The 142,551-nt window shown below is 40.4% G+C and overlaps 3 protein-coding genes across 3 annotated transcripts in view; 1 reads left to right on the top strand and 2 right to left on the bottom strand.

The window, feature by feature from the left end:
* The window catches only part of LOC133461962 (KATNB1-like protein 1), a 56,826-nt gene extending 37,574 nt beyond the window's left edge, over positions 1-19,252 (bottom strand). Inside the window, exon 1 of the mRNA XM_061743017.1 lies at positions 19,173-19,252. The gene's annotated coding sequence lies outside the window, so the exon portion shown is untranslated. The remainder of the gene's footprint in view (positions 1-19,172) is intronic.
* A 63,182-nt stretch (positions 19,253-82,434) lies between these two features.
* LOC133462795 (thrombospondin-1-like) lies at positions 82,435-92,991 on the top strand. Its single transcript, XM_061744235.1, has 22 exons — positions 82,435-82,583; positions 82,797-82,882; positions 83,706-84,265; positions 84,388-84,466; positions 85,284-85,373; positions 85,477-85,586; positions 85,939-86,064; positions 86,194-86,290; positions 86,400-86,573; positions 86,655-86,831; positions 86,931-87,104; positions 87,198-87,478; positions 87,559-87,777; positions 87,866-87,973; positions 88,400-88,559; positions 88,674-88,792; positions 89,185-89,419; positions 89,515-89,742; positions 90,465-90,736; positions 90,824-90,921; positions 91,009-91,148; positions 91,245-92,991. The coding sequence occupies exons 2-22, from the start codon at positions 82,819-82,821 to the stop codon at positions 91,250-91,252; spliced, it is 3,519 nt and encodes a 1,172-aa protein (XP_061600219.1). The 5' UTR covers positions 82,435-82,583; positions 82,797-82,818; the 3' UTR covers positions 91,253-92,991.
* Positions 92,992-95,550: 2,559 nt separating this feature from the next.
* Positions 95,551-142,092, bottom strand: fsip1 (fibrous sheath interacting protein 1). Its single transcript, XM_061743300.1, has 9 exons — positions 141,850-142,092; positions 140,791-140,970; positions 140,602-140,683; positions 139,236-139,319; positions 138,925-139,007; positions 138,602-138,712; positions 135,613-135,764; positions 115,910-116,072; positions 95,551-95,762 (listed from the first exon to the last, which is right to left on the bottom strand). Exons 1-9 carry the CDS (start codon positions 141,970-141,972, stop codon positions 95,628-95,630), a joined length of 1,113 nt encoding a protein of 370 aa, XP_061599284.1. The 5' UTR covers positions 141,973-142,092; the 3' UTR covers positions 95,551-95,627.
* Positions 142,093-142,551: the final 459 nt, after the last annotated feature.

The following is a 142,551-nucleotide window of genomic DNA, read 5'->3' as shown; positions in this document are numbered from 1 at the left end:
AGGGTGATGGTATCCAGTGTTGTTTTTGAAACAGTGTGATCTTACTTGAGTGTCTGTCTGACGGTACGGTGGTTTTTCAGTGTTTATGGAGAGCGCAGGGATCCAAATGAATGGGTAATGTAGATCTATGATGTACCTTAAAAAGAAAGAAAAACTCTTCACCAGCCTTTTAGATGAGTGACTGGCTCGCTACTGGAACAGATGTCTCAAATCACTGAACACAAAGTATTCAGAGAATATGTCCAGTAAAAGCAGGTGGTTTTGCTGTTAGAGGACATTGGTGTTTTTGATCTGACGACATGCTACAACTGGACTCAGACAGACAGGTATGTCCCGTGTCTAGACCACTGAGGATACTTTACATCTTTATATGCAGACCATATGGGTCAAGCTTTCTGAGCTTTGGGGAATAAAGTTGCTGACGCTTGTCGTGATTGACTTATAATCGATGAAAAGAACAAAACATTGCAATGGTTTTTGGCATAAATGGTTTGCTCAAAAACAGAAGAGAAACCTGTTTTATTTTTCCTAAAAAAAAACAAAAAAAAACATGCCTTTTTGCTGTGGTTGTACAATCTGACATTACAGAGCCTCTAAACCTTTGCAAGTCCCATAGATTTAATCTATAAACTTCAGGATAACATTTTAGTCTGGACAGGAAGAAAATAAAGACTAAAAGGAACATTGAGAAAGACGGCTTTGTTTGCATTACGACTGGATCGCATCAGTCACTTTGTGTCTGAGACATTTCTTCTCTTTTTTTGGCCTATTTGTGCTCTTTTATAATAATAATTCTAAGCAGAAATGTCTGGTCTTTATATTTTCCTCTTCCATAGTATTTTCTGCTTTTAAGGCAGCAATCCAGAATAAATAACAAATAAAGGGAAAATTATGTAAAATGTGTAAACCTTTGAGGGGATCAAAACAACATGATTTGAAGCAATTGAGAGTGACAACGAATTGGGAATTTACGTCAGCAGATAGGGGAAATCACCTACCTCCAAATAAATTGCTATTTTAAGCCTCAAAACTTCAGTGAAGTGACCATGCAGATTGGCTCTATACAGGCAAATCAAAGTAACTTTAACTTTGTAAGTGTCCAGAAAGTGTATCAAAAGAACTGTTGTACACAATCGTCTTATGAATCCTTACTTTTGGACTATCCAAAGTTGTGCTGTGAGGTGTTGTACATTATCCTTTACATAATTCCATGTTGACCCTTGAATATTCTGTTATCTATATGTCGGTACTGGTATGAGAAATGGGTAACTTTTTCTGTTGGTTAATTTTTAGGTCCACTTCTAGAGGACTAAGTTTAGTTCACTTAAAAAAGGACCATATCTGAAAACACCCCAACAGAAAATGATACGGTTAGTTATGGAAGTAAATCTGTGTCATCGGATTTTGTAAGAAAAAAGTGATTGAATTTCTAGCACTGAATATTTATGCATTGAAATTATGTATCTGAATGTTTTTCAATGTTTAAATTTTCAACTGCAAAAAATTCAACTGCAAATAATTCAAAAGTTAAAAAATTCAACTGCAAATAATTAAAAAGTTAAAATATTCAAACACAAATAATTCAACCTCAAAAAATTCAACCACAGCATCCGGGAACCCAAGGAAGAGCAATCGATTCTAGATTCACGCATGTGTCAAGCAAAAGGAGCAAACACTAGTCACCCCAGTACAACTTCGGCTTGTCGGCATGCACGGTGACCAGATTTTAGCCGTGTCCAATAATAACAGGGCTTCGGTAAGTGTTTTAACTCTTCTTAATGCCATCAGCGTGGTTTGTGTCTGTAAGATTCAGTAATGGACAGCTGATATTTGGACATTAACATAAGCAGAAGTTAAACAAGAGGAATAACTCCTAATAATAATCAATAACATAATTAACAAATATCATCTGTTAAAGGAGCATGAGGCTCCTTTTAAGAAATTAGACTCTCTAGCGCCACCCTTCACCACGACGACCGTCGGGGGTACTGCAGCCAACAGTGAAGCCGGCACAGGAGAACGGGGAGAACGTGCATGCAGCGTCATGTGACGTCACATCCCCATGACAGCGCGGGAAATTTGGGCCCAAATTGCAGCACATTTTGCAGCACACAGCCTGTTCAAGGCAAGGGAGAGATACGCTAGAGGGCTCATTCTTTTGGGTTTGGAACACTTCATCTGACATTATTAATAGAAAACTTAAAACGTATACGAATTTTTTTCATAAATCCTGCCTCAATCCGGCCTCAAGCTCCTTTAACTTTGAAAAAAAATCAGTACATAATTTGAATGCATAAATATTCAGTGCTAGAAATCAATCACTTTTTTCTTTCAAAATCCAATGACCCAGATTAACTTCCATAGTGCTGATTTGTTTGTTGTTCACACTGGCCATTCAGAACGAGCATAAAGTGCAGCAGAGGAAATGTGGGAGAGGCAGCCGCTTGTTTAGATGGATGCCTTTAGTGTTGACTGGTTTGTTTGAAAGCAGTGGTCTAGATCTGAGTTTTTGGCATGCACCAAAGTTTACTTTAATCAAACTAAACTGGCCAAGTGTGAATGCACGCTATCGTGAAGTGAAGGGTGTTGGTTTTATATTCGCAAATGCACAAAAAGTACACTTAAACCACACACTGACTGTAAACAGCATTCCTACTGAGTGATAACAGAAACAGTTTGACACAGTTTTTGTTACTTTTCACCGCAAACAGCCAAAGTAGCTAACGAAAGCATGGCGTGGAGTGTTTACTTCGCCGTAGCCTACAATGAGCATGTTTGACTACCCATTGAATGGACCAAGGCATGAATTCAGGCAGAGAGAAATCAAATCATTGCAGGGCTGGGAAATTATGTTGTGTGGGCACTGGCCGCTATAGGAGCTTGTTTAAACAGACCTAGACTGAAAGGCTTAATGATCACGATGACAGCAGTTATACGAGATGCGGCTGAGAGTTCTGCAGCTGCAGAGAGAAAGAAGGGACATTGTGGTTGCCCTCTCTTTAAGCTCAAGAGCCAAAGAGGCACACGAAGTTCGTTTTAACATCTGATGTCATTATTTGTTCTCCCACCAAACCTAAACCAGCAGAACATAAAATATGTAGTCCCGTGACAGGCTGCTGTATTTTTCCTGCCACCTTAAACGTGTTCCACCGTCCAATCTCATGTCGCCTCAATTAAATATCTGCACGTGGAGAGAGAGCAGCTCAGACTTCAAAAGTAGGTCTGTCTGTAAGAGTCATGTAGCAGCGAGTTTGGACTCCAGTCTGAATATAATTGCATATATTTTTAAGGAGATTTTGGTTTTTTGACTGATTCTCCAAAAGCCACGAGCTATTTACACGTGCTCGGCACGTGACCGGCACTGGATATCCACACATGGGCTCCTGGTGCTGCAGGTAGATGCATATAACTCTGTAGATTTATGACTGAATATTTAATGTGCAGCAGATTTATAAATCACAATTTCAATCAGGGAAAATCTATACTCCACCCGCATGTATTCTTCTTTGGGCAGTTGTCCTTCTTCAAACCCGGGTCTTCTACCAGGCCTGGGAGTATTTTTACATCTCTGGTGTTGTTCCTGAGATCTGCAGCTTGCAGAATACAGCTCCAACTACTCCAACTACTCCAACCATGATGTCATGATGTCACTTTCCACCAGAGGTGTCAAGTAACGAAGTACAAATACTTTGTTACCTTACTTAAGTAGAAATTTTGGTTATCTATACTTCACTGGAGTAATTATTTTGCAGACGACTTTTTACTTTTACTCCTTACATTTTCATGCAATTATCTGTATTTTTTACTCCTTACATTTTAAAAACAGCCTCGTTACTCTATTTCATTTCGGCCTTTAAAAAAAAAACTATCCAGTTAAATTGCGCCATCCGGATAGAGTGAATTGGGTTGTGGTTGTGGCACAGATGTTCTTGTCCAATTTTGTTCTTACATCTGTTCCCTCAGATTCCAGCAACTAAACTTGGATGTACATTCCAATAAAGGTTAGGATAAATGATAACATGCCTCTGAAGTATGTTTTTGCACAGTGTTTTTGCATTACAATACATATAGGCAACTAGTCATCATATCTTCTGCTCTCTGAAACACATGTTAATGCTCAATAGTACACATATATGGTTCTTTAATATATTTGCATTATACTAAGATGCATTCATTTTCAATGGCTTTTGTCCTTAATGGCTTTTTTCCCCCTTACATTACTTTTACTTTTATACTTTAAGTAGTTTTGAAACCAGTACTTTTATATTTTTACTTGAGTAAAAAACTTGAGTTGATACTTCAACTTCTACAGGAGTATTTTTAAACTCTAGTATCTATACTTCTACCTGAGTAATGAATGTGAATACTTTTGACACCTCTGCTTTCCACATCTTCTCCATCTCTTCCTGGTTGTCCCCAGTTTCTTGTGTTCCTTCTTCTTGATATTGCTATGTCAATCACCACTGATTTGTTAAAAAAAAACAACTCAGTCTTAAGTCATTTTTATTTTAAAGAGAAGCTTGTTGTTTTGTTACCTGTATTAAAAGACCCAGGGGCAAACGTTAGCAGCCTGAAACAGCTATCTTTGCTTCTGTTTGAAGGCCGCAGGCCAGAGCCTTTCGGACAACAACAGCTCCAATGTGTTTAGCTCATCAGCTTCTACCTCTTGCAGCAGCAGCTGGGTCATCCTATCAAGTGACTTTCACCCAGGATAATTCCAGGACCCTTCCAAGCTGACTACTAGCCAACACTATCTGAAATGAAAGGTAGTGGTAGTCACTTCACTTTGAGGATTATTGCTGTTAAACTTGACCAACTAGCAGGCAGCTGCAACCAGTTTAGCCTCTTGAACAGCAACAGTGGAGTTCCTTGGTTGGAGTTTTTCATATACCGTCAACGTGGAACGCCTCACCCACCACTTTATCTGTAACTGATGAGCCTGCGTATTTGACCACACGGCGTGTGGGGATAAAAGCAGGAACCCTCTGAATGCTAAGCACATGAGCCACTTCAGCTCTTGCCAGAAAATCAAAACTGTCTATAAATACCTGGTCTCCCACTAAAAATGTTGATAATAGTGCCAGAACAGCCATCCTTAATTAAATTAATCAATTAAAATATCAGCTGTATATAAAATCATTTCTATGCACAGTCTTGATATCTGCTATTGTTTATGCACTTGTTCCAAGGAACTTTTTGTTGTTGTGAATTTAAAAGAAAATTGTATATTTTCATATCTAGAAACAAAAAAAAAAGAACCCAGAAATCTGAATGAATATTATTGGAAGTGATGAATGATTTTCTTTCCTCTTTTGGTGATTATAATTTGCAGAGAATGCGTGGAACATTTCAATATCCTTGCAGTACTTCATAAACTTTGACCTGACCTCTGCGTAATCCCAATCTTCAATCTCAGAATTCCCCAGGATTTTATCCTGCACATCAAACCACATGGGTATAAAATGTCCTAGAGTTTTCGAGCTTCTTTATCTGATCAAGACATGGTTGCTATGTTTTGATCCATCTAGCTTAAACAAGGCCAAAGCAAATATGAGTATCCAGAAATAAAATCTTATTAAGGTTTCCATCATCTGTGATCTGTGCTCCATAGAAGTGCTGACTACGGTTTAAAATCACGTTTTCATTATTCTAAATGTTTTCTTCGGCTACTCAGAATGATGACCATAGACGAGGAACAGCCACCATCGAAAAGAACTCGAACTCCACAATTGTCATAGCAGTTTGACTTACAGGCCTTCCCCAGACAGTGATCACTATCCTTTATTTTTTATTGCAAAACATCCATCCTCCAACAATATTCACGCTCAATGTCACCTGTTCAGCGTTCCAAAATATTTGACAAAACTATCCATGTATTGTGGACCAAGTCCATGCAACAGTTATGTAATGGAAAAGTCCACAATCTAGCTTCGTGATTTTGTTTATATCATGGAAATTCACTTTTCTACGGCTCGCTGTCATAGTTTTCCCTGGAACATCCAAACTGAGAGCGCTGAGACGTTGCCACATGCAACCCCTCTTCAAAATAAAAGTAGGAAAAAACAATTCTGTGGAAGCAATACCAGCAGGCCCACACAAGTGTTGCGGTTAGGCTTGGCTGGGGCTTGTCTTGACGCTGTGGCTTTCTCCTTACCAATAAACAAATAATAAAAATTCTTTCTTCTAGGTACAGAGGAAAGCAGGGTGTTTGTGACACAACTTTGACAAAGTCCTTGTCTGCTAAAGGATAGTCCATGATAGTGGCAGTTATCCATGCTAAAGCAATGTTATAAATCAAGTTATTGAATATCCGTGGATGTATTTACACATTTAGATGTGATAAGGTAAGGTTGAAAAAACAAAACAATGATGTCCTTATATGTAAATCAACATTTTTTACCCACATAAACCTCTGAGTATGTTTTTGTACTTCTATTGGTGCTTCTTTGTAAATGAGAATATGTTCTCAAATTTTTCCCTGGCAAAATAAAGGTTTAAATAAATAAAATAAATCAAAGGATACAGCTGTAACCTGGATGAGCTACAGTGGCCCAGCTTTGTGGCTGTTTCCAGCTCCACCAGTTCTTGTGAAAGATAAATTATTTTTCAACAGCGTCACTGAATTAACAAAATCATTTGCTTACAAATCTGGTTTGTAAGATGTTTTGGTGCCAGACAGCAGCCAGGATGCCAACATGTGCACTGTGTCTCACAGCTGAGGCTGACACAGGAACTTCCATATGATTACAGTGGTAGTGCTCTAGTTACATAGTGTGCCTTTAATTGTGTCCTTGTCCATTTTGATTCATTTTATGCACGAGTGCAGATTACATCTATGCATGGTCAAAAAAAAACTTTTAAATACACACATTTTTAGACAGACTATTACATTTAGGGATCAATAGAGGTCTTCCCATAATCCCCTGAATGTGGAGAGTGGAGAGTTTAAAACAGTGGTGGGCAACAGTTTTTCTCACTGGGCCCTCTTGCATGCAGTGTTGTAAATATGTATATACGTGCTGATCATCCTTCTTTTGTGTCTTTTGACAGCATTTTGCTCAACACTGGGAGTCTACTTGTACAGATTTTTTGACAGGATATCAACAATCAGATGAAGACAATGACATTAAATGACATTTAGCTGCAAACACATATTCGACTCCCACTCAAAACTGCTTCAGTTCACACAGTTTTAGTCCCTATAGCAAGTTTGCTTTCTTTACCTAGGGTGTTAACTGGGATTTTCGGGCTTCCCCAACGTCAGTCAGATGATGAACCAATCTAGAAGGAATTTTGCTGCGAAGATGGATCGCAGCCTAAATGAGTCTGCTGTAAAGCTGAGCGACGTGAGAAAAAGAATCTCCATACTTAAGTCTATTAAGAATCGCCTCAGGAACAGAATTTCTTGGATAATTTGGAGGCTTTCTTGGCAAGGGAGAAGGAGATCTTAATGAACCTGGCTTATGATGATGTGACTGACAAAGTGGCGGAGAAAAAGGCAAACGTATTACTTTGCTGACAAAATGAAGGTAAGGTATCTATGTATTACTACAGTATGTAGCACGTCTGTGAAATGCCTCCTTCGTGTTTTTGCAGGACCTGTTTGTTCAGCAGATTAGTGTCAAGCACGTGTATTTGTGCTGAACGTGCCTCCAATGGAGTGTGCAGCTCTCTGAGTGTGAAATTGTTGACAGCCTACCACTGCAGGGACTTGTAGTAATTAAGGGCCATTGAAGTGTTTCCCTTGCAGTCTAGTTGGACTTAATAGTTTTATCCCAAGCCTTGTATTCTAACGTGTTTGTGGTTGGTGGGATGTTTGATAATAGGGTCACAGTGTTGCAAAAGTCAGGGCCACTTTTTGATCCCAGCCCGTCACCACTGGTGCCTCATCGGTCGTATCCTATCACTATGAAGTCATGGCATGATAGGACAAAGAGGACAGAAGCGTGAGTCTGCGAAAAAGAGGCATGCTTCTTCCCGTGATTTAAGACTTTCCTGTCTGCATAACCATGGCTATCCTCCACATTCCAGGCCGTAAGAGGACAAGATTAAATACTTTTGGAGAGGAGTGCTGGCTGTCCTTCCTGTTGTGGTTAGAGCAAACTCCTTCAAAAGAAAGTCACAAATGAAACTGTTTCCCCATGTTGTGGAAATCTGTTTCATTTTATCTCAAAGTTCAATGAGCTTTTGTCCCAGACTCAGCAGACTCAACAGTCTGCAACAGTGCAACTCCTGCTTCAGTGAGAGCGCCTTCACATGAGGCACTTTAATAATACGATGCCTGTCTCTACTTCTGGGCATCTGGTTAGTGCGGACAGAGAAACAGGTTGATTTTTTCAGCTGCTTTTAAGAAACGAAGATTTATATCATGTGGCATGCACATGATGAATCGAGCATGGAGAAAAGTAAGTTTGCTTAAAGTCAAAATCAGGCAGCATAACACAGCTTAACTCAGGTCTGCGATAAGGAGAAGCGATGGGAGAAATAAACAGCAGCGGCTCATTTTCATCCGACAGTCTTCGCATATCTACTCGGCGTCTAAATTTAACTTTCACTAACCCAGTCCGAAGCTGGCATGGGGTCAGTCATGGGTTTAACATTAAGGTGAGATATTCTTCTTGTGTTTGGTTTAGTTCATCCTGTCTTTGCTCTGTGGGTCCTCATAATCTGTCTCCTCCATGGTATGTAAACTATCATAGACAGAGCCTGTTCCTGCCATTTTCTGTCAAGGAAGGCGTGTCCTACACATGCATGCAGATGAACACACGGCTCTCAGGTAGCTAAAGCTGTAGTGTCCACGTTTAACTATTTGGCACTGAAAAAAAACACTGAATAAGAGTTCCAAAGCAGCAAAGATTTCACTTGCAGAACGCTCCTAGGCAACTTCCAAAGACACAACTAGAAACATGTGTGACTGTGAGTATATGTGACTCCTGACATAACAAGTGTGTGGGCTCATCAGCACACACTGCTGTCAAGTATACACATGTGAAGCGGCTTTCCGGTCGTGGCTTAGATTCCAGCCATTTCCACGGCTGTGACGGATCCAAACACAAGTCCGTCAGTCACCAGCCTCTGCAGAGTGATTCACTCCTTTGCATTGCGTGACTCAAAGGTTTCTTCACTGCCCCTTGTGTCCTCTGCTCGCTCCCACTATCCTCCGTGGATTTGGACTTGCCATTTGACCTGCAGCCAGCTTTGAGCCGCTTCCCCCTCAGAGGTCAGCTGTGGGACTGGTTACGGCATCTCCGCTTAGCAACCGTCTGTGGACAGACACTCTGACCCAAAGACGTGCAAAAATGACAAACAGGTGGCTGTGGAAGAGGAGTGATTTGTACTTTTCTAAATTAAATGATTGATTGCCCTTTACTTATCGATTTTACATAGTCTTAATCAATCGTGAAGCAGTTTTGAATCCCTCCAATGCAAGCACAGTAATTGAGCAGATTGTTTTTTCTGGAAAGCAAATAACTGACTCTTTCATAAGGTGGCCGTTTAAAAAAAAAATATTAAAACAAACTTCCAATTCCTTCAAATTGGGCCAACAATGAAAAAAGACCCAGTAACTGGTGAGTCCAGTTGAAGTGGAGCTCAGTAACTGAGCCCAAGAGGGCGGGATCTCTGCCAGTGTTAAAGAGGACCAGATGATGGAGCAGAGGTGTTTTCGGTCATGGGATTACTTATAGCCTCATTTTCTGGGAAGATGGGACAAGATGAGAGGCGATGCAGATGTGGAGCCTTCCTCTGCTGCCACAAAGTTGTATTTGTGTTTGTCTCAATTCCCATCAAGCATGAACCGATGAAGATTTTGCCAGCTCCCTAACAGCAGATCTATATAATCTGATCTCTCTGGATCTGCAATTTATCTACAATGGGACGTGACCCAATATGTTGAAAAAAAAGGGGTTCAGGGTGAGACATAGTGTGACTAAATACCCTCAAGAGTCCAGGAACTAAAGTTTCCAGTGAGGTTTATTCTGTCTCGAGGGGCTGCAGAAAAGCTTTCCTGTTTCTCACCTCAGAAGCTTTTATAGCCTTTCTCCTGGTCCTTGCTTTCTTTCTGTGCTAACTAGAATGTAAGAAAAATAATAAAAGCAGTCACTGAAGTCGAATGACAGGGGAAGTTGGTTTGGTCAGCTGCATATAAAAGCCAGACACCACAGAGGAGCTCTCACACAGGGAGGGGCATCGGGTCTGTCAATGTCCCACAAGAACCAGAAAAGTCTCCTTAAACATTTGTAACAGCTCACCACACGCTATGCTAGAGTCACACCCAGCAACAATATGCTGATCAACAGTAACTGTAGTAGGATCTCAATGACCTCTTCCTCCGAGAGTCAGTAATTAAGTGATTATCCTCTTTTAATCTTCAGTATGAGAAATTACATTTCAGGGCTGCATTTATCCAGAACGTCATCTGAAATCCACATAGACATCATTATCTAATCCAGTTAGAGTAATTCAGTACAGGTTCCAAGAGGATACAGTTAACATGTTTTTCTTTTGTTTAATCAAATAAGAAGATGTTGAGAATTGTAGCTTACTTTCTACTCTGAATAACCTCTATGAGTGCCTGTGCACCGACTCAGATGTGTACAACAACCAGTATGAGAATAAACAGCAAAATCCTAGCTTTTTTTGCAATTAAAGAAAAATGTAAAAGTTGCTGGTGTTTTGAGTTTTGTTGAATACGGCATAGCTAGGTTAATTACTTACCTCTTGGTCCAGACTAGATGATGTGCAAAAAAGATGAAAAATAAATTATAGCAATAGTGGGACTGAGATTGTAGATTTTGAAATGCATCTGTGAAACCAGACCTTAGTCTGCCTGGTTTCAAACTAAACCAAACTCCTTATAGTCCTAACTAATCCAGTTATACAATTGAAGTCAAGCTGAACCCTGAGTGTGAACCAAGCATCTAAAGTCCAGGTTCAGTCTCATGGAGAAGACGTTTAATGGCAGTTCCTTGACTGACCTCTAGGGGCTGTTTCCAAAACCGAGTCAATCTCCATTAAAGGAGCATTAGGCTCCTTTTAAGAAATGAGACTCTCTAGCGCCACCCTTCACCACGACGGCCGCCGGGGGTACTGCGGACAACAGCGAAGCCGGCATGGGAGAACGGGGAGAACGTGCATGCAGCGTCATGTGACGTCACATCTGCAGGACAGTGCGGGAAATTCCGGCCCGGAATTGCAGCACATTTTGCAGAACACAGCCTGTTCAAGGCAACGGAGAGATACGCTAGAGGGCTCATTCTTTTTGGTTTGGAACGCTTCATCTGACATTATTACTAGAAAACTTAAAACGTATTCGAATTTTTTTCTTAAATCCTGCCTCAATCCTGCCTCATGCTCCTTTAACTCTCATGTTATAATGTCAGATTTTTAGAGCAGAATATTTACAGCCTGGTTAAAAAAAAAAAACCTTTTGCTCTCACTCGTTTGATTTCACACCCATGACAGCTCTGAGGGGGTGAATTTTTCTGTACCATGCCTGGAGAATTGATCTAAGGCAATACATGTATTTCTAATATGATTGATTGACAGTCAGCTCAGCCAATGGCTAGCCACTATCAATTCCTCATCCATGATTATGATGGTACTACACTTAGGGAAAAATTCAACCTAGCATCGGCTAAATGCTACAGTCATTTTTTACAGTGCAAAGAAAATGGGCTTCAAAACCACACCTCATAAACCAATGGGTCACATGACCTTATGCCAGGGGTCACCAATCCTGGTCCTCGAGGGCCGGTGTCCTACATGTTTTAGATGTTTCCCTGCTTTAACACACCTGATTCTAATTAATCATCGTCATCAGCTTGTCATCCAGGGCTGCACAATTCTGTTAATGACACAGTCACTTGTATCATGGTGCAATGAAGCAGGGAAACATCTAAAACCTGCAGGGACACCGGCCCTCGAGGACCAGGATTGGTGACCCCTGCCTTATGCTTCGTGCATTATTTCTCCAGGCCATGGCCAAATTTTCAACTGGACTGAAAGTGGCCTACCTGCTCTACACATGCTCCACAGTTCCCTCACTGGACTTTTACCGCTTAATACTATAAGAAGCTGATGAATGTGAAAATGTACAGAGCTCCAACACGTTGACTAGTTTGGTGTTTGGTGTATATCCAACATTTCAAAATTTAAACACAGCAGATCGAGCTGGCAGGAATTCAGACGTGAGAATGGCAGGGAATTTGGTGAATTCTTAAAATAAAACACAATGGGCAGGCTCTGACAACTCTATCTATTTTACGTTAACTTGTGGAAGCTGTGGTTAAACACTTAGAGGGTTTTAGAAAGAGATTTGAACCACAAACGAGAAGAGGTCAGTTTTAAAACTCATAAAGCATATTTTATTTGACACTACACATCTTTTTTTGTGCGATTTCAGATAGTATAAGACATGGCAAAAAATATGTAGTTAATAAACAGATTATATTCGGGGTAAACTCTTTAAAACTCCACAGAAGCGTGCGTGTAAACACACTGAATGATATGTGGTAACTGGTTATAGCACCCCATTTTTATTCAATGTCAAACAATAAATTTGACATCATTCCTGGTGAAGGCTTTTTTTTATGTTATAATTCTGTGTTTGAAGAACAATGCTACCCTGTACTCTGACGCTTAAACGTCTCACCAAAATCAATAAAGCAAGACATTCCAAGATGCAATTAGGAGCAATACAAAGATTTGTATCTCCTTCTCTCCAGATGGCAAAACACATCTGGTTCTTTCCACTGGCCGTGCTTATTTTTCAAAACTCAGGACAGACGAGTTGTAGCCGTAAACTACATGCAAAGAACTATAGAAAAGGCCTCACAGTAGTTACTCCACCTGGAAAAGGAAACTGGTGAAAGGTTGGTGAGACATTGGTCTGTCTCCAGGAATTCTGGTTGTTTTTTTTCCACAAAGCCTTGTGGATAAACATCACGGAGAGTGGTCTGAGAGTGGGTATTTCATCTGAAATACCTTGTCTGCACGGTCAAAGGAGGAGGAACAGGAGATTCCATGGCAACTCCTCAAATAAGCAGGATACTGCTCGGCACCTCCCTTCCCAGCAAAACATAGTGAGACACAGACCTGCCTGTCCTTCCAGGAAGTGGGATGGGAAGACTTAACATCTTGTTTTAAACATGTGACCATGGATTTAACTCATCCATAATCAACAGCTGGGGCTAAAATGGAAAAATGTAGAAGCGCTCGCTCTGAGTTCCAACTCTTTTATCAAATTGAAGCAGACCTGTTGAACATTTGCAAGATCTTGATTTCTAAAACAGAGTACAGCTCCCCCTGAGCTCCGGGTTGTAGCAAGCCAATATCAACATCAACTTAATGTGATAACTACACTTGACAGTCTGTATACTGATTTTTCTGTTTTCATACTTCCTCTTAGGTGTGTTATAGCTTCAGCATCTGCAGCTTTTTTCTGGGGCGCGTGCGAGCCAGTGAGTGGTACTGGGCATGCACTGTATGCAATATAGTCCTCAAAGCAAACATTCTCACATCTAAGGCATCAGAAGTGCCCAGTTCTGTAATTTATATATTTGCCTCCTACGTTATTTCTACCATCTGGTCTGACTCCTGATAGTGCAGTTGGCCTCATGAGGAAAATAAGCACTCTCTCTATGATGTACACCTTTCTGTGGGAAAACAGACCTTGATGGAACCAATGAAATATGGGACAAATTCAATTGTATTTTTCTTTCACGCCTTTTCTTTGCATGCAGGAGTGAATTTATCCATAAAAGGACAAAGGGAAGTGATGTCGTCACAGTGCAAGGCTTCAGCAGCCAGTCTCCTGTGGAATCCTGGGCGATACTGGTGATGACGGAGACCAGCTGCTGACTCAGTGAGTCATTTTTGCCTCAGTAGGGAGAAGGAGAGAGCGAACCAGAAGAGCAGCGGCTCTCGTCCAGACAAAGACCAGACACAGCCAGCTCTGGCAGCAGGACACTTCACTGAGCAGTTTTATTTCTGCTGTATCAGTTTGAACTGACCTTTTCCTCTAAAACCAAATTGACATCATGTTGCAAGAACCTTGTTTTTTAAACAAAATATGATGAAATGCTTTCTAAAATCATTCATTTTTATATCCCAAAAAATAAGCAATTTGTCAGGGTTCGGTGGAAAATGAACATTTAAGTGCAGTGGCATTTAAAAAAAAAAAAAATTCTTATTGGCTAAATTCTTCTCTCTGTGACCCTGTTTCACATTGAAAAAATAGGATCCAGATGGGTTCAGCATCTGGGACATGAAGAAGTTCTGGGAATGAAACTGTCAATCTTCTAATGTTTGACGACAGATTTACCACCTAAGGCACTACCGTCCTTATGGAAAGTTGGATCCAAAAACAACAATCTCTCATGAAGCCCGTGAACAGGAATGGGTTTCCAACTGAGAGACAACAACACTAGAAAATATCCAATCAACGCCTGCATACAGTAGCTTGAACAGTGCATAAGTAAAAGGTTAAGTAAAAGGTGATGAATGAAAAGAGAATCCCAGTTAAGCGGATGTTAGAAATCTTAATTTGGCAAACTCAAAGGTTTTTTAAAAATTGAGTGACAACATGGCCACCATGTTGTCAATGTAGCATTAGTGGTTGGAGACCATCTTTGGTGCCAACAACTGCTTTAATCTCTGATTAAAATGGGAAATATTAGAATTATGACCAGGAAAACGGGATTGTTTTATTTGGAAGAAAGTGTGCTATAGTCATTTTACCAGCACATCACATTTAGGCATGGTTTCCTCCATGAGTGTTGCAGTCGGGTTTTGCTCGACCTCATGGCGACAGAGCTGCCTGGGAGATTTGCGAGGCCCTGTGCGAAATGGCTGGGGGGGCAAAATTTTGGGGTTTTTTCGGGTCGGATCGGGTGTCTATATGCGCAATTTTAACTCTCCAATTAGCAAAATACTGGATACCTTCCCCTGCCTCATCATCATCTGGGCTTGCCTCGACGCGGGCCCCCACGGCTGCTTGAGACCCGGTCGGAGCGGTGATTTTTGTAACAAATTTATCAAACAAGCCTTTCAGAGAGGCATTAAACTCTTCCATTTTCTTTAGTTTTTTTCTTTTTTCATCCCCTGATGGAAATTTCCTGAATCTGTCTCGTTCTCTCGACATTGTGTGACAGTTTGTTCCAACTCCACCCGTCTGGATCAGAGCACCTTGTGTTAATGCGCTTGGTCTGACGCAGTTGTATTGAACAACAGACACGCGCATCATTGCACATATATTTATTGATATGCACAGACTAGTACACATTTAGGTCTGTAATGGAACGTGACTGTTGATATTTATAAGGGAAAAAACAAAAAAAAAACGAAAAAAAAAAATTTTTAAATAAAAAAAAAAAATTTGAAACAAAAAAAAAAAAACGGCCCATAGCGCGAGGCCCCTTGGGGCGCGAGGCCCCGTGCGGTTGCACGGTTCGCACACCCCTTGCGGCGGCCCTGCATGGCGACGTCAGGTCAAACCAAACAAGTCATGGGGTCATCTGCTTGTATAAAATGTATTTGTTACCATGTCTTGTACTTTTAGTACTTTTAGTACAAGACATCATTTAGGAGTTATACTTAAAAAGTAAAAGTGGTGTCAAATAAAATGAGCTTCTCAGCTTCTAAATTGAAGTTCTCCAAGTACGGGGTTCAAACCTCTAAAACCCCCGACTCACGTTCAGACTACCAGATTGTTTTTGCCACTGTTGTGTCATTGCCACGGTCGAGCGCCAACATAGACTTGACTGGTATCTTAAGCAAAGCTGAGTTGATGGTTGGTTCTAGGCTGCTTCTAAAGTGTGCCACGGGACCATCACAACCACGATCATTGACTACAATGACTACAAATCAGAGCAGCTGGCAGACAGTAATACTCAATATTATTATCTCGGAAACAAGAAACTTGGCATGAATGCTACAATACACGACAAATTATATCATGCAGTACTTACTATGCATAGTATGCATACTAAGGACTGAGCATACTACTTTGGAAAAGACTAGACTCTTTGCAACACCTATTCTGTATCTCAAAACGCAATTCAGAAGACTTCATTGTCTTCTCATTCTTTGAACACTGCAACACTGGTTATTTAAAGGTGACACGGTATACTCATGCTGTTTGGTATAAAGACTGTAATGGGGCTTTTTCCACTAGTACCTACTCGACATTACTCTGCTCGACTCTATGCTCTTTTAAAGGTTTTTCACTAGGTATTAGTACTGGTTAGTACCTCCTATTGGCTGCAGGCCACTGATTGGCCAGAGAGTAACATCTCTGATTAGTCTTGAGAGCATCTCTTATATTTAAAACCTGGCAACCGCAATATTTATTTTCATCAGAAAAGGTTGAGAAAAACTCACTCACTGGTGTGGGAGGGTTTTTCTTTTTCTTTTAGTTGATTAATTGCTAGTATTGGGGTGTGTATGCGAGGGTGTGCGTGTGGATGTGAATGTGTGTTTGTGTGAGAGCGTGTATGTGGGTCAAGGAGGAGACAGACAAGCGTAAATATGTCCAGCATATGAAATGTTTTTGTTTTGTTCTAACTGCTGTAATACATTTTTTCCCCTGTTTTTTGCATTTGTTCTTTTCAAATGTATAGTGGACATGCTGCTACAACAAAATGTATAGAGCTGTGCCTGTGACTGTCTGCCCTTTGGCATAAAATTAATAAAAAATTGTTAACAAAAAAAGAAAAGGTTGAGAAAGAATGGACTTGTCCAGTCCAGTACGTGCACCTTTTTCCTCAACATCCTCCCAAAAAATTGTTTGGATATTTGATCGAGTTATTTCACAACAACTTCCGTCAGCTTTTCCCTGTAGGAGATGCCACAGTGGGTCGTTGTGCTCTGCCCAGTGATTTAACTGAGGTTTTGCAAAATATGACCTTCCGTGTGACCCCAGGTTACTGGGCTTCATGCTATGGGAAGACTTCACTGTCCTGCTCCAGGGCACTTCAGAGCTTGACAAGGTTGGGAATTGTTCCAGCCTTTCACTCAGAATGCATCCATGTCTATTCAACAGGAAAAAAAAAATCAGTAATTAAGCTGGAAAGTAGGGCATTTGTACAAGTATGATAGATCTAGGTCGAATACATAGTTGTGAGGTGAGGCAGATCATATTTGCATGCCAGAAGAAATTTATAGGAGGGAGTTTAAAGGGAGAGCAGTGATACCTGAAGATAAAAGCAAGAATTTATGCTCTCAAAGAACAGAGGTTTGCTTTATTCGTAGTTTTGGACAAAAAAAAAAAAACATAGCCCAGCAGTCGAACATTCTTTTAGAAGGTTTTTGCAGAAGCTGCAGGTGCTGCCCTGTGGCACATCATAAAGCTGTCGTGAACACTTTAATTTGACCTGCTGAACCTTAAGTGACACTAACGTTTCTGTCATGCTGTTGATATCGTCAGGTAAGGAAGGAGAGAGTGTAAAAGAAAGAGAAACATCTGGAATGAAGTGAGTCATTGCCATTTCCACGTGTTGTGGTTTGAAAAGCATGAGCAAGGAGCAAACACTGGAATTACAAAGGAGTTTCCTTCAGACCCTCAGAGGTCTTTTAAAGATCCTTCTTCTTTTAAAAAGGTCCCTGCAGACGAGACGCAGCTTATACTTGTTGCACTCACGTTTGCTTCCTTTCTCACCCACCACCAGTACTTCCACCAGCGTCCTCACTGCACATCCTAAGTCACTTTTGTGACTCATATCCGGCACTTTAAAAACCTCATATTGTACATTTCTGTTTATACATTTTATCTCTTATATATTTGCTTTTATATTTGTATTGTATTGCACCAATCAACAGAACAAATTCCTTGTGTGTGTTTAACAAACTTGGCAATAAACCCTTTTCTGATTCTGATTCTGATTCTGATTAGAAAGTCGGGAGTATTAAGCAGTAAACGCATTTAGGTGACAATACATCAGTGGTGTGAATGATTGCAGGATTTGGTGGGTCGTTTTTCACTTTCTAGAGATTTACGAAAGAGGGTTTTCAGTTCCAGGAAGAAGGAAGGAAGGAAGAAGATACAATTCCTTATAAATTCACTCTATAGTAAACGTTTTATATCAAGTCGGTGATGATGGATGTGTCTTATGAATGAAAATGGAAAGAATTAACATGGTCTTTGCAAGCCACATGTTTAGTTTTCATAGTTCAAAAAAAAAGCTTTGTAGTTGACTGATCATTACTTGCGTTTCCAGGAAGGAAGCTTGTACACTGCTAGGAACCTAGAAATGGCTCACTTTAAAGGAATGTTGCTATTGTCACTGTTATGGATTAGACGCTCTGATTTTCCTACTGCGATGCATCAAATGGAGCCTCTAACATGTCCCAGGAGAGCTGTGAAGTTATTAACCGAATCTTGATATATTTCTTCATTTGTCAAGTGCAGTTGGGCACAAAACCTCATGAAAAAAATATGTATACACCGATTTAAATACATGAAAAATCTACGAAAATGGAAGCTACAATTGTTCTTTTCAGGTTTTGGAACTGGCTCATGAAATCATCTTGCAGGTATGATCCGTCCACAACATCTGAATTAAATCAAATCCATGACCTGCAATCCAGCTGGCACGCCACGTACTTAATACAAGTTTCTACCTGTGTTTATCCCGGGAAAGTGACATCATCGCCTACAAATGTTTGCATTTTCAAAGCATGCAACATTGTTAAGATTTGTTTTTGTGTTTCATACTTCTGTTGTTTGTTCCAGATGTTGATGCCAGTTTAAAAGTTGAAAATTCCCCCTGTAGAAAATCAAAGGATAGACGGGTGTGTGTGTGTGTGTGCGTGTGTATGTGTGGGGAGGGGATGGGTGGTGGAGGTTATCGCAAGGCGATACAATGAAATGATGCTGTGTTTCAAGAGCACATCTGCTACACCAACAAATATGACCAGCTGCACAACAATCCAACATTTTGTAAGTTAAAAAACTCATGACAGCAGCCAGGACTGGATATGAAAGAAGCTCTTAAGATAAACAAGATAAACACGTTGCTGGCACTTTGCTTTTTCACAGATGAGAACTGCTGAACACACCCAGACAGAGAAAAAACAAAAGTAAAACAATAAATAAATACAGTTGATTAAAATAAAAAGTGCACTGACGAATTCCAGCACAGAATGAAGGTTGCAGCTCAGAAAAATGTACATACCATTTCGAGTATTTGCAGTCACCCGGTAGCTTTGCCCTTTTATGGCAGCTGTGGTCCTGGTTCTGTGTCCTGCTGTTAGGGGCAGCCTTTGTGAAAGTGTAGGGAACAGCAGCCTCCGGTTACATAACGGACTTTGGAACGACAGAGTATGTACACTAAAGTCTTTAGCGTTGAACCATGCAGGATTTATCAAAGGAGGTGGCTGGAATGTCTCGTGTGGCTGGTCGCATTAACACCTGAACAAGCTGCTGATTGTTCATTCAGAAAAGAACAAACAGACTGTTATTGTTCTTCAGAGTGAGTTATTACGGCTGTGTACCACAATCAAACAAAAAGAGAGGTGCTCAAACGAACATGACGGCATGGTGGCTTGGTTGTTTAAATCTTGACCGGGGCCTTTGCACGGAATGTGCATGTTCTCCCCGTACTTGTGTTTTTTCCAGATACTTTCTCCTTGGGGTTCCTTCTCCCAGTCCACCAGACGATAATTCGTGAAATAAATAAAATCGCCAGTAAGAGTGATAGATTGGTGGCTCTGTCTGTATACCCCTGCCTTTCAACCTAAGAGAGATGGTACTGTATAGTCTGCAGAAGAGCCTGAACAGGTGCTAAAGATGTTGGATGGATGGATGGATGGATGGATGGATGGATGGATGGATGGATGGATGGATGGATGGATGGATGGATGGATGGATGGATGGATGGATGGATGTTTTGTAAGAGCATGATGTCTGTACTCAAAATGAGTCAAATCAAGTTTTTCCACACCGCCTGTGATGTTGGAAGGGGCCTTTGGGATTTTAATTATCTGCTGATGCTTTTACAGAAATTTACATGAGTCAGAAGTTTTCGAGGGGGGAAAAAACAATCGCGTGAGACTATGTGGGTTTTTCTGTGCAATAAAAATACCAAATAAAAATAGCACCAATGTTGATTCAAAAGTGATGCACAAAATTCCTTTTTTTTTAAGCAAGTTTTATTATTTAATACAACTGGGATGAATGGGGGTCGGGTTTTTTTCCCATTACATAATGACATTTCTTATCACACAACTGCAACAACTTAACCATAAAAGTGAACATTTAAAATAAGAAAAGGGCCTGGAGGGGCCTCACAGAGTCTGTGTTGATAGGCGTGAGTAAACATGGTTGCTATGCAGTGAAGAAAACTGAGGAAAAGCCTCTGGATAGCTGGGTCTGGCTACTCTGGTTTCCAAGGACACCATTACTATGTTTTTGGACTATATATTATATCTTAATTAAAGTCTGTAATAATATGATTTGATTTTGATCATACTTGCTCGTGCCAAAAACAATGACACAAAAGGAACCCTGATGAACTCGGTCATTTGTCTCGGATAAATTTTAATGAGCCTTTGTGGAAAACTCCATTCAGGATTGGCCAGACATTATGAAACAAAGCATATTGATCCATATTCAGGGGGGGTATGGAAAGTAAACATAGACCCATTCCCAGTCAAGGAGATGTATTTTATAACAGCATGTTTTCAATAAAATCACATTTCAGTATTTTATTGGTTAAGTCACTCTATATGAATTTGCCAAAGGAAGTGGAAATGTTTGATGAAAGGGGAAATGTAGTCGATCTTCTATGATTAGTCCATTGATTACTGGCACTGGGTCTCCACGAGTGCAGTCATTTACGATAAAATCCAAGAAAGGGATCACCAGAAGTCCATGTTGTTCCACAGCTGAGGAATTAATAGAGTTGCTATGGTTGCATAGATGTTGAGTTTTCAAAGTCTGGTAGAAAAACCATGCACTCTTGAACCCAAGGAAAAACTACGTTCGTAGAACATTTTTTGTGGTTATTATGGGCATGCCAAGTAATGGCATGACCATATTGCAATCGTCCAGAATGGCCCAAAGGGCAATGTTGCTAGCATTTTGCTAACAAGCTAAAGTCGCAAAAGTCCCACGTCACACCAGCGGGTGTACAGCATGACCCCGCACTGATGTGGAAAAAAAAAATCCCCAAAAACTAAAACACGCCCGAAAAAATGAGGAAAAACATGAAAATGAAGGCGATATATTGGTATACAGAAAAGTTTCCCTTTTCTTATTATGGGCATGCCAAGTAATGGCATGACCATATTGCAATCGTCCAGAATGGCCCAAAGGGCAATGTTGCTAGCATTTTGCTAACAAGCTAAAGTCGCAAAAGTCCCACTGCGCACCAGCGGGTGTACAGCATGACCCCGCTCTGATGTGGAAAAAAAAAATCCCCAAAAACTAAAACACGGCCGGAAAAACGAGGAAAAACATGAAAATGAAGGCGATATATTAGTATCTAGAAAAGGTTTCCCTTTTCTTTTTATTATTATTCTTATTCCGCACTTTTTTTCGTCCGTTAATGCGGCCCGAACCGGAATGTGCACCCATGCATGGCATACATCGTTGGATGCGTCTCCATCATGCCTCGATGGGCATTACTTTTCTCCGTAATAGGGGTTACCGGGGCAACGCTAGTTGCCAAAAAGCAAAAAAAAAGGCGAAAATTCCCACGCTTATTGCTCGGCCGAACTTTGTCGTAGAGACATCGTTCAAACTTTCAAACACTCGGCCTGATTGTCCCTAAAGGTACGTACAAGCTCATTATGCCAAGTATTACAGTTTTTGTGATATTGACCTTTCTTTTTTTTTTTTTTTTCCATTTGACTTTGGACGCTTGTTGCTAGGCAACAGGTTATCGTAGAGACATGGTACAAATGTTTCCCGACTCGGCACGCTGTGGACTTCAACATACTCAAATTTCATGAAGCTGGGATTTAAGGAAATTTTATGTCAAAATCCAGGCCACATGGCCCCATTCATTCGGATGGAGTTTTTTACCATGGTGAAAAATAAACCTATCCGTTAACATAGCCTGAACCGGAACATGCACCCATACATGGCATACATCGTTGGATGCGTCTCCATGGTTCCTCGATGGGCATTACTTTTCTCAGTAAAAAGTGTTACCGTGGCAACGCTAGATGCCAAAAAGCAAAAAAAAAGGCGAAAATTCGGACGCTTATTGCTCGGCCGAACTTTATCGTAGAGACATGGTTGAAACTTTCAAACACTCGGCCCGATTGGCAGTAACGGCCCCTACAACCTCATTATGCTAATTACTACAGTTTTCGCGATATTGACCTTTCATTTTTTTTTTTTATTTCTGTTTGAATTTGGACGCTTGTTGCTAGGCAACAGGTTATCGTAGAGACATCGTACAAATGTCCCCTGACTCGGCACGCTGTGGAATTCAACATACTCAAATTTCATGAAGCTGGGAATTAAGGAAATTTTATGTCAAAATCCAGGCCAAATGGCCCCATTCATTCGGATGGGGTTTTGTACCATGGTGAAAAAAAAAACCTATCCGTTAACGTAGCCTGAACCGGAACGTGCACCCATGCACGGCATACATCGTTAGATGCGTCTCCATCTTGCCTCGATGGGCATTACTTTTCTCAGTCAAAAGCGTTACCGTGGCAACGCTAGATGCCAAAAAGCGCGCCCCATTAATAACTATTGGGAGCACAGGAATGAATGAAATACAAGCGTAAAAACACCTCAAACTGACATAGAACCACCCCGAACACAACCACTACAGCCCCAAACCAAAGCAGCAAGAGGGGACGAATGGGCAGTAGGGCATGCCCATATCAAAATTTCCAGAAATTTTCTAGTTATTCTTATTATTCCGCACTTTTTTTCGTCCGTTAATACGGCCCGAACCGCAACGTGCACCCATGCATGGCATACATCGTTGGATGCGTCTCCATCGTGATTCGATGGGTATTACTTTTCTCAGTAATAGGGGTTACCGTGGCAACGCTAGTTGCCAAAAAGCAAAAAAAAAGGCGAAAATTCCCGCGCTTATTGCTCGGCCGAACTTTATCGTAGAGACATCGTTCAAACTTTGAAACACTCGGCCCGATAGTCTTTAAAGGACCATACAACTACATCATTCTAGTTATTACGGTTTTTGCGATATTTAACTTTCAATTTAAAAAAAAAATCTCTTTTATTTTGGACGTTTGTTGCTAGGCAACGGTTTATCGTACAGACATCATTACAACATTGACAAACCCGGGACGCTTTGTACTGCAACATATTTTAGTCTCGTCAAGCTAGCTATTACGGTTTTTGAGATATTCCACGTTGCTCATTTTGACGCTAACGGAATTTTGGACGCTTGTTGCGCGGCAACGCGATATCGTAGAGACTTTGATTCAACGTTAAAATACTCAGCTTGATGTGGACTACAACATACTGAGGTCTCATTACGCTGTCGTTTACAGCTTTTGAGATATTGAAGCCAAATTGTCCCATTCTATCCTATGGGGCTTGTTACTATGGCAAAAAAAACCAATGCATTTGTATGGGGGACCATGTGAATAAACAATCTGTTAATGCTGTCCGAACCGGAACGTGCACCCATGCATGGCATACATCGTTGGATGCGTCTCCATCGTGCCTCGATGAGCATTACTTTTCTCAGTCAAAAGTGTTACCGTGGCAACGCTAGACGCCAAAAAGCAAAAAAAAAGGCGAAAATTCAGACGCTTATTGCTCGGTCGAACTTTATCGTAGAGACATCGTTCAAACTTTCAAACACTCGGCCCGATTGGCACTAACGGACCCTACAAGCTCATTATGCCAATTATTAAAATTTTTGCGATATTGACCTTTCATTTTTCTTTTTTATTTCCATTTGACTTTGGACGCTTGTTGCTAGGCAACAGATTATCGTAGAGACATCGTACAAATGTCCCCTGACTCGGCACGCTGTGGACTTCAACATACTCAAATCTCATGAAGCTGGTATTTAAGGAAATTTTATGTCAAAATCCAGGCCAAATGGCCCCATTCATTCGGATGGGGTTTTGTACCATGGTGAAAAAAAAAACCTATCCGTTAACGTAGCCTGAACCAGAACGTGCACTCATGCATGGCATACATCGTTACATGCGTCTCCATCTTGCCTCGATGGGCATTACTATTCTCAGTCAAAAGCGTTACCATGGCAATGCTAGATGCCAAAAAGCGCGCCCCATTAATAACTATTGGGAGCACAGGAATGAATGAAATACAAGCGTAAAAACACCTCAAGCTGACATAGAACCACCCCGAACACAACCACTACAGCCCCAAACCAAAGCAGCGAGAGGGGACGAATGGGCGGTAGGGCATGCCCATATCAAAATTTCCAGAAATTTTCTAGTTGTAGTTATTGTTAGGGGTCTAGTATTTTCGGCGCCTGACGCACAAATTCTCTGCTTGGGTTGTGTGTCCCAGCTCACGTCGATGGTTAAAAGGCTGGCACCGTGCAGAAAAACACAACAGCTCTAAAACACCAAATATACCTGGATTTAACCAAACAAATACTCCCAAACAGAGAGTCTGGAAGGGTAGGATTGAATCAAGATAAATGAGTCATAATAACCCAGATGAAGAAAATAGTAATATTTATAGACGACTCTACTGATATAAAGTTATGATGTCTCTCTGTACGAACACACTCCAGATATGCTAACAACCTATCAGCTATGAGCTACAGATAAGAGCCATTATGTTTATGAGGCACAGTGCCTGGAAATATTGAAAAATCTACCACAATTAGTCAAGTGCAAAACAACTGGCTCACGATGATGCTTCGCTCTGTCCTTACTCATCCAGAGCTGCCAGCACGCTAAGCTAAGCTACGGGAAAGACAAAGTCCAGTTGGCAGGTTAGTTTCCTGGAAATATTGCAGTACTTACCATGACCAATGAACAGGAATACTACTGTTTATTTACCAGAGTCTGGTACCAGAGTTGATGAGTCTGTTTTTAACCATGTGTGGCTGGTTCACAGCACATAGGACAACATCTGGAGTAGTTTTATGGGGGCTTGACTGTTCGTTGTTGTTTCCATTATCAGGAACATCACCGCGATGGGAATTTTCAGGAACTGTAACAGAGCCAAAAACAAGTCTCTGCCCCGGGTCAGTGCCACAGCATGACCCCAAAAACTGCTGGGTGATGGTTGGTTTTGATTCAAATATATACTAAAGAAAGGAGGTGATGTTGTTAGCTGAGCAACCATATCAGCTCCCTCAGATTTAGGGTTGCCACCCGTCCCGTAAAATACGGAATTGTCCTTTATTTGAGAAAAAAATGTTGCGTCCCGTATTGAACTAATAAGGGACACGATTTGTACCGTATTTTCCTTAACTTTTACACCATATTCTAGTTGAATTATTGAAATAAATGAACCTTTACACCATATTCTAGTTGAATTACTGAAATAAGTTAACTTTTACACCATATTCTAGTTGAATTATTGAAATAAATGAACCTTTACACCATATTCTAGTTGAATTATTGAAATAAATTAACTTTTACATCATATTCTAGTTGAATTATTGAAATAAGTTAACTTTTACACCATATTCTTCACCTGTAGGCTATATTACATCTGGGCTGATGTGGACATACAGAGCATAGGATGCTATTTCAGTTGCTAGTATGGTTGTCTGTCTGTACAGTCATGTAAGTTCAATGCTATTAAAGCACTTTAAACTTTAAATCAAAGCATTTTGTTTTTTCATATAAAATAAACACATTTTTATTCAGTTTAGAAGTTTTGGGGCTTTTTTTTTTGGCTCCTGCGCTGCTGAAATCAGGGCGTCCCTTATTTCTATTTCTGAAAGGTGGCAGCCCTACTCAGATTTGATCTGGTCATTTCAGTTGGTTTTTCTTTTTGTTTTTTCTTTTTGTCGCCTTCTTATTTCATTTATTAGAAATGATCTATGTCAGTGGATCCTACCAGGTCCAACCCTGTGATGGAGACACAAACCCCACAAGGACTGAGGTAGAGGTCAGCTGTGTTGCAGTTCTAGCCTTACGGGGGACCACAGCATTCATTGGTACTACTGTAGTTTTGCACTTGGCTTGGTCAACATATTACCATCTCTAAGTACCAAATGGTTCAACGAATATCCTGAGATTTCTTCTAAAAGATTTATGTAAAAAAAATCCCTACCATTTTTACAATATTGGCTCAGGAGTCTAATTATACATTTGCTTCCCTTATCTGTGATATTTTTAACAATACCCAGAAACTACCTAAGGTTAACCAGAAACCATTTAACTGTGACCTGCAATTACACAACAGTAACTGTCTGGTGCACACCAGGATGCACACAGCTTGGATAGCATCAAATAACAAATTTGATGCTATCCAAAAACTCCCACACGAGACACTAGCTTGACATAGTCCATTACATTTGTAGGACTATGATATCCATTATGTACTCAGAGGAAGTCAGAATGATATAGTACACGTCACAGCCCTTTATCCTCTATGTTTTTTTATTTTTTGGAACATTTTGACCTTAAAGTCATTTGGCATGTTTTCACACTTTGATAAAACATATTGGCGCCCATTCGGTAGTAGTAACGACTTGGAAGGGGCGATGTGTCATTTGGCATCAATTCGAAGAGGTAGCAGCTGAAACTCTGTGTCATTTTCAGAAAATAAACAGAAAAATGTTTCACGGGGCCACACAGCAGATTTCCTGTTAAAGAAAGAGGCTTCATTTTCCTCTCCAGCTGAGGCTGTTCATGTTGGCAGCGCAGCTCTTCTTGGGAGGAATCCTGGCTGCAATCTGCACAGTCTCTCCAGCTTAAATTTGAACCCCATGGCTGTGATAAATGAGCATGAAGTGCTGTAATTCACCGTTACTCTCTGGTGGCCAGTCAGGCCGGTAGGATGTATTTTCACCCAGACAGCATGCCTGGTAGCTCACAAACAATAAATAAAGTTCAGCTCAGGATAATTAAGCGTATTAAGGGAAAATTGAAATCTGAATAAATAGATTTAAATATCTATTTGATAAGTTGAAAACTGATTGTGTTGTTGATGACTGGGTGGAGCCAATGTTTTAGCGATCGCCGACTCAAAGCCCCGTAAGGAACCTGACATGAAGAAGTAAGTAAGTAAGTAAGTAAGTACATTTTATTTATATAGCACCTCTCACAGAGAGAAACTCACAAAGTGCTTTACATACAGAAAAAACAGTAAAAACATGAGGTAATTAAAAAGCTGCACAATGTGTCTCTAAGGAAAATAACAAACAGAAAAGAAAGAAAGAAAAAGACAAAAAGAAAAGAAACAAAAATCATAATAAATCAATAAATGCCTGCTCAAAAAATAGCGTTTTTAATTTGTTTTTAAAAATGTCCACAGATGTTGCATCTTTCAGTGCTTGTGGGAGCATGTTCCAAAGATGTGGAGCAACTGCTTGGAAAGCCCTGTCACCTTTGGTTTTTAGATTTGTTTTTGGCGTTGTTATAAGGCCCTGATCAGCCGACCTTAAGGCTCTTTGTGGCTCATAGCGTGGGACCAGATCTATAAGGTACTGAGGAGCCTGACCATGCAGTGCTCTGAAGGTTATAACTAAATTTTTTTTATTTTTTTTTTTTTAATGAAGTGTTAAAGCTGTCTTGTCTAAATGAGATAAAACTAGATCAAAACAGGATAAGTGTGTTTATGTGGAGCTTCTCTTAGTCATGACTGTGGTTAACCGTGGCATTCCTGCCACAGATAGCATATTAGTCATACGGGCTAATTTAACAAGCTGCAGGAGCAGACAGACACCCAAATAAATGATTTATAATTGTAATGGGCTGTTGCGCTCAGCTTCTCTAGAAATCGTACAGCGCTGAGGACTGTTTATGTCTGTGTAAAGGAATATTTTAGATAATATAAGATAATAGATAATATTTTAGAAGAGAGCAACAGGAAAGCTGTCGAACCATCGGTATAAACTCCAGGACTGATTCGTCACACTTGAAATCAGACTGCAAAGCTTTTGTTCCAGAAGGAAGTTTAGTTTGGTCTTTGTGATGGATTTATCGTAGTGAGAAAATTTATAATTACAGTTACATAAAGGGAGCGGTCAGGGAAAAATAAAGCCTGGTGGTGTGATACGCCTTGACTTTAAAGATATAGTGGTTTTTAATTCCTGGTGTGTGGCACACTAATAAATGTCAAACTGAATCCACCATCAGCCAGCCAGTGTGCTTTTTTTCACATTCAATTAAACCTGATTTACAAATGATTTTAAATAATTAAAAAATATCAATGATTCTTTGTCCCTTTTTTTAGAAATATATTTAGAAAAATTAATGCAAGTCATTTAGGACATAGGTTAAAAATGGGAGGCTGACTTTTGACAAACATTAGCTCTTTCCCTCATTTATTGCTTTATTAGAGGCGTAATGAATTAATGAATTAATGAATTAATGAATTAATGAATTAATGAATTAATGAATTAATGAATTAATGAATTCATTCATTCATTCATTCATTCATTCATTCATTCATTCTCCATCAGTTCCATTCAGGGTTAGAGGGGGCTGGAGCCTATCCCAACTGTCTGGTTATTGAGAGCAGTAAATTAAGATTTTGAGCACTCTATAAACCCGGGCATTGCATTGTTGGGTTAATTTAAATCACATGCCAAGCATGCTTCGCCAGTCCCTCCATTTTTGAGAGCCCTATATAGTGTAAGTTCTCTAAATTACCTTCATGCTGGGCAGGAATGTGGAGCACCACGAAAAGGGAAGGACTTTGAATGCAGGCTACAGCTATAGTCTGGTAGTGGTGACGTCGTACTGCGAATACAAATATCATCATGTTTACATACTCTCTGTATCAGGCTGGTGTTACAAGCACACTCTGTAACTATACTATTCCAGACCAAATGGGGACAGCTTATCAAGAGCAAATGCATGTTAACCCTGACATAAGACACAGCAAAGGTCACAGCAGCACCTCCCCTCTTTAACACACCACCTTCTCACAGTCTCTGGAATTACTATACTCATTGCTGCAAAAACTATCATCTCCTGAAACTTTGTTTTTGACCTCACTAGCTTATCTGGTAAAGATCAGCTCTGCATGAGTCATTTGTCCCTCTCAGAGTCAGTATTTACCTTCATAACATCACGTTCTTTTAAATACCATGGAAATGATCCGAAGAGCTGGTGAATTGTCATGGAATTAAAAAATCTGGGAAAGATATTCCTCCTTTGATCTCAGGGTACTAAAAACTTTATTGTGGCTTTTAAAGGTCAATATTTTACATGGATATATTGAGTAAAAAATGTGCCATAGACATTGGTATTTTTGCAATATGACACTGATATTTTGGTTTGGAAAAACACACACACACACGCGCGCACACACACACACACACACACACACACACACACACACACACACACACACACACACACACACACACACACACACACACACACACACACACACACACACACAATTTCCAGAAAAATCACAGGTGGGCAGGTTACAAATTATATGTAATTTATTATTTCCCCTGGTTCCGTGTCATATGAGGTCAAACTCCAGGGGCAGGCTCCATTATGGCAAAATATTCATCTGTGTCTGAGCTAAGCTATTAGGATTTATGATATGTGTTCAAATATCAGTCCATAAAACAGAGACTAGAACCACTTATATAAGATTTTACATGAAAAAAAAAATTCTTTAAAAACAGGAAATTGTGGAAATCATTTCATGGCCGATGGGTAATCCAAGTACAGACACAGCGAGTGCAATTCTTACATAACTTTTTACTTCATACGTTTTAACTGTACCAGTTTTAAAACCCACTCCTGATGTCTTCTCTATAGATGGATGGATGTTTGCCAAAAGCGCTTACATGATAAAACTGAGCAAGATTTCTTGGAGGAAAAACCGTGGAAAATGTCCTCATTAAGGAGGATAATTGAGCCTGTGTGGTTGTCTTATACTTGTTTCTCCTGTTGTGCCTGTTTACAATGAAGACTTAATAGACACAGAATAATTTGGATGCTGAGTGGAGCATTTTATTAAATTCTGACATGTTTATAGCTGTCCCCTCTTCCTCTTATTAATATAATGAATGCCGTCATCTTCAGGAGAGCAAGGCCAAACCTCAGACTTTCTCTCATGCATGTGCCGAAACCTCACTATAAAAGATCAGAGTCAGGGACCATGACAAATTATCTTTGAGTCAATAATCAATTGAAGAAAAAAAGCTTAAAACTTTGAGAACAGAAAGCAATATCATGGTATTGAAATATTTCACTTCATTAGTTAAAGCACGTCTTATCTGTATGTCAGAACTCAGCTCAAGGTTAGATTCATGTAACTATACAACTTGCAGTAAACACGTGCTTGGATTTTGCTGCGTTACACAAAAATATGCATCTACTGGTGATATAATCAGATTTTAAGATGATTAGTAATCATAAAGTGCTAAAAAGTGGTCTCAGAGTTGCTGCACATTGACAAGCTTAAATGAACTGAACCGTTCAAGGAACATAGCAACCAACGTATCCCTGAGCCATGTGTTAATGGACCCAGGTGAGTCCGTGGACCCAGGTGAGTCCGTGGACCCAGGTGAGTCCGTGGATTCAGGTGAATACGAGGATTCAGTGCCTGCCAAATGTGGATCATTTTGTGTTGCAAGAGGGATAGTTTGCTCAGTCTACCAGTCTTTCTGGCATGCAGGTATATTAAACAAGTAATACAATAAATATTAAGAGCAGAATTCTCGACATTCCACAAGAGAAACCGCGTCCCAAGTCTGATTGCTTTGGCCAAATATTTTACGTTACACACAATAAGTCGCCAACAAGCCTGTTTTTGTCTGGCTCTTTTTATAAAAAAAAATTTTTACATTGGAAAGCAAAACTTGGAAAAGCAATGTTATAAAATGAAAAGTGGGCAGATGGGACAAGCTGCCGTTGTGAGCTTCAGGAGACGAGACATTTTGTCTTCTTAGTCCCAACAAAGAATCTCAACCTTAGTTGCATTGGACTTTTTCTGTTAGAGACTCAAAATGTACAGGATGTTTGTTAAGATAAAGAACCTAAAGTTAGATGCGATCAAAGACTGCAAAACACCCAAGTTCCATATACATTGAAAGAAAATCATTCAGGCAAAATCCGTATCAGTAGAAACGGTAACCATGAAGATAGGACTGCAAACACAGATGATAATTCCTCCTGCTGTCCTATCATTTTGAAAGAGAGATGTGCAGGAAAATGCAGCAAAATACGCTATTTAATGAGAGGGAGTATCAGTAGTGCTTTTTGTTTTGATTATTTTAATCTTAATTTAGTTTACAGTGCATTTCCTAACTAGTACGCTGATAATTTAAATGTTTACTTCTTAGTTTACTTTTTCATTTGGCTAAACAATTGTGCTTAAATATTATAACATATATTATGGCATTTTTCTCATCCTAGTAAAGTAGCTGGGTAAAAAATTAATTGATTAATTAAGAAAAGAGTTACTGGTAGGTTTTGAAATCTCACTCCAACAATTGGGCCTTTTCTAAACCTAGTTCATGAGTAAGTTAAAAGATTCAGGTGTGACCATGGCAACCAAGACTGTGAACTTCTGAATGAGCTCTCCGACTCTGACCGTACGACCGTACGACAGTTGTAATGCAAGGATGCAAGGATGGATGATGTGAGTAGCAGACACGATAGCATTTGGTCCTTTAGCATTTGAAATTCAGAAATCCCAAGTCTGTGCAACAATCCTGGTGACTCTGCCAACAGTGTTTTCTTATCTAATTTCAGGTTCTGTCATGAGTAGCTAAGTTACCTCACAAGATGTTTTTACATCGGCAGATGGCACACTTAGCTAATGCCAGTACCACAGGCAAAGTTCACCTATAACTATAACATTTTTTCAGTAATTACTTTCTAAAATGTGCAGCTATTTTATGTTGAAGCAAATCTCAATTTCATTTGCATGAATTTTTAGACTTGCATTATTAGAGACTCAACTTTCTGTGGGTAAAGCGGTGGACTTCAACAAGTTTTTCCAGGACAATGGAACTACAAACGCCATGATTGCAGATAGACATGAAGTTTGAAAAAAAAGTATTTTCAAGTTGCCTTGTAGCCTTTCTGTATCGAGCATTAAATGAGCTGGCTGTGCACTACCAGCTCCAGTACTTCTATACCAAGATCCATTGATTATTACGCAAGATTTCTAAATGTCTACCAAAGTGACACCGAAAATGAAAGATCGGAGGTTGGTCTGAAGGCTAAAACTGTGAGACTATTGCTTAAGACAGTCCTCCTTACTTCTCCATGTCAATGTATTGCAATGCATGCTGTCATTTTCTGGGCTGAACACAGAAGGACACATGGACAGATGTGGGGAAATCAGCCAAACATGCAGCCAGTGAGGCCCAACAGGCTGCACACAGGCAGCAGCAGCCTCAGAGTTTGTGCCTTTACTTCAATGTGGATTTTTACAACTGCTTTCGTCACTGGATGCCGAAATGCAGACAAATAAACCAGAAATTCCTGTACTTCTGTTCATGACTCTGGAACATTTATTTTACAACTGTCTGCATATATATGGCGGTTTAGTGCCGAGGTGGGCAAGAGGAACCCTTTATATATATATATATATATATATATATATATATATATATATATATATATATATATATATATATATATATATATATATATATATATATATATATATATATATATATATATATATATATACAGTGTTGTCAGTAACACTGAAGATTTGCTGCACTCAGCTTTAGATGCAGATGCTCCTTTGAGAAAGAATGTCTCTAACCATAGGAGCTTAACTCTGGTATAATTCACATATCCACATGCTGAAACAAAAAGTGTGTAAAATGGAAAGGAAGTGGTACTCTTGTTAGTCTGTAGATGTTTATCGTGCATGGAAAGATAGTCTAATAGTATATGAAAAAGCCCTTTGCAAAGCTAGAACAGCTTATTATTTATCGTTGATAGAGGATAATAAACATAACCCCTGTTTTCTGTTCAGCACTGTAGCCAGGATGACAAAGAGTCATAACTCTGCAGAGCTGTGCATTCCTGCAGCTCTCAGTAGTGAAGACTTTATGAGCTTATTTAACACTAAATTCATCAGAATTAGGGATGAAATCAACCCGGTCCACCCGGTAACGGCTTGTGGGTATTTCTTCAGCTTCGGTGTTTCTTAGACCCCATCCCGACTCGACTGCTGAAAAATGTTTTTCCTCTTATTGGTATGAAAATACTGGACCAGATCAACTTATCCCTAAATGTAGGATATGTGCCACAGGTTTTTAAAGTTGCAGTAATTAAACCTTTACGTAAAAAACCCTCTCTTGACCCAGACATTTCAGACATGCTAATTATAGACCAATTTCCAACCTTCCATTTGTATCTAAAATTATGGAAATGGTAGTTGCAAACCAGTTATGTGACTATTTGTATAGAAATGATCTGTTTGAAGTTTTTCAGTCAGGGTTCAGAATGCATCATAGCACAGAAAAAGCACTGCTTTGAGTCATGGATGACCTCGGATAAGGGATTACTGTGCATATCCACTGGACCTCAGTGCTGCTTATTATACTTTAGAGCAGCATTTTACTGCACAGGTTAGAGCATGCTCTTCGGATTAAAGGGACTGCTCTAGGTTGGTTTAAATCAAAACTATCTGACAGATTCCAGTTTGTTCATAAGGTTTCTTAAGTACAGATGAAGGTCTGCTACGGTGTCCCGCAGGCTTCAGTGCTAGGGCCAGTCTTGTTAAGTTTATACATGCAGCCCTTGGGAAGTATAATCCATAATCAAGGCATACCTTTTCATTTCTATGCTGATGATACGCAGCTGTATGTGTCTATGAAGCCAGTTGAAACAGAACTATTAGCTAAACTTCAGGCATGTCTTAAGAACATCAAGGACTGGATGTCCACTCATTTTTTGCTTCTAAATTTTGATAAAACACAGGTTATAATTTTATGTCTCGAACACCTTAGGAAGAGATTATATGGTGTTGCGATGGCCTCCAGTACAATTGTGCGAAACCTTGGTGTTTTTTTCGATAAGGATTTATCATTTTAAATACATATTTATCAGTCTGGAAAAAAGTTTTTCCATTTCTGGAATATTGCAAAGATTAGGAACATCCTTTCCCAGAGTGATGCGGAAAAACTAATTCACATGTTTGTATCTTCTCAGCTAGATTACTGCAATGCATTATTAGCAGGATGTCCAAGTAATTCTCTCCAGTGTCAGTCTTCCTCCATTGCCTCCCTGTAAAACTCAGAATCCAATTCGAAATTGTGTAACTTGCGTATAAAACCCTAAACGGCCTAGCTCTGCGATATTTGCAAGACCTAATAGTTCTATAATAAATGTGGGTTTTACTTTGAGCTATAAAAGCTAAGAATTTCAGGACCTAAATAAACACACCAGACAGGGGCGATATGTCAACGAAGGACAATCTTTATTAATTAGCGGGGCACGGTTGCACAGCTGGTAGTGCAGCCGTCTCACAGCAAGAAGGTCCTGGATTCAATTCCCTCCGGGGACGCTATGGGCGCTGAAGTGCGTGTTAAGTTCCCCCATGATTTCAGTGCGGAGTTTGCATGTTCTCCCAGTGTTCCCTTGGGTAGCTAATGTGAGCTACCCTCACAAAAACATGCAGCAGTCCTGAGCTAGACATGCCCCCTCTGGCCAGCCGGGGCGCCAGATGGGGTGGGGAGGATCCGGCAGGAATAACGTGATCCTTCCACGAGCTACGTCCGGCCAGAGAAGCCCCACCCTGTCTGGTGAAAAGAAGACCTGAACTCAGTGCGGGTTGGTAGAGGATGGCAATGCCCAGGACTGACTTAGGTAGGAGCACGGGGTGGTAAAAATGGGAAAAAATTGGGGATAAAAATATATTAAAAAAAAAAAATAATCTTTATTAATTAGCAAACCTAAATGGAGAAGTAAACTTGGCTCGTCCGCTTGGCGAGACCCCCGCCGTCCAACTCCCCGGGTAACGGCTTAGCTGGATGGCGAGGACAGGGACTGCTGGCAGCTGGTAGTTCGCTGTGGGGGCCGCACAGGGGGTGATGACAACACAGCACTCTGTACGGTGAACCCTGGTCTGGCTACAGGTGTTAGGAGGCCTCCCCTGCTAACTCCCACTGGCTACCTGTTTTCATCGCCGGCAGCCGAAGATCACTGCGAACAACACCCTCCCCCAGCTAACAGAGTGCTGTGCAGTCTGACGTGTTGTCTGACGTGTTGTTCCTCTCTCGCAGCTCGGCCACACTTCCTTATCAAACCAGTCTCCTCGGCTTTTCACAGCTGCTCCACATCAGTCAATAAGGAGCCTCTGCTCCTGACATCACACCCTAGGTTCTATTCTTAAGTTACCTTAAGTTCCTAATAGAGCTCTCCGTTCTCAGAGTGCAGGTTCACTCGTGGTTCCTACAGTATCCAAATGCAGATTTGCAGGACGGGCGTTCTGCTATCAGGCACCATTAATATGGAACCAACTTCCAGTTTGGGTTAAGGAGGCTGACACCACCTCCACCTTTAAAACCAAACTAAAAACATTTGTGTTTAGTAAACCCTATAGTTAGTGTAAACTCTAGTGTGTTAGGGCCAGTAGTCATAGCTGCAGCTGCAGGACAAGACCAGAGTACCTTCATCGAAGATGCTGCTATAGGCCTGCGCTGCAGGGGGACACCAACATGATCCACTGAGCGGTGCCCACCACCCCTTCTTCTCTCCTCTTCTTCACTTTCCTTTCTTCAAATCAACCCTCAGTTAATAATTAGAAGTATCTCATCATCATAATTGTTCTTCATTGTTCTTGTAGTTGGTTGTGCTGGTCAACCTCCTCTTTTTCTCTTCTGTGCATGTCTGCAGGTCAGGGCTTCATGGGATCCATGCTGCCCTGCAGTCCCCCCTCTGACCTTCCCACTGCTTTCTTCCACCTGTCTGTATACATGTCTGTTGGATATCTGCCAACATCCTGACCATCAGTACACCCTCTGAACATCTCAGTATCTGCTGTCTGAATCTGTTTATATAGTCATCCCTGTAGTTTACTAACCATTGTGTCCGTGTCTCTCCTCTCTCTGCTCTTCATTCTCTCTGTCTTTTCTCTCTTTTCTTGCTCTGCTCAGCTGGCCTTCAGCAGTAGGGTCCCCCCTTATGATCCAGGTCCTGGTCCAAGTTTCTTCCCTCCATAAGGGGAGTTTTTACTTGCCATTGTTTATGTTTATGTAATAATTGCTTGGGGGTCATGTTCTGGGTCTCTGGAAAAAGCACAGAGAGACAACTTATGTTGTAATAGACGCCATATAAATAAAATGTAATTAAATTGACTTGTTAAAACATTTGCTCTCCTTTTTCCTCAATCTTCTTCTCATTATAATCTGTTAACTACTTACAATTCACAAAAGCTTAAGAAAGAAGCATAAAAAATAAATCATACAGGCGATTCTGCTGCATCCTTGCTTAAAGTCCGTACACCTGACGTACTGTGTTGGACGTCAGAGCAGAAGCCTGCACACAACAAAGTCTGGTATAAGATACATTTAAAGTACTTAGGTGAAAAACCACAAAAAAAGGAAAAAAAAAAAACGATCTTGGCAAATAAATCTGAATTGACCATTAAAACCTGCAGTGTGAATGTAGCCTTAAGGAGACTCATGCCTTTTCTTTCACCGAACGCTGGATCCACAAACAGAAAACTGATGTCACAATGGCCTTATCTTTTGCATACAGTTTATATACTTGTATAATCTTTTTCATTGGAGAGTTTTTGAAGGTAATATGTCTTACACTTCTTTACTGGAATCAATAATATCTGTCATCACAACCATCAAAATCTAAAATATTTATTAGACCTGAAAATGTTATCTACTTAACATAAAGTGGCGGTCAAGGATGGAAACAATTCGTCCGTATAGAAGAGGCTGATGAGAAATACACGTGTTGTTGTTTTTTTGTTGTTTTTTTTGCATATACAGACTACCTTACTATACTACCTTACCTTACCTTACCAGACTAATCCAGTGGTTTCTCTTGGAATTCTGATATTATTGAGATAACAGTTGAAATGTGCAGAGCTCGACTGGGTCTCTCTGGTGTTTTTTTAATCAAACTCTTGTTATATGAACGATCTGAGGAGGCTTTGCCAGCTAGCAATAGTTTGAATGAGGCTGAATGCCAAATTCAGGAAACACAAACATCCGCGGTGAAGTAATTTGTGAAACTCAGACATGACGTGTTGAAGGCAGCTTTCCATTGAGAAGGTTTCAGATGTTTGTTAATGAGCCCTTGAGACTGACCACAGAAATGTTGCTGGATACTGAAATTCTATAAACTTCTCAAACTCCTCAGATTGCAGCTGTGCTCTTCCACGTGCAGCATACAGATCACCTTACCGTATCATCTAATACAGCATTGTCACAGATGTTGATCTCAACAGATCAGGAGACCTTCAGAGCGAGGCAGCAGCTTCTTTGGCTTGATGAAGCCATGTTGGAAATAACACAATGGTGAGGCCCAGCTCAAGTCAAATGAGTCCACAATCCAAACCCCAGCATTTGCGGAATAGATATTTGTCTCTGCATCTCAGGAGCGAGATCAACACAAACGCAGAGAAGCAATCAGGGCACTAAGTGATATAGCAGAAGGAAACTTGCCGTCGAGAGTCTACATAGAGGTTTAAACAGAGGCATGCTCACAAATTTTCCATGATTGCATGTTCAAATCACAATAAATATCTCTCTGCTGAGCTACCGAGCACAAGGTAAAACGTGCAGCCACCAGATGCGATTGTCATTTGCAGAGCCTGGCAACGTGCTTGAAATATTAACTCTTGCAACCGCGATGCCTGCTGGCACCACGAGAGGGCGGGCTCAAAGATCCGGCTGCAGAGCTTTCAGATGTACATCCTATTGAAGTTAGATTTATGCGAGCACAGACGGCTGTTGTTCAGCCCTGACAGAGCGTCACATTTATGTTTCATCCAGTCTGCAGGAAAAGTTCACAAGCAGTACAGCCATGTTTCCTATAACTATAAGGGGCTCGATGAATACCTCAACTTCATGCTATTATTTATTAACCTTGCTGTCTGCATGTTCTCATTGTGAAATCAGAAGATTTTTCCACACCATACATGAGCAGTAAATGATATCATAGAAGTACAGACAGAAATGAGGTACAAAAACGGCTCATAGCAGAACAGAAATTCTTTTAGCTTCGGATAATTTATAGCGCAGACAGACACCATATGGAAATGTGCACGCAGGGGTATCGCCCCAGAAACAGCCGCAGAAGAAAACGTGATGATAAACTGTGTTGTGATTTGGTCTACAAATTGAAGATCACAAAAAAGAAATGACTTCATTTAAAAATTGTATTCAGAGTACCCACAAGGTCAACAAAACTGCAGAAAGGAGCTGGGTGCTCTCCTGATTTGAATCCCACAATTTTCCAGGAGGTGTTTTTTTTTTTTTTTTAACCCGACTCAGTAAAGTTTTGGCTGTTAGGTCCCCCATTACTGTAGAGCTATAGGCACAATCAGATTTTCCGTGTGGCGGACATTCCAGGCCACATCTGCTTTCAATATATACACTCGTCCAGCTGTTACGAAACTATAAGCTACCAGATATTCCCAGTTTGCCTACTGAAGATGTAAATGTGGATGGCATCACTATTGTTTGAAATGCATTCGCTACTGAGTCACTTTTAAGAATGCAAAGAGGGAAATTAAAAATATAATGCTGCACCTCTGCATGAGGTGCATAAACAGTAGAATATCTGGTCAATTTAAATATGTCTGCGTGATGTAGTTTGGTTAATAAATCCCACAGAGGATTAGTCTGCCGGTAGTTCAGCCATCTGTGGAAGACTGTGTGGGCAAATGCCTCAACTTTTCACACACTGCTCAGAATGCCTGATTTTGTTTGTATTTGTTATACAATATAACACAATATTCAATATAATATATGTAACAAAACAACTCTAGAAACATGTCTCAGCTCTCCATCACTCACTTAATGAGTTCATGAACAGTCCTGGCAGCGTGATGCTGATGGAGATGATGAAGTTGCTGCATGGGGTAAGAGGATTCTGGCTTCTTGAGGTTCTGAGAGAAGGCAAGAGAAGGCAATTTATTTGACTTCTTCTTTCAGCAACATTTCACACAGTCCTCTCTTTCTCTGTCTTTTTATGTTTGGTTGTTCAAGATCTGTCCAAATCACTTCTGTATACATGTCTGTTAGCTAAAGTGTTGTTTTTTTGTTTTTTTTTAATCATCTGGTGGTCAAGTTAGATTACACACGTTCCTGATTTACTGATTTTTGACAAGGTTGACCATCTAATTTAATTGTAATATGTTTTCCTGTGGCCTCTAAACTGTCCAACGCCAGTTTTTAAACCTTTTCCACAGATGAGGCTGCACAAAGCTCTTTGGATGAATTTGCCCCCCGGAGCAGCGTCTGCATTTTTAAGTTGACAGCTGATCTGCACGGGTCACGTTCTCCTGTGTGTATAGAACGTCGACTTCAATCAAAGGGGCCGATTCCTCCTGTGATCCCTCAGGCCAGGAGCCTCTGGTCAGGGCAGATGGCGAAGACTCGTGCAAGTGGAATTTTAACACGAAAGGCTCGTGAGTTTAACTATAATTTAAGTGGATTTAAAAAAAAAATATGTGGGAATGAAAAGAAACAAAATCTTTTTTTATTTTTTTATTTGAAGGACTTAAAGGAGCTAAGAAATTAGACTCTCTAGCGCCACCCTTCACCACGACGGCCGTTGGGGGTACTGCAGCCAATAGTGAAGCCGGCACGGGAGAACGGGGAGAACGCACATGCAGCGTCATGTGACGTCACATCCGCAGCCCAGCGCGGGAAATTCGGGACCGAATTGCAGCACATTTTGCAGCACACAGCCTGTTCAAGGCAAAGGAGAAATACACTAGAGGGCTCATTCTTTTGGGTTTGGAACGCTTCATCTGACATTATTACTAGAAAACTTAAAATGTATACAGATTTTTTTCATAAATCTTGCCACAATCCGGCCTCAAGCTCCTTTAACTGGAAAAAACATTTGACGATAATGCAGAGGAAGCATCTATCAACTGTTGTGTCAGCAGTTTGAAATGTAAAATGCAAATGGAAAGTGTTGAAGAAGAGAATAAAATCCAGATTTGCTGAAAATTTGTTAAGACTGCCGATAAAAATGACTTCCATTGAACTTGGAGCAAGTTTACACAACAGTTATGAAGTAGTGTTTGGCAACTATAATCGAGGATTTCAGAGTGTTTGAGACTTTCAAAAGCCATAATCAAGATATGTCATAAATTATACGTTATCAAAAAATCATATAATTCAAAACCCAGAGGCGCCTCCAAGGGTCTTATCAGGTTATGAAATACTGTATGTCCCCATTCTTTATTTTATCATCATTCCCTTGCTCAAAATAAGTTCATTCTGGGTTTATTTTTTCACTGTTTCTAGAGAATAAGCAGCAGGGGGGGAGTGGTAGTCTAGTGGCTACAGAGGTGGGCTTGGGTCTGGAGGACCCAGGTTCAATGGCAACCAAGATGAACCACCTTGGGCCCCTGAGCAAGGCCTTAACCCTAATTGCTCCCCGTGTGTTTGTTCTCTCAGATGTAAGTCACTTTGGATAAAAGTGTCTGCTAAAATGACAGTATTAAGCAGCAATAAAAGAAAACAGATGGCACCTACTGAGTCCCCGTCTCAACATAATGAAATCAGTTATTTTTCTAACTTTGCTCAGTGTTTCGGTTGTCTTGGTTACAAACTGTATTACCTGTATTTAACTATAAACACAAGTAAATGTAAGAGTACTTCTTCCCACGAGAAACATCACCAGAGCAGGATGACCTCTACGGGACCTTGGAGGTGGACGCTGTCGCACACAGTACAGAACTGCCCGGGTCGTATTTACACAGATGACCGAACTGTGGTTTTATCGGGGCGAATTGTTCCTCTGCTTCTCAGTTTTTACTGAACTGTGTAACTGCAGGTTACAGCGTCAAGGAGAGTTTGTGTTTTGCTAACCATTAGTTTGCTAGGAAAACAACCTGCAGAGCTCAGATAACGTGTCACGGCGAGCCGAGTTCTTGAGCTGTAAGCTCGACTTAACTCGGCCAGAGCCAGAAGCAAGAGAGACGGCAAGATAATTTTTTTAACATTAGCACATATTTCTGAACATTAATTTTCTAGCAGTGGTGAATGTGGCCTAGACTGAGTTTAAATCTGACAACATGGTTCTGCATCTCCAAACACGTCCGCTAACCCCATACCATCCTGAACAGCACAGTGTTTTCTCATCAACTGCTCGTAAGTCATTTAAATCACCTCTGAAATGTCCAAAACTGTGTCAAGATCTCCTGCTACAGCTCGTCAAAGTGAATGATGCCTTCGTCAACAACTTGCAGCTGATCGGACTTATTTCTCGTTCCGTGCTGGTTTGGCACAGCAAACTCATATTACAGCATCTCTTAAGCGATGCCTTCAATACCTGTACTGAGTCTTCTTTGAGGTTGAAACACTTTCATCCAAATTAGCTGTTAAGTCAGAGTATGTTTATATTCACTTAGGAACCAACACAACACTGCTGCTCCTCGGGAGTTAACGAACTACACTCTTGCTCATGGTGCAATGCAACTTTCATCTACTGCCAAGCTTTTTCTTCCCTCTTTCTTTTGTCGGATTTGTTGGAATTGAGGCAAAGCCAAACAAACTCAACCTGAAGTGAATACTGCAAGGAAATCAGTGTTTCCAGATCTGTTTGTAATTCATCATTTTGTGTATATTGTCGGGAGATACTCTGGAGAACAGATCCAGCTATCGTTTACCGTCATCCAAACTGTAATGCACAGAAATCAAATAATTTCCAGTTTGGAAAACTAAAGAAAGCCGCATAGAATCACATCCCTGTATTTAAGCAGTCCCTAAAACAATATTTTGATGGAAACTGAGCAACGCTCCTTAATGTAAGTTTGACACTTAAAGACTAGGACTCGTGAGGTGACATTTTCCACTTCCATTTCTTTCAGAGTTTTGTTTTTCTATATGGTGCTTTTCACATTTTATTCTCTTGTGTGGACACTATTTTATGTTATGACCAATTAGACTTGTGAAACTTAGCTGCCACTCAGTAAATCAGTGCAAACATTACACATGCGCTGAGTGTGCTGCTCTGTGCTGAAGGACATCTGGAGAAACGGGAGTTAGTGTAAAGCCACAGTTATTGTTTGAAAGGTCCTTCTGACGGATGTTAAAGTTACTCGTGTGCTGGTCAGGGATGTGAAGTGTTTATTTGCCCGCTGTATTGCGTGTCTGCAGTGCGATGCCTTCATCCAGCCTCTGGCTTTTCGGGTGGCTCTCAGATCTGTAATCAGCCACAAAAGACACAAACAACAACTTTTCTTCTGGAAGTTCAAAAGACATTCCATGTTAGGGCCCCCTTAATTGATAAAGTCTTCAAGTTGTGAAACATTTCCATCTACTCTCATCTCAACATCTGGGGAACACTTAAAAAAAAATCTGAACAGTCAAGATACAATGCCAATGTTTGGAGGGGGGTTTTATGCTTCCAATTTGTAAATTAGTTTGTCCTTTGAAATGGATAAGATGTGTAATCAGCAGATGATCTGGGTTTGACAAGGGACAAGCACCAACTCCTCCTGTCATGATTTTGATGATGAAGACTTTCCAAAAGAACCAGGCTGTAAAAGTGATGAATATTTTAACATGGGGTCAACATATAGTCACGTTTGGAGCCCGCCCCTAGTGGTCAGTAAAGGAACTGCAGTATTCTTCACAGCTGGGTTTGTGAGCCGGGTGGAGCCCCATGATTCTGATCTCACAGTGGCCCAGAAACAGTAAACATCTGCTGACTCAGCCCCAGTCATTACACTTCAAAAATGTAAAGAGCAACACCAGGGTGATGCATTAACTGCAGATGCACAGATGAACTGCAGCGCTACCGCCAGCAGAGCTTTAGGATCTGAAGTGACTGAAATAGGAATTCAATTCAATTCAAACCACATTGCAAAAGAAGGACTGCCATTCACTGCATTCATGGACAACATCTTTAATATTTTTGACTAAACTGCTAATCAGGCTCAACAGCCTGTTTTGTGTCATGGGTGAATTACAGGCTCCTGATTATCGGCAAGTGTCTTTGTAGCTCAACACTAATCACCACTTCTCCTGGTAGACGGCTTTGATCATTATCAAAATGGTCAGGTTGTGTCCTATTTTGTGGATCGGTGTAGTTTTAGGATGTCACTTGCAGTTATGGACAGTCTCATCAGTTCTCATGTCTTTGAGTTCACGTGCAGATTTACCCTGCTTAGTAAAACTTCCTCTAATTGCCTTGGTTACATTATGTCCGCAGATATTTTTAATTACAAATAAATGTAAGTATTTATGATACTTTTTTCCATACCATCTCAGCTTATTCGGAGTTGCATTCGTAATATTTATCGCTGGGGTGGAATTTTTGCACCAATATAGGAAAAAGAAAACTGAAAAGTGGCTAAAACTGCAGTCTGTTCAATATTGCTGATTTTTTAGAATTACATTCAGTAAAAGATGGGGTGGCCAGGGTGGAGCCAGTGGAAATTTTAAGGTGGTCATATGAAAGTGAAGATGTATGTTACCATAACGCAACCACGTGAAAAACGTCTCCACAGACCCTCCTGGGATACAGGACAGGTCATAAGTGTGTGAATCTGTAAAATATGTCCTGCTTGCACCCTGTTGCTGAAAACAAAAGGATTCCCCCTCCATTAAAAAAAAACTAATTGCGTCTGGGTTGGCCAGTATGGTGGCCAGACCCGCCCCTGGCCACCCCCCAAATCCGCTACTGTACAGTGTAGACTATTTCTAAGCATACATTTAAGACATAGATATATATATATATTTTCCTGAATGTATAACCTGTAAAAACTAAACAAAACAAGATCCTAAACCAACACACTTTTAAAGCATAAACACTTCTCTCTGACAGACTAAATTAATGCATGCAAACTTTTTTTGTGTTTTCAGAAGGATGTTTTATTCAGTTTTTTGATACTCAATACACCTCGTCAATATACTGCTATTCAATCTTAGTGACCGTTTTTCTTAACCTACAATTACCCTGCCTTCCTGAAGCGACTTATAGCCAATCTTCTCTGCAAATGTGACTCATACAGTATGTCTGAAAAGTTTAAATTGTTACTTCTGAAAGCAAAACTTCCACCACATGCAAAAGACCCACAATTCAGTTTGTCGAGTCACAGGACAGCACCAATACTGACACTTCCAACGTGTACATGTGAGCGAGTGATGGAGCTACGAAATTATAGCTATCAATAAGAATGATTATGTGTTTGATCAATATTTGCCTTACACAATTTTAGACAGCTGGATAAGAATTAAATGACGATGTTTCAACGTCCGGTAGTTTTGTTTTTTGCTGCATGTTCCCGTGGGGAGAAGGCTGGGTTTCTCAGGAGGGATGCGCAACTTGCCAGCAAAATCATTCTTCTCCCCCTTGATCTTTTCATATATATATATATATATATATATATATATATATATATATATATATATATATATATATATATATATATATATATAGTTGGTAAAGCCTTCCCCGTCCTCTGGAGATTACTGTCACCAATATCAGCTCTGTAAAGCTGGGCATACACTGTGCGATATTTTAAATCGTTTGAGACAGCCCCATCTCAAACTGCACGACTAGATCGCTGAGTTCAAAAGTTGGCAGCCCACGATTTATGTTCTCACACTGTACGACCCGATGCTCTGATGCGACCCGTCTGCTCACACTATACGTTCATAATCCTCACGTTGGACTTCTGTGTACTGGAACTGCAATGTCAAAAAGAAACCCCGAAGTGGGAGACACCGAAGATGCTCAGCAAAAACAAACACGCTGCCTTAAGCCTGAATTATGGTTCCGCGTTAAATCGACGGCGTAACCGTACGGTGCGGGTCGCCGCCGTACCCTACGCCGTAGGCTCTGCGTTGGTGTAACGCGGAACCATAAATCAGGCTTTAGCAATTTGTGCCATTTTGTGTGGCAATAAATGAAAAAAGATTGGACAACGTCGTGATTGGACAAGGAATTGGCTGGGCAGACGTGGGAAATGCTGTCTTTTTTTGCTATTAAAACATGATTTGTAATGTGAATTTGCAACACTTTAAACTACAAATAATAGTTTTTGATGTGACATCAGAGATTGCGCATGCTCTCTGCGAAAGGATGAGTCCAATCGGGTCGTAGCTGCTTAAACTGTGCGATTCCTTCACGAGGAGCGACCAGGATTTCAAACACGCTTGATTTTCTTGCGAGCACACGATTCATGATCGGGAGCTCGTCGTGAGGTCTTAATCTCTCGTCGTTACTCCACGGATACAGCACGAGGCACGACCGCGGCGAAATCCGGCCCGATCCAAAAAATAGTTGCACGACTGAAAAACGGTTCAAAACGAGCCGACAATCGCAAAGTGTATGCCCGGCTTAAGACCTTTTTTGTCCAGAACGTTCCAGACACAAACTGATATATAGTGGGTCCAGTCAGGAAGATTAACAGCAGTGACTCCTTCCAGGAAAAGCTCCGCCCCCTATGGGAGAATGCCATAAAATCTCTGTGCTAATAGGTCACAGAGAAAAGAAACATAACAAAATTAGGAACAGAATACATGCATCGAAATGTATTCCTTATTCCTTGTGAATACAAACTTTCCCCAAAGATAATACCAGCCGCTAAGTCACTTAAACTAGTTCTGTTAAATATGTTAAAAACATTTTTAGTCAATGATGTCATTATTAAGCATAATTTTGACATTATGCTCATAATAGAAACATGGTCAGATGAAGATTGTAAGATGCCTGCTTCGATAGAGTCGACACCTCCAAACTTCAGTTTCTAAGTAAAAGTAGAGAGCATTAGAGAGAGGGAGGGGTCGCCTCCCTGTTTATGATTAACTGAAGTGTAAAAAGCTCTTCTTAGGAAAATGTGACTCTTTGGGAACCACTGCTTTAATTGAACAGCCAGAACTGTTTCTGGTGCCCCCCCCCCCCCCCTTTGGTTTCTATGAAAATGTGTGCCCCCCCTCAAAAGCCTGTCCATTATGCTCAGAGGCAATTCTATGGTCTCTTGGGGCCCGTCGTAAAAATTCACAGGGGACCCATCCAACCGATTAATAAACCTTATACAGTAAATATCTGACACTCAAAAACTGTGAGAGAAAAACTTTTTTTACATAGTGCACATTTGTATTGTTTCAAAATAAAATGTAAACACCACTGGCACACAACTTAGAATTATTTCCATCCATGCACCTCTGTAACGTATTTTCTGAATTTCTTGCCATTTCATTCTATAACTTAGCACTCTTAACTTGACAGTTAAGTTTAACACAGCTAAGCACATTGCACACTGTGGACACAGCTTTGATTTGACAGCTGAGGAATGAGTTTTCCAGCTGTATTTTCAGCCTGCAAGTTAAGTAAGCAGGTTGATTGCAGGTGTCTTTACTCTGACACTACACAACAGTATCAGTACAGACTGAGCAGCTACAAATTAGCTTATATATTTTGCTCTTCCTGTTTTTTGCCTTTTGTTTCTTACTGCCAGATAGCATCTCTTCATTTTGATAGACTCTCATCAGGTTTTTAAGATGAAGTGGTAGAGGCGGGGCCCCTTTAGGGAGTTTTCTGCTGACTGACTACTGTAATTGCAAATTCTCCTTTGAATCGCAAATTGTTGCGATTCAAAGTTGGTCGACCCTCTGAGCCCCCTTGTAGCTTGTGCCCCAAGCATTTATCTGGTATGCCTGGAGGATAATGTGGATCAGCTAAACTCATCCTCCCGTTGTCTCTAAATTTTACCCACAGCTTTCTTCATGCCATCTGATCTGATTCAAATAGTAAACTCCCCGCTTTTGTCCGGCGTTTTGTCCCAGATTTCGAAGACAGCAGTCACCAAACCAGTGTTGGTACAAAACAATCTGGACAGGTTGCTAATGCAAGATTATAGACCCATCTCAAATCTTCCGTTCATCAGTAAGGTTATTGAAAGATCTGTGTTTTGACAGTGAAATACCTTCGTAACTCTGACCAACCGTGTTGACGTGTTTTCATTATTTTATTTAAACCATTCTGAATTTAAGTGAATTTAACACATTGAATTGCCTTGTTGCTGAAATGTGCTATATAAATAAACTTTCCTTGGCTTGCCTAGGATGTTTCAACATCTAGAGCAGGGGTCGGCAACCCAAAATGTTGAAAGAGCCATATTGGAGCAAAAACACAAAAAACAAATATGTCTGGAGCCGCAAAGAATGAAAAGTCTTGTATAAGCCTTAGAATGAAGGCAAATGGCGAAAGGAGAAATGTCAAGAAAAAAGTCGAAATGTCAAGAAAAAAGTGGAAATGTCGAGAAAAAAGTGGAAATGTTGAGAGAAATGTCGAAATGTCGAGAAAAAAGTCGAAATGTCGAGAAAAAAAGTCAAAATTTCTAAATGTCGAGATCAAAAAGGAAAGGAAAAAGGAAGAAAAAAAGAGAAAAAAGGAAAAAAGAAGAAAAAAAGAAGAAAAAAAGGAAAAAAAAGGTCAAACATTTTTGAAAAAGCTCCAGGAGCCACTAGGGCAGCACTAAAGAGCCACATGCGGCTCTAGAGCCGCGGGTTGCCGACCCCTGATCTAGAGGTATACAGTGCAGATCACAGTCAGCTGGACGATGTCCCAACTCATCCATTCTTAGAGTTTAATGACGTTGTAAAAAACATATATACATGAACGGGCTCTTCTAGAGCCAGGTCATAGGTTGTCCCTATTAGGCTACTGTAGTAATCTGGTAGTAAAGTGTGAGAAAGGACAATGACCTGCATTATCTTTGGATATAAACTATTCATTCATTTTAAGGCAATGAACAAAACTATTCTAATTTTCACGCAATTTTATGCAAATGCTTACAGCCCTTTACCGTTATTTTAATTTTTTTATCAATAGATCTCTTAAAATGCTAAACACTGGAACGTTCATATCTACCTTTTTAATATCTGACACATGAAATATTATAAAAATAAGCCTTTCTTTGAAGAGGTTATTTCATGATATAATGAAATTTAAAAAAACGTAAATTTTGTTTCTCACAGATACTAAATAAAGATATTTGTATCTATGAATACTTTAGGTAACTTGTCTTTGTTTTATTTTATCTTTTTTTATTTGAATAAAACACTTTTTTTCATTGTGGGAGTGATATACAAAGGTCTCAGAAATTCAGGTGTCAAATATGATACATTGGGCATTATAGGGTCAATTTCAGACACTGACCTTGATTGTAAAACAAGTGGTATAAGGAAACTAGGAATTAATTATTGATTAAAGCTTCTTCTTTAAAATTGTACAATAATTTTAACCTTAATATAGCAGAACTAAGAAAAATAAAGAACAAAGACTGTATCATGATAGCTGATAATCCCTACCATACAGCCTTGAACAAGCACATTTTGAGCTTTTACCACAAAGAATAAAATGCCTCTTTGGCTTAAATTTCCTGCCACAAAATACGGGATAAGACCAACGTCAACAAAGTTGTCCAAACATTCACCAGTTGGATCAACATAGTCCTGGTGGGTCCCATATTAAGTTTAGTTTCAGTTTGGGTTCTGTTTGTTGTAATCTAAGATGCTTTAGAGTTACAACAAGAGGTTTCCTAAGCTTGTATATCTCAAAAATAACCGAAGATAATGAAAACTAGGATGAGTAGATGCACCAACAGATTTAATATTCCAGACTGTTAACAGGCAGCCTAAGAACACAAATGTAACCTGGGCCATATGAGGACATGATAAATACAGTCAAAGATAAATGAGCTCTCTGGGTTACACAAGTTCAGGGAACATGTTTTTAAATAATATTGGAAAATAAAAGTTTCATGGATGTTAAAAAGACAGTATAGGAGTAATGAGAGGGGGTATCTGAAGCAGACAGCTATTTATTTGCTTCCCAATACCCTTAGTTATTGAATGTTTTTTTGGTTCTCTGTGCTATGAAGGTAGGGTAAACCATTTCTTAAAGACATTATGTTAATATTTGAACGTAACACCTTCAATACACTTCAATGTTGAATTATGGTCAAAAAGGTTGACTTTTTGTTAAGGTGGATCAACCATAAATCAATCATCCAATTCTAATGCCAACGTCTAATCAATGTTGAATCAACAAACCAGGCTTCAACATTGGTTCGGCATGGATTCAATGTTTCTGCTCAACCATATTTCAACATTCATTCACTTATATTTTGCTATCAGGGCTCCCTCCAGTGTCCCCCAGGTAACAGGTTCCATCATAAAGGTGCATTAGCAAAACCTACGGATAATTCATGAATCCTCCTACTGTTAGTGACTGGCGATAGCAGTGTTTCTTTTAGGGAATCATGGATGATTTTGAAGCTTGTGTCATTGTTCTTTTTTTTTATTTGTTTGTGTTTTTACAGTTTACTCAGGAAATTGGCAGCCAGCTGTTGGGGAGGAAATAATAAATGAACATGTCAAAGTGTCTTTGGTTACAAATTGTGATGGACTGCTTACCTGCCTTTAAATGTATCTTTGAAAACATTTTACAAAAAGATTAAATGGGGAATTTGTTCTGACAATATAACATTTGATTCATTTGGTTCATCTATGCAGTCCAGCATGGTGGGCAACATTTAAGGGCTTTGAGCCTTAACTTCCAGTTATCTCTCCTCCCATCCTCCATTAGACCCCGTTTGTCCAGAGTGTCTGTCAGCAGGCTTATTCAGCAAGTACTGGAGGCAGACAGACTGTATGCTGCATGAATCTTCAGCGAAATGGTGAGACAGATAAGTGAACCTTTAACAAACTCCCTTTTACCATCACTGAGACATCATTGCACAAAGGTGACTCAGTGATGGCGCCAAGACTATGAGATATCATTTATGTTGTTTGTCATTATTCAGAGTTATGTCATGGTTTTACTACCGTATTTTCTGGACTATAAGCCGCACCTGTATATAAGCCGCACCCGCTCTATTTTTTAAAAAACAATAGAAAAAGATATACAAGCCGCACCTGCATATAAGCCGCACCCACTTTTATTAAAAAAAAAAGATATGCAAACCGCATTTATGTTGTTAGATTAGATATTTACTACATGTACAGACGGATTCTGAACTGTAAATGATGTACATGTTTGTACCTAAATAGATCCTTTCCTAACAGTGTCTTTTAACACGGCAGCAACTTTGCTGATTAAAACTGGACAGAACCAAGAGAAAATAACCGGTATTTATTTATCTATTTATCTGTTTGAAATCTGCTTCTACTTCTATCTGCTAAAGAAGAAGTAACGTATTCTTCTTTGCATTTATTTGGTCTTAGTTTTTATTCTAATTCCGGTTAGCACTCCCCCTAGCGGTGGAAGAAAAATCCACAGAATAGCCGCACCTTTGTATAAGCCGCATGGTTCAAAACCTAGGAAAAAAGTAGCGGCTTATAGTCCAGAAAATACGGTAATTGTTTGTACTCTGTGCTCTCGTGTTTTAGTGTGTTCTCCTTTAATGGTTTTTATATATGCCACCTGCCAGGGACTGCAGATGTAAATTAGCCTGTATGGCTAAATCTATGGCCAGAAATATGTGCCACTAGAAACTGAATTTGAATAATTAAAAAAAAAATCCCATATCCAGCAAATAAAGTAATAATTATTGTTTTGCTTAAAGGTATAGTTGGTCACACACTCTTCAGCAGAAATGTTTCTACAAAACGGCAAGATATAAATCTACACTTTTTACACAGAATGGAGAAAACACAATAGGTTTCGAAATATCTACGGTAGCTCCCATTGGTCGTTTATATCGTTGAAAGAAAATATTGGTTATAGAAGGCTACGTGAAAAGGAGTTATTTGTATCTGCACTCGATTGCTCTTCCTCCGGAAGACCCGGATGTCTGGCACAGTAAAATTGAAATTGAAATGCAAGAAAATGAATTTGAATTGTGAGAACTGAATGTAGATTCAGTTTTTCAATGCAATGATTCAAATTAAACGATACAAATTCAAATTATGTGATTCAGATTCAGTTTTTTAATGCAATTATTCAAGTTGAGCAATTCAAATTCAAATATAAATTATTTTTCAAATTCAGTTTCTAGTGGCACATTTACATGATGGACTCAAGTGCTCATGTTAATTAATGTGCATTGTCCTTTTTTAAATAAATAAATTAAATGAAATGAAAGATATTCAATGTATTACTCAGACCTCAGCAGCAAATATTAATCTTCACAGTCCACATGTGTAATAGGACATTCAAAAAAAAGAAACTTAACTACATTGATTATTGCATTCATTATATGTAGAAATGTATCAAAGGGTTAGTCTTTACTGATCAAGGGTAAAAATAACAGTTTCACATTTCCCGAATACTGTCTGTTGTTAACCCACGCTAACTTCCCAACACTATTTCAGAAGCTAAAAGCAAAAGGCTGCAGCAGTCACTCACCACACACTTGTTGAGGTTAAGGCTGTTTGTGTTGCTGAGGTGTTCAGCACAGTAGCTTTAGTGCAGGGCAGAGGCTGCGGTGCTGCCTGGGAAACCTGAGAGCCCCTGGAGGAGGAAAATTTGATTCTAATAAATCCTTCAGCCTTTAGAGAAAGAGCTCTATAAAAACTTCTCCCAATTAAAAAACCTCAGCTATCATGGCTAGTCTACCAAACACTGAACGATTTAACCGTCAACTTCTACTGCTGGTGCATTTCTGACAGCTAAAATGAATGGGAGAGCTAAAATGGTTGGAAAATGGCACCACTAAAGCACACCTTTGGCAAGGAAAGCAAATATAATTTTATGATATATACAAGCAAAATAAACATAAAATACAGCCTATGCTCTTGCCATATACAGTAAAACATTGATATGTGATTGAATCCAAGTAATAGCACTTACGTAAGCATTTATGATGCTAGATCCATGAAATCCTTTTCAAAAAACCAAGAGAGGTTCATTTGCACCAGAAATGAGCACAGAAACATATATTCACCTCACAAAAGGCTGTAATAAAAGCCTATGCCATAAAGAGTTGCTGGTGAACTAACTGCTCACACTCAACATACCATGGAGATATATAGTCAAAATAATTTCTTCCTTCTTTCTATTTTCATATTCAGTCTTGGATCTATTTACTTTGGTCTAAAATCTTGCCAAACTACTTTTGCAGACACAACAGTGTTTTTTAAAGCACAATTCAAGCAATTCTTGGTTGTTTTTTTAATGAAAAATATCTGCTAGATATGCTGCCAAATATCATTAGATAACATAATACACTAATTGGCATGTGCATTATATCATAACTGTATTGGCCCTTATAGCTGCTTTGTGATGTCGTTGTTGATGTTTTTTGTTTTTTGTCTTTTGTCTTTTAAAGCATAATTTATAAGACTTTGTAAGTCCGAAATTGCTACGCGACCCAAAATGCCTTTTGGAGCTGGGGGTTACTGGGCACTTTGTTGCGTCTTACACCTGGGCCTGGCAACTCCTCATGCTGCCCTCATTTGGTCTGGAGTGGTATTGTTACATATTGTGTGTTTAAAAAAATCTAATCTTGCTGCTCTCAGTCAGTACGGTAACATCTAAATCGAGCTATTTGCAATGATCGAGCTAAGGATTTAAATGGAGTTCCCATGAAATCCGAGTGTACATGCATGAATCAACTCCATGATGCTAGGTGGCGCTACAGGCTGTTTCGCGTCAGCATTCTTCCGGTTAGTGAGAACAATAAGTTCACAAACGCGATAGATTTAAAGCAGACGTATACGGAGGGAAACAACATGTAAAGATATGGACACCAACGATGCAGCAGCTCTGTACATTTCATACATGTACACACTAAGCCTGATCGTGTTGCACGTAAGATGCACGCAAAGTCTTCCTCTTCTTCATCTGCTACTGTGTTGTTGTGATGCCGTGTCTGTTGTTATTCCCGCTCCCGCGGTCTCATCACTTCTGGAAGGGGGAGTCCCGGGCCAGTCACTAGCTCTGCTAACCGTGGTTTGCGTTTACATGCCAGAGTAGCAGTTCCATTCGACTACACCCCGATTAAGGTTGGCTTTTAAAACTTTAATATCAGTCAGATCTTAGTGCTGGTAAACGTACTGGATGAGATCATTTTTTATTCTTTATGATTTGCACATTGCGTTTATTTAGTTTAGCTGCTGCACTGTAAGCCCTTTGAGGATAACAATTTCAATACTGTATTGTGTTGCACATGTCAGAGTTGACAACAAAGTTGACTCGACTTGACTTGAAAAGCAGCCCATCAAGACTATGTCTCAACCTTTTGCTAGTGTTCTGATAAAAAGTTGGTTTTACAAGAACAGACTGCATTCCTCCGAATTCAAAAAATTCTTCTATGTTTACATTTACAGTGACCACTCAGACAGAAAGTTAGAAATGACATTAAGTCATCACAGAGTGTAGAGTTCATGTTTAAGCAAGAAAACCACAAGGCAGCTCCATGCACGAGTAGCCATGGAGCCCTGCTTCTTATTGTGTGCCACAGACCTAGTGCAAAGGAAGCTTAAACTGTTTTCAGACATGCGCTGCAGTCCTTACATTTTCTGGAAATGTTGTGGAAGGATAGCATATGAAAACAGAAATGTCTGCAGCATTTGCTCGCGATTTCTTGCAGATATTTTCCAGCCAGCCTCTCCAGTAAAATCTCTGGAGGATTTGAATGAGTGTGTGTGGTGGTAAAATTTGCTGACCTGCATTTTAACTTGTGCTCAATTGTTGCCATTGTTCCATTCAAGTAGTCTACATGTGCAATTAATATCAACACAAAAAAAGACCACAAAGAGCTTCCTTTACTATTCTCAACAGGGTGTAAACAATACACAACAATTTTCAGACTTTCGCATCATGTCTTCCTCCTTTGCTCGTTAGCCACGTCACCCCCTCCTTTGTTTTTCTAAGTAAATATCTCCCACTGTGAAGCACTCGTGTGAAAAGCAGCGGCAGAGAAAAAATCTGCACCAAATTGTCTTCACATTCTGCAGAACAACAACTGTGACCTCAAGTGAAGCGCGTACAGGGAAAGCAGCAGGCAAGCAGAGCAGTAATAGTCTGCACAGGATGCTTGGATGACAGATTATTGAGTCACCTACGTTTAGTGGTCATGAAAGAATTTTTGTGGTCAGGCCTTCATCTGATCTTGATTTGGTTTGGGAAAAAGCACATACAGTACAACATGTAAATATGAAAGGTTAATGGTAAAATTAGCAGATTCGGATTCTGCAGATTTGCAGAACTTGATACACTAGAAGAAGTTACTGCTGTTCCCATTTAATTCTGCAAAGATGCCAAAGTAACTGTATTTGCATTTACATCCCCAGATTCCAAAACAGCTGGGACACTGTGTGAAAAGTAAATGAAATACAAAGGTTTGCAACTCTCATGGAACTCCTGGAACATAAAAAATACTGTGCATCAAATCTGGAAAGACAGACATTTTCCCATAGCATGGAAACATAAGTTAATTGTGAATTTGATGGCAACAAGACATTTAAAAAGAAAAGTTGGGACAATAGTAACAAAAGGCTGAAAAAGTGAGTCACCTGGAGGAACATCTTACAACCCATTAGGTTAATTGCCAACAGGTTAATGACATGGCTTGGTTGATGCATCTTTGAGATGCAGGGTCTTCCAGGAGTAGGGGGAGGCAAAAATGAATATGGAATGGCAACGATCTTCAGGGCGTCAGGCAGGACTGAGTTAAAAACAGGCATGATTCTGTAACAGAAATCCCTGCATTGTTCGGTCACTTGGAAAGTTTAGTTTGTTTGGGGAGGTGCAAATGCATAGTTGAACTCTGATGCATGATCAAAGAAGCAAACTCTGATCTGCCCCAAAGATGTAAGTCTCAAAAAGTTGGCTACAACGAGCGGCATCCTGGGTAAACACAATTGTAGCAAGGGCTAGTGCTACGGGGGTCACCAAACAGGACAGAGGACACACGGTTTAGTGCAGGAAATCCTTTATTCTTCCACCCAGACACACGTGCACCAGCAGAACCAGCTCTCCTTCCTCCCAGCAGAGACCTCTTGCTGGTGTGCAGCCGCTCTTTATGAAGCCAGGCAGGGTGGAGAGGTTGATTGGGCACAGGTGTGCCCAATCAGCTGAGTGGCTGTTCCTCAACCCTGCCACAACAATGTATACAAATGCAATGTCTGTCAGATGTGGATTGAGGACAAAGTAAAACCGCTGATAGAAATATGGTCAGGTGAAAATATATCACAAGAAATATTGAAGTCTGCAAACTAACTACTGTTAGATAGTTTCCAGACTTCATCGCCAGTGCTGCATTAACCAATGGAAACCAAGGTTTCTTCTTCATTGTCTGTCCTTTCTTGTCTTTCGGTAATTTTTTGTGCAGCGCCACCACAGGCAAGGAGGAGAATATAGTATTCAAAATGTTTTTTTTTTTTTTTTTCACATTTAGTGCAAAGTGAAGACCAGGTGAATGTTCCAAGCCCAACTGAACCGAGACCCCATTCTTGCCAAGTAGGTCAGTAGGAAATCGGACTTAAGCTCAATCATGCAGAAAAGCCTTGAACATGAGCCAACATTACTACTGTCTTTCTTGAACCAAAATTAATTTTAAATGGCCAGAAAATGGTCGGAAGTGTGTTCAGATTCATCCAAATCTTAAGTTCTTATCCATGTACACTGCATCCTAGAGTAAAGAGACGGACCATGTGGCTTGCTGTCGTCTTCAGTTTAAAAACCTGCAGATGGTATGAGGGTCCAATAAGATCTCTTGAATAATAAGTATGCACATTTGTAAGTAAAATAATGAATGCTGAAGGCTACAGTATACAGTATGCAGATTTTATGCATATTTTAAAGAAATATATGCTTCCATTCAAACAATGTATTTTTCCAGGGAAACCTTTGCATCTTTCAGCAAGACAATGCCAAACTGTGTGCTTCATCCTATATAAAACACATGGCATTGTAAGATAAGACACTTTTATAGAATATGTTCAATTTGTACATGAATATTTATTCCATTATTGATTTGTTTGTTTATAAAGGATTCACTTTATTTGTTAATACCACCTTTTGAAGTTCTTAAATAGGGTTTGAGTTATTACAGTTGCGTACACCTCAATCCACAAATGGACACTGTCCTCTTCCCATCTTATACACTTTTTTTTGTATAAATCATCATTCAGTCAGTTTTCCATATCGCTGCCTGAGGTCAAGGTTTAGTGAATACTTCCTTTATTTATTATCTCAGAGCATATTATAATAAAGTGTCATAGCTGTAGTCCATTATCTGGTTTCCCCAATGGTATCAAATGCTCAGTTCTAATTACCCACTTTCTTCAATACATCAGCCAAGACAGCACAATGTAATGAAATATGAATAGCTGTAATGAGATTACAGTGATTAATGGAAACTAATTGGGTTTTGTTGTCAGTATAAGAACAGCTATTATTATGGGCTAATTGGTTATGATTTTTCCTGACATCTGCTTAACCTGGTCAGTGGAATTATGTGTCAGGACATGGAGGTGAGGTCTTATGAGTCTAAGTTGCTAAAAATAGACCACTGCTGAAGTTTTTAATTGCATCTGTTACTGTTTCCAACAGTTGCATTGCTCCCTCTTGGCTATTTCTACATAGTGTGTTTACATAATTTCCATGAAGTCACAATCAAGGTCCAGAATTATATATGACGTTACTGTTCATTTAAAGGACTCTATTAAACTTGATTCCAGTCTATAAAAGAAACAAAGGTAATTAAACCACTATTAATCCAAAACAATTCACAACTGAAAGTAAAAAGAACAATTTGAGATTTCTATGCAGGCTATCTTTCCAGCATCTTGGCTATTCCAGCATCTTTTTTTCTTTTTTTTCTCCGTGTTCTGAGTCTGGAAAACATATATCCCTGCAAGAGGTTCCACTAGATGCTGGTCACCGCTGCAGGCCAGCAGGCAGCAGACCCCTGCATTATGCCTCCCAATGGGAGCGCCACCGGAAACTGTCAGTCACAAGACTCTGGCATCTGCAACCTGAAGAAAACAAAACACTTTGCTTCTGTTTCTTCACTTTTCCTGACACAGCATATTGCTAGAGGCGCCAGCTGTGTACGACTTCCAGGGGAGTTGCAGTCTCAATGCACAGCGGAGGGAAGTAATGGAGAAACTCCTCTGAGTCAGGTCCTATTCCAAGTTGTATCTATCGGCAGCGCTGTCTCATTTCAACAGATGACAAAATACAATCGCAGGCCACGCTGTTTAAACACAACTCTGGAGCTGCTGCTTGAAGAGGACTGTTAGCTCGTTTGCTGTTTCCATGGGTCAACGTTTTGTGGTAAATATTAAATAATAAACTGGGGACATTTCCATTTGCACATTTTGTCCAGCCATTGTTGTCCTTAAATCTCGGTGGAGATACAGACCACTGATCTGGTGTTGATCCTGCAAACATGGATGCTCGCTAATCTGAATTTTTTTTTTCTTTCATTTGCACCATACTGTTCTCTACTTTTCGCTGTGGAGAAAAGGATTGGTTAACAGCCGTGTGTGTGTGTGTGTGTGTGTGTGTGTGTGTGTGTGTGTGTGTGTGTGTGTGTGTGTGTGTGTGTGTGTGTGTGTGTGTGTGTGTGTGTGTGTGTGTGTGTGTGTGTGTGTGTGAAACCGATGTGTCACGAAACCAGGACACAGATTTCCACATGTTTGTACTGTCATGGATTAGAGATTTGGTGCAGAAGGAATTATGTGGGTGTACTGTATGTGGGAACTCAGCATTGGTATTGAGGGGTACTCACTGTTTCAACACAAGAAAAAGAAGCACTTTTTCTGCACTTGAGAGCATATTGCATAACTTAAATTCTTCAAATTACTACAACTCACATATTCAGATGTTAAGGAAATGATCAAAATGTAAGATCAGTGGGAAAGTTCCTGTCTAGAACTTTGGCATTTAACAATTACTGTAAAAAATTATTTTCACCATCACAAAGTTGAAATAAAAAGCATGATTTAAAAGTAAAACCCAAAAGAACAATAGATAAAATCAGTAGCTAAAATGTGATTACGTTTTGAAGCTTAAGCGTAACGTAGATTTGGAGACTTATTCAAATGCAGCTGAGAACAGGTGTATCTTGAAACTGAAAGTAAATATACTGAGTGTTTCAGCATGATCTGAGGCTTTCTGGGAATGTGTCCCATAGAAGCTGAACATACACTGTAGCTTCTGCATGGCTGGTTCTGACTCTGGGAACTGATACAAAAAGCCAGTGTAAAGACCTCAGAGATGGAAGAGATCCGACATCTTGTTATAAACACTGAAGGACCGAAGCTTCCTCAAGACATGCAGTCTGCTCTGCCCCTTCTACACAGCCTCAGTCTTACAGTACATCTCCAGGCAAGTCTCATTCCTGCACAATCCATCCTTTTTTATAAACTTTCTGCACACATACGCAGTTACGCACCCTTTGCCCACTATCAGTTAAGTGGAATGACATTTCTGAGTCTTGTCAGATGTTGAAAATAGCTAGCGATTGGCTGAGCTGACTGCCAAACAATCATATTATACATAAATTAAATGCGTGATATAAACTCCCGGTCTGGTACAAACCAATCCCAGCAGTTTTTTAACCAGGTTGTAAATATGATTATTTCTGCTCTAAAGTGAAACAATGGAGATTCACTCGCTTTTGCAGCCTCCCTCTATCGGTCAGTGGAGGAACTGCAGCGAACCGTAGACCTGCATGAGCATCAATGCGGAAATGAGATGGTTGCTACTTGGTTGCTATTTGGTTGCAACAGGTGCAGAGCTTTGATCACATCAATCAGGGGAAATACATCCAATACTCAAACATTCTCTGCATAAAAACTGTTAAAGTTGATCATTGCGATTGTATTTATGTCACAATGTTCATTTGAAAAAGTTCCTGTTTTTCAGCTTAAGCCTCCTTTGATTTAGTTGAAGTTGAATGCAAAATATTGGTGCATAATTTTAAAATGTTAATTTTATGTAACCAAAGTCATTTGTACTTTTGTACTATTTGACTGCATATAGCTGGATGAGAATCGATAAGAGAATTGATAAGGGACTGAATCAATAGGCGATATCGATAATGGAACCGGAATCAGGAAATCCTTAACAATTCCCATCCTTACTGTCAGTGATGGCCATAGTTTATTAAGTCAATATGTGACAGAGTCATTTCTGTTTTGATTTTGACTGTGTGTCAGTACGCTACTTCAGCCTTTTTTTAATTAGTGGTGCAATATTTTCCCAACCTGGGCCTGTTCAACGCTTGACTTGTGACAAGATGGCGCTTAAAAAGAGGGATCAGTTTGAGCTGTCTGTGGCCAAGCTGAAAACGAGGGAGATTTGAGTATTTGGCTATAACATTTCAAGCAAAATTTCTATCAGTCCACTGTGAGCTCAGTTTCCTGCTTGTTCAGGAGGGAGCTCCCAGGCTTGGGGCCGTCCGCTTGCTTTTGAACACAGGGACACCACACCCTCAGTTTTAGCATCTGCAATGCAGTGATCTCTAGATATACTCCTGTATTACTTTCCTCAAATATGAAGTGTACTAATTTTTAGTAAGTGTTAGGCTTTTTTTTTCTTTTTTACATCCCAAACAAGGTCTTAATGTGCAATACTGAGCAGGCTCTGAGTTTTAAAGTTTTATCTTGATAAGCATGTTCTGTTGGGTTTAAAGATGATGATAAAGCTTGAATCTCAAACTGAAAGTTTTGTAATAATGTGCTTGTAGGGTTCATGAACATATTTGTATGTTTTTCTTTCCTGAAATCAAGAGTGTGCAACTCCCTAGAAGAGGTTGTGCAGCCACTGGCCCGCTGTGCGATGAACAATGCTCTAAAGGCGTGGTTGAAAAGGGGCCTTTGGCACAGTGTCCCTGTACTATTTTGACCAAAGATTGTTAAATTAGTCAAGACCTAACTATATCACCTTGTGAAAAATGGCATAATACCATAAGATTCCTGTATTATGTACGAATACAAATGTAATTTCTATCACCAAAGAAGCAAACTATCTGTCTTCCTGTTTTTTATTAAGTGTGGAATTAGGTCACTTGGAACTTGATCCTTGACGATACTTCTATTACTTAGATGGATGGGTGGATGGAAAAACCTCAAAAAGTGGAGTGAAATGGAGCCAGCTGTACAATGCAGGGGTGCATCTGTGTGACACCGCTGAGTGATCCACCGGTTCATCTTCACAAGCATTTGGAGGAATTTTGAAAAAAGAAGCATTGACCTCTCCGCTGATTCGGAACATCGCGCATCCATTTCTACTCCTGAAAGCTGTGGATGTCTGGAATTAATTATCTGCGAAATAAATCTTGTGTCAGACTTTTTGGGATTGGAGTTGGTCCACGAAGCTGCAACAAAGAATTAAAATCAGTGTGAAGACATTTTGCACTGTTGGATCTTAAAAAGGTTCCAAGAAGTTTCAAATGCAAAAAGAAGAAAGAAGAAATGTGAGTGAGACAAAAAAATAGTAATTTGAGTATGCAATTTCTTGAAAATAACAATTAAATGGAAATAGGAAAAAGTTTAAACCATAGTTTAAGAAATCAAAAAAAAAACCTTAAATAATAACAATAGATTAAAAAAACATGGTTTCACGGAAGGCATCCACTGTCTGGAACTGATGTCCATTTCTGATAAACTTTCCACGCCATCCATCCCCAAATGTTCTCAATTGATTTTGGATCAGCGTGTATAGAGCGTGCAAGATGGTACAAAACAGTGACATTATTCCTCTTGAAGAAGTCCTTTGTCAGGCAGGCATTGTGAAGTACAATTATCCTGTTGAAAAACCTGGTCATCACCCCACAGACGAGGGCATTCAAGGATGAGGGACGCCCTCTGCAACATCTCCACATAGTCAGCTGCCGTTTGATGCCCCTGCACACCCTGAAGCTGCACTGTTGCATTAAAAGGAACCCCCCCCCCCGATCATGATGGCGCCTCCACCACTCTGCTCCCGTCATGCTACTAACGTTGGAAGCCATTGGGAACCTCGAGGTTATATTTTTTTCTCATCATGGAATAAAACTTTCTTCCACCTGTCAATATCTCTGGAGATGAGGCTTTTCAAGACATTTTCTGTTCTTAAAGCCCTTCCATTGCCGTCTGATGGTTATTGGGCTGCAGTTTGCACCTTGATTTGGGTCGAGGATCATCGATGGACAGTCAATTGGATCCTCCGGGTGAAATTTTTGGGGGGTATACCACTTGACTTTTTTTGTTCCATAACCCAAAGGATTTTTTAAGACATTCAAATTGACTGTCGTACTGCGTCCAACCTCGGCAGGGATGGCGTGCTGTGAGAGGCCTCGCTTATGCAGCTCAACAATGCGACCGCGTTCAACAAGACAAAGCTTTTTCACCTTTGCTCTCAGGAGGCCATGACAGTGTGAATCCCTTACAGACAATGACATTGAATCCACATTTTTGTTCCGATTTTGGCTTTTAAAATTGTGGTCTTAAACTTTTGATCTGCTGATGAACAGCCTATTTTCACTGTTGTTTTCAACAAAATGCTTACTCAAGTAGTTTTTTGTCTCACTCACATTTTTTCTTTTAGCATTTTGAAGTTCTACTTAGAACCTTCTTAAGATACAACATGGCAGAATGTAAATTTGTGCAAAAGTTGTGAAGTTTTGAAGTTTTTGTGGATGGAATTAAGTAGCACGTAGCTGCTTCTGTGTGCTTGAGCTGATGATCATATGAAAACAGAACGTGCTGCGAAAAAACACAGATATGTGTCAAGCATATGTTTTTACTTAGTAGTACTATTTTAATTTTGGTGGGGGTGGGTCAAATTTGAATAAAACGGAAATAGTTTGTTACGTAGCACGACAATGTTTTTATAACCCGTCAGCTAATCGTGACAACAGCCATCTTCATTAAATTAGGTCACAAGCAGGGCTTCGTGCTCTGATACACTGGGGACAAGCTGACTAAGACTACCAAATCTCAGACCAGTCTGGTGAACAGTGCGAATGGAGTGCAGTTATTTTTAGCTAAACTGCTTAGATTGTGTTATCTCAAATGAATGTAGCAAATATGAAATAGTTTGGTCATTTATCAGTTGCGGAATACATATATACAATAATACAATAAAGGAAACGAATGATGAAATCCAGCTATTTTTGGCTGTAGAAGATGTCTATCAAATCTTTATCACTGTATTGCACGGATCAATCCCCTAATCGCTCCTCACGATCCAGGCATCCTGGTCCTTTTGAATGCTCCATAAGAATCACCGAATGTGTAACTCTTCAATCCATCGAGTACAAATCCAAATCTCTGATCTGGTGTGCAAATACGGTGATGTCTTTCAACTTTGCTCTTCAGAAAATGATTCCAACTCTTCTGCTCCTCATTATTCAGTTTAAACAGAGCCGAAGACCGGGTATTCAAGTAAAGGGTTTTTATATGATGAAGTCCGGCCGGTTAGCTGTTAGACAGACCGCTGAAAAGGCCTGGATGTCTCGTTCAAGGTTAAAGAGTTATACTAAGCTTATTTATAGCAATACATTTTTGGGGTAGCATTTGCTTTTGCTCGGATTTAAGAAAACAACTTTGTGCAGCCCTGATTTCAGCCCTGCTCTATAAACTCAAAACAGAAAGACAATCAAAAGCTGTTTACAATTTAACTCCATGGTTCAGCACAACATAGCTTGGCCTTTTTTTCTTTCTTGGATGTTTCAAGCAGCCTAACAAGTCTCCATGATTGTGCTTTGCTGTGACTTTAAAGTGGATTCGTGTTTGCAGCGTACACACAGGAAAACCTCCCAGCTGGAAAATGTGGCGCGCAGCTGTGCGGTGACATGATTGTGGCCTTTTTACCCAACGCAGAGTAAACCACACTTTAAAACAAAACTCCTACTGTACTATTAGCCTTTGGCTTCATCTGCCATCATCTAATGAGAACAACGTAAGTTAGGATCTTTGATGATAAAATATCCTAAAGAAAGTGATGTTTACGCTTCATACTTGAAAATAGGATAGTTAGAACAGCTGAAGAACCGTAACTTATGATGATATGTATTTTACTTATTTCATTTCATTTCATTTCATTTTTATTTATTCCATATCATGGAAATAGTTCACATATGTTCCATTCCATGATGGAAAAGGGGCAAGAAGAAGAAAGCCTTATATACCAAGCCCCTTTCTCAAAAAAAATAAAACAATTCATATGAAGATGGTCTGTCCGTCTGTTCAACAATCACTACTTATATAATACCAAAAAAAAGAAATAATGAAAAAACAAAACAAAAAAATAAGAAAACATACACACTAACTCACCAACAATATAAAAACAAAAAAAACAAAATATATTTTACCCATTAAATTCATATTGTCTAATTGTGTGGTCTTTATTATTATATATATATTATTATACTTATTGTGGGATCTATAATCATATGACTACCTGATGTTGATAGTTTAGTTTAGTTTACAGAGGCAACAACGTCTTCCTTTATGTCTTTTCAGGGAAATGCTTTTTGTCCAAAGCGCCCATCACCCTCACCTTACTTCCTAGCATGCAGGGACAGAAACCTGGTCTCCATGTGGTCCTCTGAGACACGGCTTTAGTATCCTTCAGCTGTACCATAAATAGATGTGACAGGAAGAGTTACAACACCGCCAGTGGAGGGAACCTCCAGTCCGTGGGGCCGTGGAAAGAATAAGCAGCGCAGGAAAGGTGTTTCCGTCAGTCTCAAAGAGCGATGACCTGATAGTTTATCCCAGTTTTTTTTTTGTTTTTTGGGGGGGAGGGTCTGAGATGGAGGGAAATTCCTCAGATTCTTCATGTTCCTGTACCTCGAGCTTAGAGTTCAACATGTTCTCCGTTTCCTTTTTTTCTATATTGCTCACATGTGCTGTTCACCGCCAAACAAAAACGTAATAGATAATTAAAATGGACAAGAAATGCTATAAAAGGTTTTTATTGATTTGGAAAATTTAGCAGAAGAATAAGAAGTGGCAATAAATGAACTCTGATGTCAAATGAAATAACTAATTGGGATGATATTTCAGATTTTTCCGTGTCAAAAAGAAATTATGTGAGGTAATTATGATAAGAGGAAGGTTTTTTGTGAATTATGGCCTGAATGGTTTCCAGTCAGCTGGATGTAATGTCCTTGATGTCAATGAGTTTTTCAGCAAACATCTGCGTGCTCCAACGTATCCAACCTTGCAAAAGACTGGAAGTGATGCGTTTCACCTCCGGGACTCGCAAAAACTTTGTTGGACCTCGGCCTTAACCATTTTTCACAACATGCGTGTTTGCCCGGACTGCGACCAGCAGGCGCGTCAGCGCTCGCTTGAGGCGTTTCAGCTACAAACATGTCACTCTTTAACGGAATCAGGATTAGTCAGTGGACAGAAGGAGGCAAACAAGGAACGAAAAAAACAAGGAAGCACCTGTTTATTCCTGCCACTGGAATTAAATCTCTGAAAACATTTACCTAATTTACGGGATTTATTGTGTCCCAGAACATTTGAGCAATATCAGACAGTTTTTCGGTGAAACAAACTTCTTCTAAAACACATATTTTAAATTCTCCACATATGTCTGAACATTTCTTTTAGGTGAACACTGTCTAAATATAGAAGGACGTCTTATTGTCTCACGTTTTGTCAGTTTAACGAGACTCATTTCCACACAGTCGTGCTCATCTATCATTCATTGCACTGCCGTCTTCTAAACAGTGTTTTTCGGGGTCCACCAGTGTTGAACCACAAGAAAAATAATCAGCCGCGGCCTGTTTTAGTGCCCTCCAGAGCAACCGGGACAACACGAGGCTGCGTCTGGGCCCCGCAGCTGAACAGGCCTCATGCTTGGATGAGTTATATCGTATGTGAGCTGCAGAACAACCGAACACGTTAACAAGTCCCTTCACGTCAGATTAAAAACAATACCGCCATGTTGACTGTAACAATAAGAGATGCATCAGAGCACCATTTATTTGACCTGTTTGACTCAGCAGCTGTTGAGAGATTTAAGTCATGCCATATTTTTCTTGAAGAAGGTCTCTTTTTGTCAGTGGTGTTCATTAAAACAAGCTTCATCAAACTGTAAAAGGGGTGGGGGGGGTACAAAAGAGGATTTAAAAACTGCCATAATAAGTCATCATTGTGGAAACGTGATGCCTGTAGATGGAAACCTTCATCTTTCAACGACCCCCTGCAGCTGCGGCTGATGCCGGGAGCATTATAGCAGGGGGGGCATAAGGATTGGTTTTCAAGATGTAGGACTACGAACAGTAGTCAGCACTTCTTTTAAATACTCTCCAAGCTGTTGGAGGCTCTTGCAGTCCCAGCGGTAACATATTCCGTTTGGAGTCAAAAACAAAATTAAAGGCAATAAAAGAAAAGAAAAAAACCCTAGACAGTATCTGTGTTTGGGTACATTCTTCGGCACCATTCCCGGACAACAAAAGTAGTTTTTTTTAAGTGAGAGCTGGCGGAGACGGCGGGCGACTTTGCCAGTTTCATCCAAAATATAGGAGCCGTTGAAAGGCTTTCCAAGTAGGTGAGCGATGGAAAGAACGGGCGCTGGGTGGAAGGGATGACACGCATCTAGAAATGGTGCGAACCGAAAGCTGTCTGATCGTTTACATTATCCTTCCATGTGGCGGAGAAATGATTTAATGTCAACATTGTGTACTTTGCCTGCCAGACTTGGCAGATATGTTGCCGGTGGCGGGAAAAAGCGGCACAGGCAGCAATACATTTGATAAAGGGCTCCTTGTCCTTATCAAGCACAAAGGAGATAACAAAATAAACGACTCATTAATTAGTCTCTTCGCTGTGACCCTGACAGACTGTGTTCATTTGTTTCCCGGAGCAGAGCAGAGGAATGGCTCCCGATGGCGCGCCACCCAGAACACGGCGGACACTTGCTCTGCACAGCCGCTGTTTTCAACCAGCAGTAAACGCTCAAAAGTGCATTTAGATTTCAGTCCAGTCTTTGAGTTTTACATCTCCATAGAACAGTTTGTCAGTAGCGGGTCAGGACAACGCATGTAAAAATGTTTAACCTCTGGCTTCAGGCAAATCTGTATTATAAACCTACTGGATAGTATTAAAGTCCCACATGGTTCTGCTCAAGAAAAACATCCGTATGAATGAAAGGACTTCTAAAGACAGAGCAGCTTCTGCCTAAATAGAATTCAGGTTTTTACATGATTAAAGGAAGAAAAAGCAAGCAAATAATGCTTACCATCACTTTGACTCGTGCCGAGCTCCCGGGAACGGGAGAGGAAGGAGAGTCATTGTACTTTTAAGGGTTTATTTATTTAGTCAAAGATTAAAATACAGGGTTTTGGTGTTTATATAGTATACTACTGGGAAGGATCTCCGAAGTAGGTCAGACATCTGCCACAGTTCATAGAAGAAACTTGAGTGACACCTTTGAATGTTTCCCGGAGCACTGAAGGAGTAACGTGAGGGAAGTTCATGTCTCAATCCTGCCTCGGTGGGGGGTGGGTCTTCTCTGACATTCTTACCTTTTATTTTTTCTGAAAAGAAAATCAACTTCAGACTGCAGAAGTGCTGATGAATTCCAAGATGTTCCAGATTTGATTTTCACCCAGTTTTCTAAAAGTAGAGGGCCAGTTCACACTCCGTGTGTCCCTAAAGGTCCACGTAGACCTCTTTTGTAGATGTTTGTGTGTAACCCCAAAAAATCCTGCATCCTACATCCTGCATTAAATATAAGGCCCCATTTACATGGAGCAAAAACGGAGGCATTTTCATGCGTTTTGGCCGTTCGTTTACACGAAAACGGAGCTCAAAGTCACCAAAAACGATCATTTCTGAAAACTCCGGCCAAAGTGGAGATTTTCAAAAACTCAGTTTTCACGTTTGCGTCTAAACAGAGGAAACGGAGGAAAACGGAGATTTGGGCTCCAGAACGTCACATTATGCAACAGAAACGTCACCAGCGTCATGTGTGCGACCTGTGTTTACAAATTGTTTGGCCACCGTCAATATTTTCTTGTATTTTACCTGTTTTATATTCTAAAGTCACACTTAAAAGTAACTCCACTTTGTCACTCCAAACGAAAGACTCTCGTTCCGTCTTGGAAGTAACTGGCAGTCCAGGCTGATTTATGGTTCCGCGTTACACCAACGTAGAGCCTACGGCGTAGGGTACGCGGCGACGTGCACCGTACGTAGGCTACGCCGTCGATTTAACGCGGAACCATATTATTCAGGCTTCACACGTGTCATTTGTTAATGTTTTTTTCCAGGACTCTGATTGGCTAGCATGACTTTACGCTTCTTGTTACACTGCCCCCTGTAGGTTTGGCTGCTCATAGCACCCCTTAACAGCATATTTATGCGGGTTCGTGTAAACGAAGAGATTTTGTAAACGATCTTGTGTAAACGATGGAATTTTTCAAAACGTAGAGGGGGAAATATCCGTTTTTGTAAATACCCGGCTATGTGTAAACGGGGCCTAAGACTACAAGAGCTCCAACTCTACATGCATCAGAACAAAAAAATAGATAATAGACTTAACTTTGGGTCTACAAGATAATGGAATGTTTGTTCTTAATTGTGATGAACATTGTGTTTTAACATATTTCAGTTCAGTGTTCTTCTTTTATAGCCCACATTTACTGTTTTGGTTCCATTTACAGCTCCTATTTACCTAGCCTGGCGAACTATAGCCATGCAGACTGCAACAACTCTCTTGTAAAAGTGGTCTGGTACCATGTACGGCCACTTTGACTGGTACAAAACGTACCGAACTAATCAGCACCGACCAGCGGTAGGCTTTATTTTCAATTCAGTTCAATTCAATTTGATTTATATAGCGTCTATTACAACAGAAGTTGTCTCTAGGCGCTTTCAGAGACCCAGAACGTGACCCCCAAGCAGTTATTACATAAACAATAGAAGGTAAAAACTCCCCTAGTGGGAGAAAAACCTTAAGCCAAACAGTGGCAACAAAAAACTATTTGGTGAGTCATACAGGACTGTCTGAGAGCCACTTTCTAAATAACGAAGATTGCTACAAAATTGCCAATAACGCCTTGGATTAACAAGTATTTTACTGCAAAACTGACCGAAGTCATTCACCAGCATGCATTGGCTAGGGTTAGGGTTAACCCTAGCCGTGTACAGGTGTGCACTGGAGAAGTGTACAGTACTTCAAAGTTTCTAGTTACAGCCATATCTGGGGGTTATTTCCACATTGCTACTTTGTTGTAATGCATAAATAACTTTAACCACATAGTTCCAGCAAGGGAAAAGTGCCTCTGTTCTCAGCCTCTAGCTCCTTCCTCTGAGCCACATTCCTCCACTCACTGTCCCCAAAGGCAGGTAGTGAGGGATCAGAAAGACCACTGGTACTGACAAACTTTTGCATACTCCATTCCAATGCAGCCCCTAGAGCAACATACTTGAGGAGAAACTTTCTATTGAAAACAGTGACGTAGGGAACAATGTCTACTACGAATATGGACTGATGACCATCACCAAATTAGAGAGGCCTAATTAGCAGTAATGTCATTCACTTTGTGGATAGTTTAGCTGCTACACAGCCGGTTTGCAAACATATTCACTCTAAAGCACAAGTACATCATACTGCAAGGACGAAAGTCAGTTTAGATATTAAGAATGCATCTTTTGAGTTGAGTTGAGTTGAGTTATACTTATATGTCCACTATGGAAATTTGTTTTAGGCATCAAATACATGCATAGTGTAAAAAAACACATACAATTAACACATACAGACAGCAACAGATATCAGACTCAATACCACAATAAAATTAGTGAGAAACCAAGCAGCAGTGAACGACATTGCACATACCCTAGGGAAAAATTGCATCTATCCCGGAACCTCATTTAATTAATTTCATTATTGGTACAGTATGAAAAAAGCAAGAACAAAGAATAAAACCAAGCTATTTCCTCATTAGCAGCATAGTAAAGATATAAAAACAAGGACTGACTACTACTGGATCAGTCAGCAGCTTAGTTACAGCAGATCAAGTCGGCTCCTGTCCCCCACCTGTCCCGGTGGGGACACTGCCCTCTAAAGGGAGGACAGGTAGTTTATTTAATAAGGACAGGGAGGTGGGGAGTAAAGAGAGCTTGTAACGACTGCTCTTCCATTTACTGGCTCTGAACCGTTTCCTGGACGGCAGGAGCTCGTACTCAGAATGTAAGATATGGGAGGGGTCTGGAAGGATGCTTCTGGCCAGAACTACTACCCTCTCCTCATAAATAGTCTGAAGATGAGGATAGCTGCTGTGCCCGATTATCTTCATTGCCACTTTGATTAAGCTGTTGATTTTGTTCTTGAGCTGAACAGGAAGTGCGCCATACCATGCTGCCATACTGTACCTAATTAGACTGCCAAGTACAGCATTAAAGAATGTCATCATGATTGTGGAGCTTCCTCCAAACAGTCTCAGCCTGCGAAGAAAGTGCAGTCTCTGTGCTAGTTTGCTGCATAAATAATCAACATGTTCCGATTCAGCAAGTTATCTATATTGACTCCCAAGTACTAATAAGAGTTTACCTGCTCGATGGTACATCCCCCCAATAGCTACAGGTACGTGGTCAGTGACTTTTTTGGGGTCAAAGATCATTTCCTTAGTCTTAAGAGTATTTAAGATCAAGTGGTTACTCTCACGCCAGTCCACAAAAGATGTGATCTCTTTGAGATACACACAAGGGCTATCATTGGCATACAACAGACTCAGGATTAATGTATCGTCTGAGAATTTTATGAACCTGTTTTTAGAATGACTTCTTCTGCAGTCATTAGTGTACGCCGTGAAGAGGAGGGCACCCCCATACTACTAAACTTAGTGCATGAAAAGGAGCCATTTACCATAACCTGTTGTGGCCTCTTAGTTAAAAGTGAGTGGAACCATTTGATCATGGTTGACATCGAGATTTAGCAACTTCTGAATAAGCAGGTGAGGACTAAAGCCTGAATTATGGTTCTGCGTCAAACCAACGCAGAGCACACGCCGTCACCGTGACGCCGTCGTGAACCCTTCGGACTTCTCCGTCACTCCATTTCTCCGCGGTGCAGTACCCCCCGTGACCGCTAATTCGCGATCTTTTCCTGAATGGTTTATCCGACTTTTTCCAGTCACAGTGAATCAAAGAGATAAGGAAAAAGATAACTATTGTGCAAAAAACCAAACCACATCACGCATACACGAAGAAAAGAGCGCTGAAAGTTCACGACTGTTTCAAACCGGAAACCGGAAATGCGTTGCTACCAAGTGAACCAATCACAGTCCTCTCCGTCTGCGTGTGGTCTGCGTCGCCTCGACGCGTAGTTACAATTTTCGGGAGGTGCACGTCAGTGACGGCGTCAGTGACGGCGTCAGTGACGGCGTCAGTGACGGCGCGTGGTCTGCGTCGACGCGTACCACACGCCGTAGGCACGGCGTCGTTTTGACGCAGAACCATAACTCAAGCTTAAGAGTGTCGAATGCCGAACTAAAGTCAGCAAAAAGGACCCAAGCATAAGCTGCAGGACTCTCAAGATGCTTGTTGATAAGATGTGTAAGACTTACAATGGCATCTTCAGTGCTGCGCCCTGCCCTATAAGCATACTGACAGGGGTCCAAGTGCAGTGCCACCTGTTCTTTCAGAAAGTTTACAATGACTCTCTCAAAACATTTTATCACAATACTAGTGAGAGCAATTGGTCTAAAGTCTCTATTAGAAGTTGGACATGGGACTTTAGGAATGGGGATTATCATAGACTTCTTCCATAGGTCAGGGACAATGTGACAGTCAATTGATCTCTGAAAAAGGAAGACCATCCGGGCCTCTAGATTTCTTTGTGCTAACTCTACTAAAGATTAGTTGAACCTGTCTTCGGTCAATAGTAAGACGATTCGATGAGTCACATATGGTATTGTCAAAGTCAAATCCCTCGCTCACATGCTGGTCTGAATCAACATTGAATCTTATGGCCCTTTTCCACTAGTACCTACTCAGCACGCTTCTACTCGCCACGCCCCCGTCTTGCACTTTTCCACTACGGGCCGAGGCGGGTGGAGCTGTGCCAAGCAGATGCTTTTTCTGTACCGAGGCTGCCGAGGTTCTGAGCGTGCTGAGCCGGCACTATATCTGACATCATCACCCTCCACGCCACTGATTGGTCGGGGGGCGGGGCCGTCAGACGTTTGAATCAGGAAGCGGGAGTGAGCGCGAGAGCGACTCGCGGCGATTTTATTATACAGCGCAAACGTCTGTTTGGTGATCCAACTCTGAGGTGCAGATGTTCATAAACCTGGTGGCTGACGAGAGAATTAAAAAAGGGATGTAGACGGGCGATAAGGAACGATCAGATCCACATGCGCTCTGTTTTACTCTCAGCCGCTCGCGGCTCCAGCTGATTTCTGATCAGCGCCGACACAAACAAAGGGGTTGCACAATCGAGTACGTCACAGCAGCTTCACCCCAACCCGCCCACTTCTCACCTGGCTGTGGAAAAACAAACGAGGAGGGTAGAGGCGGTACAAGGCGTGACGAGGCGAGTCGGGCTGAGTAGGTACTTGTGGAAAAGCGCCATTAGAAAAAAGTAATTTAGGTCATTTGCCTTCTCAGCCTCATTCAGAGTGAAAAACTGCTTCCTGTTGGAGTTCATACTTGTTATATTTTTCATAAAGTCATAGAGTCCCTTACTGTCCATGGAGTTGACACTTTTCTCCAAACCAGCTCGATGTTTCTCTTTTGCCTTCTTCAGCATCCCATTAAGTTCTCTTTGAGCTGCTGCCAACCCAACACGGTCACCATATTTAAAAGCCAGTTTTTTCTTGTTAATGACAGTTTTAACCTCCTTTGTGATGTATGATTTATTATTGGGATAATGAAGGATGACTTTTTTCTCAACCACATTGTCAGACAGAAGGCAATGTAGTCAGTCAGGCTGACAGCAGCCTCATTTAGCTCCTGGTCATGAAATATGCTCCGGTCTGTACTGAGGGCTCTGCTGGTTGATCACACACACCACATGTAGCTGCCGCCCTCAGGCAGGTCGTCCAGGTTCAAATCCTGGCCTGTGCCTCTTTGCTGGATGTCTTCCCCTTCTCTCTTCCTAAAGTTTCCTGTCAAGCCACTTTCAAGTTTAGCAAATATCATTCACAGAGAAAAACCAAGGATCACTCAGTTCAAATTTTGCAACCTCAGTATTGTTGTTAAGAGCCAAACAATGACTCCTGGAAGGGTTTAACGTTGCAGCATTACAGCACCGAGACACGCAACGCCCTGAGGCTTCATATCAATCCCAAATGAGTTATTTGGACGGATCAATTCATCATTACAAATATATGATGTCATGGGAAGGATGCAAAGTCGAACACTGTACTGAATCTGGAGCACGGTACGTAAGTGAAAATCTGAAGAGGTTCAAGACGGCTTCAAGTCTGGCCTCACCTGGCTACCATCACCAAGGTTGTCTCACTAGAAGTTTAATATCCTTCAGAGCCAACGTGCCAAGAGCGCACTTCCTAAAATCGGTGTGAGGAAGGCCAAGAAAAGCATAGCAAACTGAAGTGAGTGGGTGTGAGTGTGTGTGTGTGTGTGTGTGTGTGTGTGTGTGTGTGTGTGTGTGTGTGTGTGTGTGTGTGTGTGTGTGTGTGTGTGTGTGTGTGTGTGTGTGTGTGTGTGTGGTAAGATGAAATAGTACTGTTAACTTTCAGTTTGGTCTGTGAAACCCAAAGCATAAATATAAAAAAAAAACTGGGTTTAAAAAAGAGAGGGAAAAAAAACAAGCATTCCTACCATTGAGAAATTGTGGGAGCTCTGGGCCCTGACGGAGCTCTATTTTAAGGCTGGAATCTCCTCTGACTTATTCTCAAAAATGTTACATAAACTTCCAGTAAGTTCACGTGTACTGAAATGTACTGTACTAATGTGAGTCGGTGATACACTGACTAGCAATTTTAAATGTTTCCTTTTGGGTTAAAACATTTTTGGTTGACAATTAGATACATGTTTCATCACTGACTCACAAAAATAGATTCAAGTTTAAGAAAAATTGTATCTTATTTAAGACGTAATTTAACAATATCACCAAAACTACCCTAAAGCGTAGTCTGTGCATACTTATCAATTTTACCATTTTTGTACTTTCACCTACAGCTCTCCCAAGATGCATTACCTCCGGGCGATCAACAGTATGCCCATGCAAAACTGACCCTTAAAGTCGGGTTTCTTTGGCGTGATTCCTGCTCTCTGGCATGATTGGAGGAGGTGTGGCTGTGCATGGACTCGCAGCCTCAAAGAAGCCAGTCAGAAGAAGTTGGAGTTGCATTAATTTTCTGCACAGGTCGTCTTTGTGCTGATTCTCCAAGACCACACGTGTTGTCACCAAGGGCTTTTCACAAGTGAGCTATTCCCAAAGCATGAAGATCCAAATGCTTATCTTCTTAATTTTTAATTAAAAAAAGATCTTAATTGGGCGTAATCACCTCCTGCTATGATGACTTCTCCCGTAGGTTGAAAAACTAAGCTTCAAAACCATTTTTCACAGGATTTGTCAGTTTTGGTTTCTACCAAACACAACACTGAGTGATGCCAAACATCTCCACTTAGGCCTTCTCTCTCCATAGGACATCGTTCCAGGAGACTTGCGGTTTGTTTGGATGCAGTTTTGAAAACCTCCATCACGCTTTCATGTTCTTTTCAGACAGACTTGGCCTTCTCCTGGTAACCCTTGCACACCAACGGTCTACTTCCAACTGTGCCATCATGGACTTTAACATTTAACATGTTCAGTGAGGCCAGTAGGGTCTGAGATTATTTTTATTACCACCATTATTTCTCTGAGTATTCCGGAGTCTGACAGGATTTCCACACCTGGGTAAATTGGTAACTGTCTTGACGGCTTCCTACAAATAATTGTTATTACTGTTAAGCATTCACCTCCAAATATTTTAGGAATAGTTTCTTTCCAAATTGATGTGCAGCAATAGTTGCAGTTAGCTGGTGCAAGTAGTGAAATATTAAGAACCTTTTAAGTTATCATTAAGGAGGTTGGTGGAGAGAAAATAAATATATATTATTACATTATTCAGGTAGTCAAAAACACTTCTTTAAATGAATATCTGTGCATTTCTGTCTACTGAATGTGCCTATAGATAAAGCTAATTTTAGCTTTCTATGATTACCATCTAATTAACCTCTGACAGTTCCTGTCGTTTTTCAAAGATCACATTTCAGCTGCTCAAAACCATGCAGAACTTACATCCATGATCTTGCCTGGAAAAGAACATTTCACTGCAAACAAGCTAACACAACTTGTCAAAGAGTTAACACAAGACTTTCCAGAACATCGTTACCCACTTGTGTGGCCATCATAAAATGTAACTTGATGAGCTTCAGTTTTCTAACAAACCAGATAGTCTCTTGTTCCTCTTTCAAAGGGCCTTAAACATTCCTGGGTAGGGTCCTTGCAGCTGAGTGGCATGTGGTCTGTCAGCTCATTAGTCAAAAGGTGCACTTAGTAGCAGCAAAGTCACGCCCAGCAGAGAACGTTTACCGCCATCCGTCTCTAAACCTAAAGGGCTTCACGCCTGCAGAGCTGGCACGCAAAGAACACCACGGCTGAGTTGGTGTCTGTCCGTAAACAGTAAAAGACAAGTGTTCGCTGCGCCTGTCCAACATAATCAGACTCTGACATCACTTGTCGGAATCCACAGACTCACTGCAAACAATTCATCACTTTCTTCCAGGCACACATGAGCTAGCGTAAAACTGGCACAAAAACACAATAACGCTCTGTTTCTTAGCAGATTCTAATTATTTTGGGTTTTTTCGTCATTTGTTGCTATATTTTCGAAAACAATGACCAACAGAGCATTCAAAAAATGTTATACTGCTTTTTACCGCAGACTGGAGACTCATATTGTCCAGACATGTTCTTTTCCAAGCCACGCCACCTCGAAAGTTACTGGTAATGGCCCTATTTCCCTCTTCTGTTGTTTGGTGGCCAACTTTGGAAAATGATCAATGATTTACAACAGCAAACAGCTCCAAGTCACTTTCGTTTCTTTGGCTTTTGCTGAGGGCGAAACAGCTGGATGGATTAGAAAAATACTTCGGTACTTACTGACAGCACAATGCCCTCAGTTCTTCTCATAATGGATTTACTCCATCCAATCATCTGTGCATCCATCCATTCATCCATCCATCCCCCTTTTTTGTCCCCAGGATTTCAGGTCAAGGTCAATCAGCCGTCTGAGGAGAGATCCGATAACTTCCCTACAACAGACCAGTGCAGCTCAACTTCCATGGAGCAGAGCAAGAGTAATAAAATACAGTCAAACGCTGCACCATAACTTTGAGCTGCACTGCGTCTGATCCACAGTTCCTGCCCTGGATTGGGCCCAGAAGAAGCCGACACAGAGCGGTAGGAGAAGCAAAACCAAAGCGTACAGGACGTACAAACTGTACCGAGCTGTCAATCTGCTAAATTCACAGTTCGCCATTTTTTCCAGTTTTGCAGCCACCAGCTAACCACAGATTTATCCGTCTTCCTGGAGTGTGGCATCATAGCTCAATGGTGAAAGGTCCATGTTGAAAGGAGACAAGTCGCCCCGTAGGACAGCTGAGTCTGACATTCTTTGATTGATTGAGTCCATCATGTGCATATGTATCAAATTAAATGGCCTATTCGAGCTATAACTGCAACTTGACTAAAACTGCATGGCATTTATGACCTCCTCTGACATTATTTTATGTTTTTTCATTGCTTCACCTTTTTCTCCCACATCAAATGCAATTGCCCCTCGGGGATGAATAAAGTTTTCTGAATCTGATATAAAGGTTACCCCTTACTTTGTCGCAGTGCTGTAGGATTACTTGGGTGTTATATGTGCCCAAATAAAAGCACCTCTGACCGCACAGGACACCACAGCAAACACAGTCGTGAGGCTTTTCCAAATCTGCAAAACACATGGGCTGGGCATATTTCCACACATTCAGGTTAGAGAACGCTGACTCTGCATCGAGCTGAGCCCAACTAAGGTACCGGTATGATCTAGTTCAGGGGTCGGCAACCCAACATGTTGAAAGAGCCATATTGGACCAAAAACACAAAAAACAAATATGTCTGGAGCCGCAAAAAATGAAAAGTCTTGTATCAGCCTTAGAATGAAGGCAAATGGCAAAAGGCGAAATGTCGAGATAAAAATTGAAATGTTGAGAAAAAAGTCGAAATGTTGAGACAAAAAGTCGAAATGTTGAGAAAAAAAGTCAAAATTTTGAGAAAAAAAGTCGAAATGTTGAGAAAAAAAAGTCGAAATGTTGAGAAAAAAAGTCAAAATTTTGAGAAAAAAGTCAAAATTTCGAGAAAAAAGTTGAAATCTTGAGTAAAAAAGTCGAATTGTCGAGGAAATAGTCAAAATTTTGAGAAAAAAGTCAAAATGTCGAGAAAAAAGTCGAAATGTCAAGATTAAAAAGGAAAGGAAAAAGGAAGAAAAAAAGGAAAAGAGAAAAAAAAAGAGAAAAAAAGAAGGAAAAAAAAAGTTAAACATTTTTGAAAAAGCTCCAGGAGCCACTAGGGCGGCGCTAAAGAGCCGCATGCGGCTCTAGAGCCGCGGGTTGCCGACCCCTGATCTAGTTGGTCATTGTCGACCTCACAGCATCTCTGCACGACCTCCATAACCTGGACAAACGCCCGGGTGCCTTGCAAAATCGTCACACACATTTTTCTTATAATCATGGTTTGTTTTCTGACATTTCCAGGGCCAGTTTTCTCTGGAAGACCCAAACAGATGTGTGCTGAAAACATAGAAATAAACATCTGAAAACAAAGTCCCTGAACACACATCCACCGCACTATTTGGGAAGTGGCGCGGCCTGATACTCCGGATTTCTTTGGAAGAGCATTCAGCTTGTTTTAGATGAGATAGCTTGTTACTCACATGTGTTGAATGCAAAAAGTTCAACTTATACGTGACCAGGCAAGGTTCAAGGATCGCAGAACAGATACATGATTCAAGAGACATCGAATAAATAATCACCTTGACAGCTCCCGCGTTTCCTAACAGTGACTCATCTTGTTCAGTGCGGACTGGTTGTCACATAGGCCTCTTACTCACTCTGTTCACTTTCATTGTCCAGCTTTTCCAACTCTAAAACGTGCCTCACACAACTTTCATGCCCCTGGGGATGATTTATGATGGATCAGGTGAAGACTGACGCTTTCTTGTTGCTCATCAAATAAAAGTTGTCACTACATGCTTGTGTTTCACTCACATCTTTATTCTAAAGAATACTTATCCTGCAGCAAAAGAATAATAGTGATAACCATAGCTTCAGGGGATATTACCATGGCATCTATGCAGAATGAGGCTGATTGACGTTCATTTGCTCAGCCAAAGTAAATTCGTTGTCAGTGTTTCAATTTATTAATATGTGTTCCGCGATTTTCTGCGTCATCAGTCTTATAAACTATCCATCATTAGATGTTTGAATTTTCTTGTCATGCCGTCATAAACGCAGACCTGATTTAGGTCTCAAGATGGAAAAACCCCACGCTTACTTATTTGCCTTGGAGTGAAGAATCAACTGACTCAGGCTTTTCTTTATAGCACAGAAAATGTTACATTTCTTTAGTCTTCAGAAAATATTAGAAACTGAAATCTTTTCTCATGACATCTCAGACACAGATTAGAGTAGAATTATCATATTTCTGATGTTTCTGTACCACGGAAGCAGGTAGCACAAAGGTGGAGCACTAGTTTCAAGAGGCTCACCCCACCGAAGAGTGGAGTGTAATGAAGTTGAGGTAATTACTCCACTCAAGCCGGCTCGAAGATATTAATTTGATACCAGGAGGAAACAAAGAGTTAGTATTTCTAGGGTCGCGTACCAATGGACATAGAAGAATCTGCCTGTGGAGACCATTGGATAAGCACGCAACCAATCAGATCAATGAATCGTGTGACCAAAGCCACCTTGGTTGTTATGCATAGTGGCTCTTGGATGATCCTGTGTGACTTATTGCATCAAACCACAAAATAATTGTAAAAACCTGTCTCTTTGTGAGGTTTTGTGTTGTTCGGTACATTCTGTACCCCTAGAAATAGACGTGAGTTGGAGGGGTACCAGACAGCAATAAAGATGTGGTTGAAAGGGAAGTTTTTGTGCCGTACCTGTGTGACATTTTGATCAAAACAGGTCACAGAGGTTTCTTTAGGAAGAAATTGGTTTGTTTAAAAAAAGGCAGGGGGGGGGGGCATGTTTCCTTTAAGTGCACTGGAATATAGAATAGGCTTATTATATACTTTGAAAATGTACTTTTTGTGCCTTTTCTGCAATTGCAACTATGTCTGTTTTAAAGCTTGTTTGCTGTCTTTATTATGTAAATGCATATGTCTTTTCCTTTTGGATTTGTTTCTCAGGTGGAATATCTGATGTTTTACAACAGTTAGGGCTGAGTAAAAAAAAAAAAACCATCATGTAAGTCCAAGCACATGTGTTTTTTGTATTTAACTTCTGTCCATTCACCGTATAGAAACAGCGCTCGAGCGCTGTCTCTGCACGCCAGGAGGGAACCTGATCCATGGCTGTTCGCTGTGACTTTGAATGCTACTTGGAAAAATCTAGTTGCAGATGGTCTGAGGGGGCTTCTATTTGACATTTGGAGAAATGCACTGCCATACATGCATCCCTCTCTATGAGAGGTTTTTTTTTTGTTTCTTTTTACAGCGAAGCCAAAGTAGCTATTGCAACTTGTGCTAAACTGTATTATAAACCGACCACATTGGCTTGTTTCAAGTGGTTTTCTCAAGGCTTCAATAAACGCAGATCTCTGGACAGGACCACTGCTGTTACTTGATGCTTAAAATCATAAAACTTTAGTGGTTTGGGAATATTTTGAGCACTTTAAAACATCACGTAAAATTACTGATTTATTTTGCACGTATACGGCACCGACTGCTTGGCTGTGTGGATTGATATATACGTCTGAGACATACAGTAGCTTACCCAAAAAAGGTAAAGAAGCAGACTCAACATTTTAAGTAGTTTTATCTGGACAGAAACAGAAACAGACATCATCGGTGATTAAGCACAATTGAACCCCCGCCCACTCACACTGCGCCTGGGCTGCTGGAATGAAATGCTGTGAAACACACTCAGGATAAACACTCACTATCTTATGGGCTGTTTCCGTTTTGGCTCCGTTTCGTGGATATTTATTAGATCTCGCCAAGTCTCTTTTCCCTCAACACAGTCTCTTCCCACACTCTGAGCTCACAGGGAAACGCCCACAAAGATGTGTTCAGTCACACCTACCTATGATGTCTCCAGAAGTCTTTTCCATGAAACCGTCCCACCTTGATCCCATTTCACAGCCCCCAAAGCCATTTTCCACTCGGATACCAATCTGACCTGTGAAGCTTCAGTGCTGCCCCTCCACTTCCTGCACGCTTATGTTTCACCAAGGTGAGCAGTACATGTTATAAATCTCGTATGTCACCGAAACGCCAGTGGCCCTAAAACACTATGTTCCTGTACACGCTGGCTGGAGAACAGGTATCCACATGCTGCGTCCCATCACCGTCAGGACTACACAGTCTATTTTTAGCCAGACAGCCCCAACTCTGTGTGAGAGCAAGTCGTCCCAGCGTGCAGGCGCCGCCGAGGTCCCCCATCCTTTCCAGAAGGTTTTCATCTCAGCCACACTCTCATTTTTTATCTTTACTTTTCCTCCGCATCCACAACTCTGCATGCTGGTGTGATTCAAACAGTTGGCAAATACCGATTGTCACTGAAAAAAAGAAAAGCCAAGTTCATCTCTGGTGAGGGGTGAACTGAAGCAAGTGACTGTGAAGAATTTGGTCTTGACCCTGGACGGCAGGGAGAGAAAGATGGAGAAAAAAAAGAGGCCAATGGGGTTATATTTTCAGTCATAAACTTCAACTTTCTGCAGAAGGAGGGGCACGGGATCATTTCTAAGAAAATCTGGGCAAAGGTGAAAAGAATTTTAACATTTATCATAATTTTATTATAACTTCAAAGTCCATTTCCCAGCTAACATTTGCATATGGAGTCATCAGAGATAAAAATGCTGCCACATATGAGATTGTTTGAGCTATGTCATGAGCTAACAAAATGGGTATCTTATCTTGTTCCCACTTGGATCAACCACATGAACAAAGCCAAGTGGGCAACTCACATTTCTGAACCAGTGGGCAATCCCATATGGAGATCCATTTAGTTTTATGATGCAAATGCTCCCCACCGCATAAACAGAGGATAAATTCCCTGTGACAGACTGAGCCCTGACTAGATCTTGGACAATCCTCAGCTAACGGACCATGATCCTTGCGTCCTCGGGAGAACTGGATTGATAAGAATTCACAGATCAAATGAGATTGACTCTCTTTTGAAGCCAGCCCCAATTTACATCCCTTCTAGGCAGGGGTGCAGATCCGATGTCAGGATTGGGGGGGACACCAACGTGATTTAAATTTTTAATTTTTTGCCAATATGCAACTCATACCCTGCCATAAATTGGTAAAGGCTCGCCAAAAAACACTGCACAGGGAATCATTTATTGTGCTGACCTTGTTTATTTGTCCTAAACAGCCAACAGTGTGTGTCACTGCTTACTTAACTGTTATATTCGTAAATCATAATTTTAAGGGTTTTGGGCATGTAGTGTCTACTCATCTCAAATTCTTCTCACCATCTTCCTTTTATCCTATGGGACTACTTTATGCACGATCAATTGATATATGGATGAAAATGGAGCCCTAAACAAGTACAAGTACAGGCAGGTACGAATGTAAACAGAACGTTGACAAAAAGTAATTGTCGAGCCCGTCAAAAAAATTATAAATATTAATTCACACTAAAAAAAAAAATGTATGGAGTAGCAATACTTTCATTCTGTACACCTCAAAACGCACTGTGGATGTATTATTTTTTTAGAAATATATTTTTAATAAATATTCTACATATTCAACCTTTAAGTCTGAAAATACATTTGTTCAATTTCGAATAATTTAGGGTATTTTTATTTGGGTGGAAAATTCAGGTTTTTCAGAAATTGGGGGGGACATGTCCCCCCCGTCCCCCCCAGGATCTGCACCCATGCTTCTAGGTTTGCTTCAGACTAGAAAGCTGGATTTATTCCCTCATACAAATGTTGGCTGGGTCTGAAGCAGTGTATGAAGCAGGTTGTTACCCTCAAACATCTACAAGAGTAAAATGCAAGAATCACATTATGAAGTAATACCCTGATGACAGTATAGCACTAAGGGCAGTTTGATTGCACTCATCCATCCATCATACCCACCTGTTCCAGTGCAGGATCATGCTGGAGTCTATTCAGGCTCTCTTTGGGTACAATCAGGGTACACCTGTGTAGGTTACAGGTCCCTCACAAGGTCACCTTAAAACCCACATCAGTGAAAATGTATGATTTCAGTGATTTAAGACTTAAATGCATTTATCAGAACTGTGAGCTGAAATATGTATTCATATAATAGTTTACAATAGATTACATAAAAATGCAACATGTGTATTTAAGTGAGTATCTAATCTTTCAAAATGCATCCAAGTACATTATTATATATTTGTCAAAAGCTTTTGAACCCTTTTCTTACCCATGTCTCTGGAATAAACACTAAAGGAGAGGGTTTCTCTGTCATTGATCTCCCTGCCGCAGACGGGACCAGGACACCTTGTTCTTTGCTCAACGGCTCCCCTGGCGGCCAATATGTTATAGCAAAATGTGAAACCGCTTAAACTTTCAAGGATTCAGTTGTCTCAAATATGAAATAGAAAATCAAAACATATGTCTACATATAGAAAATAATTATGGATAAAAAAAAAAACGTTATTATTATTTTCTAATCCATTCATTGGTGAGTATTTGTAGATGATTGTAACAGATTCACAGTAGATTCTTTTTTTTTTTAAGTATAATTTTTGTCACATATTAATAACTTACTTGGAATTAAGATGATATAAATCAAGAATATTAAGACGGTTACTTTTGTTTGACCGGAAACGACCACATCTTGGCTTCTGTATGCGGCTGAAATATTTCTCCGGTGATGGAAATTCAGCTCAGGAATGCCTTTTTTTCTCTTCTCCCCTCTGTGCGTCTCGGACATTTCTCTGACTGGCTGTGAGGTAAGAACACAAGTCCTTCCCTTTTCATCTTCCAGGCCTCCCATTGGCCCAGACTGTAGCTCAGGAATGTCCTTGAACTGTTTAAATAGCAGATAGGACAGAAGCAAAAGTCAGTTGAATAAGTGGAAGCATCGGAATAAAAAAGAGGAGTCCACAGAAAACTTGAGAAAAACCTCTAAGACAGAAGAAGAGACACGGGATCACTGAAAGGACAACTTTTTCTTCATTCTTGATCTTTTTTTTGCTTCTCCCAGATTTAATTCTCATATACAGGTTTGTAATTGCGTCTGTGCCGTTTAAAGGCTGATTTATGGTTCCGCGTTACACCAACGCAGAGCCTTACGGCGTAGGGGACGCGGCGACGCGCACCGTACCTACGCCGTAGGCTCTGCGTCGATTTAACGCAGAACCATAATCCAGGCTGAACAGTGCTGATGTGCAGATGTCATGTGCATGCCGTTAGTAACTGTTATCTGGTCGCTGCAGGATCTCACCTGAGCTTTTGGAGATGATGCTGCACGGCATCTTTTTGCTCTTGATGCTGTGGAGTTGCGAGGGCGCACGATTGGCAGGTGAGAAAGGAAAACTTGCTCTTTTTTTAAACTGTTAAAGAAAAGCGTATGTATGTGTGTGTGTATATATATATATATTAGGGATGGGCGGTATTGACTAAAAAATGTATCATGATAATTTCTGGCATTTATCCCGATAACGATAAAAATGACGATAAAAAAAAATACCAATTCAACTCCACTTTTTTAACTATAATCTATATGTTACATAAAAAACTCATCAACCGGAATTTATCTTTCTTTCTTTCTTTCTTTCTTTCTTTCTTTCTTTCTTTCTTTCTTTCTTTCTTTCTTTCTTTCTTTCTTTCTTTCTTTCAGGCTCATTTCTTTCTTTCTTTCTTTCTTTCAGGCTCATTTCTTTCTTTCTTTCTTTCTTTCAGGCTCATTTCTTTCTTTCTTTCTTTCTTTCTTTCTTTCTTTCTTTCTTTCTTTCTTTCTTTCTTTCTTTCTTTCTTTCTTTCTTTCTTTCTTTCAGGCTCATTTCCTTCCTTCCTCCATCTAAAATATCGCCCATTCCTAATATATATATATATATATATATATATATATATATATATATTTATATATATATAAATATATATATATATATATATATATATATATATATAATGGGCTATATTAATAAAATAAATATATGTGTTATATTAAAAAAATCATATGTATTTTATATCAAAATTGCACATATGCTTTAGGTTCTTACCAGCATGGTATAACCATTAATATGTGTGCAGACAAGGTAGAAAAAAAAGCTGTTTAAGTTGATCCATGTAGAAAGAAACTGTTGTCATAGTCTCTTTTTTTTCTTCTTTTCCTTGCCTCGCAGAGAGCCGTGATGACAACAGCGTGTATGACTTATTTGAGCTGGCCCGGGTGAACAAGAGGAACCACGGCGTGAGTCTGGTGAAAGGCGTGGACCCCTACAGCCCGGCTTACAAGGTCCTGAACGCGGACCTGATCCCCCCGATCCCCGACGGCTCCTTCAGGGACCTGCTCGACTCCATCCAGGCCGAGCGCGGCTTCCTGCTGCTGGTCAACCTCAAGCAGTTCAAGCGCACCCGGGGCAGCCTGCTCACCGTGGAGAAGAGCGACGGCTCCGGGCCCGTGTTCGAGGTCATCTCCAACGGCAAGGCCAACACCCTGGACGTGGTGTACGCCACCGACAGCCAGCAGCACGTCGTGTCCATCGAGGACGCCGGCCTCGCCACCGGCCACTGGAAGAACATCACGCTGTTCGTGCAGGAGGACAAGGCGCAGCTGTTCGTGGGCTGCGAGGAGATCAACGTGGCGGAGATGGACGTCTCCATCCAGACCGTGCTGTCCCGGGAGGTGGCGGACGCAGCCAGGCTCAGGATCGGAAAGGCGGCTGTAAAAGACAAGTTTATGGTAAGTAGTGTGCTTTTTTTTTTTAAATATTCTGACCACCGTTAAAGAAAACATTAAAAACATCATCTACAGTTTAAATTGAGTAGTTTTCTTATGAGGGTGATTTTTTTTTCTTCTTCAAGGGGGTGCTTCAGAATGTGCACTTTGTCTTTGGTACCACCCTGGATGCCATACTGAGAAATAAAGGCTGCCAAAGAGAAGGTAAGTCCTGAGGAAATCTTTTCTTTTTCTAAAACTGCCTGACTCTGTCAAAGTGCACAGAAGTCAATAATAATGCAAAAGATTGCAGCAGACCCATCCCACCCCGGACTAGGGATGGGCGGTATGGACTAAAAAATGTATCACGATTATTTCTGGCATTTATCCCGATAACGATAAAAATGACGATAAAAAAAATACCAATTCAACTCCACCTTTTTAACTATGAATCTATCTCGCTCTCAGATCCACCATGTTTGTCATCAACGGGAATGTTTCTTTCTTTCTTTCTTTCTTTCTTTCTTTCTTTCTTTCTTTCTTTCTTTCTTTCTTTCTTTCTTTCTTTCTTTCTTTCTTTCTTTCTTTCCTTCCTTCTTTTTTCCCTTCCTTCCTCCTTTCCTCCTGCTCTTTCCTTCCTTCTTCCCTTCCTCTTTTCTCCCTTCCTTCCTCCTTTCCTTGTTTTCTCCCTTCCTTCTCCCCTTTCCTTCCTTCCTTCCTTCCTTCCTTCTTTTTTCCCCTTCCTTCCTTCTTTCCTCCTGCTCTCTCCTTCCTTCTTCCCTTCCTCTTTTCTCCCTTCCTTCCTTCCTTCCTTCCTTCCTTCCTTCCCTCCTTCCTTCCTTCCTTCCTTCCTTCCTTCCTTCCTTCCTTCCTTCCTTCCTTCCTTCCTTCCTTCCTTCCTTCCTTCCTTCCTTCCTTCCATAAATCAGCTTTACACAAAAACATCATCAACGGGAATTTATTGTTTTTACCGCGACAACAAACTTGGCATTAAACTTATTTCTGATTTCTGATTTCTAATCCTCTCCTCTCCCCTTTGCAGCACTCTTAACTGATGTCATGACCCTGGACAATCCAGTCAATGGCTCCAGTCCCGCTATTAGGACCGATTACACCGGCCACAAAGCCAAAGGTGAGACCTCTCCTTCGCTCCTAGTCATGACTGTGTCACTTTTCCACTAATAAGTTATAAATATAAAAGGATCGATCTAATTTATTGCTCTCTTGTCACACAGATCTCCAGTCTGTCTGCGGCTTCTCCTGTGAAGACATCGCCAGCATGTTTAAGGAGCTCCGGGGACTCAATGTGATTGTTAAACAGCTGTCAAATGAGCTCCAGAAAGTGGTAAGCTCAATGGGGCCGTCTGGGTTTGCACTTCGTCATCTTTCACTCCCTCTTTCCCTCCCCGCTCCGTCTCTCCTCCTGCTTCCAGTTAACGCGTTCCCAGTGCGCAGCCACTTGTCGCTGTAATGGCTGTCCCCAGCCAAGTCCTTAATGAGACCCATGTGAATACACAAATATGTTTGGCCCTCGGTCACATTTGCGCTGCTTCGCTAGAGTCCAGCAATGTCTTAATCACGGTTCTGATGGTGATTCATTCGTATTGGAACCTTGGCAAAGTCAAAGTTTTCCATCCTCTGTCTTGAGTAGCCCCCGTCTCTTACTTAATGCCCTTTTTTTTCTCTTCCTCCTACAGTCTACAGACAGCCAGTCACTGAGAACCCAAATGAAAATCCACAGTGGAGTCTGCATCCATAACGGCATTGTGCACAATGACAAAGATGAGTGGACGGTGGACGGCTGCACCGAGTGCACCTGTCAGGTGAGCATCGTCACAACTGCATGAACCTGCCAGGGATCCAAAGATGACATGCTGGGGATCAGGATGAGCAAATGTTACTTTAGTTTGTAGTTAACCACATAACTCATCAGTGTTATGTTCCCCATCCAGAACTCTGCTACAGTGTGCCGTAAAATCTCCTGTCCCCTGATCCCATGTGCCAACGCCACTGTCCCTGATGGAGAATGCTGCCCCCGCTGTGGAACCCGTATGTTTCTTTCTGTTCATCTTTTGAACCCAGTTTCATTTTCTTGAATCGAAATGTATTAATTGGAGTTTATTTACTTACGTTTATTGATGATCCCTGTCCCCTTCAGCGAGTGACCATGCAGAGGACGGCTGGTCCGCCTGGTCTGACTGGACCCATTGTTCGGTGACTTGTGGCCGCGGCATCCAACAGCGTGGACGCTCCTGTGACCGCATCAACAGCAAGTGTGAGGGCACCTCTGTCCAGACCCGTGACTGCTACCCGGAGGAATGTGACAAGCGCTGTAAGTCTCTAAGCACTCTTGAAAAACGCTCGTTTTCTCATCTGGAGAATGTGAATTTGACGGCGTGCGTGTCGCTCACAGTCAAACAGGATGGAGGATGGAGCCACTGGTCACCCTGGTCCTCTTGCTCTGTGACCTGTGGAGAGGGGGTCATGACACAAATCCGCCTCTGCAACTCCCCCACTCCCCAGATGGGCGGAAGGGACTGCGAGGGAGAAGGGCGTCACACCAAAGTCTGCCAGAAGTCTGCTTGTCCTAGTGAGTTAGACCTCAGCACTAAAGTAGCTATGGGGGGGGAGAATGTGTATATTCAAAGTAGATTAATGAATGTATGTTTTTTTCGCTTGTGTGTTTTAGTCAATGGAGGTTGGGGACCTTGGTCACCTTGGGACACCTGCTCTGTTACCTGTGGCGGAGGAATCCAAAACCGGAAGCGTCTCTGCACAGACCCTGCACCCAAATACGGTGGAAAAGATTGTGTGGGAGATGCTACTGTGATGCAAGTCTGCAACAAAGAGGAATGTCCAATTGGTAGGTGTCCGAGCTTCTCTGACAATAAACACATGGCACCAATCACATCACAGCACAACACCTTTTTAAAGCACCTATTCTTTCTGTTCTCAGACGGTTGTCTTTCAAGCCCATGCTTCCCTGGCGCAAAGTGCAACAGCTTCCCCGATGGCTCCTTCAAGTGTGGCAAGTGTCCTCTGGGATACGCTGGTGATGGTGTCGCATGCAAGGACGTAGATGAATGCAAAGAGGTCCCAGATGCTTGCCACACTCACAATGGCGCCCATCGCTGTGAGAACACTGAGCCGGGTTACAACTGTCTCCCCTGCCCTGCACGTTTCTCTGGTCCCCAGCCCTTTGGAAGAGGAGTGGAACAGGCAATTGCTAAGAAACAGGTTTGTTCATTAATTGCTGTTGATGTGGCTAATACGTCATAAGCTTGCATTTTTTTAAAGCCATCTGTTCATTTCTTTAGGTTTGCAGTCCCCGTAACCCTTGCCGAGACGGTAGCCACAACTGTCATAAAAATGCAAACTGCATCTACTTGGGGGTCTATTCCGAGTCCATGTTCCGCTGCGAATGCAAACCAGGCTATGCTGGGAACGGCCGGATATGTGGAGAGGACACTGACCTGGACGGCTGGCCCAACACTAACCTGCACTGTGTGGAGAACGCCACCTATCATTGCAAGAAGGTAGCCAGACCCTGAAGGCTATTATCACCCATCTGCAATCTGTTATTGAGATGATTGCCTCCTTAACCTCTCTTTTGTTCCTGTTTAGGATAACTGCCCCAACCTCCCCAACTCTGGCCAGGAAGATCATGACAAAGATGGTCTGGGGGATGAATGTGACCATGATGATGACAATGATGGGATCCCCGATGATAGGGTGAGTAATCATGAGGGCTTTTTTAACCCCAAAGGGAGCTTTCCTCAGACACCACACATAGCAATCAGCTGTAGCCATCCTTCCTCTGGGCAGCAGGAATGCAAAGTGCTCATGTTTGTGTGCTTTTCACCGGAGACTTGCAGTGGAAAGTCAGTAGCGAACAGAATAAGGCAATACAGTATAATTAAAACCAAAAAACCAAAGCTGAGGATGAGGTGGGCTGGTTGCCCAAAATTCTTAGTGTGCATTTGGAAAGTTGGACAAGAAAAATGCAGCGGTAGAAAACACCAGTGGAATATTATATTCAAGCCAAAGTAAGGGATAAAAAAAAAACAATCCTTGAAAAGCAACCTTTTTCCATATAAACACCTCACTTCAGTCATGACTTATTTCAGTTATTAAACTGATCTTTCTCTCTGATATTAGGACAACTGCCCAAGAGTATACAACCCCGCCCAGTATGACGCTGACAGGGATGACGTTGGCGACCGCTGTGACAACTGTGTGTTTGAAGCCAACACCGATCAAACTGACACTGACAACAACGGAGAGGGTGATGCCTGTGCTGTTGATATCGATGGCGATGGTAAGTAAACCCCCCCCCCCCCCCCCCCCCCACACACACACACACAGAAATTCAGTTTCTGAAGGCGGTTGTGCAAATGCAAAGGCTAAAACCGAATATGTTTGTGCTCTACAGGTATTCTAAACGAGAATGACAACTGCCCGTACGTGTACAACGTGGACCAGAGAGACACCGACAGGGATGGGGTGGGAGATCACTGCGATAACTGTCCTCTGGAGCACAATCCAGATCAGGTAATGACCAAAGTTACTTCAGCTTTTACATTAGGGCCTGCATGAGTGATACAGCTAAACCCGATGAAGGAAACAGGGTTTTAAATACAAAAAATGAAACCCGTTTTAATGAAAGAAGAATTCCTCATCTTTTAACTCTAAAAAAAACTAAAACATACAATACAAAGAATTATTTGCTGAGGTGTAAACAGGCTGCCCACTTCTCTTTAGAGACATTGCTTGCATACCTGAAAACAAGGGCCTGCATTTATATGCAGAGTAATAAACGCTCCACAATGAGGCTAATAAAAAAATAATAGTGGGAAGCTATGTGAAGAGAACACAAATGTCTTTTAGAGTGAGGAGCCGCTCTCTGGGAAATCTCATCATAAAGGAATTCTGTTCATCCACAGATCGACTCTGACTCAGATCGTATAGGAGACAAGTGCGATAACAACCAGGACATTGATGAAGACGGTCACCAGAACAACTTGGACAACTGCCCATACATCGCCAACGCCAACCAAGTAGACCACGACAAGGATGGCAAGGGCGATGCCTGCGACCATGACGACGACAATGACGGCATCCCCGATGACAAAGACAACTGTCGACTGGCCTTTAACCCCGATCAACTGGACTCCGATGGTGAGTTCTACAGAAGACCTGGCACCATTCCCCCTGTTGGTAGCATTACAGAGATCCTCGTTCTCACTGCTTGTTTTTCTTGTTTTTAATCTCAGGCGATGGGCGCGGTGACGTGTGCAAAGACGATTTTGACCAAGACAACATTCTGGACATCTATGACGTGTGCCCAGAGAACTTTGACATCAGTGAAACAGACTTCCGCAGGTTCCAGATGGTTCCCCTGGATCCAAAGGGCACTTCTCAGATTGACCCCAACTGGGTGGTGCGGCATCAGGGCAAGGAGCTGGTGCAAACCGTCAACTGTGACCCAGGCATTGCTGTTGGTACGTAGCAGACGCACCAGTATCCTGCTGCAAGTACATATTAGGGCTGGGCGGTATGGACAAAAAAATTGATCACGATAATTTCTGGCATTTATCCCGATAATGATAAAAATGACGATAAAAGAAATACCAATTCAACTCCATATTTTTTAAATCTATCTCGCTCTCAGATCCGCCATGTATGTTACACAAAAACGTCATCAACGGGAATTGATCCTTCTTTCTTTCTTTCTTTCTTTCTTTCTTTCTTTCTTTCTTTCTTTCTTTCTTTCTTTCTTTCTTTCTTTCTTTCTTTCTTTCTTTCTTTCTTTCTTTCTTTCTTTCTTTGTGGCTCATTTCTTTCTTTCTTTCTTTCTTTCTTTCTTTCTTTCCTTCTTTCTTTCTTTCTTTCTTTGTGGCTCATTTCTTTCTTTCTTCTTCTTTCTTTCTTTCTTTCTTTCTTTCTTTCTTTCTTTCTTTCTTTCTTGCAGGTTAATTTCCTTCCTTCCTTCCTTCCTTCCTTCCTTCCTTCCTTCCTTCCTTCCTTCCTTCCTTCCTTCCTTCCTTCCTTCCTTCCCGTACTTTGTGCGTCGACTTAATGTTCGTTTTTACCGCGAGATGATAAATTCTTACCGTGGGGAATTTTTTTGACGGTTTATCGTGAACGGTAAAATATCACCCATTCCTAGTACATATACGCAGAAATGCTGGAGAGTTGACACAAATCTCTCATTTCATTCCAGGTTTCGATGAATTCAGCGCCGTGGATTTCAGTGGGACATTCTTCATCAACACCGACAGAGATGACGACTACGCCGGCTTTGTTTTTGGCTACCAGTCAAGCTCCCGCTTCTACACAGTGATGTGGAAACAGATCACACAGACCTACTGGTCCCACACACCCACAAGAGCTCAAGGCTACTCCGGATTGTCAATCAAAGTGGTCAACTCCACCACAGGGCCTGGCGAGCACCTGAGGAACGCCCTGTGGCACACCGGAGACACCGCCGGACAGGTGAGTCCAGAGGAGCACAGATGAGGGCAATTTAAGATGACCTTTGGAGGTTTTCTCATTTTAACGTGTTTGATTCTTCATTTTCAGGTTCGCACTCTGTGGCACGACCCCAAGAACATTGGCTGGAAGGACTTCACCGCCTACAGATGGCACCTGACCCACAGACCCAAGACCGGACTTATTAGGTGAGTTTTATACCTTTTTTCGACTGCAAATATCTAGAGCTCTCACTGAAATGACACTGAGCTCACGTTATTGTTTTACCTTTTTAGAGTGGTCATGTACGAAGGCAAGAGAATCATGGCTGATTCTGGAAACATCTACGACAAGACATATGCCGGAGGCCGACTAGGCTTGTACGTCTTCTCTCAGGAGATGGTTTACTTCTCTGACCTCAAATACGAATGTAGAGGTAAGCTCATCCATCAAGGTCGAACACTTTGGAAACCCCTCGTCATCACTTTAGACTTTATTTTTAACATCCTTTCCCATCTGTTATTTCTTTCAGATACATAAGTGGAACCTGGAACCTTCAAAAGAATGTATCTGAACAAATCTATAATACAAGACCTGGAATGATTTCTATTTAACTTTTTTCCTTTGAGAAAATGCACATTGGAGGTATGTGGAGCGAATGAACTAGCATGAGGTCAAACGACCTCAGGAGTTAAAGCCAAATGAAAGTTCAATGATTATTCTGCAACAAACTCAAATTGTGAGCGCAGCTTTGCTTGGAAGAAATATGCTCTCTCACTCTGTCTGTGCAGAACGAGGGCCACATTTTAGTGCTTTGCACACCTGAACTGTCATCCGTCTGTGGACGAGAGAGCAAATAGAAGAGTACTTTTTTTGGATTTTTCTTATCTGATTTTTGAGCATTAAGATACATCTGCTGTGGACTCAAATGTAAGATTTGTAGTATGAAGAAAGCAGTAGGAGAATTTTCTTAGGCTGGGGGCAAAAATGCCCTGAGAAGGACCTGTTGAGGGACGGAGGACAGTATGGACTGGCTGTTACTATCTATCTAAGAGAGTGAATGCTGAAAAAGTGTGCTTGTGCATGTGTACCACCCAACAAGTGTAGTTACGAGTTACCCAAGTCCAAATTCGATACAAAAATTCGTCAGATGACCCACCACACCAGCTGCTACAGACACGCACAAACCAGCCATGTCTGTAGCAGAGATGATGAGCTGGCCCAAACATTAGACTTCTCAGGAAATCCTCAAAGGGTCGAGTCAAGTCTGCTGGGCTTCCTTTTCTTGGTTGTTGAAGTAGTGGAGAAGCTTTCTGGGTGCAACATGAAACATCTTCAGGGACCAAGTAAAGCGAGTCCAGCTGTCTTGATTTAAGGCTTTGAGGATTACCATGACCTGGATGACTGAGAGTCTACACCAGTGTACTTCTCAGGAAAAAGAGTGCTAGAAGAAAGCAGAATAATCAGGACAGCACAGGGCATCGAAGCAGACACACTGCACGCTGCTTTGGAACAGTAATCATCGGCAAATATCATGTTAATATCTCTCATTTCTACTGAACATCAAGGGACGTAAACACAGCGAGCCAGTCTCTTTCATAAGTATGGCTTTCTGTTTTTACTTCAAAGAGGCGTCGCCATCATTAAATGTTAGTTTAACTAATCAGGGCAGTAAAATATAAGTGTTCTGCTTCTGCACAGTGTGCATGACTGGTGTGGCTGAGCTTGAGTGTTCATTTCTGACAAAAGGGTTGAAAAAAGAAACCCTTTATGTACAAATATTACCTCATAAATTCTTTTTGTATTGAGGCCAGCAATACACAAGAATCACTTTCTTAGCGACAGAGTATAAACTGATTGGCTTCGTTGTTTTAAGCATTTAGTATCTTTTATATGCTGTATATAGGATATTTTTGTAGCAAAAGAAGCCCAAACAGGAAAGGATTAAAGAAATGTTGTCTTAACTCTGTTTTGCGTATTTCCTGTGCAGTTTTGATAAATTATTATGTCTGTTTTATGTCATTTGTGTAGATATATGCTATTTAAATAATTTATCTAGAAGCGTAGCCACTTATGGGCACGTTTCTATCTGTATAAACATTTTTTTGCACACTGACATGAGGATGTCTTTGTTGTTTCATTTTTGTATGTGTCCTTTTTAATTATTAGTGAAGCTTTTATATAAACATTTGTACAATAGTTTCTACCCAAAGTGCTGTTTATACTCATACCTGATATTTTGTAATGTCAAGTGAACAATAAACAAGACAAAAAAAAGATTCAGAGCCACTTTGTGTGATTTTGGGGAATCAAGCAGTTAAATTGGTGAAACCCTTTTCTTCTTTTTTTTTTTTTTTCCTCTCAGTGATTTTTGAACTTGATATCTACTATGATTAAGCCGTTCTCCCTGAAAATACAAAAGAGTTGATCCGTGCCGTGTCAAGGGACTGGAATTCATTAGTGGGGTCGGGTGAAGCGCTCGGAGAAAGGGAGTGTTCTTGAGTCAATGACATGCCCAGCCGACCGAAGCAGCACATCGGCACTGATCTGATCAGACATTACACAGGCATCCGTTCACTCCATCAAACACCAGTGAAGAGGTAGACGGAAGAAATTTGTGCCGCAGAGTAATGAATTCACACGCTTTGTGGAAGTGAATTTCAATTACGGCTTTGCACGGGCACTGTTCAGTTTTCAGATGTACCTGAATAGACGATTAGCTGTCCGCACTGAAAAAACCCTGCAGCAATAAATTATCCGCAAAATTCCAACAGCTAATTTAAGGTTTTTACAGGGTCAGAAAGAGCTGTTATCTAAACCCCAGCCAGTCTCCGTTTTCTGCCGGTGTCTATACATCACGGATGACTTCATTCCTACCATAATGAGCTCCCAAGGTTTTCCCTTTCTAAATGAACAGTATACGGTATCTTCCATTCTGAGAACATATTGTGTTGGTTATGTACATCATAATAAACAGACAGAAGTTCCACACATGCACTCAAAAATGCATGAACATGCTGTCCCAGACCATTTCAGAGGTGTCTGTTTCTAATTCCCATGAGCATACTTAAGTATGGCGCTGGTAGCAGGGTTTCCATTCAGATTTGACATGTTCATATGTCTGCTTTGAGTCAAGAGGAATGTCAGGACATTCCTGCCGTTTAGATGAGGGTTGGAACACGTGACTGAGGTGAAGAGTTGGGATCAACACGCCCGTAGGTGTCCAGTGGTCGCAGAGCGGAAAGGCAAGGCCCCTGGGCAGGAGTCGGCCAGGTGCAGGCCCGGCAATTAGGAGGAAATTGGAAGTGTGTCAACAGCTTCCACAAAACCACTCATCTTTTATCAGTGGAATCCAGTTATTTAAATAAAAAAATGGATCCAGTTTTGCAAGACCCAACTGATCTGAGCCACTCTGACCAAGATCACCTTTAGAGGCAGGAATGAGTGGAATGTTTAAAGCTGAACTGATAATGAGCACTACTGTCATGGAGCACACATCATCCCTTATGCTTTGTTGAATATCCAACCACACAGCGCGACCAAAAATGGGCTATATTTCAGCTTAATTTTAATACATCAAATTGTTTAGAGGTCATCCCACAGGCCCGCCACTATTAGCTAATATTAATGTGCGCGGCAGAACATTCTGCGGCCACGTCACCCCCTTATTAGGCAGCAATGTTCTTTCTCATTGATGATGCTTAGATGAATGCAAAGTGAGGCCTGGTTTCCTTAAACGGAGACACAAACACAAATAAAAACAATGGGTTGCCATACAGCTGCATACCGATAAAATTGAGACAAATTAGGCTAGAAATTACAGTCCTCATCCGCAGTAAACCAAAGATTAGTTCAAAAGTTTTTCTTTCCATGTGAAGCCTGATTGCTGACATGGATCTTTTCTTTTTCGTTAGCTGTGGCTCAAAAGGCAGAGGAGCTGTCTGTCAACGTAAAGGTTGGTGGCTTGATTCCTTACCTCATAGTCTATGGTATCAAGTCCTCGGGCAATAGACTGAACCATATCATCTCCAATGTGTTCATGAGAGTGTGACTGTGTGTATAACAGAAACTCAACAGAAAAAGATAGATGCATAGACTAAGAGCAGAGGTGGACAGAGTACTCGACCCCAGTACTTGAGTAAGAGTACAAATACTACTGGTCAAAATTTACTCCGTTACAAGTAAAAGTAGCTCAGTCAAAATATTACTCGAGTAAGAGTAGAAAAGTACATGCTTTTAAAGGTACTTAAGTATCCAAAAGTAAATGCTTTTAAATTTACTTTAAGTAAGAGTAAGAGTAAGAGTAAGAATAAATTTCTTATTTTCCACATCAGTAAATTACTATATTTTTTCTAAATTAATTGTTGCGGCTCTGTCTTGACAAACGCAGGCTACTTTGGCGGTATCGTTTTGAGGAGGCTTGACGTATTTCCGCTTTACGCACATCCCAGTGGAGAGCGTGCACTGTGATAGGTCTCCTCCTTTGACAAAAACAGCTTGTGTCCAATAGGATTTTAGGGAAGAAGAAAAAAGAGCAGACCTGAAAGTAACGAGTACTTTCCAGCCTTCCTAGAAATGTACTCGAGTAAAAGTAAAAATATTTGTCTTGGAAATGTATTCAAGTAAGAGTAATAAGTACCAAAGAAATCTAATACTCAAGTAAAGTACAAATCCTCTGGATATGTACTTAAGTACAGTAATCAAGTAAATTTACTCCGTTACTGTCCACCACTGACTAAGAGTACTGTGTGAATGACCAGAAAAGCACTATATGAAAAGTGTCCATTTTAAGTTTTGCCCCTGTTACCACATTTTAAAAGGTGTTTATTAGTTCATGCTACTTCAATATGGGATCATTATACATTCAAAAAAGTTAAGGTAAATCCCAGCAATCACACATTTTGATGACAGGACATCAGAAGGACAAGTGATCGTCTTCGAGATCTCCTGACGTCTCATTCCCCTCACGGCCCTGGATCCAGCTCTCCGTCAGCTCACATTCATCCAGCAGGCTACGCAACTGCTCCTCAGTGACGGGGGGGGACTCGCTCTGCAGGAACAAAAACACATATGTTATTTCAGTGATGCTGATTTTTCTAATAATGAAAAAATGCTGGAGGAAAAATGTTCTGAGGCCACGAGGACATCACTGGCACCTTTGTTTCAACATGTCCTTGGTTAGCCATGAGACTGAACCTTACTTTGCCCTCAATATGCTCACTGGTGTGTGGTTGTCAAGACAAATTCTTCATGCCATTTAAAAACTCAAAAGCTATTTGAAAATGTCCAGATTAGACAGGATTGTGAGGAAAGAGCACTCTGTTCACTCTCTATGCGATGACAGAACAGGATCAAGGTCATACTGTAATATAGACAAATGTCTGTTCATTTTTAGGAAAAACAGTTCAACTAAATGTAAAATTAGAGGCAATATTTAGGTTGAAATTGAGGATATCGACAGGAAGAATAAGGCCTCCACTATTATATAGCTCTACAGTCTCAGAATCCAGTCAGAACTCAGATGAAAGGCCAGGGGTATGATACACGACAACAACAAAGATAAGAAGTGATTTGCTAATGTGCACTTTGCATAAGAAAAAAAAATCAGGTGCTCAACAGAGCAACAGCTCATGTTTAATCAAAAGATCATCAGTAAGCCTTAGTGATGGATAGCTGCCACTGTCTTGCCTGTGGTTCAAGGAGTGTGACTATTTAAAAAGGTACAGAAAGTTTATTCATTGATGCCAACATGATTCTTCTGCAGTAGAAAAGTTTCTGTTAGACAAACTTGTCTGATATAATGACCAGAAAGACTTGGGTGAGGTAAGAACAGACTGCATGAAAATAATTGAAAAGGGACTGTCTTGATGTCACCCATACACTTCTCGAAGAGTCGATTAGAAGCCTGATTTGTCGGGGCTGGTGACAAAGTCATATTGGCAGGATATTCCACCCAACCTTGATTAATCCAAAAATGGGCAAATGGAAAGAACTAACAAACCTGGCATCTGGTTGGAAGATGTCCATATAAGGCAAGGCAACGCAAGTTTATTTTTATAGCACGATTCAACAACAAAGGTGATTCGAATTGCTTTACAGAGACATTAAAACATCACATTGTTGAAATAAAAAGCATGATTTAAAAATTAAAAAAGAAATAAAAACAATACATACACGTTTTGAAACTCAAGCTTAAACATAACAGTGTAGATTTGGAGCTTTATACAAAAGTGTTTCAGCTGATCTGAGGCTTTCTGGGAGTTTGTCCCGGGCATGTGGAGCATTGAATCTGAATGCAGCTTCTCCATGTCTGGTTCGGACTCTGGAAACTGATTAAAAAAAACAGATCCAGGTGACCTGAGGGTTCTGAAAGATTCATACTGGGTCAGGAGGTCCCTGATGTATGTTGGTCCTGGACCATTCAGAGCTTTATAGACCAGCATCAGAACTTTAAAGTCTATCCTCTGATGGACAGGCAGCCAGTGTAAAGACCTCAGAGCTGGACTGATGTGATCACCTTCTTTGGTCTAAGTGAGGACTCCAGCAGCAGAGTTCTGGATGATTTGCAGTTGTCTAACTGACTTTTTAGTTAGACCTGTAAAGATGCTGTTGTAGTGAATGTTACGGACATAATTCATCTTGTTTATTCAGTGTGGTTCTACACACCGTTCATTATTAAATGCAGCATCTTGTCCTTCATGCAACTATGACTGTTCAGGGATTGTGGTCCCTTTAAATGTGGTCATGACGTTGAACTCCATGCCGGTTGGGTTGCTGGACAGCTCCTGTTTTGTTGATTCAGTGTTCTGAAACTTTTCAATAAACGACACACGCTTTCGTATGGGAAATTGTCTGCTCTATTTTCTGCAATTCCCACACTGTTACAATAATCAAGCTTCTAAAGTTGAACGCATGGAACAGTTTTTCCAGGTCCTGTTGAGATATCAGATATTTTAACCTTGATATATTCTTAAGGTGATAGTCGGCTGACTTTGTTATTGCTTTAAAGGTATTGTGACATCATTTTTAACATGCTTTTAACACTATTAAAGGTCTTGGCCAACATCCCTCAAATGTGTCTAAAAGAGTGTAACAAGAAAAACTTCACTCTAGTACTCCATTCCTGGCTTTTTATGACAGTGTTTTTTTGCGCCGTGAAAAACGCTTCCTTTTCCCCCTTTCCTGTCAATCATTGCTCCTCCAAACCTCCTCCAACCCAACCATACGCTCACAGCGGCGTCGGAGAGTTAAGCCGGGAGCGACAGGCGAAGCATGCACGGAAAAGCAGCAGGGCGAACCACAGCAAACAATCATAAAAATAAAGGCATGCAAGCAACAGTGTCCCCTTGTCTTAAGTCCAGTCAGTGGCCGCGGGTCTTCTTAGCAGTTTTCCTCCGGTGATGAGAACAGAAGAGGCTCTAAACAGCTCCGTGTTAAGCCTGATTTATGGTTCCGCGTTAAATCGACGCAGACCCTACGCCGTGGGGTTCAGCGTACGGTGCGCGTCGCCGAGTAACCCTACGCCGTAGGCTCTGCGTCGGTGTAACGCGTAACCATAAATCAGCCTTTATGGTGCGCTGGAGAGGAGAGGAGGCAGGGAGCTGGGTGGAGGGGGCGGTGATTTAGCGGATTGCTACGTAACGACCCGCCAGCAAACCAGATGCGCCGTTTTTGCATAGTTATGCGGAAAATCCCAGAAAGCACACAATACACTGAATGTTAAAAGTTCGTTGTTTTTTGGGTGTAATTGATGTCAAGACACCCAACAAAACACAAAAAATCAAGAAAAATGTGTTTTTCATGTCACAATACCTTTAATATGTTTGTCCAAATTGAGGTCTGAGTCCATCACTACACCCAGATTTCTGGCCTGGTTGGTGGTTTTTAGGTGTATAGATTGAAGCTCTGTGATGACCTGTTCTCTTTGGCTCCAGAGACAATTACCTCGGTCTGCTGGTGAAATTGTAGTATATGTCTGTGTGTCATCTGCATAGCTATGGTAACTTTTTTTGTTCTTCATAATCTGTGCCAGTGGGAGCATGTAGATGTTAAACAGAAGAGATCCCAGGAAGGAACCTTGGGGAACTCCACATGTAACTCTTGTCAGCTCAGATGTAAAGTTCTGTACTTACACAAAGTACTTCCTGTTCTCCTAGTATGTTAGACAACAGAAAATAACCAGAGAAACCACAAGTAAGCTATTTTAACTTGTCTTGTCAAATGCTAATCAATTATGCTAACTTGTAGCAGCTACCCTTGCCCCAACGGTCGCTGCTGCTGTCGTCTGCCATTGTCTGGCTGTCGTCTTGGTCTTTATTCACAGCTCTGATGTCGAGTTCAATGAAAATGCTATTGAAATATCACAATACTGAGCAGAAAAATGCTGTGTGCTAAATAGCTAAAATAAAGAGAGTTGGCTGTTAGGCTGCAGATATGTTTATTTCTGCTGCAAAGATTTTAACCCGAGGGTCAATAAAGATTGACTCACTTCTGGAGCCGGCCACTTGTGGTCATTTAAACGGGCTGTACCTCTGCACTGGCTTCAAATATGAAAAACAGAATTTGTACCATGGATAAAGATGTATATTTTCAGTCTCTTGTTAATATTGCATTCACATTAATTTGTATTTTTTATCTTCATCTTCATTTCATTTTATTCATTCTAATTTATATTTTCATATCCATGTCAGGGAGCACACACAGTCATAGCAGGGTTGTAGGAGAGCACCACTGGTAAAGAAGCTGTGCAGAAGTGTATAAAACTGAAATCACTGAGATTTTTTGGTCTCAATAGTGAATTATCATCATTTTAGATGGATAATAATTTCATCCACATTCCCAGAAATTTGAGCTACTCAATCCCAGTCCGGTGTATGGCATCTCATCAACGAGGTTTCCCATTTCTTCCCAAAAAATATTTTCCAATTATCTTTGTGCTCCACATAGTTTGCCACCCAGTCAGCCAGCAGTTAAAGGGTAGTATGCAGCTTAACATGTCATCACAGGCCAGATTATTCCTGACTTCTCCCAAGCACCTTCTCTAAATTTGTTCCCGGTGAATTTCCGCATCTTAAAACGCAGTTTTTGACAAAGACAGACAATGTGTTGGATTATTACAGGACCTGACAAAAGATTGGCACTTCATGCTAAGATACTACTCTGCTGCTGTCCCACGAGCTTTTAGTTGGAAACTGTCTGGGAAAAAACACTTCCAGTTGGATGTTAGTATTATTTTTCTACAGATAAGCCAAAACCTCTCACATGTTTCCATCTGGGACTGTATGTGAGTTCAGGGATGGAAGCCAACCTTCTGAAACTGAGTTTTAAGGAAAGATATTTAAGTATAGAAAAGTCAGTATCCATGTCCAGGGTAGCCTAGCCTTCTGCTCCTTTTTTACAATGGTGATGAGGTGAGAACAATTTACCTTTGCACGAGTCCTCAAATATCGGCTCCAGCTGTGAGTTCTAGTTTTACCATAACAAAAGAACCAATACTTACAGGCTGAAAAGAAGCACATTGCTTATTATTATAACAGAGTCAGACATACTTAAGTCGGTAAATTGATTCCCTTCCTGTATGATCTGGTTGAGGCATAAGCATAACTGTACCGGTATATAAAAACATTCTAACAACACCAATGTGGTTTTTGACAAACATTTCTTTTTATTGTAGGGATCAGATAAACAACGTCATTATTAGTTCAATTGATATAGAGTATAAACAAATAAGACACAAAATAAAAGTTTTACCAGGTTAAATTCTTGTGGACATTGTACTTTCGCCGATTTTCGCCACTTTCTGATTTCTGAAGTACAGTATTAAAAAAGGATTTCCAGGACAGTCCACGTGACACCACTTGACTCACCACCAGGTGTTCTGAGTACATATTACACCAAGGCTGTTGTTTTTACCTCATCCCTGAGTCTGAAATCCCATCCTTACGCCTCGTCTATCCGCTTTAGCTGAAGCTAATATATTGATCATCTGTCAACCAGACCACCCTCTGCAACCCTCCAGCTATTTGCTGTAAACTTTTCACTGACACATACTGTATCTCACCATAGATTCTCATGCACTTTTAAAGTCCTCTAGAGGGCTATACTGTGTTACGTTGAGACATACAGAATGATCCATGACAAAACATTCCTGGCTTCAACACGTCTGGCCTTTAATGTGCATGTAGAGAAACATAGCCATTTCCCTGTGGATATGACCCTCGTCTCTGAATGGCAGCAGGGGAATGAAAAAGAAAATATCCCATATGCTCAATGAGCATTTTAATGTATACGTAAAAAAGGAGAAACGTAGCACTTAAAGAACCATGTGTCAGGGGCATTATTTTAAATTATGACGGAAAAATAGCTGGACATTTTCTCATCATACTTCAGCTGCTGCTCTGGTTCACTGCCTTTTTTATAGCTCTCCTTTCTCCACTTTGAAAAGACATTAACTTGCACACACCCAAACTTTACATTATTTCAATATGTATCACACATTTCGTTTCAACTGATTTCTAACCACCGGTTTTGACTTTACAAATGATCTTATAATGATAAATATGTTCTATCAGGGACTACAGCCGACTGAAAATGTACGACTTTTAAATGAAGCAAATTCAAGAACATGTTTAATAGCTTGTGGCTTAGCTTAGATAATCTGCAGGTCGTTCATACGTAAACATGATAGACAATGTGTCATTAGCCACACGTAATGTGAAGGACATAAAAGAGCTGAAGAACTATCCTGGAGTAACCTGCTTCCATGCTAAGGCCGGTACATGTTGTAGTCTAATATAAGGCAATATTTTATACCTAAGAAAAGATAACCCATATCTGTGTGTGTCACTGTGGTTGCCCAACTATGGAGGTATGTGATTCAGCCAGTCGTTTAGATTCTGTAAAGTGTCATTATATCACAGACTACGTTTACATGCAGTCAGAATTCGGGTTATTGCTAATATTCCGGTTACTGAAACATTCGGAATATTCTGTTTACATGCGTGAGCAAACAGGGTTATCCCTGTATACATGGTAATTCATCATTTGGGATATCTCGATCAAACCAGCGATGCGCGGAGAACATCATGAAGCAATTCCCGTCATTTCCGCTTCTTCCTGTATCCAAATTCAAAACAACAACAATAACAGCAGCACAGCGGATAATCGGACCCGCTGGTACCGTTTTGTTTCTCGGCCCTGTAATTCGTCTTTTTCAGCATATTCCAGCGGTGCTTGATCTGGTTTGGTGTTCGTACAAATCCTGCTTCGCGCAACTTTTCACTCACCTTTTTGTAAATCTCGCTATCGCTGTAATTTTTCTACCATCTACAAATACCAAAATGTTCATATCTTTCATTACATTTATGAAGTGATTAGTTTCCTCCTGGTCTTGCGTTTCTCCATGTTTATAAGAACGTCCTGGACTCAAAAGAACACGATTCCTTGCGAAAAGAACATGTGTAGAAAACAAATTCCTGTTCCTTTTGATGGGGATATCCCATTAGGCGTTTACATGACCAAATATTCGGGTTAGGAAAGGAGTAGGAAAGGGGTTATTGGTGTTTACATGGCCGTGCAAAACCGGGTTATTGCTAATATTCCGGTTTTAAATGGGTTATTGACTGCATGTATACGCAGTCACAGATCCAGAGCAGAATTTTCCAGCCTCCTCATCTTCAACTCCACCTGACTTCCCTGCCGTACCTTTGGAAGTGGGCAGAACAAAGCAGTAACACTGATTTTTAAAATGGGCAAACCCGTGGGATGCGGGAGGTGGAGTGCACTGGAGAGACTCAGACAGGGACTCGGTCCCCCATCTGGTCCCTCCACCACTTTCATCACTCAAACACACACGAGAACTCAATTGTGAACAGGTCACACAGGTCGAAACTGAAACAGAACAATCGTCCATTTATGTTTTCTTGAACAAAACAGTAATCATTTAAAGTTTTGTTGCAGGCTGAAATGTTGGCATTGTTTCTGTACTTTTATCTTTGAAATCTTCATCTTGTATCTTTAGATATATGATGATGTTGAGAGTCGTTTAGAAAAGCTGCTTCTTTGTATAGGCCGTCCAGTAGATTTTAAATGAGGTAAAACTATCCCTCTTAATGAGCTCAGCACACCTGTTTTTAGTTTGATTACCTAACATTGCGCCATGTCCACTCTGATGAAGACAGAGTAGTGTTGAAATGTTAGTCTATTGGCACAGTTTACAGCATCCCTTCCTTACTTCGTGGGATTCTCTCCTCACCGTGACCTGCTCTCTCACTGGTTATCGCTCCAAGTTCATGACTCTGAATACATGGCATGCTAAGATATCTATCAACAGTTGGGAATGGTTTGTTAGCATGCACAGTTAAGTTTTCACACGTAACAATCAAGTGCCAACAGGCAACTCACGCCTACTCACTTATTACCCCAAGGGTCGATCTGTGAGCTGGACCTGAATGACCTATTCAGACAGTACTCAATACGAGGAGAATACTCCCTCAGTCAATCTAACTTCCTCTTCATTTGAATGTATGGTAGCCTGATTACTAGAATGATTTATATTTATATAACCTCTAGCGGGACAAAGTGGTATTACAAGTCTTCCCAACCCATTCCCACTCATCAGTCCTGTATTTTCAGTGCCTCGTGACTTCTATTTCTAAAAGATGGATGTTTTTTCCGTGCCTCAGAATTGTAGTTGGGATTCTCTCCACATTCAATAAGATGAAATCCAGTCCCACCTCTCCTAAAACTATGACATGTTAAAATCTGCCCAGAAGTACCGCAGTGTAAACTCCATCCTCCACGTCACGGTGACCATCAAAGGCTTGAAACCAGATACCTGGACCTCCTTGTTTCAAGTCCTTGAGAAGTCCCCAGAAGAGTTTCCAAGATAGTTGCCGACTTGCTTTGAGGGACTTTGGAGGGATTTTGGACTTTTAGAGTTTGTACCAACTCTTAGTTGGTACAAACAAAACATTTATTCATTTGGAATGGAAATGTAATCAAATGAGAAAATCTGTGCTTGAATTGTAGCAGCACAATGTGAAAAACCTTTAAAAGTGGTCAGATGCTCAACAATAAAGGTCAAACAGTGTCAATTGGGGGCTGTAACGTGTGTTCCTGTCTATCAACTTCACTGGAGTTAATAGGTTAATAGGCTCTGTCAGTTCTTCTTGATAAATGGCTGCAGATGCCAAGTAGCCTCAGGCTGTTTTTTGGTAAAAGGCAAAGAAAACTGCTGTTATAACAGGAAGTCTGTCCACAGAAAATACATGATATATTTGACAGAAGTACTTCCATAGAGTATCATTCTTCCGCTGAGTTATCAGTATGTCAGGAAAGACTGTAGAGCAGTTGAGAGCTTGTAAATGGCCATTCCACGAGCAAGCCAATGAAAAAGACAGAAATGATAAAGGATTGGTTTTTAAGCTGCCTTGGTTGGCTTGTGTGCAAGCATTCAGCAAAAAGATGTAAAAAGATGTAACCACATTACTTATTTCTTTTTCCAGTTCTTCCCAGTGATGCTGTACAGCTTCTTGTACAAACAGTTGAAATACAAGTTGGAGATGAAAATCTAAAAATGCACTCAGCACTGACATTTTGGGTCAGTGAAACCTGTGGCTGCTCCAGCAGTTGTTTTTTTTTTTCAACTAGCGTCGCTTCTTATTTACAGAATAGTATCTTTTCAAGGATACTCTTGATTTTTCATTCTTCTTTTAATCATTGTTTTTTATCACTAAGGGTGCATTTTCAATGCTTAATGTTCACTTCTCCTCTGCTTCCTCATGAGGATATGGCTGTGAGGTATGACTGCTCATCAGCCCAGCACATTTTTAAGCACACATGTACATATTTTCTGCCAAAGACTCACTCAGACCACTGATCCCAACTGACTCATTTCTACAGCACGAAGCTGGAGTTTCATAAGTCCTTGAATTCAGCAGGTGTGGTAGTTGTTTGCTTAAGACAAGCCATACTTCTCTCCGTCCTTCAGCCACCTAGTTAAGAGACAAAACCTCTGCATCCATCATATCAAGCAGGACTTGTCTGATTGACTACAGTGCGCCTTCCTTGTGTGTTTGAATAACCCAAGAATAGCCATTTAAGTGCATTGTTTGCCGTCTGGACAGAAGATTCCCATTTAACCAACAATAACGGCAATGTACATAGGCGTACTTCAAGTCCTCGGTTAAAGATCAGGGGCCGGATTCACAAAACATTCTTAAGAAAAAAAATCTTCTTAAGTGTCATTTTTTTCTTAAGTTCAGTCTTAAGAAGAAAAAAGAGAAGAAGTCATATTCTCCAAAAAAGTTCTTAAGTATTTTCTCTACTTTCTTCTTAAGTTTCTTCTTAAGAATAAATGGTATTCTTGAAATAAAAGTTCTCAAATTTGTTCTTGACTTTTTTCTTAACATTAAGACAACCTTGACCTGTCTTAAAATTTCTTCTGTGAAAAGGTAAAACTTTAATATCACCTTTTTCAACACATTTTAGACATGTTTAGACTAGTAGGTCATAGTTTGAGGATATACTTTGTAATTAATTACACAAAGAGCCTGTTAACTGTTAGTTAGCATGTTAGTTAGCATGGTAGTTAATTATTATTAATTTTCCCCAATAGTATTTTTTTTCGCACATTAATCTCATCCACCATAACCTTGAAAAGTTCCTGCATCTCTTTTTCTCCTTCTCCATGTTTAGTGAGTGACTGACGGTTAAGATGCAAACTACCTGTATAAATGTTGTTTGTTGGTGCGTGCAATGCAATGACATATTTTAAGAAGTTCCTAAGTAGGAAAAATAAGAATAAAAATAAGAAATTCGTAAGAAATGACAGTTCTTAAGGTGGTTCTTAAGAAAATATTGAGGAATTGCTCTTAAGAACTTTCTTATGAACTTCTTAATTTTAGATCTTAAGACATTTCTTAAGATCGTTCTTAAGAACATATTGGTGAATCCGGCCCCAGGCTTCTGTGTTACTGTCTGGTGTCAGTTTCCCACCAGAAAAGAAAACTGACAAAGACATGGCTGTTCCACCCTCCAGCTATCTGCCTTGCAGTGGACCACTGCATCTCCACAGCTTACTGTTGGCGCCTGCACACACACATACATTTTAGCACAGCGCGTGGGCTCCTTTACTTTCCATGTCTCTGATTGAAGTCAGAGACATGGAAAGTAAAGGAGCCCACTTCAATCACATACCTCAGTTTTATCAGCCACACGCCCAAAGGCCTGCTCTGCTCTAATACAAGGGGACACTTTATTCATTCAACCCATTCAAATTGTGAGATCACCTCAAGACAAGCTCACAATACTTCCTGCTATGATATACTCCTGAATACACCATGGATGAGCCTTCTGACCTGCCAGATAATCTGGATACAGTAAAACACACCAAACAGACTGTTTAAAGTCAGTCAACTGTAGTGTTTGCTTATAACAATTTCAGTTTATCTGTTATTTCAGACAAGAAATAAAAGGGTAAAATTAATAGTAGGGTAAAGTGTCCATCCGTTTGATATATGAATGAAAATTGGGCACTTTGACACATCTTTAGTTGCTATATTTGTTGATTTAAGGTTCATGGGGGCACATTTTAGCCAACGCACTACCATGCTGCTCAGGTCAACACATCTAGAGCTCATTCAGCTGTTTATTATTAAAAATTACTTGTTTTCCTGCCTTTAGTTTGGTATTTATCTCTGTCTGTCTGGTCTAAAAACTTTGGATTAATGTTTGGTTGTTGTTTGTTTGTTTGTTTTATGTCCTGCACACTCCTACTAGCACACCCAGGGTGGTTGAGAAGAAAGTGGAGCAGCAAATTCTGCTCAGATCAATAAATCTACAGAGCTAATTAAATTGTATTTTTAAAATATACAGTCTTCTATTGAAGCATGAGTGAGTTTGGCCGTGCCTGTCATGGATTTTGTAGTTAGATGTAACATAAGAGGAACAATAATTAAGTTTTAACGTTTCAATATTCAGATGCATTGCTGATTCATTCCTTTAAAAGCCACCTGAGACGGTTTCAGGAATTGCAGCTTAAGATACTTTGCTGGCCTCTTTTTCCAGCCTGAGAGGCAACCCCTTAGGTTTTTTTCGGGGGAGTATCATAGTCATACCAGAAGCCCAGTACAACCAACATATGGTTGTAGAAGAAGGTGGAGCAACAACATATGGACAATAAGGATCAAATGTGAGGGAACCTGTAAAGTTTACAAAACGGTCATGCTGTGTCTCTGGCATGAGTCCGACTAGAAAGTTTAAAATCAGTTCTAGGTCTTCTTGACTCACATCACTGAATTTTAGAGTTCAACTCTTGGTGGGCTGACTTTGATTACTTTTTCAAATGCTGGCTTTAAAGATCGTGTAAGCAATTTCTCACTGATGCCGTGTCTGTTGATATTTGAAACCACACACCAACAAAACATGGAGTGCTAATTCCTACCTCCCCCGCCCTCAGGAGCTGGCAGAGAAAACACGCTAGATCGTGCGTACTTTACACACAACTCCATTTCAAGGTGTATATATATATACATATATATATATATATATATATATATATATATATATATATATATATATATATATATAAATATAAATATAAAGCACGTGTGAATTTACCACTCCACATGTTTCTCCATGATATCATACATTATTCAGAGGCGTAAACTGAATCACAGGTCAGTGTGGGAAAAGGATTAGGTCACAGGATTCTGTGAGTTTTGAAAGTTTCCCCATAATCCCAATCAAACCATTGCAGCTAGTAGCTAAGCCATCTTCTTATGTGTGTGACTCATGACTCATGCTGACCATTGGTCAAAACCTTCCATCACTTTCTCAACTTGTGGCGATACATCCAGTCATCAAATGCAAACTGTTGTTGAGGGATAAACTTCCAAAATCAAAAACAGTCCTATGAGATGCAGGCCAAAACAAGCTCCAGTCATTAGGTCATGGACGTTGATGATGCTCTACATAAGCTCTCAAATAATAATGAACAGCTGCCTATCTGGAGGGTTAAACACTCTTTCCATAAATATATCCAGAGATAATGAAATCTTCCTTTAAAATGTATCAAATTCAATATCATCTGCTATAAATACTTGAAGCTGATGTAAAACATTTTTTATAGGTTTAGTTTCTAGAATGAAGACAGAAAGACTGGTTTATTGCTTCGACTTCCCCCATCATGATCACCATCTCTGCACCAATAGTAAATCTATGGACATGAGTGACAGCGCTTCTTAAGCTTGAGTTATGGTTCTGCGTCAAAACGGCGTGTGGTACGCGTCGACGCTGTCACTGACGTGCGCCTCCCGAAAATTGTAACTACGCGTCGAGGAGACGCAGACCACACGCAGACCGAGAGGGCTGTGATTGGTTCGCTTGGTAGCAACGCATTTCCGGTTTCCGGTTTGAAGCAGTCGTGAACTTTCAGCGCTCTTTTCTTCGTGTATGTGTGATTTATTTTTTGTTTTGGTTTTTTGCACAATAGTTGTCCTGATCTCTTTGATTCACTGTGACCGGAAAAAGTCGGATAAACCATACAGGAAAAGATCGCGAATTAGCGGTCACGGGGGGTACTGCACCGCGGCGAAATGGAGTGACGGAGAAGTCCGAAGGTTCACGACGGCATCACGGTGACGGCGTGTGCTCTGCGTTGGTTTGACGCAGAACCATAATTCAAGCTTTACTCTGTGCCACTTAATCGATGCAACGGCACAGGATAACCAAAGGCTGTGGTTGGGAAAGCTTCCAGATCACACTCAGGAAAATCTGAGCAGATGGCATGACCAGCTGGTGGCAAAGAGCCAGTAAAATAGTTGAAATGAAACAAACAAGGTGAAAAAATGTGCTTTGGAGGAGAACCCCCCACCCCCAGTTTACAAACTTCCAGAACGATGTGCTCAAAAGCACTTAAACAATGAACCTAACATTAGGGCCAGCTGTGGCCTCCCACGGCAACTGGGTATCCAGGTTTGGCTTGAGAGTACCGTAGATCAATATACATGCATTACTCTGCTTGTTTTCAACCTGAATTCTGTTCTAAAGATGACATTTTTACCTTTGCGTGCTGCTGGCTTAAATCATAGTTATGAATATGGCACTGGCTAATGTAAGAGGAAGCTTGACTTATGGCGCTGGTCTGATTAGAGCAAGACTGCCCTGCTGAACCATCCTGCGTTACGGTAAACACAGGGATTGCCCTTCCCTTGGCAGTTGATGTAGGAATGCAGCCAGAAGGAGCCGCAGAGAAACCAGGACCAGATCAGCTGTCGTGCATCATAATGTTTGCCATAATTGAAAATAGCCCTTATGAACTTTTTATTTAATCTCCTCCTTCAGGAAATGTTTATTGTACATTACATCATTAACACGGATAGCTAACTTCTTTAAAATGGAAAGTCCCAGGCCTTGTTGCAGCACACGCAAGCCGTGAGAACAATGAAAATCAAAGGTGAAAGGCGAGGTTACTTTTTTGGTTCAGAGGTGGATTTCACTGGAAAGTGGGTTGTTTGATTTGAAAGACATGAGAAAATGAGATGACGCATAAACATTTCAAAAAGGTCTCCCATTTCAGTCCAAGTGAACAAGACTTTTTGTTCAATAAATAACTGAAAGCAAAAGATAACTCAGGAGATTCTCTAAACTAACACTTAAATTCTTAACATCACTCATCGCAAGTAGTTAAATTCAAGAGTAAACAACTTGTAATCACCATGACAGTGGCTACTTTCCCATGCTGAGCATCCTGAGGCCATTCCAGGCCACCCTGGCCCTTGATATCTGGCCTCAATTTTCTGCACAGCGAAGCAGGGTTGAATGAGGCTGCAGGCAATGTCAAGGCAGATGGAGAGTTTTACAGTTCAACATCTCTCTAGGGCCTGACAAACTGGCCTTTCCCCCCTTTTCCTGGTCTCAGTTCCAGTATGTAACACCCACTATCTGGAAAGGCGTAAAAGCCGATCTTGTCTATTTTCCACCTCCACGGTAGACAAAAAGGTGTAAAAATGGAAACATTAGCCCCTTTAACACTGGCATATACCTCACGTGTGGATCTAGCGTGTTGTCTGACCCTTTTACATTGACCGACGGGGGGTGGCGTGTCGAGCTGCCCCTTGAATAACTCGCCTCCGGGGGTAGTCTTAACCGTAGGTGTAATGTAAACAGAACTAAGGCAGGGTGCAGTGTTGCCAACTCCTCAGTAAAGAAAGTAGCTATTGGCTGTCCCAAAAGTCGCTAGAAGTAGCTAAATGACGTCATCGCCTAATTTGCATAATTGGCAATTTGCATATAACTGTAATGGACGCTGTAGGGGAGAGGAATAACGTTGTGGGAGAGACAAAAGTGAGTAAAAAACACCCTAAATATGCTTAGAACTACAAATGTACAAAAATAATTTCAACATTAACAACATTTAATGATTTTAATGCTTTGTCTAGATCCACATTACACACATCAGTTTTGTCCTGTATTGTTAAATGTTATAACAGCAAATTTTATCAAAAGATTGTAATGTAGGGTGAAATTGCTAGCTCTACAACCAACGCTCCTCCTTTATCCAGGCTTGGGACCGGCAAAGTGACCCAAAAGAAAAGAGAAACGTTTACATTTACATCCCGCTCTGCAAGCCAGCGGCGGCTTTGCGCAAGCGCATTTCATTTGCAGTCTGGACGCGGAAGGGTGAGGGTCTCCTCTCTGCTCTGCTCACCAGATAAGTCTCCAATAACACCAGAAAAAGTCGCTAGATTTGTCGCTAGTCGCTTTTTTGAAACAAAAGTCGCTATAGGGGTCTGAAAAGTCGCTAAATCTAGCGACAAAGTTGCTAAGTTGGCAACACTGCCAGGGTGGCGGGTGGTGGGAGGGGTTTGTTGATCACGTAACCTGAGTACAACCCACCAGGGAAGGTTTTTCAAATGTATTTATTATTATTTTTTTATTTAATTATTTTATAAAATAAAGAAACAGCTGAGGAGAGTAACAACAGCAGCAGGACATCACAGGTAGGATCTATATTTGCAAGATGAGTAACTGGGGACACGAGGAGATCAGCCTCGAAGCCGAGTACGCCATAAACCGGCGTATGTCTGGAAATACAAAGGATGGTACATTGTTTGAACAAGTGGCCACAAAAATGACAAACTGGGGGCTTGCAAGAAGCAAAACCCAGCCAAAAAACACTCATCCATCCATCCTTGCATCCATCCTCTTTTAGAAAACAACACATGTCTGACGGCGTATAAATCCTGCTGATGTGGGAGCAATACATCATTCTACACGCCCAAGCAGGTTACGTTATGTTTTCGGGATAACGCCTCCAAACTCGCCTTACTTCCCCTCAACTGGCCTTCGTGGATATTACCCAACGCGCATTAAACATGCGTTCATCATGTGATAATAGCAGGATCCAATATAAACACGCCTACTGCCTGTGCAGGACATCCTTCTCATTCTGTAACCGAGAGCGATGTCTGAGAATCTAACAACTTTCTGATTATGTTGAACATCTCTTTACAGAGACTTACACGAAAACACAAGAAACTTTTGTCTGCACCATGCATGGTTGTTTTTGTTTACTTGCTTATAATTAAAAATGTTGAATTGGGAATTTACAGAAATAAGAAAACATCCTGGTGTTCCAGCAGAAGAACTAATCAGGCACTACATTATGGTCTGATTTTGGATCAACTAAAGAAACAGTTGAATGAAGGTGACGTACAGAGCCGGATTAAATAAATGGACTACACTAGGCAGACTGTGATTTTTGGGCCCCCCTCCATTGTTGTTATTTATGAAATCTTAAACTTACCAAAGTTACTAATAAAACTTAATTCACATTTTACACAGCAAAGTCATAGTCAAGTTGGTTCTTTGTATTCCAAAATAAGTCATGTGTTGTATATTAAACTAGTCTATCAGACTATTTTTAGATTTTTATTATTTATACGTTATTACAATGCTCTATTAAATGCTATTAAATTATCCTTATCTTATCGATTGTGAGCATTTAGCAGAAAATCTTAATTAAATGTGTTGATTAAATTGAATAGTTAAATAAGAAGTCAAATCTACAAAGACCAATAAAATTTGCAGTAAGACAAAGTGCGCTGTAGTATGTATGTCTGTATGTGTATATGTATGTATGTGTATATGTATGTATGCGTATGCAGAGCCGTTTGAGAGATTTGCGAGGCCCTGTGTGAAATAGCCAGGGGGGCCCTCGCGCGTGAGCGTAGCGAGCGCGCGCGAAATTTTGGGGTTTTTCGGGTCGGATCGGGTGTCTATATGCGCAATTTTAACTCTCCAATTAGCAAAATACTGGATACCTTCCCCTGCCTCATCATCATCTCTTGCCTCGACGCGGGGCCCCACGGCTGCTTGAGACCCGGGCGGATCGGTGATTTTTGTAACAAATTTATCAAACGTGCCTTTCAGAGAGGCATTAAACTCTTCCATTTTCTTTCGTTTTTTTCTTTTTTCATCCCCTGATGGAAATTTCCTGAATCTGTCTGGTTCTCTCGACATTGTGTGACAGTTTGTTCCAACTCCACCGTCTGGATCAGACTAGCTTGTGTCCGCGCTTGGTCTGATCAGTTGTATTGAACAACAGACACGCGTCATCATTGCACATATATTTATTGATATGCACAGACTAGTACACATTTAGGTCTGTAATGGAACGTGACTGTTGATATTTATAAGGAAAAAAAAAATAAAAAATTGGGGGAAAAAAAAAACGGCCCATAGCGCAACATTTTTTTTTTTTTTTTTTTTTTTTTTGTCCCTCTGTCTGGGCCCCCCCCCCTGTCGGGCCCTAGGCACGTGCCTAGTCTGCCTTTGCGTTAATCCGGCTCTGGTGACGTATCCTTTCACGTCGAGGCGAATGACTTCGCCTGTCATCAGGTCGACCAATCATTCACAAGTGTGACATTAACATGGTAAGAAAACACAGATTCAATTTGCACAATGAGGCAAAACTGACGGCATCTTGTCCACCGACATTATTGTTTAGATTTACCATCTTGCACTCACTTACACTGGACATGACAGTTTTGTATACGTAAGGATGAGATTTTTTTTCTTGGGCCAGTATGTAAAGACCAATGAGGTAAATTTGTGGCATACTTTCACGTAAATGTTACAGAATACCAGTAAACAAGGGCCCTATGGCTTTTCTCATTAACACTGTTTATGACAGGTGTGCTTCACTTACAAGAGTCATTAACATTTCTCAAAAAACAGCTAATTCAGTTGTAGATTAACTCCAGTTATTTTTGGCGGTATTTTCTCTCACCGGTTACTCCTTCACTCCCTTCATGCTGCTTGTGTGGACCAGTCATTCTTTTCAGAATCAGTTTATCAAAAGGATTTATTTGCAGAATCTTTTCGGATTTGATCAAATCTTTGTCTGCATATCAGTCAACGGTCACTTTATCCAACACCTTAGAATCCTCTTAAAAATCATGAAACTATACTTCTTCATATTTAACTTAATTATTTTGGTGTTCCCAAAGGGGCAATTTCTTTTTCAAAAAAAGGGAGAATACATTAAAAAACACACAAAAAAAACGTCAAGGACATAAAACAAATGAGCTCATAAAACACAGACACAGAAAGTTCTCCAGGTAGAGTGAGTCTAAAATCAACAACATTGGTCAGCCCTGCAGGAAGACACAAGTGCTTAACAATAAAAGGTAAAAATCAATAAATAACAGTAAATAGGTATATCAAATAAAGTGCTTAAGCTCCTGAAGTTAGCAAGTCTTCAACTCCCCCAGATGAGGCCTTGCTAACTCCTCCGCCGGTCTGCAATGGAGATGGCTGGAGAAAAAAGGTTTTTTGGGATCTATTACTCTTCGTCACTGGAAACCTAAGCATTGAGCCAGAAGGCTGAAATTGGTTGAACAGGGGGTGGAAAGCATCTGACAGGATGGTTCAAGCCTTCCTCCTAACATGTCTGAGAAAATTGATACCTTTTTCCGCTGAATACTGGAAATTAATGCTGGTTTAAAATTATTTGAAGGTCTTTTGAATTGGTCTACAGTTGTCATTGCTCTTGGACTTGCTGAGCCTGATTCTGGCCGATTAAGCTGCTGATTATGACTAAAGACTCATGCCCACTGTTGGTTCTAAGAGTAGAGCATTTTAGTACATTCATATAATGAAACACTGACCCTGATGCAGCCGCAACTGTATCTGCACCAACGAGACTCGTGGGCGCACCGGACATTTTAATTTGTCTTAATTAATTGAGAAAGTCTGTTAAAACAACAGGGAGCGAGAAGCTATGCATTTGTGTTTTTGACTTTGTGGGTGTAGTGATCATGCTTGAAGTCCCATCCTCCATCTACACTGGCAGTTACTCAGGGAATACTGAGATACTGATTCACCAAAGTCATTTGTTTGCACAGAAATGATCAAATTTGCTCAGCCTAATGCAGTCTCTGCTCTTTTCATATTTAATGACATAAACGATGAAAATCCCACCAAATGGACGGTGTGACATTTCCACCACAATGCAATATTATGGGCAGGTCACAGGGGCAGCACAGGCCAACAGTCGGGAAAGAAAGGATTTTATTGCATGCAAATTGAAGCCCGGGGGGAAGTTCCTGCATTCAAACATCATCCCAGCTTGGCATGATATAGTGGGAAAACAGCTAATGTCGGACTTAAACATCTGGAGCTTTATATATTTATACAAAGTAGCCCAAATTCGTAAATACTCAGTTAATACTGGCATTTTCTACTGCAGCCATGTCACACTTGGAAAAAGGTCCAGCATCTCTAGCTCCAAATACTGTGTCCTCTGGCTCAAAGTTTGTAAAATTCTTTTTACGGTAAATTTGTTAGTATTTCCAAAACAGGCTCTGTCCTCTTTTTATTCTCTTATCATACTTTTATTATTCCAAAAGAAAACTGTGTGTAAAACTTGCGTAACAAGTAGACAACATGTGCAAACGCACTGTTGGAGAATATTTGAGTTATGGATGTTATACATATCAACTTTATGAATATACTGCAGCTGTGTGAGACAGACTAAGAATGCCCTCCCAGACAAATTCTTCACCAATAAATCTTTTCAAACCACAAAAAAGCCTGCTGGCGGTAAGAATATCCACTATTCATGTGCTGTTCATGCTGAAGAAACTTGCTGAAAATGGTCGTTAAGCGACACCATATAAAATACAGCGACTTGCAACAAAATGTACAGTGTATTGCAACAACGGTAGCTAAGACACGGGTGGGTTTGATGTTTTGTGACCACCATGGAAGAAAATTTTCTCAAATAAAGTGTTGCCCTAATAAACAAAAAATTCAAATAGCTTCTTCTCACTTAGAATAGGTCAGGGTGTGGTTGCAACCTATAATGTGTGAGTCATAGTGACATAGTGTTTAATTTTGGCATATACATCACATTTTGGTTCATTAGTGTGTGAAATACATTTCAGATGAATTTGAGCGCTTTGAGCGCAGCCGTTAACAACTAGAGTGTTAGCCAACACAATGGGGAAGCTACCCAATGAAAATAATAAATAAATCACACCACTAAATTTATCCGTAGTGTTTATTTTGTCACGCAAAATCTGAAGTCGTAAACATCAAAGCTGAAATTCGGTTTAGTATCCAATTCTTTTCTTGGACCATTCTTGTTCGGTTTCTGGAGCTACAGAGTTTAAGAAAAGAGATCTCTGGTTGTAACTCTACAGACTCCCCCAAAAGCAGACAAGGCTAAAAGTCACCGGGGAACATTGCGATCTGAGGACACCGAGTCTTGGCAAAGAATACAAAGAAGCAATGAAACGCATGCGGACGAAATAAATCTATCAGGGGGGAATGAAACCATCCCATAAACTGCAAGGTGAGCATGTTAGCATGGCATGTTAGCATGGCTAACAAACATCCTCAAATCAATTTTTAAGGTAATAGGTTACAATTGCAGAGACTTTAGAGAGAGAAAATAAATATAAAACCCAAAGAGAGAGGAAAATGGTAGGAAAATGTCATTAGCCCCCTGTGAGAATGACTGAAAATGAGCCGTATGCTTGTATTAATTTGTTACACAAGTGTCTACAGACAACGAGGAGTATAAAGCACAACCCAGACATTGTTCAGATGTACTGGTGTGTATATGAGCATGTGTTTCCATGTGTGTGTATGTGCGTGTCTACATGGCCATAGATGCTTTGAACTCACAATCATCTCCTGGCGACAGTCCAGGATCTCCAGCTGCTGTTGGATCTCTTGGAGCCGCAACTCCTGCTCTCTCCTCTCCTTTATGTCCTGCAGGACCGTCTCCCCTGGCTGCCGGTCTCCATCACACTTCCAGCCAACCTTGGAGCCAAGACCCAGATACAGAACAGACATGATTGGAACCCTTCATCTCACACGGGTGCACTTCCAGAGCCGGTCTTAGCTCATAGTGGGCACTTGGATGCATTTAAATAGGGATAAAACTGTTGCAGTTCACCATAATTAATCCCTGTGAAGTTTTCTTTTTCTCTGCAACTCTTAAAGACGTTTTTTTAAACATTAATAACTTGATGACTTTGACCTACTTTTTGACAACAAGCTCAGAAACAAATCCAACAGTTACACAGTGAATAACAGAAATCAACTTGAGTCCACATGTGGTGTAACATAAATCACATATTTATAGCGTCCACGTGCATGAGGTCAACCAAGAGCAACCAAGAGCTGCATCCAACAAAAACTCTGAAAATGGGTCAGGGGAACACAAGAGAGTCATGTTGGACCATCAACACACAGCTGATAAGTAAAATGTGTGTCTAATCACTACAGCATGGATGTTTTTCTTCAAAACCGGATTAAACTCACGAGATCAAAATGGAATTGCAATCCCTGGCAGGCCAACAGGTCAATGAAAGAAACTGGTCCCAGGCCAGTAAGAGCAAGATGAATAATATCCATCCATCTTCTATAGCAATGTATCCTTTGCAGGGTCACAGGGGTCTGCTGGAGCCTATCCCAGCTCATCACAGGCGAAAAGACAGGGGTTCACCCTGAACAGTTCCCCAGTCTTTCGCAGGGCCACATATACAGACAGACAACCAGACATACCGTACTCACACTCACACCTACGGGGAATTTAGAATCATCATATAACCTACATGTAGTATGCACTTTTTTGGACTGTGGGAGGAGGCCGGAGGGAACCCACGCAAGCACATGGTCCGCACAGAAAGCCCAGGAGTTGAACCAGGAACCTTCTTGCTGTGAGGCAACAGTGCTAACAACGTGTTGCCTGTGTTGAAAAAAATTGATTTTCTGATTCTAAATCAATTCTCATATTAATTCCTAAAAATCGATTCGTATGTCTAAAGATCAATTTTTTTTCATCATTACATGACAACTTTTGGTATTTTTTTGTTTATGCCCAAAAAAGGAATGTTTTGTTGGACACAAGAACAATTGGTGCCATGTTTTTGCCTTTAAATATGTTTAAAGGTATGAAAACATTAAAGTTTTCAGTTATAATTGCATAAATTGTCTATATTTCATTACTTTATATACTGTCTTGGGGTTACATTGGCATAAAATGCTAAAAACCAAATTCTAAAAAATTAAAAACCGAAATAGACCGAAAATGGAAACAATATTAACGCAATGTGGGAAAAAATAAAAGCGATTTCATACAGCCTCTGTTTGCTGCCCTGGATCTGTTTGGTAATTCTGCCCCACACGATGTTTCTGAAAGCAGTTATATCAGCATTCTGGGAGGCAATTGGTCCTTACAGCATCATTAGCTGCCAATACTTGCTGTTGAATCGCAATATAATACTAGTATTCATATGTTGCATAACTACACATTCATATAATTCATGCAACAGCTCAAAAAACTGTTTTAATAACACTAACCCAAATCAATATCGGAATCGAATCGGATCGAATCAAATCTTGATAATCATTTCTGAATCTTAAGAATCGGAATCGAATTGATTTTTGACATTTGAATCGATCCCCAGCCCTACTAACAACTAAGCCACCGTGCTGCCCTGTAAATAAAATCACAAAGCAGTAAAGAGAATGGATATATGGCACATGTACTGACAAGAATCCATTCAGAAATCACTTGGGAGACGGTTTGCGCAACTCTTCCAAAATAAGACCTCATAACATCATGTGAAAACGACTACTATCAGAGATAATTGAAATTACAGTTGAGCAAGATTGAGCAAGGGGGATTCAGGTTTGCTAAGAGTAAGCAAGAAACCGCTTGGAAAAAGAACATAAAATAAAATGTATTAGGTTGACTTTAAAGGTTTTCTTCAAAACTTCCTAAGAAACGTGTAAAATCTGGCTGTGGCTCCCAGACTCTTTAAAGAAGCCAAGTATAGAATCCTGTTTTAATATACTACCCGTGGGAACAGCCACTTTTTTGGTCACTTTGTTTTAAGAGTTTAATATTTTTAGCAGAGAGAACTTGGAACGAAAATATAAATTCCAGACTGACTTATGCACTCTATCAGATAGTTCAGCTTGTGCATCTCGTCTTTAAAGATTTTTCTCCAGTGCGTGCCGCCAGGACAATAAAAATTCTAGGGGAAACTCTGCACGTGACACATGGTCAGATGTCAAGTCTGTCAGAGAGATACAATAAAAGATGGCGTTAGTCATCTGGTGTCCAGAATGCAGCCAAAGCAAGTTAGCGGTGACCATAAGGCGATTATACCAAACTCTATTTTTTGTTGTCTGTAATTACAGAGGTTGTCCTTTGCTCAATTTGTCTCACGGACCCACAAAGAACTCTCTCTCTCTCTGGTGTCCACTTCTATCGAACTTTCAGGAAGTTTAATGTGTTTAATAGATCGGAAATATTATTAAACTGTCTTCTATCCCAAAAAGAAGCTTTGTAAACAAATTGAAGAATCTCAGCCACATCAGCATCCACCTGTACACTCAAGGATCAGGACCAAGAGGTTAAATTGTTGTGCATCACTCCCAATAGCTCAGAGTAGGTACTATTAGTGGGGAACGAGGTTGGAGCGTAGACAATATGCTGTAAGTATGATTAAATCAATCATCAGAGCATTAGTTGGCTGACAAAAAATACCATGAATTATTCCTCATGGTAACCAAGTAAGCAACAGCAAATAGCTGATAATTTGGTTGTCTTCCTTCTCTTCCAAAAAAGATCATGAATGACCTGAACTTGTCATTTTTAACTTAAATATGCAGTGCAAAGCCAGTCTGTAAACTCAGCAGCTAGGTTATAAGATGTGGGGTTTGAGGACAATGCCAGCTACGGGATTTGAAGCGTCTGTTTAGCGCCATGTGGTTGAAACCATTTGAAACCACCATTTGTCTTGGTTGGCCTGCATGCCGGGCAGAGGTGTGTGTGATCTAATAATGATGAAATTGATGGATATTTTATAGGCTGCTGACATCTCAATGGGGACTTGCATATGGCAAAATAATAGGTTACTGAAAACAGCAGGACCCGGCACAAATTATGAAGTGAGACACAGCACTTCTAGCTCTGTTATGACATATTTATGACAGGATGTAATCCTAGTTGAGCCCAGGGTAGGAGAGGAGTTCTGTAGAGGATGGGGAGAAGACTAAATATTTCTGCCTTTGTTCATATGCAAAAAGAAATCTCAAGTCGGCAAATGGTACTTCTTTCACTTGCACAAATTTTAAGAAATCAACTGGCACCAGCGTGATATACTGTAACTTTATATTCAAATCTTGGCAAAAACAAAAAATCTTCTAAAAACGTTCTGTGTGTGGCCTCACCTAGTAGTGGCCTCTGTCTCCGTACACTGAAATAATGACAGCTTCCATCTGAGGCTGCTTTAAAGTGGTTGTTACTAGAGCTTTCTGGTTTAGACTCACTCGTCCTAGACTACAAAAGCCAGCGAGATGACGAGATCGGAGTCTTGTCATGCACCAGAGTGAGAAACACAGCTTTCCAACTGGGAAAAATAAAAATTAAAGTCTAACTTTACCACCATCCTCACACCACTAAATGCATGTTTCTAAAAAAAAAAAAAAAAAAAATCCCAAATCTATGGGAGAAACCGTTTATTTAATTTGGAAACGACAGCTGCCCTACTTTTCATAAACTATAGGCTGCAAACTTCAAAACTGTCTGCAAGGTTTAACAGTGACCGATGACCACCGCTGACCAGCCTGGAGGACTCTGGCACGCTCTTGCCGTCTAAATTAACACCTTATAAACTGTCATGATTGCAAAGGGAAAGGCCAGAGTCTCTTTATAACAGCTTTATTAATCTGACCATACTGGCACCAAACAACCATAGAACAAAGATGTTTTGTTTTTCAGATTTAAGATTTAAGAATTTCAGAAAAACAACTGAAACACTAGTTAATCTGAGAGGTTTATAAAATGTGTAGCAGCATTAAGATGAGCAATTCAGATAATAATCATCAGGGAAAAAAATCAGAATGGTTGAACATTCATTTCATAGAGAAATTAGGCAAGCTAACAACAGTATTGCTAGCCATTAACACCATTGCCTTCTGTCACTCAAAAAGCCCCACCCCTAATTATGAATAATAAAGTTGTCATGTATGTAGCTATGTAGACCAAAAGCATTCTTGTGCAAGGCTATAAATATGTTTATATGTTTTATTTGAAGTGTGAAGTTGGAGTTTTCAACATACCACCCTGGTAACATGTTGAACCAATCAGTAGAAACTGATTTGCTCTCAGGGCCAGCCCTAGTGGTATCAGCAACCTGGATGTAGCCACTTTGATGTACATTAAAGATTTTAAAACATTCCCACTCCGTAATAGCCTTCTTGTGTCACAATTTTTTACGTGAATGATTACATACTTGGTACAAGATAACATGTATGTTCGACACTGCTGATTTGGCACTCCTAAGAAGGAGCGAGAGTGATTACAGCCCTACCCCGCTGATTTTCATAGAGGCCATAAACAATTCTAGGGATCTGCTGCCATTTTTTTTTTCATAAATCGGTGCTGGCTAGTTACACCCTAATCTGCTCATTAGGCAGGTGCATCTGCTGGCAGTGTAATGTTATTACTGTAGAAGAAATACATGAAAAACATGACGCTGCCCCAGGCATCAAACAATTATCCAGGCCACCAGTAAAACATTTTAGATGTTGACAGCATTGGCTACTTTTTGGAACAAGACTCCTAAATTCTGAGGAGAGTGGTAACATTTTAATACTTACTTCTCAAACTTCCATGTATTTAACTGGCTAGTTATTTTACGGACAAAAAATAAAATAGATTTTGGCTACTTTAGAACTGCAGAAATATCTGTTAAAATCAGGAACATACTCCAGGGAGAAAACCAATTTATACCCATTGATGGTGAGACCTAGCCCGGCCAGCCACCCCAATTCCCTTCAAAAAAGTTATTTCTGGTGAAAAGGGTAGGGGCACTCTCCCAGAATGTACAGAGCCAATAGCAATTGGATGGGATAGGATTTATTTTACTTTTTGTAACCTATACAGTAGGTGAGTCAACTGAGAACCTAATTCTCACCTACAATGAAGATCTGGTCAAGAAGCAGCATAAGAGACAGACACAAAACAGCAACAAAGTGAAAGAAAAAAACAAAACATTTACAATATTTGTAAATATTTGTCAAATACAATATTTGTAAAATGAAAAATGATGTATGATGAATACACTGAGGGCCCGATTTACTAAAGGTTTGCGTGCGTAAAAACCTGTGCAAACTTGACAGCACCCGCAAACCAAAGTGCCAGCTGATCTACTAACAGCGTGCAAAGACGACTGCGTCTCTGAAATGCGCAAAATTGCACACGCAATCCAGTTAGTACTTTTGCCCTGATGAATAATCAATATGGGGCGTACCCGGCAGAAATCCTAAATACTGGGAGGGGAAGATGCAAATTGCTCCATTTACCACACGCAATGAGATTTACCAAGCCTGAAAGTAATTGCGCGTATTGTGATTGCGTCTGTATTTAATACGTTAGAAAGGAACGTGCTAATCTGCTGCTGTTGTTATTGTGGCAAGGAGGCGACATCCAAAATCAAAGAATACGCAGAGAGAAAGTCTTTATTCTGCTGCATGCTATTTTAAAAATGGTTGCACAAGTTTTATTAAAGGCCTGTTTTTCTTTAGTTCTTCGCCTTATATCTTTGCCACCTTATTTTATTGTGCCCCCCTCCACTCGCCCACAAGCAGGCCAAGCCTTTGTGCCAAAACTTTGTATTTTATTGATTACTTATCTTATTGAACGTGAAATCATCCTTCTTAAATTACATTTAATTAAAACCCGTGCTTATTAATCACAAAACACAGGTTAAACATCATGACCAAATCCGCTCCAACCCGCTGTGTCAGGATCAGCGCAGAGACTGCAGCTTCGTCTGAATTATGCTTCTGCGTTAAATCGACGGCCATATGATGGTCCCGTCTGTCACACATTTACTGTCAGTGTTTGCTATATAATATATAATATTTGCAATATACTGTGGACATCTGAATAAAAACTTAACTCATAAATAGATGAATCAAAGCGCTCTCCAGCTCTGTGTGATTGTCTTTTTCTCCTCAGATCATGCCGAGCACCGCCGGGTCACGCAAACCCGACCAATTCAATATTAAAATCAAATTCAGTCCTGTGGCCCGTTTTTCTATTTCGTATTTTTGATCTGTGCCTAAAATTGAAATATGAAAAACCAGACGTTTTTCCGTTTTTTGTGTTACCAACTGCATTTATTCTATCGCAGGTTTTCTCCGATATTGCGTTTCTTTTGGTAATGTTTAAATTTCTTTGCTGTAGTTCATGAATGTGTTTATTTGCCTCTTCCACTAATATCTCTAACTCCAACTCGTCAAATTTCATTTTGCGCTTGTGACTTGTGACTGTGCATTCCATCCAGACTCTCCATGGCGCAGAGTTTGTGCTCGCAAACCTTAAGACGCGCAACACCTCATTTAAATACTGCTGTTTGCACCTGTTATCAATTGCGCACGCAATCTTAGTTGATCACCCGCAAACCACACGCAAACAGCACGCGCAAACTTTTTCAGTGCACACGCAATTTAGTAGGCTACCGTACTCTTTATTTAGGATCTTAGTAAATCGGGCCCTGACAGTATTAAAAAGTAAATGGCTAAAAGCAAGTGTAACATTTGCAGAGTATTGTTTATAATGAATTGTTGAAGTCAAAGAGTGGAATATGGGTTGAGCTTTAGTGTCTGTTGCAGGTAATTCCAATCATTTACAGCAGAAAAATCAGAAGAAAAGAGACCAAAAGGAGGTACAGGCATCAACAAAATCACAAATTGGGAACGCTGCCATTTCAACTGGACCAGTCTGGATGACCTGGGGGTTTTGCAGAATATGTTAACGGGGATTTATTACAGTAAAGAAACACGTTCAAGATTTGACCTTTTGTGAGCGAAACATTATGTCTGTTTGCTGTGTGCTGTCAGGTACTTATCTAAGTACTTATAGCATTTGACATAGTCAATCTCAGAGCTGTCAAAGGACGACATTTTCAAGGGACACTTGACCTGTGGTAGATACTGAAAATACTGAAATTAGCCTGCAGTGAAGACAATGTAGTAGTCAGGGAGGGACTAGATGTACAGTATAAATAGTAGTGTCGGCATCATATAGATTTATATTAACATATGTGATGACTCATGCAGGGATGTCAAGAGCCACTATTCAAAACAACCAATATGACTGTAGCATTGCTAATAAAACCTTGGATCAATATGTTTTTACTGCAAAACTAACACCAGTCATTCACCCGTATCTACGCTGCACTGCATACCATTTTGAATGTCTTTTTTACTACTTTATACTAGTCTGGTTGTCACTCTGGCTATGTCGCATGCTTCATTTTTCTGGTTCAATTCAAAAGTCAAGATAAAAGTCTAAAGTAAGTTAGTAACAGACATGCTTGGACATACTGAAACAATGAATGCAAGCAACACACTTTAGTTTTGGTAGCAGCAGCAGCAGTCTTGACAGGTGCAAAGAGGAGTAGGAAGAAGTAAAAAAAAAAACATATGAACTCCTACCCCTTGAACTCAATACTATGTTTTCAGATGGACCCTCGTTAGATATCAAAAAATTACAGATTCGATGAAAGGACTAGATGGTACAATCCCCGGGACTATGCATGGCAGGGCGTCCTCTTCCCCGAGCCAACCTTGCACCTGACCGCATACCTGAGTGGAAGAGGAGTTGCTGCTTTTTTAATTAATAGAAGAATTTTACAGAATATAAATATATATTGTGGTTTACCCGAGTATAAATTAGCGGATACTTTAGTTAATATTTCCATGTTCAGTTACATGCCACTGTAAATAAACGCTATTTACCCTGAGTCCCTGTATTCATCTATTCATAAATGCATACATTTACAATATGAAATAATGTACACTCTTTTACAAACGTATTCATTAAAAGCATTCTTACTCATAGATATTCTACATGCATTAAAAGCATACATATATTTATCACTATCCATGTATGAATAGATACACCCATTTCCACATACATATACACACCCAACCCCTCACCACCGTGACTGAACAAGAACAGAACCAGGAAGTCCCCCATCCCGATTAGCCAGCACAAGACACTGCATCAACACCAGTACTAAGGCATGTAGAAGCTTTCTTCTGAATCTAGAGAGGTCCTCTAAGTACGGAGTATTTTCTTTTAAACATTATACACTGTGTGAACTTGAGTTGTCTCAATGAGTTACATTAAAAAAAAATGTCCAAAGTAAATGCTAAGTTAATCCAGTGTTCATTTCTTTCTCATGAAAGACTGTGGCCTCCAAGTCATTATTTGTACTGCTTTTCCAGTAATGTTTATGAAAATATAAGGAATTAAACACTTAAACTAAATTAATCCAATAGGCTTGTTTCCAATTACTGGATGCTGGCTAGGACACAGTAAATTAGCCTTTGTTCTTGTGCTACTTAAACTGCTGTAATGATTCACCTCTTGGACAAGACAGGGAGAATAACATTTCTTGACATTAACAGACTCCAGCAGTTGTTAGACATTTCATTACAGTTGTCTTTCTCTTCCTGGAATGTGTGATTGCCTCAAGTCAGTACGAAGTTAAACTGGGAAACATGTATTAAGAGCAGTGAGAGACAGGCTGGGGTTGTGCTTATCTGAACATCAACAAAGTGCTGATAATTGGCTCTCTGTAGACCAGCCACTTGACATGGTTTTCAAGATCACTAATAATCGCATCATCTACAGTATCTGGGTCCTGGGATCATCAGAGGCCCATTAAGACCTGGACTTCGTTTTCCTTAAGTACAAAAAAAACATGTCAAACATAATTAGCTTTAGAGATAAGATCATGTTACCCAATTGATGTAGTATCAAATGAAAGCGTTGGAATGTTATTGCACATTATTGTCATAAGCAGAACCCGCGCAACAGAAACATTTCTGATATCAATATAAAAGGTAGGCATAATTTAATTGTATGATGATGTCGATTTTCAGAGTTCAAGCACTTGTCTTGCGCAAAAAAGCAAGACGGGATAGAAGAGAGAAAAACATGCTGAAGAAACTATTCCCTCAGTAATTAAGAGATGACAGTTAGGAGGAATATTGGAGGTCAAGTTGAGGTCTGGTAGATAAGTGAGGAAAAGATTCTCAGAACTACTTATAGGATTAACAGAAAATCTAATCAAAGGCCTCATTGTTTGCAAAAGATTTCCAGAACGTGTGGGCAAACTTTGGAGTGATATTGCACTGTTATCAAGTATATCACCTGTACAAATATGGCCTTTCAAGGGAAGAGGCATTTGAAGTAAACTTTTTTGCATCTCAAACACAAAATTCAACATCAGCATTTTGCAAAATATCCAAACAAGCTTCACACATTTTGAAAACAATAGGTTAAGATATAACTGATTGCAGTCAGTCTATCTGGAGAAAAAAGGTGAATCATTTTGCATTACTGCAACAGAAAATCTCCCTGAATTGATGGCACTTTCTTGTAATTTTTGTCTTATCTACAGTACTTCTACATTAGCTTCTTAAAAGTCGTACCTCCAAGCAGTTTATAGTTATTTTAGAAGAATAAAAATGAATGAAAAATTGGCAAGATATACAGCTTACTGAAAAACAAGGGCTTGCCTAAGGATTTCTGATTGGTTGAATATCACCTGAGTGTCTTCTGCTTGGATGAATTCCTGCCTAATGGGCCTCTTGAACAGATACAACTCCTGTCAGGAACATACTGCTCCAAACGAAGTTACAAAAGAAAAACTCTGGCAGATTACTTACATTTTCAACAATGACAAGTCCAGAAATCTAGCCATACATATTCAAGCCACAATCCGATTAAGAGTATGAAAGTCATCAACCAATAGAACTGTCTCTGTTTAGAACAGCTATAAACTCAATCGAGCTAAAACTGAACTACTGAAGCAGTCCAACTGGGGGGATGACTCCAAAAGCAAACCCAAAGCTTTGTTGTTTACCAATGTTGCACTAAAACAGTTTGACAGATTTTTGAGCGAAGTGTACCACATAAAATTGGTTTGAGGTCAGTACGTACAACATAATTCATACAGGCGCACCTGGATACAAGGCACACTATCAATGTTTGAAAAAAATGTAAGGATTTTAAGTGCGCCTTATAGTGGGAAAAATACAGTAAATTATATAAAGCATTGAGTTTCTACCTAATGAGTGTAGTCTTTTAATCGACAGCCAGTGTAGCCAATGGCCATCTACCTACTTAGTTTAGGCAAAGTTTAGGTAAGCAGCCGGCAGTAAATGATAAAAACAAGCAAACAAAAGCAGACATGGTGCTGGCAGAGAATAAGAGCCACAGACACTGCTATTATCCTATAGCAGGGATATTCAATTGGCGGCCCGCGGGCCACATGCGGCCCGCCAGGAGCTTTTATGTGGCCCCTGGTCATATTTCAAAAAAGGGGGTGTTTGTAGAAAAAAAAAAATCTTTTTTTTTTCTTTTTTTTTTAAATAATATTTTTATAACTGGCTACAATGGACTAAAATGGTTGTGCTCAATGCTTAGTATAATATTCAAATAAGGAAATCTTGGTGGAAAGTGGTGCTTTGTCATTATGGCGTGTTTTATTAAAGTAGGTCAATATCAATTTCATTAAGTTTGCACAATGCATGGTTTCAAAATGAACTTGCATTCAAAATAATATTTCTTTATCTGAATATTATATTTAACATTCACAATTACTAAATCTGGACACAATTAATACATAATTCATATGTAAACGAGATATATTCAAATGTATAATACAAATGTATTATATTTACATAAGTCTTCGTCTTTGAGTGCAAAATACATTTTGAAAACCCCCACATTTTCAAATTGTGCGGCCCTCTCCATACAGTCCTTTTGCAGATGTGGCCCCCGGCCGAATCTAGTTGAATACCCCTGTCCTATAGGATACCAGGTGCTTTCAATCCAGCTGGCTTCAGCAACAAGACAGACAGACATGCATTAGATCAGTGGTCATCGGTCCTAAAGATCTACTGTCCTGCATGTTTTAGGTGTTTCTCTATGTCAACACGCCTGATTCTAATTAATGATCATTATCAGCTTGCCGTCAAAGGTCTGCACAAGTCTATTAGTGACACAGCCACTTGTGTCATGACGTGCTGAAGCAGGGAAACATCCAAAACATGCAGGACAGAGGACCAGGGCTAATGACCACTGCATTAGATCAGTCAACCCAGCACACTCTATCACAGCTGCATTAAGTGACCATCAGATGCTTATGAGGAACTATGAAAAAGTGACAATATTTGCTTAAATTACAAGCCACATTCAGTCATCATGTGCTGATGTTAAAAGTAGCATTTTATCCAATAAAATCTAAACAAAAAACAAAAAAATAATTAAACTATAAATCTACTATTAGTTTGACCTCATCTAAACAAAAACTTTGGATTTTGTTGGGAAATTAAAAGATGCAAATGATAACCAATTACTCTGCTTAAATCATTTTAATACTACTAGCAAAAAAACTGATTTCTGTTGCTTGTAAACAATGCTTCTCTGTGTTTACAGACAGTGGGTTCTGTGGCTACGCAATGGGAAGGCACTGTAACGTTACAAAGAAAAGTCAGCCGAGCTGATTCACATCCAGACGCCTTATGGCTTGCAGGACGGCATACTTCTCTCTTTCTCTATCTGCGTCTGTTTTTTTCTCTCTCTGAATCTCTTCAAATGTGAAGTATAGTACGAGCTCAGGCTGTGCCACGTGGACCCAGGCTACCTGCCAAGGCCTGTCCACATGCCTTACCACAAGCACTCCCTGTGAGAGCTCAGGAGCAAGTTTCTTGACTTCTTTGAGCTTTTGATTTCTTTGTTTCTCCCAGACTGTCCCTTTGTCCAGTGGCTCTACAGTATATACTGTCTGTCTGGTGGTATTCAAAGTCCTAACGCTACAATTGCTTCTCTCTTTCAGCTTACCATGGAGAAGCAGTGTGGGGATTTGTGTTTCACCATCTTAAAGATGGAATCTGTTTGCATCCAAGCTGTTGTTTTTTCCTGCAAAAGTCGTGTATTTAGATCAGTATCTTGGATCTGTGTTGACTTGGTGATCGGTGAACATTCCTGAGGTATTAGAAGATTCACTTGTGGGTCATCTGGACTTTACACATGCTTTCTTTTTCAGAACTGAGGGTGGTCTGGAGCAATTGCTATTGCACAGATCGAAACCTTATGTTGTGTCAACCAATGAAGAAAACATACTGAATACGATACCAGGTTAAATATTGACACCACCTGGGTAGTCTCAGAAGCTCAGCATAATCCAAGGAGCAATCAAAGGTCTTAAAATGTCTGATCTTTCTGAAATGTAGATCTTAGAAGAAATTTGTGCATTTGTCACCTCTCCAAACCACTGCTCTACGGTGAACTGCTTTTACTGTTAATAGAAAATCACGGGATTGCAGTTGTGGCCAAAGAATGACACAGACAGAAAGAAATGCTAGGAAAGAGCTTAAAGGCAGGCCGTGATCAATATTTGTCAAACGCATCTGGGTGGAACAAATTGTCCAAGTTTCCTTTTGCACGTCTTGTCCTTCGGTAACAGATGCTCGTGTCCGTCAGCCATAATATCTGACCAGCAGTCCATCCACTAAAAGCATTATACAACCAAGTGGCAGTTTTTCAGAGGTAAAGAGTTTGAAAAACCTCTCTGCAATTTTGTGACTGTAATCTTTTTTTTCTTTTTTTTTTTTAAACTGAATGAAAATATGGAGAGTTCAGTCTATGCCCGAACAAACAATATAATAGTCAGTTTTGATTTGGCTCAAAAAGACAAAAGAAAATGGGTCAATAATAAAGGTTAAGAATAAAGGTTATATCTCAACCATGACCATGGAAAAAACATGTCTATAACACCTCACACAACTGTGGCTGTGGGAGAGGCATTTATAAGGAGACAATAAAGTGGGTTTCACGGGAATTACAGGGTGGGGCGTCTTTCTTCTTTTTAAATCATGTGAAAAACTGCAAGCCTGACACCTCAGTGCTCACCATGCCACTGTCCAGACATCAAACTTTTTCAAAACTTATATACAAAACAGGTTTACACCGTCTCACGCAAACAAAAATAAATCTATTCAAAAACGTGGCACTGCTGTTGTTGATTTTTCACAAGCTTTTGATGCCGATGGGAAAGAAAACAAAATGAATGAAAAAACAAGGAACCAATCACATGCTTTTGTGTTGCAAATTGGCACACATAGTTTATTAGGAATGGGAACATCTTATTCCCAACAGGACAGTTTCTCTCTTCATTCTGACTTGCTGTTGTCATCTACTAAATAGAAAAATTGTTCTTTCAAACTAAAACCCAAAATAAGTCATTTTAGCTTTCAAATTCTGGTTTAATTTCATGGCCAAGGCCCAATTATTAAAACCACCGGACTTATAGCCTACTGCTCAACAAGACCTCACACGACCTGACAAGAACTCAACAAAACCCAAAGCTTTCACAGAACATTTCTTATGTCCTGGAAGGTTCAATGACAGATCTGTTTTTATTGTTTTGTTTTGGGGGGTTTTCAGCACATCCCACAGGTGCTCTCTCAACCTCAGGCCTGAAAAACATAGTTAGATCCAGACATAGTTTTTATGATTTTGCCTTTATGCACCACTGCAGCGGATTTAAAATAAAACAGTCAAGATTTGATCCAAGGGTCGACTTTGAACTTTAATGTAAGCAGTTTCACAAGAATATGGCATTTATAAATCTAGGAATTACGGCTTTTTCAAGCAAAATATCTCAATTTTTCAGGGGCTCAAACATATTTAGACAAAGGGACATCATTGTTAATACAGCCCCAATAATAATCTTTAATAGATGGATGGAAATCATTTGCATGTAATGACTGCCTGCCGTCTGGAGACCATGGAGATCACCAAATTGGAGTTTACCTCCCTCCAGATGCTTTGTCAGGCCTTCAGCCATGTCTGCCTTCAGTTCTGTCTTCAGTAAACTAAAAGCATGCTCTGCTGTGTCAAGATCTTCCATTATTTTGGCATCCAAAAAGTCTTAAGTTGCTTTCTCCATCTGCACCACGGTTTTTCAGCATTTGGATGAACGTGAACAGAGAGTACAGCCCTTTCAACCTCTGAATTAATCTTTCTGTCACATCATCAATAAGCAACAGTGAGCCACTTCCACTGGGAGCTATACATGTCCATGATAGAACACTGCATCCACCATCTTTGACACATTGCATGTTATGCTTTGAATTACAAGCTGTTCCTTTCTATCTCCATATTATTCTTGTCCCATCATTCTGATACAAGTTTATCTTGATTTCATCGGTCTTAAATCAAAACTGAAAGGCTATACTCTGATCACGTCTTGATTGCTTTTTTGTTTCTTATTCCATATCCACTGTGGTGGTGTGTAAATGTTATTTTCCTCATACTTCTGGACAAAACTATTGAGGCCAAGGAAACACCTTGAACTTTTTAGGGGCACATTATCCTGCTGTAACAGCCCGCTGCCATCATCTTTGCCCTGCAGGAATGCATTTTGTCTGCAACATTGGTTAGGAAGGGAATGCATGGCAAAATGTCATCCACATGAATCCGGGAACCAAATGTTTCTTGGCAGAACTTTCCCCAGAGCATCACACTTTCTCCATTAGCTTGCCTTCTCTTAGTTTATCCTAGAGCCATCTCTTTCTTAGGTGAAGACAAACAAACATCTAACCTAATCTGATGCTCATGTGCCCATTCTAGGCCCTTTAGGCGTTGGACAGGGGTATTCCAGGATTTATAAAATGAGGCGTGGCGGAGGGTGAAACAAAGCCATTGGGTGGGAGTGGTGATTTTTGGGAGGATGCGTGTGGTGGTGGGGTGTGGTTTATGCTCAGCTGTAGGGGGGGGGGGGGGTTCAGGTGATTGCAGTGGCAGGGAGTTGACCATCTGTTTTAGTTCAGCTGATTAAGGTTTCTTCTATTTATACAGAGACAACTGGGACTGATGGGCTGGATGACTGGAATTAGCAATGTTCTCACCGGCACTGAAAAGAGTATAGTGGCTATAAACCTGTTTACAACTCTGTGCCCTGTGTTGCTGTAGAGCCCTTTAGTAGCTAGATCTTACAAAAATGGTTTCATTCTTTATAGGAATGATGAGATTATAGAGGAATTTATTTCAGAGGTCAGCAGGAATAAACTGACAGTCCAAGAAACCAATATGTAATGCACCGTGTGCGCTGGCTCAGCCGGCATTAATGTTTGAAGCACTTTGCTCTACAGTTGCTCCTTTGTGACATCAGATCATCTTAAGTGCTCATGACTTTAGCTGCTGTCCTTTATGACTTTGTTAATAACTTCACACCAGGACCAGCCCACAAAATCCCCTATTTTTAAGATGTTCTGACTGCACCGTGTCACCACCACAATTGGGTCAATTTTAAATTTAGGCTTCCCCACATATCCTACTTCAAGCTCAGTCCACTGAACTTTCATGTGCTTAAGTGTCTCTGGACAGGACACTGAATTCCAAATTGCATCTACTGCCCCACCCAGTCAGTGCTGGTCTTAAGACTGGATGAGAAGGGTTGTGTCAGGGAAGTCATCCAAGATAAAAAGCTGAACCTATGAAATAAATGTGGGGAATATGGGTTGAAATTCCCTACTAAAAGAAAAAGCCAAAAGGAGCTGCTTGAGAGCCTCTTTGGGGAGATGTTTTGGGTGTGTCCAACTGGGGGAAGGCCTTGGCAGGCCATAAACAAGTTAAACAGTTTATATTAATGGACTGGCCTCAGTCATATGGAACATATAGATGGACGGATGGATGGATGGATGGATGGGAGTTACTTGATAGATACCGCTGTAATAAAATAACGTGTTATTTACATCACCTGTCACTACTCTTAAGAACATAACTGGGCGCTGGATAGTTCAGTTAGTCGAGCGGGCACATCGTGTTCAGAGGCTGTCGCCCTCATGCAGGCCGTGACACAGTGACACGGCCGGTGACACTTTGCTGCATGCCTTCCCCTTCTTTCTACCCCAAGTTTCCTATCAAGCCACTTTCAAATAAAGGTCACTAAAGCCACAACAACAAAAAAAAAGATACGGTAACTGACTTGTTGACTTTGCGTGTCATGATTATGAACAGGTGCCATGGCTTTTATTTATGAATTCTAATACAGTATACACATGGTAACTTAAACTGAAGACCTATTTTTACGTTTACCATCTATCCATTGTTTATACTTGGTTTCATTCTATTTGGGTTCTCAGGGTTCTGCTGGAGCACATCCCAGGAGTCTGGACAACTTGCCAGTCAATTTCCACAGCTTTAAATATCGGACTAGATCAACATACATTTACAAAAATTCACTGACCACAGCATACTGGTCAAAGGGACAATTTCTACCTACATTTCTCCTGTTTGATGCACCACTTTCTGTAGCTAAATCATGGATACACATCAGTGACGAGCCTATGTGACTAACTGACCCCATCGTTTCACATCAAAGCTCCAGTGCATAGGGAAAATAACTGGAAATGCAATGCAAACAAAGAGGCAACTTCAGCCTATAGTGGAATTAAACTGTGACAGTGACTGACAACCGTAACGAATGTTATTGGTTTTCTCTGCAGCCGCACTTGCGAAAAAATCCACATGTAAAAAGACAACGTATGTATTTCTGGTCACACACAAAAACACTTACACGCCCATGTCACCAATGCCAGCGAACACATGACAGCATCCTCTCTGCTGGCTCCAAACTGTGGGTGGTGCAGGCATTACCACACAGTGGTGCAGCAGGACGGGTGTACTGTACATTAATGCATCGCTGCACCAGATGTTTTTAATGACAGAAGAGGCTTATTTCAGCTGAAGCGCCAAAAAGGCGGAGAAGAATACTGAAAGAGCAAGGCTGCTTTAAAGACAAAATCAACAGTGTCCAAGGAAAACTTGTTTGAACTTGATTCCAGTTCAATAAATTACAAAATAAAATGGTTTGATGTTAGTTATGCATGTACTTGACCATGAAAGATCTACAGTAGGTCTGAAATCCACATGCACAAAAGTGTACAAAAATGGATTGCTGTCCTTATATGATTCGCTGTAGATTATTGCTCTCACGTGTTGAAAATCTCCAAATGAAAGGGAAAGTAATGTTCCTTTTCTGGATGTTATGTTCTTGTACCTCTACTACGTCTGTAATTACTGACTCTCCTCTCCCGATGGATGCCAGGCCTTGTGGATGCTGTCCACCCTCACGGACTCAAGTGACAGACTTGTGCCGTCAGAAACCACAACTTAGCTGAGTTTACAAGACTGGAAATATTTCATATCAGAAGAGCACATCGTCAAGTTCTAAAATCGCAGATTTAAAACTTGGAGATATAAAAGAGTGTTGACTGGTAAAGGATGACTTGCTCTCTTTTAAATATAAAATGTAACATATCATTAATCTTGAGACAGCCAGAAAACAGAGTACGAAAGAATGAAATCTAGGTCACAATGAGTAGGGAAACACCATCTCAGTGGTATTAAAACTAAAATTAGTGCTTTACTGTTTATTAAAAGTTGTAACGAGCAGGAAAACAAGCAGATTCCTAAAGTGCTGGGCAAATGGTTCCAGTTAAGGGGCTCAAACTACTTCCAAGAAGAATGGTAACTGTAAAACAAAAGCATATTTCTTTTTATGACCCGCTTTAAGAATTTACTGCTTCTGACCTGAAATAGATGACTGGCTCTTAACTAGATTTACTATGGAGGGATTTTATTTCATTCTGTACCACAACGGCGGAAATGTTCACCAAACATTCAGTTTTATCAAAGACCAAAAAAAAAAAAAATCAAATATTATTTTTGTGGGTTTTTTTCTTTCTAATTTAGAAGTTGAGGAGAAACTACTACTGATTGTACAAAGACCTTCATATTTGCCATTTCAGTGATAATGGAGAGCAGATGATGGACGGATGATGGGGATTCCGGATGGTGGGGATTCAATAAACTCTTTGAAGCAAAAGAGATTATTAAAAGGAGAGAATGGAGAGAAATTGTATTACAGCAAGTAGCCAATTTAGCTGTCTCGTATCACATTTTTTGTACAATTGGCCAATTAACCACTTTCCTATTCAAAAAGTCTTGCACACGAAAGGACTGTCTTATTTTGAAGGGTCTATCAAAACACAAGAGTTATAGATACAAAGGAATGACAGAGAATTTTCCCATCACAAGTAGTTAATATTCAACCACCACCATGATCACAAAATTCCAAAAACAACATGTAAACAATAAAAAATTACTTTAGTCCATCTGCTTCAAATGCTAAATGAGCAAATTCCCTCTAAAAGGGAAATAATCCTGTCAGTAACAAATGTTCAGGACATTTTGGAATTTTTTTCCCTGCCAAAATAGTAGAATATGCCACCATGGCTTTATAAAAATAACCTCTAACAAAGGGCAAGCCAACGGCTTCTGAAATGGAAATAAGGTTCTGAGATAATAGCCTACACTGGGGAGGACCACAGCCTGTAAATGTTTTACCATCAAAAATATTCTTTAAGTTGGTTCTGTACTGGTGGATGTAGCAATTGTTAACAGATGAAATTAAAATAAAGAATGGTAGAGTCAGTAGGCGAGCCTGACTACAACTAGTCCAACCCTGCTAGCAGCATGCCAGGTCATGGCGTGTCCAAACGCTGCTACGCTAGTCCTCATTTCAGATGTCGTTTCAGTGGCAACCCTTGAAATGAGGATGTTTGTACACATTTAATGAGAATGAAAGTTGAATAATATTAACTAACATCATAGGTTAACGTAAGCTAAGTCAGACAAACTAAAATGGCTAAATGACTAAAAACTGTACGTGACATAAGGTGGGTGTGTTCTAGCTGGCTTCCTTAGCCTGTTTGTTTCACCATTTTCAACATGGTGTTCAAGGAAAGATTTCAAAAGAACTCTTCAGAAAACCTATGAGTGACATCATGGGGGGGTTGTCCAGTTCCTCTTATACAGTCTATGGGTATCTGCCAAATACTGTAAGTCACCAGTCTATCACAGAGCTACACAGAGACAAATGACACTACCATGAATGCTCACACTCGGTCAATTTAAAACAACCAATGGCCCTAATATCTAACTCTTTCAACAGTAGCAAAAAAGATAGAGCATTCTGATAAAACCCAGGAACATTAATAATAAGAAATAGGATTCAGGGAATTAATACAATATAAATGATCACAAAAATCATCGGTGCTGCACATGGTCAAAGCGAATGGCATTCATGACACAATACTTATTGCATCATTAATGCCATAAATGAATGATGCCTGGAGGAGTTACCAGCGCCCAGCGTAGCGCTATATAAACCCATCGCCTTAGCCATAAACAGTGCTAGTGGATACATACCTGAGAAATGTTTGTGTAAGAGCTTTGGAGTAAGTGATATTCTTCGGCAGGAAGGAGAAGGTGAATTTTGGAGTCAATTTCAATAAGCTTTTCCAGATCAGGGGGCTCTGGGGTGTAACCATGGCCTGTCAGTACTGACCCAGCCCTCATGGTGTCCTGGATGAAAAGCATAAGTAGAATTAGTCATAATCCAGGGGGAATAAGGCTGTTTTATTCCTTGGTAATCTAAACAAAGGAATGACAAACATGATCTAACCGTTGCTAATGTAGCAATATTGTGACAGTGATGCCTAAATCAGGAACTGCAGTTAGTGACTGTATCACTAACAATTTTCCTTTCCGGATGGGTCAAGTGGCAAAGTCTGACCGACTGCATCTTTCTTAAAGCGACTTGATTATCCCACTGATATTCCCACGCTGGTAGACAGTGGGTGGACGGTGAGCTCACAGCACAGTGGTGAGATAAGACCTTATAATAATACCATCAAGCCAAAGGAGGTTGTAGTGCAAAGAGCAAAAATGTAACATCTGGACACTGGGAAAGGGGATTTTTAAAGAAACTGATAAAAGAAACAAGCAAACAACGAGGTATGTTAACAAGCTGAAATATGGCACAAAACAGAAACTTTACTTAAGTGTAAATCTCATGGGTAATGGTTTATCGTAGTGGTCAGTGGTTTTAACTCATAATATATCCTGTATTTGTTATGCTGCAGATTATTTTATGGACCAAAGTGAACGTTCACCACCTTATTTAGCTTCGTATTTAATGCTCCAACTCCCTCTTATCACATGGACAAGTCTTGTGGTCTTCGTAACATTGCAAAAACAAGTTTGGATCACTGTAGGAAAATTACTCTGAACAGCCTCCCCTTGGTCCAAAATGCTCCAGCAATTTCCAGTTCATATTTACCCAGTCCTGGCTTCTTGTTAAAGTAAGGTTCATCAAGAAGGCCTAAGGTTCAGGATAGATTTTTTTCCCCCTCACACATAAAGCCATCAAGAGCATAGCATCTTCTTATCTTAAGGAACTTGTATGTTGTGACCCCAACAGAGCACTTTGCTCTTAAACTGCAGGTTTAATTGTAGTTCCTAAGGTTTCCAAAAGTCGAATGTGGAGACTGAGCCTGCAGTTATCTGGTATCTCTTCGGTGGGATCATCTCTGCGTGTGTTCGAGATGCAGACACCATCTTTACCTTTTAAAGTTTAGACTTAAAAGGTTCCTTTCAAAATAAAACTCATACCTCGGCATGGTATCAATGATGACATATATAGTACCTACCCTCTTATATTTATGTCATATGTCATTTTTATAGCAATTGTTCTCTCTTTGTGTCTTATAGTCAGATGGACTTTTAAGCTGCGTTATTTTCGCCTCATGATTGCTCAGAAAGGAAAATACAATGTGTTGGTTTTCTTAACAATGCTGTTTTTTAATATGAGCTGGAATTGTATGAACTTTGTGTGCTTTTTGTGTGAAGTGCCTTGACCTGTTGAATTGGTACTGTACAGTATAGTATAGGGAAAGTAATTTTTAATGTTAATTTTTTTGAATGATTGTTTTGCATGATTGTTATCGATTCAATAAAAATAAATTAAATGAACAACAATACCATATGCATCAATCAAATAAACAAGACAAGACACAACATGGAGGGTTAACTGAAATCTAAAGCTGCTACTTGAAAGACTTTAGACTGATCCAGATTAGTGCAAATTCTTTTTTGAATTCTCTGGAGGAAAGTATTTAGATAGACGTCAACAACTTAGCTGAGTGAGCTAAACTATCACAAGCAACTTGTATTTGAAAAGGTCCAAAGACATCCTGCCAAGAACTGAGTTAAGTCCTCAGAAGTGAAGACTCATAAATAATATCCTCACTCCATCATAGACATTCATAACAGCATGTCTCGCAATAACAGGAAGTCTTGCTCTAGCCAATTTTTCTAAAAAAATATATATATAAAAAAACCCAGAGCATCTGCACTCCTGACACGTTGGTATCTGCCATGATAATCATTGCAATATTATTGTGAAAGTTGAGGAAAACATAGTAAAAAGACATTTTAAAAATCCTGGCGAGCTGTTCTCCCAATGCAGAGCTCTCGTGGAAGTTTAATGGAACCGAACGTAAGGTAAGTATGCCCCCCCACCCCTTAAAACAGGCTTCATCCCATCTGAATTCAAACTTGCTGCAGAGTTGCCAAAGGGGTTATTAAGCCAAATTAAACGTGGAAATAAAAACATGTGAACCTAGGATGGCGTAGGTGGTTTCATGCTGAAATACTGGTGTTCTCCGAGTGGCAGGGTCTCAGATGAGGCTTCAAAGGCAAACAAAAAGGTGTCATTTTCCCAACCATAAGCTCCTTAGCACACCCTTACTGTGAATGCAGCTATAGGTTATTGTATAACAATATGACATTCTTTGCTTCTCAATATTACCGAAGCACAGCAGAGGGAATTGCTTTGAAAACACGATTATAAAATTGATCCATAAAATGCAGTATTCCAAGTGAAACACATGTGGCATTTGACATCTGGTTCTTAATCTGAAATGCTTTGAGGAGTCAGAACCTTCCACCCAGAGACGAGTTAGCTGCCAAGCACTCATGAAAACATAACTATCTCACCAATTCTACTTTATAGGCCGCTCTGAAAGACTGACTGAGGTATTTAGAAAGGGTTTTGATAACAACTTGATTCAAAAGACATAATCAAAAAAGCTTTTTAGACATAAACAGATTGTATTTAAAGGTTGGGACTAAACTCTGGAGACACTGCTATAGATCAAATTAATAACAAACTAATTGTTTCATTTGTATTGAATGTAAACTTTAAATGTTGGTAGCAGAAGCAGTAGATGTGATTATCTGCTGCAGAGATGCTCTCCCGTATGACCTGTACATATGAGACGTTAGTTTTAAGGGATAACAAAAAGGGAGACTGTTATTCTGCATCATATGTTGTTTGTTAAAGCTTCACATCAGCCTACCTTGCTGCCTGGGCCTCTGGTGCCGCTCTCTTCTTCTTCGTCTATTTCTCGAAGGAGCTCAGCCAGACGCACTTTCTGCGCATCGGTCAAAAGCACCTCGCCACTTACCAGCTGTGGTGTTACACAACAATAAAAGACAAAAAAGATTAAACATTTTAATCCAAATAAAGACTTTTAATCAGTTCAATTGTAGCCTACATTCTGGTAACTTTATTTTAACTTGAGAAACATACTTTCCTCATAGGAAAAACAAACAGCTAAGAGACGAGAGTCAAGTGATATAACTGCATACTGCATTTTGCCCAGCGTGAACTTTGGCATACCTCAAAGTTCTTTTGTGTATTCTTGCTTTGGAAAGATTCAAACCAGCTGCCTTTCAACTGATTATCACCAACTTCTTGATAGCCTGTTTCAAACAATTCAAACAATTTTCATTTTTTATGAAATCTTGTATGTCTGAGGGTAAATATTGAGAAATATAAATATATAATAAAGAAGAGATGCTGTTGCGAGGTGCTGTAGCGATGCAAAGGCAACAGCTGGTTGATTCCTTACTCAATGGTGCCATCAAGTGGACAACCTTGGAAGTACAACTTCAAGCATTTATTCTACGTTTGTAATTTAGAAAACTCACTGTCCTCCAACCACTGGTTGTCTCCAACATGCTCAAAGTCAGTAACTTCCGTTTCAAACACAGAAGAAAAGGGTTCCTCTTCTCCTGTCCGTTAAAGATAAAAGACAAATTTTATGTGTCTTACAGTGACAATAGTGTATTACAGTATATTTTCAACACTGTCTGATTTGTATATTATTGTCTATAGACGAATCCGGCGAAACCCGGAAGTCGAGCGGGCCGCCATTACTGCGGTGGCGGCTCCGCTCCTCCGCTCCAGCCCATAGACATATATACGTATGGATCTATTACTCCGCTCCCTGCCAGGCTCTCTTAATGTATTTGTATCATCGGAAAACTCCTGTCCCGTCACGTGCATTTGTTTTGATAGTGAATGAAGACGGGACGGACTGTCAAAACCACTTTTCTGTTTCACCAAGTGAACAGACGGAACGCAAAAAAAAGATGTTAAACTGCTGGAAAGGAACTGGAATTTACCTGGATACCTTAAACAAGGAAGCCAGGGAGCGGTATATGGAGAAAATAATGATTATTAACGGTTTGATCCATATGAAATCACTACTAGTGGAGCTCCGATGAGGATTTACTGCCGCAGTTCTGCACAACCCACGTCTTACTACCTTGTTTAGTGTTTGGCAGCTGCTTTGGTAGATGTTTGACTCGCCATGTGTTTCAATAAATTAGTATAATAGTACAACATACAGTACATCTTTTTTATTACTCTTACTTCTCTTTTCTTTTTTTTTATGCTGAAGAGGCTCCGAGACATGAGCAATATTTTTGTTTTCCTCGTGAGATTATTTTTTTCTTCTGCAGCTACAAATAGAGTTAATATTTTTTCCTCAACAAACTAGTTTTATCTGCAGATTGGGGTTATGTATGTATGTATTCTGTATCATCCGGAGCTGAGATAGTTCTGCCCTTCAATTAGAGACCTGTAATTGCGTTTTTTTTCGTCATCGGACGCCAGGCGATCAATAAAATATTCTTGGATACCTAAAATTAAACAAAACATACACAGGTAATATTTAATTGTGCAGACATGCCTCGTAAGGAGAGGAGGTGGAGAGAGCTATATTACAGTGTTTAATCATACACTCCCTTATCTCCCTATTCCTCTATTCTTTCCTGCTTATCGCTCAAACAAATCATTATTTATAAATTAACATCAGCATTAATTTAAGATACCTTCATTATTTATGGAAGGCCACTGTCTAACATCATCAATCCAGCTATAATGATGCTGTAGAGCGTCAGGTTACAATAACAGCGCTGCGGTGGCAGATTGACACCTGCCACCGCAGCGATGGCGCCGCCGCAAGATGGCGGCGCACACAAACCGGTCGCCGGATTCGTCTATACATACCTGTGTGGGCCTCCAAACCCAGAAATAAATTTGTGTTCAAAGCTTCATTAGCACATTCACGATGTCCATCAGGTTTATTCAGCTACAGAAAAATACACAGTAATATCATGGCCATAGTGATAAACATTATTGTATATTTTCAACAAGAACTGATAAAGTGATCAAATTGTATGCTAAGGTCATGCCTACCAGAAAATCTCGCCAGAGTTGTGCTTGAAGCTCTTTTCCTTGACGCCGGATTCCTTTTTCTTTGCAGGCTTCTACATACAGTCTTTCGTCGAGCTTTCTCATTTCCTCGAAGGCTTTCTGTAGCTTAAAATTCTCACTCTCATACTCAGTAACCTCCGTGATATTCTGATCTGAAAGGGTCTACAGACAATTATTTTACTTCAGTTAGTGTGACATTATTCAGTATGAGTTTACAGTGCCAATAGATAAGATAAGATAAGATAATCCTTTATTTCTCCCTCAATGAGGAAACTCACTTGTTAGCAGCAGTACACTTAGCACACACGTGCAGGGAAGGGGGTCAAAAAGTTAAAAAAAAGTAAAAAATATATATAATTACAAAATATAGGCAGTATGTACATTGCAATGGAAATAAAGTTAGTGCGAAAGAAAAAAAATAGTGGAAAAAAGAAAAAGCAGGTAGAATGAGTGTGAGGTTGTTGAAGTAGTTTATTTGGTCGATCAGTTTCCATTGATAGATACTTTGGGAAGCATTTCATTTCCTTTTGTAGGAAGGAAATAATAAAATAAAAAAATAAGTAAGGAATAAACCGACCAAAAGGTGTAGGCTGAAGCCTTAATTTATTGTGCCTACCCTCTTCAACTTTGTATACTTCATAGTACTAAAAAAAAAAAAAAAAAAAAAAAAAAAAAAGTAAACACACATGGAAAACAAGAAGGAAGACAAATATAAATATGACAGGAAAAAAAACTAGTAAAAAAAACAAACAAACAGAAGACGGATCTCAGAAAAACAACTAACAGAGAAAGTAAATAATCAATGCTTAGAGGAAAACAGAAACAATCTCTAGAAGAGTGAAAACAAAAGGAAACCAAAGACCAATCATTACATTTTTTGGTGTATAGATATGGATAGTATTATTACAACAACAATGTATGTTTATATATAGTTATATATCACACCAATGTTCTGTATCTTTCGATTATATTGGATTTATACATCGATTTAAATGTATTTATTGAACTACTGTTATTAAGGTGTTAATACAGTTAAATTACCTGGTAAATATCAGCGTCGCTGGTCAAAACATCGAGCTCAAACGTCGATGATATTCGGCTACCTGGCTGCTCACTCGATGAGGGTCGCGATGTGTCATCTAATGGTCCTCTGGTAATTTCCATAGCGTGATGTTCTTATTTCGTAGTTGCAACAATAAAAAAATACTACAAAGTCGTAAAACTAACCGTTAAGAGTTTGTCTGTGTGTTTGTTTTGTTTGTTTTCCTTCCAAATGCTTGGTAACTACGAAAACAAACGCTCTTGAATGTTTGTTACTATGGACATGTGTTACTATGCACTTGCAGGGGGGCGGGGCGTGCTCTAGCCCCGCCCCCTTTGCTCGGATGCCCAAAGTGCCCTTCTGTCAAAAGCCTTTTTTTTTTTTTTCAAAGGCCTAAATAATATTTCCATCTTCAAGTGTGGACCTATCGTGCCATTCATTCACCAATATCATCTAATAATTACACAATGACACAAGGATAAAAGATGGTATATCCTTTAGGCGAAAATTGTGTAAAATTGTGTGTTGTTTATAGTTTAAAGAGCTGCAGTGACCTCGTTGTTGGTCAGAAAGATTCACATCTTAGCTTGAATGCTTAAAATGATACCAAAGACAATATTGTGAAACATTGACAGCTATCCTGTACATGAGTTTAAACCAGGATATGCACCAGCATCTAAAATGTAATTTTCTGAACTTCA

The sequence above is a fragment of the Cololabis saira genome, chromosome 16 (assembly GCF_033807715.1).
Source record: "Cololabis saira isolate AMF1-May2022 chromosome 16, fColSai1.1, whole genome shotgun sequence".
Lineage (NCBI taxonomy): Eukaryota > Metazoa > Chordata > Actinopteri > Beloniformes > Belonidae > Cololabis > Cololabis saira.
The sequence above is the reverse complement of the archived record's forward strand: the minus strand, read 5'-3'. Positions and strand labels throughout refer to the sequence as shown.

Excerpts from the sequence above, each read along its gene's own strand:
- fsip1 (XM_061743300.1), bottom strand. The coding sequence starts at position 141,972 with ATGGAAATTACCAGAGGACCATTAGATGACACATCGCGACCCTCATCG. Across the intron at positions 139,320-140,601 it reads GGGTTTGGAGGCCCACACAG|GAGAAGAGGAACCCTTTTCT; the intron begins GTATGTATAGAC and ends TTTAACGGACAG. Across the intron at positions 95,763-115,909 it reads ACTGTCGCCAGGAGATGATT|AGCGAGTCCCCCCCCGTCAC; the intron begins GTGAGTTCAAAG and ends TTGTTCCTGCAG.
- LOC133462795 (XM_061744235.1), top strand. The coding sequence starts at position 82,819 with ATGATGCTGCACGGCATCTTTTTGCTCTTGATGCTGTGGAGTTGCGAG. Across the intron at positions 85,587-85,938 it reads CAAATGAGCTCCAGAAAGTG|TCTACAGACAGCCAGTCACT; the intron begins GTAAGCTCAATG and ends TTCCTCCTACAG. Across the intron at positions 89,420-89,514 it reads CGATCAACTGGACTCCGATG|GCGATGGGCGCGGTGACGTG; the intron begins GTGAGTTCTACA and ends TTTTAATCTCAG.